A 124,972-nucleotide genomic window follows, 5' to 3' on the forward strand; every position below is an offset into this window, starting at 1 on the left:
GAGCCTCTGCCCTCGCACTGTAAGTGGGTGGTTAGGAGTGAGGGCCCAGAGTGGCTTACCCACCGTCAGCCCGTCGTTCCAGGTGGAAATGCAGGCTGCAGGGTGGGAGGGGTGGCAGTGCTCAGAGGGGCCCAGCTTGGCCCAATGGAAGGAGCAGGGCCTCGCCCCGTTCCTCACAAACTGGGACGGGACGTCCTCTCAGGCATGGCCATTTGCATTGCTCAGTTCCTGCCTTTGCTCGCTCATTTGGGAAATGGGCTCCACACTGTGCTAGGCGTTGTTCTGAGCCATGAGAATACAAAGGTGAGCGGAGCCTAGTTCTGCCCTCAGAGAGCTCACGGTCCAGTGGGACAGGCAAGGAGACAGCCGGCACCCAACAGTCAGATGACTTTCATCATGCGATAGCAGGAGCCTGTGCATTTATCTCACCTTTTTTCCCAAATCCCACTGAAGTGGCCAAACAAATATTACAATTTAAGGAAACAATTCTATGTTAGCTCTGGAGAACAACAGATTGGAAAAGTTGAAACATTTCCATAAAATACAGTATAGATGAAATCAGGTAGAGGGGAATACTGACCATCCCACTGTTCAGGAAGGGAGTTGTCTGGACTACCCAGCCAGGCCTGCGAGTGACAATGGGCAGTGGAAGGAAGGCACGTCACAGGTCCCCAGTCTATGCCTGGCCCAAGTGGCCCCCCTGAGTCCAGTTGGGGGCGTTGCTACAGTGGGCTCTCAGGTCCTCGTCTCCCAACGACACACAGAAACATAGAAATCTCTCAACCCAGCAGTTAACGTCCCTGCCACATGGTGGCCTTCCAGGTACTAATACTAGATTGTCACATGTGTAACTGACATTGCCGAGCACTTGCTCTGTATTGGACATTGTGCTAACCCGTCTACTTAATGTATCTTAACGTTGACAACAGCTCTGTGTCGCAGGTACTGTTATGCCCACTTTACAGATGAGGACACTCAGGCACAAGGAGCCACATCACTTTTCCATGGTCTGAACCTTCTCTGAGCCCCTCGTCCGTCAAAGGGGAGCAGCAGTGATGTACACAGGATGGCGGGGAGGGTGGTGCCGGCCAGAAGAGAGGTAGAGAGGTTCTGGCACAGAGTGACCACCCAGGAGATACTAGCCCCATCATTACACAAAGACACAGCAGGAAACTATCAAGTCTTGTCACAAAGTGAGGACAAATGTAATGCATTCATCTGCCTTAGGTGGAATTCTACTCCAAATAAAGTTTGAGGGTTTTGTAGGAGAAAATGTAGTATGTGGAAAAGTTCCTCAGGAGGCCCACGGCCTCTCCTGGCGTGGTCAGAGAGCCGGAGGTCCAAGAAATGTCCCTTCTTTTCCAGGCTTACGAGGCTTGATGCTGTCCACCTTCTGCGCCTCTTTCATGTCCTCCCTTACTTCTATTTCCAACAGCGCCAGCGCCCTGCTCACGCTGAACATCTACACTGCAATGCGGCCTGTGGCCACGGAGAAGGAGCTCATGATCACAGGAAGGTGAAGTACCTCCCATCACAGGAGTGGCCGCTGCTGTCAGGCAAACGGTGCCCACAGTATGTTGTTATGCGGAAAACTGAGGCTGTAATACTGTATATGGGATTATTCTGTTTTTATACAGTCTGCTTGTCGTTCTATTTGTTTTTTGCTGCAGTTTTGTAATGAAGATGTATTGCTTTGATTATCACAAAAAAAATTGTTTCCATTTGGGAAAAAATAAAGTGATAATCACAGTGATTTACAAAACAGCATAGTTTAGTTACCCCCAAAATAGTCCTTTTGGAGAAATTTACATAAATTATCCTGTTATCTCATTTGGTCCTCATGAGAACCTTTAAAATTAAGTTTTACTGTTCTTACTCTCACTGCCCAAGTGGGGAGACAGAGGCTCAGAGGGGATAAATGATTCACCTGAGATCACATGGTAGGTAGGGAAACCTGTCTGCTAAGTCCCTGTCTTTAAAGGACTTCTTCCACAGGGTTCTACGTTGGCTGCCCACGGGCCACGTCCAGCCACACACCTTTAACGTGGCCTATGGGGTGTCTAACTCACTTCCTTCACCTCCCGTCAAGGTGCTCTTGTTACCTCTTCTATCTGTCTAAGCCCTGCAGGTGTTTGAGTTTGCCTTTACATTTCTATTTGCATTCCATGGTTTCAAAAGCATTCTTCTAGGAAATTTTAAGAAACAGATTTCAGTTGTATTTAAATTGTTAGAGAATATAGAAAAAAAAAAGAAGACTTAAATTCATTTTTTGAAGCTCAAGATATTGATGCCCAAACCTAAGAAATACAGTACAGGAAAATATCCAATAAAAAACTAATCTCACATTTAGATAGCAATGCAAAAATTATACATGAAATATTAGAGACAAATCAAACAATGCATTAAAACATAAAAAGAGTGTTAAAGAGGATGATATCTCATTACAAGATGATTTTTTTCCAAAAATACAAGGATGGTTCAATATTAGGAAATATATATCAAAAGAGAAAAATCATATGCATGTATTCAGAGATGATGAAAAGGCATTTGATAAAATGTATACTTTTCAACATGAAACATCTACATCACCCTAAAAGCATATGTTACGCTTAATAAACCAGAGAGGAACAAAGCAAGTGTCCCCCTCGCTGCTGTGTTTAGACAGTTGGACAAAGAGAGGGAGGGAGAGAGAAAGTAGACCTACAGGTGACGTTAGCACACAAGGACTTTAACCATTTTTTCTTTATTCTACTGATTTCTATTCCTTATGATTTCCTTTTTTCTATTTACTTTGGAGTTACTACTCTGCTCTTTTTTCTAGCTTCTTAAAGTAGAAATTAAGATTATTGGTTAAAGGCCAATGAGGTAGCTCATGCCTGTAATCCCAGCATTTTGGGAGGCCAAGGCAGGAGGATCGCTTGAGCCCAGAAGTTAGAGATCAGCCTGAGCAACGTAGTAAAAACTTGTCTCTACAAAATTTAAAAATTAGCCAGGCATGGTGGCATGCACTTGTGGTCCCAGCTACTCAGGAGTCTGAGGCAGGAGGATCACACAGGCCCAGGAGTTCCAGTTGTGATCATGCCACTGCACTCAGCCTTGGCGATAGAGAGAGACCTGTCTCTTAAAAAAGAAAGAAGATTATTGGTTTAAAACTATTCTTAATTTTTATTATAACCATTTAAAGTTATAAATCTTCCTCTAAGCCCTGCTTTAGCTGCATTCCACAGATTTTGATATGTTGGATTTTCTTTCTTTTTTTTTTTTATTTCAGCTTATTATGGGGGTACAAAAGTTCAGGTTATATTGCCCATGACCCGCCCATCCACCCAAGTCAGAACATTCAAACGTGACCATTCTCCAGACAGTGCACAACGCACTCATCATGTAGGTATACACCCATCCCCTCTCCCCACCCCCCACCTCAGTCCGATACCCAATTGGTGTTATTCCCAAATGTGCGCTTAGGTGATGATCAGGGAAACCAATTTGCTGGTGAGTACATGTGGTGCTTGTTTTTTCATTCTTGGGATACTTCACTTAATAGAATGGGTTCCAACTCTCTCCAGGAGAACAAAAGGGATTCTATATCACCGTTATTTCTTATAGCTGAGTAATACTCCATGGTATACATACACCATAATTTACTAATCCACTCATGAATTGATGGGCATTTGGGTGGTTTCCACATCTTTGCAATTGTGAATTGTGCTGCTATAAACATTCGGGTGCAGGTGTCTTTTTTATAGAATGACTTTTGTTCCTTTGGGTAGATGCCCAATAATGGGATTGCTGGATTGAATGGTAGGTCTACTTGAATCTGTTGAAGGTATCTCCATAATGCTTTCCACAGGGGTTGCTCTGGTTTGCAGTCCCACAAGCAGTGTATGAGTGTTCCTGTCTCTCCGCATCCACACCAACATGTGTTGTTTTGGGACTTTTTGATAAAGGCCATTCTCACTGGAGTTAAGTGATATCTCATTGTGGTTTTGATTTGCATTTCCCTGATGATTAGGGATGTTGAGCATTTTTTCATATGTTTGTTAGCCATTCTTATATCTTCTTTTGAAAAATTTCTATTCATTTCATTTGCCCACTTTTTGATAGGGTTGTTTGATTTTTTCTTACTGATTTTCCTGAGTTCTAAATAGATTCTTGTTATCAGTCCTTTATCTGATGTGTAGTATGCGAAAAATTTTTCCCATTCTGTAGGTTGTGTGTTTATTCTCGTGACTGTTTCTTTGGCTGTGCAGAAGCTTTTTAATTTAATCAGGTCCCATTCATTTATTTTTGTTGTTGCTGTGATTGCCTTAGGGGTCTTCTTTATAAATTCTTTGCCTAAGCCAATGTCTGTAAGAGTCTTTCCTACATTCTCTTCTAGAATTCTAATCATTTCACACCTAAGGTTTAAGTCTGTTATCCACCGTGATTTGATTTTTGTGAGAGGTGAAAGCTGTGGGTCCTGTTTCAGTCTTCTACATGTGGCTTTCCAATTTTCCCAGCACCATTATTGAATAACGATTCTTGTCCCGTCCCCAGAGTATGTTTTTGTCTGCTTTGTCAAAGATTAGATGGCTATATGAGGATGGTTTTATATTTGGATTTTCTGTTCTGTTCCACCGGTCTGTGTCCCTGCACTTGGGCCAATACCAAGCAGTTTTAAGAACCACAGCCTTGTAGTATAGTTTGAAGTCTGGCAAATTAATACCTCCCATATTGTTTTTATTGCTTAAAATTGCTTTTGCTATACGGGGTCTTCTCTGATTCCATACTAAGTGTATAATTATTTTTTCTATATCTGTGAAAAATGATGTTGGTAATTTAATAGGGATTGCATTGAATCTGTAGATCACTTTGGGTGGTATAGACATTTTAACAATGTTGATTCTTCCGATCTATGAGCATGGTATGGTTTTCCACCTATTTACATGCTCTGCAATTTCCTTCCTCAGTGTTTCATAGTTCTCCCTATAGAGGTCCTTTACTTCTTTAGTTAAATATATTCCTAGGTATTTTATTTTCTTTGTTGCTATTTTGAAGGGTATTGAGTCCTTAATTTGATTCTCCGTTTGACTGTTATTGGCATATATGAATGCCTCTGATTTGTGTGTATTGATTTTCATTTTCATTCAGCTGAAAATATTTTCTAATTTCCTGTGATTTTTTTCTTTGATCCATGGATTATTTCGAAGTATGCCATTTGATTTCCAAGTATTTGGGGCTATCTTATTGTTAATGATTTCTGATTTACTTCCACTGTGATCCAACACACTCTATGATTGAAATTTACTATACTTTTGAAATTTCAGTACTTTTGTAACACTGGGAGAACAAGACAAATTCATTAAGAATATTGTGATAGCCGGGTGCAGTGGCTCACGCCTGTAATCCTAGCCCTCTGGGAGGCCGAGGCGGGTGGATCGCTCGAGGTCAGGAGTTTGAGACCAGCCTGAGCGAGACCCCATCTCTACTAAAAATAGAAATAAATTATCTGGACAACTAAAAATATATATAGAAAAAATTAGCCAGGCATGGTGGCGCATGCCTGTAGTCCCAGCTGCTGGGGAGGCTGAGGCAGTAGGATCGCTTAAGCCCAGGAGTTTGAGGTTGCTGTGAGCTAGGCTGACGCCACGGCACTCTAGCCCGGGCAACAGAGCGAGACTCTGTCTCAAAAAAAAAAAAGAATATTGTGATATATTGTAACATCATAACCTGTACAAGGTTCGCTGTCTTCTGTCCTGACAGCAGGGTATTAAAATCCCCAGTTATGATGTGCAGCTGCCTATTTCTCCCTCTCTATAGTCATGTCATTTTTTTGCTTCATGTATTTTGACACCCTGGTATCAGGGGCTTATACATTTACGCTTGTTGTGGCTTTCCGCAGAATTAAGCCTTTTGTCATTATGAACTGTCCCTTTTTATCTCTGCGAATACTCCTTGTCTTGAGGTTTCCTTCATTATTAATATAACTCACACCAGCTTTCTTATGCTTAATGTTTATAACCACCTTTGACTTTTAACCTATAAATATATTTCAAGTGAGTCCCTTGTAGAGCACATATAGTTGGATCTTTATTTTTTTAATCTAGTCTGACAATCTCTACCTTTTAATTTGAGTGTTAATTCAATTCACATTTAAAGTCATCACTAATATGGCTGGAAATAATTTTAATATTCCATTTTAATTTCTTTTGGATTACAATATACATTCTTGACCTCTCACAGTCTACTGCACCACTTTGTGTAAGATATAAGTACCTTGCAACGTACACACCATTTCTCCTTCCATCTTTTGTGTTCTTGCTATCATGTATTTTACATATACATACATGATAAACCTCACACTACAGTGATAGTGATATTTTTTGCTTCAAGCAGTTGCCAATATCGATATATATTAATAGATATATAAGCAGTCAGTTGCAGATGTAGATATATAAATAAAAATAGATATATAGATGAGGTCTTGCTATGCTGCCCAGGCTGGTCTTGAACTCCTGGCCTCAAGCGGTCCTCCTGCCTTGGCCTCCCAAAGTGATGATTTACAGGCATGAGCCACTGTGCCTGGTCTTCACCTATATTTTGGTAAAGAATATAGAATTCTAAGTTGACAGTATTTTTCTTCACCCTTTTAAAGATTCTGTTCTAATCTCTTCTACCCTCTTGTTTCTGATGAGAACTTGGCCATGACTCATATTGTTGCTTTCTATATGTGACATATCCTTTTTCCTATGGCTTTAAAGATTTTCTCTTCATTTTTGGTTTTTCGCCAATTTCGTTATGATGTGTGTGTGTGTGTGTGTGTGTGTGTGTGTGTGTGTGTGTGTGTGTGTAAGTGGTGTTTATCCTGCTTGGGTTTTGCTGAGCTCCTCAAATCTATAAATTAATGGTTTTCACCAAATTTGGGGGATTTTTGACCATTATTTCTTTGCATATTTTTTCTACTACATTCTGTTTTCTTTTTTTGCAACTCTACTTACACATATATTATCCCACAGATCTTCGAGGCTCTGTTTCTTAAAAAAAAATTTTCTCTCTGTTCTTCAGTTTAGTTCAATCAGTATGTCTTTTGGTTTTTTGGCCCTTTATTTTGCCATTTCCAATATATTGGTAAGGCCAAGCAGTGAATTTTTCATTTTAGATATGGCACTGGAATTTCAGTTCTGGACTTTCTATTTTATTTATTTATTTATTTATTTATTTATTTGAGACAAGGTCTCACTATGTTGCCCAGGCTAGAGTACAGTGGTGTCATCATAGCTCACAGCAACCTCAAACTCCAGGACTCAAGCGATCCTCCTGCCTCAGCCTCCTGAGTGGCCAGGACTACAGGCATGTACCACTGTGCCAAGCTAATTTTTCTATTTTTTGTAGAAACAGGATCTTGCCCTTGCTTAGACTGTTCTCGAACTCTTGGCCTCAAGCAATTTTCCCACCTCAGCCTCCCAAAGTGCTAGGATTACAGGCATGGGCCACCACTGCATGCCCTATTTGGTTCTTTTTTAAAGTATTTATAGTTTCCAGTTTTCTGCCATGCTTTCCTATCTGTTCACTCATAATCCATCATTTCCTTTAAGTCCTTTAGTATAACTGTAATAGCTGCTTTGAAGTCCTTTGCTAATTTTAATATCTGAGCCAACTTGGTGTTAGTTTCTATTGATTGCATTTTTGTTGTTTTTTGCTACGGGTGACATTTTCTTATTTCTTCACATACCTAGTAAATTTTATGTATACTAGACATTGTAGATAATACATTGTAGAGTCTCTGGATCATGTTCCTCTGGTTTTTTTTCTAGCATTCAGGTAAATTACTAGCTGATCACCTTCAAATTGTGGAGGTCTAGTTTTATACTTTGTTAGGGTAGGTTGTTTTAGTTTTGCTCTTAAATTCTTAGTCCTGGGATATAGTCTCTACTTCTATGGCATGACCCTTCTAGGGTTTCAGTAGAAAGCCTGAGGTGGTTGCATAGCCCCTGTAACTTAATGGGATTCCACCTCCAATCTTCGCTCAGCTTTTTCTGCCTTCTAACAGTTGTTTATTGGTGGACTCTTTGGAGATTCTCCCACACATGTACAGTTCAGGGATTAACCAAGGGTTCAGGGGAAGTTTATATTATACACTGGTTTGGACCCCCTGGCTCTGGAGCTCCCTCCTTTCTGGAATTTTCCTCCCAAATTTTCAACCACTCTGAATCCCCAACTTCTGTCCTCTATCACCTCATCTCAGTAAGAGTGGGGCTTTATGCTCAGCTTCTGGCTTCCCCATACTGTGGAGCTGGTCTCAGGAGAGAAGCTATACAAATGCAGGTATCACCTAGAGTGGTTCCTTTCTTCCAAGGATTGAATCCCCTCCCATTCTGCCTGCTTTTGGATACTCTTCAAAGTCTTCAAATTCTTTTTATATTTGGCCTAGAGTTTGTCATTGTCATCTGTGATAAGGTCAGTCCCTTACCAGCTATTCCATCATTATTGGAGCTGAAATTCACTTCTTTGCCTCTTCTTTGACTATCGCTAAGTTAGTCCTTTCTAGGTTACATTCACTCTCTCAAAATTATAAATTTTCAGCCCTTGTTGACTTAGAACTAAGTTTTCTTCATCTTTGGGGCAACACTTGATCTAGTATGGTTTTATATATGGATACACATTAGAAAATCATTTACTTAGAAATAGTAATGAACATTTGTAGCCTCTAACTAGTTCCTTAAATTTTTCAGCAAAATTTAAATAATAAAATAAGTTTCTGAACTTGTTGAAGTCTTTAAAATCATGTGCCCTAGTAACCTATCTGAAATTTTTAAAAATGTGTCACCCTTCAAGAAATTAATACTTGCCATGTATTAATAATATCTATTTATTCATTACCCAGTAACAGGCAAACAGATACCTGGTGCAGCCCCGTGCAGCTGTACCCATTTGTGTCTAAGGGTACGGCTGTCTCCTCTGCCCCCACACTTATGAATGGGCACCTGAATTTAAACTAAGGAATAATTGAGTTTATAGTTTATGTATGGTTTGTAGATATTTTATTGACAAGAAAAAAAAAACTCATCAAATTGTCATTGACTGTTGCTTTAATTTAATTGACAGTTTTTTTATTATAATCTTACTTGCTGTCACCATTGCCTTTGTCCCTATTATGCAAATGAGTCACAGTGAGCAGTTGTTTAAGTACACGCAGGCAGTCAGGAGTTACATGACACCTCCCGTTGCTGCCGTATTCCTGCTCGCCATGTTTTTGCAAGAGAGTCAACGAGCGGGTAGGTGTTGGTGTGGCCACTGCACGGAACAGGGTAAGGGGTGGCCTTCACATTGTAGTTGTCTTTGCAAGAGTTCTGTTGTGCTTCAAGAGCTGACACTGGAGCTTCATTTGCTTTCTCTTTTTTTAAAGAGAGTCTCGCTCTGTCACACAGGCTGCAGTTCAGTGGCGTGATCAAAGCTCACTGTAGCCTTGAACTCCTGAACTCAAGTGATCCTCCTGCCTCAGCTTCCTGAGTAGCTAGGACTACAAGCTCGCACCACCAGGCCTAGCTAATTTTTAATTTTTTTTTTTTTTTTAAAGACTAGGTGTTGCTATATTGCCCAGTCTAGTCTTGAACTCCTGGCCTCAAGTGATCCTTCCACCTTGGCCTCCCAATGTGCTGGGATTATAGGCATGAACTTCTGTGCCCGGCCTCATTTGCTTTCTAGGAGCTAATTTCTTCCTGGGCAGATTTGGTCCAGGCTCTCCTTTGTGCATGGACAGAAAGGGAGAGCTCTCATTTGTTTCCTTCCCTTTATAGTGTAATCCACTTTCAGCCATGCCATAGATGGTGCAAAATTGTGAGTGATTCTCCCTCACACATCTTTGGCTGCAGGAAAATATTCTGTTTCCTCTGTACATGGATGTGTCATGCTGAGAGATTTCACTCTCACGGTGGGGGTTGGGGAATATACAGTAGTGAGCTCCTTCCACCTTCCCTGCAGTGAGGAGGAATAGTTATTTCAACCATCTCTTTCAGCTACTCTTAAGACCAAATAAAGGTCCCAATTAATGGCTCAATCATTTTATCAATAAAACTTGGAAAGTGTAGTCTGCCAGATTTTTTTTTATTGGAATCATATCTTAAGTCTTGGTTCTCTAACAGCATTGAGTCGCTGGGCCTCACACAGTCCCTGAGCGCCTGTCCAGCCTGCCTCTGGGCTTTGCCCTCTCCATGCACAGCCCGGGGTCTCAGCCACTCCATCCAGTTTGCAGGGCTGAGTGCCGAGCTGTCCTCTGCCCTCTCTGGCCTTGCTTCATTTGCAGAGACTGTTCAATTTGCCAGGAATATCTTTTTACTCCTCCACCCAGGTGATGCTACCTGCCAGGCCTGCTCCCTGCCCCACCCAGCTCACCAGGACTCAGTTTAGCACCAAGAGTGTGTGGGGAGAGCGCTGGGCTCCAGAAATGCCAAAGTTGCTTCTCTTTGCTCTCTGGGTAGGGCATGGGAAAGAGGGCAGGCAGCCACGGCACGGGACTCTGCCTCCCACCTCTGGCACCACCCTCAGGTGTTGGGCCTATCCCCAAGGAAAATGGGGATCTGGTCAGGGGCTCTCCTGCTGGCCCTGGTCCTCCAGTTGCAGCATATTGTGTGTAGCCTTTCCTGCCTGGGGAACTCTCTCGGCCCTCTCTCCCGCCTGGTTTCCAGTGGCATGCGCATCTGGATTCTGCCCGTCTCCTCCAGTAAATGGTTCCTGCGGATCCTCTGTCTGGCTTTTGCTCTCAGTTCTTTCTCCAAGATGTTTGCCCACGTACCATCTCCTCTAACTCCTCTGACATCCATCCCCACCTGCATGAGGCTACAGACACTGTTCCCAAGCCAAGACCAAGTCCTTATTCCTACGGAGTAGACAGCCTGGTTGATGACACGAAGTGAGCAGATGACGATTTCTGATAGTGTTGCAGTGCTGCTTAAAAGATAAAAAAGGGCGGGGGGGCCAGTTGCCATGGTGCATGCCTATAGTTCCCAGCTACTTGGGAGGCTGCGGTAGGAGGATTGCTTGAGCCTAAGAGTTTAAGTCCAGCCTGGGCAATATAGACAGACACGCTGTCTCTAAAAAAAATAAAAAAATAAAAAAAAAGGATCATGGAGGTTGGCAGGACAGGTGCTGGGGTAGGAGGTGGACAAAGACATTAGCTAAGGTGGTTGGGAGACCTCTCCTAAGGAGGTGACCTTGAATTTGAAACCTAAGAATGAGCCAGAAATACCAAGATCTAGAGAGAGCCCCAAGCAGAGAGAAAGGCAAGTACAAAGGCCCCAGCCAAGGGCAAAGTGGGCAGGTTCGAGGTGCAGGAAGAAGCTCACAATGGCAGAAGCAGAATGACTAGGGGAAGAGTAGGGAGCCAGGTGAAGTCAGCTGTGGTGGCGAGTCGAGGCTTGAGCAGCCCTTGGAGGGTCTAGGCAGAGGCATGGCATTCTCTAGCATCTGCTTTGAGAGGCCATTCTGGCTTCTGTGGGGCCAGTGAGCAAGCGGAGAGGGAGCCCTACCTGTGTGGGAGAAGGTGCAGGTTGGGGCAGGGCAGCAGCCACAGAAATGATGGTAAGTGGTTGGATTCCAGATGCATTTTGCGGGTAGAGCCAACAGGCAAGGCAAGATAGAAAGGAACTACTCCTGGGTCCTGACCTGAGCAACCAGGGAAAGGCAGGTGCCACGTAGAGAACTGGGGAAGACGGAGTTCTTTAGGACACCTTTGGAACTCAGCTAGTCAGGGGGCTGAGGATGAAGATGGCTTGCCTCACCACCCACTTTCCTCCCAGGTGACTCTTCCAGGCTCCTTCTTTGGCAGGGTGCCTTCTGGGGACTGATTTTTGGGATCACAACTGGCTCATATCGATTGGTGGCCGAGCTGGTCTGCAGACCCTGGAGCTGCATGGGGAAGAGCAAGTGCCCAGTGGTCATCTGCGGCCTGCACTACCTCTATTTCGCCATGATCATCTTCCTAGTTAGTCTTCTCAGCATGCTGGGGATCTCCCTACTCACAGCCCCATCGGAAAAACACGTAAGAGCTGCCTGTAGGATGCCCTGGGGTCAACTCCGCAGTCCCAGCAGCGGTTGGTGGGTGGGTGAGTAGGGGTGGGATTCCTGCATTCTCTTTGGAAAGGGGGACCTGGGTCCATGGGTGGAGCTGGGGTGGGTCCAGAGACAGGGAAGTAACGCAGAAAGGGCCCTGCGTAACACAGCAAAGCTGAACTAAAGTAAAAGCTCTTCACTGGACCTGCCAGTTAGGTATTCATTTAGATCGAGAAGTTTGGCTTTTAAAATGCAAATTTTCCTTGGCAGTATTAAGTTCACTAAGCTCAGTATGAATTAATACAATCAGGACAGTCCCAGCTGCTACCCACCCAGAGGGAATGAAGCCAGAGGGAAGGGGGAGGGGACAGCATTTCCGGCAACTAGTGGCTGGGCCCCCGGCTGGGCTGGGCGCTTTGCAGCATTCTCCTTACAAGCCTTTTCCTACCTCCCAGGAGGCAGGGTCAGTCACCCCTGTTTTGAATATGTATTAGAAATCCTGGGCTCAGAGAAGCTAGGTAACTTGTCCAAGGCAACAAAACAGGTACATGGCAGGCCTGGGCCCCAGCCTGGCTCTGGAGCTCATCCTGGCTTCACCACGTCACCTGTTTTGGTACCTTGGCAGGACAGGGACTTGGCCCCGCCAGGAAGCAGCAGGAGGGAGAGTCCTGGGCATTCAACTGGCAACAGAGAGAGTCTGAGTCTCAGGAGGAGCTCAGGGAACGAGTATGTGCGGGGAGGGGAGACGTGCAGGTTAATAAGAGAAAGAGATTTATTTGCTGTGCACACGAGGAGAACCAGAGTGATTACCCAGTTCCCAGTGGAGTTCAGAGGTTTATATGCCTTGATTTTAGAGGGGACGGGAGATGAGGATTTAGGTATTTCTGTTGAGTGACAATAAAAGGTTACTACAGAGGAGGACTAGATTCTGATACTGGGGGAATGAGTGGATGGGGGAAACAGATTGACTTGTAAATGATTCTCTTTGGAAATTAAATTAACCTGAGAGACAGGTACTATATTTAAAATGATATGGGCCAGGTCTGGTTGCATTCTTGACCTTCTTTCCTGCAATATATCAGGGGAAGGAAAAGCAGTTGTTCTTTTAGATGGGTCCCTCAGGTTTTACCTAGATATAGGGAAAGCCCTTTCTAACACCTGTTGATCTCTAAGGGCCTTTAATTCAAAATACTCTGTATACCTAGGAGTCATATTGTGGGGTGAAATTCCCTGAGCCCCTTCAGGCACGTAAGACCTGTGCCTTCCTTGCAGCTTTGCCCAGGGTCAGGATAAGAGCTGGCGCTTGGAAAACTGCAAGCCTCAGGGTCCCCCAGCTCCACCCTGGGGTTCCTCTCTGGCCACTCTTTCTGCTCAGCATCCTCTACTTGGTTCATTCCTCTCTTGCACACACAGCCCAGTTGGAAGAGGGACAGAGCACATGGGCACAAGAGCTGAGATGTCCAACCTCAAATTGCCGCCTCCATCAGCAGCACAGCACAGGGAGGCTGCCTTGCTCCTGGCACCTTGAGAAGCTGGGGGTGGCTGACTTGCAGTTTCCTGTTGCTCAGGGTCTTAGTCATGTCAATAGAAAAGAACCCAAACTCTGTAAAATTATTTAACAAGGTTTATTCTCAGCCAAGTATGAGTGACCATGGCTCAAAGCCACACCCAAGAAGCCTTGAGCAAGTGGTTTCCCCGTGATTGGGCTACAGATTGGTTTTATACATTTCAAGAAGACAGGAATTATGCATAAAGTCATAATGCGGCACATGGAAGGCATACATTGGTTTGGGCTGACAAGGCAGGACATCTTGAAGCAGGAGCTTAAAGGCTATAGGTAGGTTTAAAGATTCTTTGATTTGTAATTGGTCAAGGAAATGAAGCTTTGTCTAAAGGCTTGGAATGTTTTAAGATAAGGAGCTTTGCTAATCAGAGACAAGCCACGGGACATAGACTCATGAGACCTGTTGGGTAAACTGAGGACCTGCAGGTGTGGTTCAAGTTTTGTCCTGCATGGCCTTAGGCCTGATAATGAGTTACAAAGGCCATCTCCAAGAAGAGACGGGACAGGGCATGACGAAGCATGTTTGACCTCCCTTCTCATGGCCAGCAACTCAGTTTAGGGTATTTCTGGGGTTCCCTTGGCCAAGAGGGGGTCCATTCAGTCATCTGGGGGGCTTAAGATTTTATTTTAGTTCACAGTCGGTATTGTCTGCATCTTTTCTGCTGTTCTCTTACTCTCAACTTCTTGCTCTTGCCCACTTCTCAATTAGTCAGCATAGTATTTTTTGAGCGTTCCCACCTGCCTGAGCACAGAGTAGCTGCCAGAAGGGGAGGGAGCGAGGAAGAGAAGGAGGAGTGTTTATGGATCAGGGACGATGTGCCAGGCCCTGGCCTGGGCCCTCACACACGGCGCCTCTGCCTGCCACTGCCGGGGAGGGGCACTCTCTGCCCACAGTCGCTGCACAGCCCTGGAACCCAGGCTCTTCCAGCACACGGGTGACCTCATCCACGGGAGGCTGACCGTGTCCTTGGGAAGGCAAAATGTGGACATATGGCATCATCAGGAAGCAAGTAAAGGCCAAGCATAGTCTCTGTCATCAACACAACAGAATTTTAGTTCCAACATTTCAGTCTGAGAGATGGGGCTCAGGCTGGGGTGGCAGCCCAACCCCACGGGGCTCCTGAACACCCCTGCTGGGTGTTAGCAGAAAACTAGGCAGGCAGATTCAAATATCCTCCACCCAGCCTGGATGGTAGATTCAAATGCATTTATTCCAGGATTGGCCTGTGGTAATGTTCATTAGTTGTACGTATGCTGACCCTAGCCCTTAAAAACAGAAAAGCAAGCCGGACGCAGCAGCACACTCCTGTAGTCCCAGCTACTCGGAGGCTGAGGTGGGAGGATCGCTTGAGCCCAGGGGTTTAAGATTATGTTACCAAAAGTTCGGTACTTGTCCCCATAGCCAAAGAATGAGGACAAGCGGCTTGAGGAGAAAGAAAGTTTATTAATTTGCCAGCAAATGAGAAGGTTGGCAGACTTTTATCTTAAAGAAAAAGTATCGTCCTACCTATAAACAGAAATACGGAGCTTTTAAAGGGAATTTTCAGGCTGAGCGCAGTGGCTCACAGCCTGTAATCCTAGCGCTATGGGAGGCCGAGGAGGGTGGATCGTTTGAACTCAGGAGTTCGAGACCAGCCTGACCCCGTCTCAACTAAAAAAATAGAAAGAAATTAGCTGGACAACTAAAAATATATAGAAAAAATTAGCCGGGCATGGTGGCACATGCCTGTAGTCCCAGCTACTTGGTAGGCTGAGGCAGGAGGATCACTTGAGCCCAGGAGTTTGAGGTTGCTGTGAGCTAGGCTGACACCACGGCACTGACACCCACGGCACTCTAGCCTGGGCAAGAGAGTGAGACACTGTCTCAAAAAAAAAAAAAAAACACAGGAAATTTTCAGTTTGGGGCTACTGCTGTTTAACTATAGCATCTCCAGTGAAGATGATCTCTTGACTTCTGCCCAGACAATTCCCTTGAGCCATCTCCTAGATATAAAGAACAAAGGACACTCCCCTGCCCCTCTCATCACTGGCCTTGGGCATGAATGCAGGTTTAAAATCCCAAAAAGAGTGGGGGAGGGTGGTTTAAAGAGACAACTTGTAATACATTTTGCCCTTTTTCAAGTTACTTAGGTTACATATTCCCCACTGTCAATGTTGCCCTTCCATATCTATGGGAGGAGGGGCGAGTCTGTCTCTCAAAGTCCTCAGCTCCAACTTCCTGTGTCATTGAGCTACTTCCTGCTAATTTGGTGCGATATTTTAGATGGAAGGTTTGCACTTATTTATGCCATTGCAAAGCTTTGGCAGTAGATTTACAAACATAAAGAATGCAGTAGAAGGGCATAAACAACTACAACCATGAGGACTGACAAGGCGAAATGGAGGACACCTGGTAAGAGATTTTAGCCGGCTTGGTATCTAAGACACCGGTCGGACTGTGGGTCTTTCCTGTCACCTGGTACATAATGTCTGAGGCAGGGCTGGACAGGAAAGAAACAGGGGCCTCTGAGCACGGAGCTATTAGTCTCACCCTGTAGGTGACCCGAGAGACTGGCTTCTGCAAGGGAGTGTAGGAAGGTAAATTAAATACAGGAATGTGACAAACCCAGCAGCAAGACAATCAGCAGAAGAGGAAATCCCCACTACAGAGTTGTCCCTCCATCCTACAGACGGAACAAGTAGCCAAAGAAAGAACAGAAAAAAATCAGCATTTTTGTTTTTCCTTCTTCTTAAATAGATGCTTAGATCAGTCAAAGGCTGTCCTATCCACTGGGGTCTTGGGTCCTCTTCCTCCATGGAACACTTCTTTAGTATGATGGACCCAAGGTTTTACCCTGACAGGTGTGAGTTGTTAGAGGCATGTCACATGGTCTCTTCCAATTCTCTGCCAGTGGTTGTTCAGGTCCTTGTCTTTCCAGGCTTTAAGCAATATGTGGTCTCCTGGTTTGAAGGGGTGGAGGGGTGTCTCTAGCTGGGGCAAGGACCTGGACGAGGCAAACTTGTGCACAGTGGTTGGCATCTGACCTACCTGTTTGACATACTGCTTTACTCTGCTTTCCTTACTCATGGTTATTTTACCATACTTACCTCAGGGTGCTGGGAAGTGTCTCTCACAAACTGTTTTATAGGGGCTTAACTTAAGCCTGCTTCTAGGGGCTACCCTTATCCAGAGGAGGGCAAGCAGCAACGCCCCGTCCCCCTTTAAGGGGTTTCATGCAATTTCCATTGTAGCTGTAGGGCTTTGCTTACTGAGTCATCTCTGATATATAAAGGAAGGGTCCATTATCACAGTGTCTGGAGGAAGGCAGCCCATACCATGAAATGAGTTCCTCCAGAAGGATTCTGGTCACTGCAGATGCTCTCTCCATTCGGGTAGGATAAGCCTCTTCCCAGCCGGAAAAGGTATCTACTGATACAAGTTCTGGCATCTGAGTGAAATCGGTTTGCCAATCATTGAAAGGGCAAGTCCCCACGTGTTGGGTTCCCTGTGCAGCAGGTCGTTTTTTCTGTCTTTGGATTGTTGCAAACAGGATGCTCTTAAATGAGGTCCCACCAAATCCATTAAGGCTTCACGCCCCTGTGTGTGCATTCACGTAGGTGCCTCATGGGGCTGCACCAAGGGTCTGGGTAGGAGGACGAGTCTGTGATAATTCTGTCTCCACTTGGCTGTGCCATCCCAGTGTCAGAGCCCAGTCTTTAGCTCTTGTTTCATCCTCATCAGTGTAGTGGGGTTGATACTGATTTAAATCCAGCGGGGGTATCAAGGCCCCAAGAAACAGATCACCTTTGGTGGCCTTCTTAGCAGCCCTGTCAGTGGCCTGATTTTTTTGCCACATAAGTGTCTTCCTTTTTTGGCGACCAGGACAGTGCATGATGGCCACCCACTGGGGCTCACCCAGGGCCTGTATCAGGGCCACATTTCAGTGGCGTACGTAACATCCTTATTTCCTGCTGTCAGGAGCCCCCTTTCCTTCCAAATGGCACCATGAGCACACACAAGCCTAAAAGCATATTTAGAGTCCGTATACATATTTACCTTTTTTTCCTCTAGATAACTGAAGAGCTCAGGTTAAAGCAGTCAGCTCAGCTTTCTGGGCTGAAGTCCCAGGCGGCAGTGCCATTGTTTCCAGTACCCGTTGTTCTGTGACCACCCCATATCCAGCCCTTTGTTAGCCGTTGCCCATAAAGCTGCTCCAGTCAGTGAAAGGATCCCAGTCTGGCCCTGGCATCGGCTGACCTGCAGCTCCATCCTGCTAGGACAGGCAGCCTCCACATAGTCGTGCTGCAAAAGCTCCTTCTCTTCGGCTGGTAACAGGGTGGCAGGACTGAGGGTAGACACAGTCTTTAATAGTAACTCACAAGTAACGCTACCACCTGGAGGCAAGGAGGCCATCCTCTCACAGTGTTGTCCGGTGGCTTTGACAAGTGTGCCACTGGCTGAGGGATGTCTCCCAGCATCTGTCTGAAGCGCCAGTCCATTGTTTTTCATGACATATAATTTAAATTCTTTCTGCAAGCCAGGCAACCTCAAAGCAGGGGCAGTCATAAAGCTCTGCTTTAGTTCTTTTAAAGATATTTTGACGGTCTGTGGTCCAGACCAGTGGCTCCACGTCTGTTCCTCTAAGGGCCTCATACTAGGGCTTTGCTATTAGTCCAAAGTTTGGGATCCAGATGCGAAAGAACCCTGCCATTCCTAGGAAGCTGCGCAGTTGTCACCGGTTCCCTTGCTAACTTGGAATCCCTGATAGGTAACCTGCTGTTTGCAAATCCACTCAGCTGCGGGTTCCACAGGTCCTCTGCTAAGCCCTCACCAGACAGGGCAGCAGAGCCTTGTTAAACCCCAAGATAACACAGTCCAGCAGCTCCATGAAGCCACCCTATTCCCAGGATCCTGCCATTCAAATGCAACTGAGTGTCATTGATAGTCACTTGTACAATATCATTAATGGCACGTAGATCCTGCACAAATCTATACTCATTGCTACGGGGAATTTAAATTCTTTCTGCATGTCCTGGGTCCCATGGCCTATACAGCCTTACTCACTTTTTGGTAGCTTTCTTCTTACAAATGCTACAACAGTGTGCAGGTCTGCTGAGGTCCAAGCTTCAAAGCAAACTGCTCCACAGTGGCAGCCTCCCGTATGCTTCCCCAGGCCCTGGTATTCATCCAGCAGGAGCTTGGCGGTGCCCTTGGAGGTCAGCTTCTGCCGCTTCTGGAATAGCTCCCAATGCTCCCACTGCTTGCCTAGGTCCGCCAGATTTGGCAGCGGAGGCAGCAGCGGGAGAAGCTCCAGCTCTGGCAGTGGCTCTCCAGGCTCTGCCTCCCGGGCCTGCATCGATGAGTTCCTCAGCTGCCACTTGCCAAAGGCTGCCTCACCGCTGCCTGGCCTCCCCCAGCCCCTGCCTGGCTCCCAGAGCGCCATGTGCACTTGGTGCCGGGGGCCAGGGCAGCAGCCAGTGGGGAGGCCTCAGGCTGCTTCTGCGCACATGGCTTGGCGGTGGTGGCACTCCTGTGCCAATTAAAAGGCCCGCTAACCAAGTCCCCACTGTCAGTTGTACCTGGGGCTCCTGTGGGGACATTTGGGTTGGAGCCACTAGTGAGGCATGGGGCCCTGGGTCCCCTACTTCGTCATCTGAGTCCTGAACTCGGAGAACCATTTGCTGTCCTGGAGGTTTCTTGTTACCTGGAGCCCGTTGCAATTTGGGGCAATATTCTTTCCGGTGTCTGTCCTTTTTACAAAAAGTACTTCAACCTGGGGTGACTTTTTCCGCCCTTTGCTTTGGACTGTCTCAGAGTACCCTTGGCCCAGCTAACAGAACACACGTAGGTTTCAGTTTCTGTTCTTCCCCGAGCGTTGTATGTTTTAAAGGTAACATCAGGAAACTGTGAGGGATTCATGCCAATTGTCCCTTCCACACGCTGCAGCTTCCTGTGTATCTAGAGCACTCTGCCCTGTAAAAGTCATATTGTCATGCACATATTTTCGGGGCCCCTGGATCCACATCTGTATATTTCCAATATGCCTGATAGATGCGTTCCAAAAATTCAGAGGGCTCTTCATTAGCTTTTTGTTGTAATTGTTGGACCTTGTTTAAACTCTTCTGTCTAGGCACTCCCTTCCAGAGCCCTGCCAGAATACACTTCCAGTAATGATTTATTCTCGTACCATCTGTACCTGCATTAGGATCCCAATTTGTGTCAGTGCAGTGATACTCTGCCTGCTGTCCTTGTGCATTCAACCCCCCTGTTTGATATTGCCATAGTGGAAATTGCCCTGCCTCGGCTATGGGTGGCCTCTGGACAAATTGAGTTCCCTGGCAGGTCTTAGAGGAGAGATCATTCTCACTTCGATTCATAACCTAGTGGGTGTGGGCCTGAAGAATCGGTCCCAGTTGCGCCCACCCCGGTCCCTCTCGTGGTGCTAAGATAGCAGCAGCAGCAGGGGGCGGTGGCAGTGGCAGTGGCCCCTGCTATGGCTCTGCGCAGGGCCACTTCCCAGGCCAGCTGTGGGGCAGCAGGTCCCTAGAAGTGTAGGCTCGAGCATGGACAAGACTGTGGTCCCTTCCCCAGGAGGTGGGAAGCTGGTGGTGTGGAGGAGGTAAAGGGCTCATGTGATCCAACCTGGTTAATTCCTCCCCAATTTTATCACCCAGATTTTCAGCCTCTGTTTTTATGCAATTGCATGAAAGATTGCACATATGGGATCTTGTCCCACTTATCTGATCTTTGACAAAATAATTCCAGTTGTAAGATAGCGTAATACTTTAAAGTACTGTTCAACGGCCACCTCTCCTCACACTCCAGCACATACATTGGATTACAATAACACTACTCCCTTTCAGACATAGACTTATAGCTACAAATTGGCCATTCAGCCAAGACGGTCCCCAAGGGGCTTTCAGATGGAATAGAATGGAGCCTCCCATGTTGGCAAACAACAGCGAACACAACATGACAAGTAGACAATACAGGGAAATCCCAGTGCAAACACCCTCAAATGCCAAGTCCTTACCAGACAAATGGGAACCTCACAAGCAAGAACCAACATCTCCTAATCCAAAGGGAATGAATTCCCCAGGTTCCCCAGTTCCACTCAACTGTGACTTCCACCCCCAAATGGCACCTCGGAACAAATGGCCTGCCACAGGGCTGGAAGGCTTAAAAACCTCCCCCAAATGTCGTGACACTTCCCAAATCCGTTTCCTTTTCCTCAAAAAGTTCAGCTTGGTTGGAGTTGCATCTAATTCGGGGAGAAAGAGACAGGAGTTCTCCAGAGTTAAACAGGCTCCAGCAGCTGCTGGGGCGTTTCCTTGCTCTCCCACCCCAACAAGACGCTGCTCCTACTAGTGAAGACCCATGGCTTGACCCAGGCTGCTCCCTGCTTCTTCCAGCCACAGCAGCAGTCACGGGTGCCATTCCACCAGGGTGCCACGGGCCCACCCAGGGACGCCAAATTCTGTTACCAAAAGTTCAGTACTTGTCTCTGCAGCCAAACGAAGAACGAGGACAAGTGGCTTCAAGAGAAGGAAAGAGAAGTTTATTAGTTTGCCAGCAAATGAGGAGGTTGGCAGGCTCTCATCTTAAAAAGAAAGAAAACACCCATTGTCCTATCTATAAGCAGAAATACAGAGCTTTTAAAGGGAGTTTTCAGCTTCGGGCTATGGCTGTTTAACTATAGCATCTCTGGTGAAGACAATCTGGTGACTTCTGCCCAGACAATTCCGTTGAGCTATCTCCTGTGGTGCAAAGAACAAAGGACGCTCCCCTGCGCCTCTGATCACTGGCCTCAGGCAGGAATGCAGGTTTAAAATCTGCAAAACAGTGAGGGGCGGGGAGAGAACTTGTAACTCGTTTTGCCCTGTCTCAGGCCCTTGCTTCTGTTGCAGTTACAGGGAGCCACGATGCGCCACTGCACCCCAGTAACAAAGCAAGACCCTGCCTCACAAATAATAACAATTTTCTAAAAAAGCAACAACTATTGACGGGGTTCTCTTACTCCCCAAAGTTTCCGTATGTGTTTTTAGGAAGAGAGGAAAAATTACAGACCAGAACGGAAAGAGAGTGCCCCCTCCGGGTCTGCAATGGCCCCGCTGACCTGTGTCCCCAGTCCAGGTTCAGGCTGGGCGAGTCAGTGCTCGGCCCTGACATCCAGTGGAGGCCTGCGGGCTGGAAGCAGCTGTGGGGCTGCCCTGCCCGTCCAGGTCACAAGGCTCCCCCTGACCACCAGCAGAAGTATGCCCTGCATGATGGGGGTCTCCTCCCACCCTGAGGGGGTGCATGCTTCTGGACCCTCAGATCGAGGAGCCCTGAGCTCACTGCCTCCAGCCCCTTACCTCACAGGTGACAGACACTGAGACCAGGCAGGTTGTTTCACCCTTTGCCAAGGTCACACAACCACACGGTGACAGAGCCAGCACTAAAGTCCAGAGGTCCCAATTCCTACACTTGCCCATCCCGCGTTCTGTCTGTCGTTTGTTGGGGTCTAACAGCTCGATCTCTTCTCGGTCCTTGGAGATCCCGGGGCCCAGCTGCAGGCCACGGTACTGTGTGGCCCCCCTGGCAGGGTCCTGGGTAGCGACATTCCTCTCCCGCTCTCCCTCCCCAGCTGCACCGGCTCTGTTGGAGTTTACGCAACAGCCGAGAGGAAAGGGTAGACCTGGACGAAGAGCTGCAAATGAACAGACTCCCCGTGCCCGAGTCCCAGTCGGGTGAGAGGGGAGAGCCGGAGCCCCGGGCAGGGGTCCTGTGCGGCCGGCTCTGTGCTGCTGCCCCGAGATCCGCACCCCCAGAAATGCGCTTCCAGGCAGAGGCCCCGTCTCTCGCCTTTCCGGAGATGTGTTTAGGGCACGTGGAGGTGGCAATGCCCATGGCGCATGTGGGTGCGGGGCGGGGGGGAACGGGGAGAGGGCAACACACGCCCTGGCGGGCCCCGAGCTGCGTGGAGCGGGCAGAGGAGAGGTGCGGGGCTGGGGCAGGGGGCACCCCAGGCCATGAGGAGGAGCCAGAGGAGGGGCAGGGAATCAGAAGCGTTTGGTGTGGCAGAAGCGAGCGTTTCGGGCAGGGCCAGCTGCGCAGCGAGGCGCGTGCTGAGGCCGGGAAAGGCAGGGCCTGAGGACTGGCCGGGTTTGGCCACGCAGAGACCGCGCTGGGGGGCGCTGCCCGTGGGGGAGCACTGGTGGCCACAGAGCGCTCCCCGCGAGGGGCGTGGGGCACGGTCTGTGAGGACCTGCCTGTCTCCGGGGGGCGCAGGTTGGGGAACAGCCCCACCTAGGAGGGCGCCAGGGGGAAGTGGGTCTGGGGAAGAAGTAGGCTTCAGTCCCAGCAAGAAGGGAGAGAATGTTCCAGAAACAGGCTGATGCCCTGGGACATGTGGGGGGCCGGGAGGAAGGGTTTCAGCAGAGTCAGAAAAGGGGTGTTCAGGGCCATGGGGGAGGGTGACCTGAGCTGCTTTCAGCCCTGACGCACACGGGGATAAAGGGTGTAATGAGATTAGCCCCGAGGCTGAGGGGACAGTGCAGGGGACAGTGCGGGAGGCTGAGTCTGGGGGAGGGACGGAGGGGCCTGGCTGGGAGCGGGCAGGGTCCTGGGCCCCTCTGCCCTCCTGCCAGGGAAATCCAGGTCCCAGAGAGGCCTGGGGCTGCCTCCTGACACCAGCAGGAGATGCACACCTGGCCAGGGTGGGCTCCATAGGCTTCCGTGGGATGGGGCAGTGGCCTCTCCTGGGCGTGGGACCCCACACCCCTGGAGGGGGCAGGGCTGCAGCCCCCCCGGATGCCTGCCTTGGTTCTTCTCCTCTAAAGGGGTATAAGCTGGCTCGCTGGTACCCACAGTGTGCCAGGCACTGCCACAGTCTCACCCATACGTGAGAGGTACAGTCACTATCCCCATTTTAGAGCCAGGGAAGCTGAGGCACTGAGCAATGAAGTAACTTGCCCCGGGCCCCGTAGCCAGTCCGTGGCAGAGCCGGGATTTCAACACGGGCAGTCTGACTCCGAAGTGTGGGCACGGAGCCACTGGGCTGTCCCACTGCCTTGTCTGGCCTTTGCTGTTTGCGGTGACAGTTGTACCTTTGGGCTGCGATTGGATGTCCAGTTGCCTCTTCCATACTGGCTCCAACGCCTCTCCAGCAGCAGCCTCTCAGGTCCCGGAAGCTGCGTGACGGTGTGACAATGTGGGTGTGTGAGGACGCGAGCGAGGGTGTGGTGCTCAGGGCTTCTCAGGGCCAGCGCCAGCTGTCTGTGTCCCTGGCCCTCCCCTTGTAATGGAGGCTCCTCCGTGCCTGGCTGCTGAGTTCCCTCATCCCTGATGCCTCCTCAGGCTTGGCTGTGGGGACGGGAGCCCAGGAGACGCTGGCGTGGACGCTGTCCAAGGGGATGAGACACAGAAGACGTCACAGCACACCCTGCTGGGAGCCTGCTCCGACAGAACGGCTGTCTTGTCATCCAGGAGGGAACCATTCCCAGGAGCAGCTCCAGGGTCACATTCCAGGCGGTGGCTGTGCCGGAGCTGACCGTGGTGCTGACCAGAGCCTGAGCAGGCCCCGGGGCAGGGACACCAGAGTAGTGTTCAAGCCTCAGAGTTCAGCGTTGTCATTAGTTTGGCCTGGAGACATGAGCGGCACCTTCCTGCCGTTCCTGCATTCCCTTCCGGACCACACCAGGGCTGTGCCTTCGCGGGCCCAGGGACAAGTAGTGAGACCGGTAGCTGCCTGGAAAAGACACTCCCTAAGCGGTCACCAAAGAGAGTGGTGCCCTAGACCTATAGAGACAGAGAGGTGGGCATTGCCACAGCACACCAGGAACACCCCAGGGAAGGCTGTGCTTTTGTGATGCCACCTCTGCCACCCAGTAGAGGGGATCTGGGCACAGCTGAGGTAGCCCCGTGCCACCCCCAAGACACTCCCCACACCCTCATCCCACTCCGACACTGTCGTGTCTTTGAGGATGGTTGGAGGCATTCCACAGCCAGGGGCTGAGGACAGGACTCCCTGCCAGGATGGGACTCTCCACAAGGGCTGCCGTCCCCAACGTGCCCTCTGACCTTGCCTATTCCCTCTGTTCCAGATGTGTTCAAGGAGGCCCAGGGCCGCCCCAGGATGTCCTGGGACCTGTTCTGTAGCCTAGAGCCACAGATGGGCCCCAAAGTGGCCCCAGCGAAGACGTCCAAGGAGACAGTGGAGCACGGTGACACGTTGGAAGGCACAGAGGGGCTGGCCCCAGGAAGGGCCACCGAGAAGACAGAAAGTAGAGAATGGGGTGGCACATCGGAGAAGCCCTTCTGGAGGCACTTTGTCAACATCTACGCTGTCATCCTGCTGGTGCTCGTGATCCTCGGCCACGTCTACTACTCCTAAAGCAGCTCGGCTTGGGCGTGCCCAGAGGGCGGCGCAGCTGCCGTCCGCCCAGACTCCCTCCTCGTGAAGGGCAAGAAGCGCTTCCTGCAGGGAGACCCACGGGCCTGGGGCCGAGGATCACGCTCATGAAAATGCTCCCTTGGTGTCCTGCACCAAGCGCCACCAGCTGCAGGACACGCACGCCACGCGGCAGGACGGGGCGAAGTCCATTTGCAATTACAGAGACTATGCAAATGGGAACATCTGTTCCTTTATGAAATGAGTCATTTTCTCCAAATGGCTCTACTGCATAAACACTGACTTTCACTTTAAATTTAATTTTGTCTTTTCATCTCTAGATATATTTGGGATTTTGCTTGTGTTTACTTCACTGTCACCATTTCTTTCCCGCAGCCAACCTCCGTTGCTTTGTTCTCTCCGTACCCTCAGAGGGGCAGCCCTGCTGGCCAAGACGTCGTGCGAGCCCCGCCCCAGGGGTCTTGCTGATGACCACAGGCCACGTGCAGCAGCCGCTCCAGGACGGACGCTTCCGCCCCTGCCTGGACCAGGAGTGGGGCCGAGCCAGGCTCTGCTGGAAGAGAACAGTCCTCAGCACTGTCAGGACGTGTTCTGGCGCCACCACACCCTGGAGGGCAGACGAGAGGAAAGTCCCGCCCTGCAGAGCTCTCCCCAGCCCTGCTCCGTCCGCTGCTATGGGGCCGTTCTCGGGAGTTGGGCCCATAGGGTCCATCCCCTTTAGCTGTCAGACATAGGCCACTCCTGGGCTGTGTTTCTGTAGAGGCTGCCTAAACCTCTCCTTCCTCTTCCTTCTTTCTAGACCAAAAATAAAAGATTTGTGTCTTTAGGGAAAATCTTTCAGGTGCCTTGAAGTGATTGCATCACAAGAACCATTCTCTGAAGGTGTAGTCATATGACCAGCCCTCATCCCTTCTTTAATCCTTCAGCTGACATTTCTGAGTTCCTACTAGGTGCCAGCCCCTGTGTGGAGCTCCAAGGAAGTAGCTGTGAACAGAGCACTTGGGGGCTGGTCTCTGGAGTGTCTACAGGGGAAAACAAACAATCGCAGCGCTAGCCAGTATTTTGTGTGGCCTGCTGTTTTCAGGCCCAGGGTAAATGCATTATCACAGTCAAGCCACAAAACCACCCTGTGGAAGGATGAGAATTAACCACATTTCACAGGGAAGAGACTGAGGCTCAGCAAGGGAACCTAGCAACGGGGCGGACACAAGGCCTGCAGCACCCTGCCTGGCACCCACCCACGATGCAGTGTGTGCACTGAGCAGTGCCCAGCAGGGAGCCCCACCTGGCCCCGGGTCAGGTAAGGAGAAGGTCGGTTGCCTGGATACCAGAAGAGACACATAAGACACGAGGCCAGAGTGCAAGGCATGTTTGAGGATGTTGAGACATAGCATGTGCATGGAGGACAGTGGGAGGGGGAGGGCAAGGGCCTTGTATGCTTTGGAGGCCTTAAAGTCCCTGGGTGCTTAGGCAGGGAAGTGACTACTGCTGGGACGATGAAAAGGAAGCAGGAACAGCCACCAGGAGCCTGTTAGGGCATGCAGGCAAGTGAGTGGCAAAGAGAAGGGGAACTTTGGAGAGAGGTGACTCTCTGGCTTGAGCATGTGGACAAAGGCACTAATTTGAGAGAGAGGTCACACTGGAGAAAGAACAGACATACAGAGGTTGAGCTGTGTGAAAATGTTTATTGCCATCTTGACAATATTGTTTTCTAATCCATGAACATGGGATGTCTTTCCTGTATATTTAGGTCTTCTTTAATGTCTTTCAACACTGTTTTGTTTTCAGTGCACAAATCTTACACTCCTTTCATTAAATTTATTCCTAAGTATTTTATCCACTGAATATGATGTCAGCTGAGTTTTTGAAGATGTTACTTATCATGTTGAGGAAGCTCGCTTCTATTCCTAGTTTGCTGAGAGTTTGCTTTTGTTTTTTTGTTTGTTTTGTTTTTGTTTTTTTGAAACAGGGTCTCACTTTGTCACCTGGGCTAGAGTGTAGTGGCATCTGCAACCTCAAACTCCTGGCCTCAAGCGATCCTCCTGCCTCAGCCTCCCACAGGGCTAGGATTACAGGCTTGAGCCATCAGGCCCAGCCTGTTTTTGTTTTTAATCATGAATGTGGTACTGAGTTTTGTGGAATGCTTTTTCTGCATCTATTAAGATGATCATGTGATTTTTGTCCTTTATTCTATGGATATGTTGTATTATATATATATATATTTTTTTTTTCTTTTTTGAGACAGAGTCTCATTCTGTTGCCCTGAGTCGAGTGCTGTGGTGTCAGCCTAGCTCACAGCAAACTCCTGAGCTTAAGCGATCCTCCTGCCTCAGCTTCCAAGTAGCTGGAACTACCAAGTGCACGCCACAACACCTGGCTAATTTTTCTATTTTTAGGAGAAACAGAGTCTTGCTCTTGCTCAGGCTGGTCTTGAAATCCTGAGCTCAAGTGATCCCCCTGCGTCAGCGTCCCAGAATGCTAGGATAACAGGCACGAGCCACCGTGCCCGGCCTGTTGTATTATGTTGATTGATTTTTGTACGCCAAACCAACTGTGCATTCCTGGGGTAAACCCCAGTTGGTCATGGTGTACAATGTTTTGAATATGTTGCTGGATTTGGTTTGCTAATATTTGTTGAGTTTTTGTCTCTATAATCCTAAGGAACATTGGTCTGTAGTTTTCTTTTCTTATGATGTCTTTGTCTGGTTTTGGTATTAGGGTGGTATTACCCTCATAGAATGGGTCGGAAATGTTTCCTCTTCTTCTGTTTTTTGGAACAGTTTGTGAAGGTTTGGTGTTAATTCCTGCCTGGAGACATCTGAGGGTAGATGTTAAGTTGGATATAAGGATCCAGAACTCAAGAGAGAGGCTGGGGCTGGAGACCCAGATTTGGGGGCAAGAGGGCAGAGGGCAGGCCCAGCTAAGAAGGGAGCCTGGTGGAGGAGGTCTCCAGCCAGGTGGCTGAGATCGTTTGGGGAACTTGGGAGAAGGGAGGGCCAGGACAGAACCGTAAGAAACACGGACACCACTGGCCATGCAGAGAGAGAGGGCTCTACAGGAGCCCAGGACCCAGGGCCTTGGCAGCAGGGAGGGTGACCATGGCTGGAGCCTGGGGTAGAGGTGGGGCCGGCCTGCTCTGTGCTGAGGCAGGACTGGGACACGAGCAAGTGGAGCTCCCTGAGCACCTCTTTTCCTGAAGGAGAAAAGGTTTCCTCTCAAGGGGCCTTTTTTTGAGGATGGGATTGAACCTGAAACCCCAGCTGGGCCCAGCGGCCAGTCCGTTCCAGAACAAGAGGGCCTAGCTGGGCTAAGCCTTTCATTCCAGGGATACAAAAATACAAACTTCTGTCTCTTCCCGGAAAGTGAGGGCCCCTGGGGCTTACTGAGAGGACAGCAAGAAGAGGCTCGCTTTGGGATTCTGGTTTTGCTGATAACGTTTATTCTGGGCGGAGCGGGCATCCCACAGGAAACCGGACTGCTGGGTGGGGATGTGGACGAGGGGAACCCCGTCTGAGACAGGGAGGCTCAGAAAGCCCCTGGGAAAGATTAAGGCCCCAGCTCAGCCCCAGACAGAAGGGCCCAGCCCCCAAGCTGAGCTCTGGAGGCTCCTGGAGCTCCTCCAACACACCCCAGAACTGCTCCTCCCCCAAATTGGGGAACTTGCCGGGCCAGGCAGGGATGGGCGGGGGGAGATTTGAGGGGCTCTCCAGGTCACTCCCCAGCCTCATCCCCATGCCCCAGGCCCCCTGCAGCCTGGCTGCTCCCGGCCTGTCCTCTCGGCCCAGCTCTGCCTCCTTCCCCAAGCTCTGCAGCCCCCTTAGCCAGCTTCGCTGCAGGGGACAAGTGGCAGCGGAGGCACAGATGGAAGTCTCCCCAGAGGGCCGCCCCAGGTCCCAGCAGGCCCGAGGGGACAGGCTTCCGGCCAGCCCCCAAGTGTGTTCAGCCAACTTCCTGGCTTTGGAGAGGAACGCAGCTGTCCAGGGGAAGATCTTCGTAAGGACACCAGAACTTACCCCTGTCTGGAGCACTCAGCCCTGAGGGAGCCCCTCACCTCCCTTCCTCACTCAGGCTGAGAGGGCCATGCCCAGCCACACCCCAACAGCCTGGTCACTCAAGTGTCCAAAGCTCGGTTGGTACCTGGCCCAGCTGTATCCCTTCCTTCCCCCAACCGAAGTCCCTGGAGGGCTCAGCCCTGCTCTCTACCTTCTGAGGGGGACTCTTGGCCCCAGCAGACAGTGCAACTTGGAGGCCACCTCCCACCGGTCCCCCGCTCTGGGTTTGGCCTGTGGTGCCCAGGACCAAGTCCTTCTGGGCCTGGCATTTCCAGTTTGGCAAGAGAAAGAGTGGGGACGTGACCGTGCTCCAGGAACATGAAGTGCCATTCGGACCCAAGATAAAGAGATTCAGTCTTTTATTCAGGATGGAGGTGGCTTAGCAGGTCTGCCCCGCGAGCGCTCAGGGTTTCCACTCAATGACTTTGATGGCGATCTCGGCAGCCCGCCGCGTGCTGGCCTCGATGGCTTCCCCTTGGAGGGCGCGGAAGTTGTGCACGTGGGACTGCAGGGCTTTGCGGCCCTCGGGGGCCTCGGCCAGCATGGTGAGGGCCTTGGTGGCGTTCAGGCACGCCTTGTTCAAGGGCGAGCGCAGCAGGCCCAGGAGCGGGTGGATGGCTTCTGCCTCCAGGGCCGCATACTTCCCTGCAGGTCACCAGCACAGGGCGTCCCCAACAGCCCGAGGGGGCCTCTTCCCACCTCTCTCACCCCACCCTCCCCCGGCCTCCCGCCTCTGCCTCCGCTGTCTCAAGGGGAGGCGCCACCCTGGCCGCCTGTCCTCCCCACCCCCACCTCTCCCTCACCCTTTGCCGAGTCCAGCCTAGGCCAGGCCCCCTCATCTCCTGCTCTTCCAGCCCCCAGCTGGCTTCTCCCCATACGCCCTTGTTCCTGTTCCAAAACCCAGTCCTCACAGGCAACACGAATGATCTTTTCAAATTGTAAATCCAACAGTTCGTTTATGTGGTGTTTCTTGAGCACCTACTCTGCACCAGGCGCGCACACATGCACACGCACACGCACACACACAAGCACATGCGCACCGCCCCTTCCCACCGTCCTCACCGGCCCCACCCTCCCGCAGTGCTCATCAAACTCAGCCTCAGCCCTGCCCTGTTGACTCGGCTGTCCTTGGGGTCGATCCCACACCCCTCCCAGAGAAGGCGCGGCCCGTCCTGTGCCCTGCCAGGCCATGCCCCTCCTCCACCTGGCTCATCACTCTGCCTCTCCCAAGGCTGAGCCTCCTGGTCCCCACAGTCCAGTACAAGGCCTGGCACGCGGCATGGGCTCAGGGACCTTGGCTGGAGTGCCAGCTCAGGAGGAAGTAGCCTCACATCCCTGGGTGCCAGCATCCTGTGTCTCTGGCCCTTGCCCAGGCCCCCAGTGAGCCCCCCACCCTCCAGCTGCTGTGGCAGGAAGCCTGGGCTGAGGAGAACACTGGGCCGCAGCTGCCCCGAGGCAAACACGCAGGGGGAGCCCCTGCCCCACACAGTGAGCTCCCTGACTGCGCAATCAAAAGGGGGCTGTGGACTCTGAGAAGACCCCAACCTGTCCCCTCCTTGTGCCTCAGACTCCCACCACTAGGGTCTGGTGGAGAGTGGCCAGGAGGACCTGTCTTTGGGAGGCTCCTTGCAGCACATTGATTGCCAATCTGAGCCCAGACGGTCCTCCACGGACCACAAAGGAAGCATAGGGCATGGGCTGGGGGTGCATGTGGGCCAGTGGGGAGGTCAGACAGCTTTTCCAAGGCCCCGGGGTGGGGCACCCCAGCCTGCCAGACATGGAAACCAGGGTTGGGTGACCACGGGGAAGCCTGACTGGCTGGGAGTTTTCAGGTTGGGGGCTCGGTGGGGGGAATTTGCCCCCTTCCCTGGTCGGGGAGGGGGTTGGGGAGAGTCATTATGATCAAGAAACACCATGGAGTCAAGAGCTCCAGGGCTTGCTTAGAGCTCAGGATAACAGAGTCACAGATGGCAAGCTAATCGATCCCAGAATCACTGCTCAGCAGGGGCCTGGGTGGGAGGCGGGAATTCCAGGCCCAGGGAACAGCCTGGTGTGAAGGCCCTGAGGTCCTAATGTGAGTGACCGGTGAAGGGGCACATGTGGCCCACTGTGCCCAGGAAGAAGAGGGAGGGCTGAGCCTCGGACCAACCCTTGAAAGGACTTCAGTGACAGGCCAGCAGGAGGATTTGGGCAGAGCATGGGGAGCCAGGGGGCAATACCCGGCCCCCGGGCACCGGAAGGGTGAGTTTTGGAAAGCTCACTGCGGCTGCCAGCACGCTCCTGCCCCGCCTCACCTTCCGTGGTCACGGTGGCGTACATCAGGGCCCCGGCGGCGTTGGCCTGCACCTCGTCCACGTCGTCTTTCAGCAGATGCACCAGGAGGGGGATGACGTCATACTGCCACACCTGGTTCTTGCCCTGCAAGGGGATGCTGCAGCAGAGAAGGGACAGTCGGGACCTCTGCTTGGGGGTGGGGGGGGCAAGGCCCAGGAATGCCCCAAAAAGGAAAGGGCTTGTGTTGGGACCACTCCTGGTGGTCCGGGATGGCCAGGGTGCCGAGGAGGTCTGGTGTGAGCTCCGGGGGTGCCGGAGCCCCACCCTAAGCCATCTTGAGGAAAAGAAACGAGACATGTTCTCCCTGGTCCCAAAATGAGGAAGAGCAGGACCCAGGGGTGCAAGCCACAGGGAGACCTGTGTGACTCCACCCAAGAGTCAGAGGGCCAGGCTGCTCCAAACCGCAGCAGGCTGCCGGCGCTGGGCAACTCAGGTGGAGGCTGAGGCAAGATGACCTTGGGTCACTTCTTATTCTGACACTGTACGAAGCCGTGGACTCCCCAAGAGTTTCCCAACTTAGGAGGGCCAACACTGTCCCCCAAAAGAGAAGGGCTCCCTGGGCCAGGAAACACTGTCCATGGGCCCGATGGGAAAGTCACAGGGCAGGAAAGACCCCTGTGTCACTTACTTAGTTTTATTTTTTATTTTTTAGAGATGGAGTCTTGCTCTGTTGCCCGGGCTGGAGTGCAGTGGTGCAATCATAACTCACTGCAGTCTCGAACTCCTGGGTTCAAGTGATCCTCCTGCCTCGGCCTCCCGTGTCACTGGGACCGCATCCTGCACCACCACGCCCAGCTCTACTCAGTTAGCTGAATCAACCTTTCCCAAACATGGCTGCCCAGAGAACCCACGTTTTTCCAGCACTCTTAATAACACCTCAAAGACACAGGTGTTCCATAGGAATCCAGTTTGGGAAATGGGGTTGGCCAGCCACTAACTGGGACATTGTGAGGCTGTTGAGCTTTCAGGGCTGTGGGCCTGAAAGATGCAGAGTCCTGGGCCCCCTCTGCAGGGATTCCTGGATTCATTCATACAGCAAGCAGTGGGCCAGAGCTGCCCACTGAGAACCTTTGGTCTACAGCAGCAAACAGAGCAAAGCCTGTTCTCAGGAGGTCACGTTGGGGGTGACACAAAAAATAGTAGGGACAGTTGATCAGTACAGGGCAGGAGGGAGGGGGAAGGCCGCAGTTTTCTCTCCTGGAAAGCCTCTGTCCTGGTCCCGCTGGAAAGGGACCTGTGAGCAAACCTGACGGGTGACGGGGCTGGCTGGGGCCCGGGAATCTGCATTTAACGGGCCTCCCAGAGGCTGCCCTTGCAGAAATACTGGCCAGGCCTCCAGTGAGAACCCTGGATGGAAGGTAACCAGGACCTAGGGCCCTCACCAAGGGGACTCGGGTTGGTGACCGGCTCGTGCTTGGGATGAGGGGCCAACGTGGGAACGCACACCACCCCTCTCCCCAGCCCTGCAGCTTGTGCTGCCTCAGTTTCCAGGCCAGGATGTAGACTGTGCTCCCATGTGACCTCAGGCAAGTGACAAGACTCCCTGCCTCAGTTTCCTCACCTGTAAAGAGAGACATCACCTTTCTTGGGGGTTGTCTAAATGGGACATTTGCAGACAACACCTGGCACATAGGAAGCACTTAGTGACCAGCAGGCACCACCGTCACTACCAGTGTTCCCCTGCGCTTGCCTTCCTCGTGGAGGCGGGTGACCAACCGCCTGGTTTCGTTCCGGCTAGGGGGGTTCCCGGGATCCAAGACACCCTCAGGCCAGTGGGACAGGGGTCACCCTAGTGCAGACCCGTCTTCTGTGCCAGCTCCCTCCTTCCCCAGGGCAGCAGCAGGTGAGAGGAAGCAGGCCTCGGTGGGCGCCCTGGAGCCCTGGGCCAAGGGGCAGCTCAGCTGCCTTCTCCGAGCCCAAGGGTGCGGCCGAAGGGCTGGGCCCAGGCCAGGCCTCACCTGATGGCCATGAGCGTGCAGGCAGCCTTGGCCCGGATGCTGTCATTGCCACTGAGGAGCTGCTGCTTCAGAAAGGGCACCAGGCGGCTGCCCAGGGCCTCCGTGGCGTCCTCCTGCAGGCAGGACGCCAGCGTGTCCAGAATGAGCTCCTGGACGGCCATCTGCTCCTTCTGCAGATTCCACACCAGCGAGGGGATCAGGCCGCTGTTGACGATGCCTTGGGCCCCTGTGGGACAGAAAAGGCACCGAGGGTGGGCCGGCCACCCCCACCCTGCTGGTTGGCCTGCAGGGCTGGGCCTAGGAGAGCCGGCAGCTCAACTCTCCGGGGGCCCAGGCACACGAGGGGACCCTCCTCTCCTCCCTCCCCGCCCCAGGGCAGTGGAGCCAGTCGAGCCCCGCCCCAACCTGAAATGTCTCAAAGCTGCTGGAGCCCCCAGATTGGCCGGGCCGGCCCTTGAGAAGAACCTGGAATCATCCGAGATGGAAGACCTGGAGTGTAGCCAGTGTCTCATATACCAAAAAGGGCTGCGCCCCCAACTAAAGGTGACAGGAGCCCATAGGGTCTGGCCGAGGGGGTCTGTCTGGAAGGGACCGGGTGCCCCATGGGAAGCGGGGCTCCCCTCGCACAGCTGGGGCGCAGGTGCTGGGAGAGGCACAACGAAGTGGGCCTCCCCACACACAGGTTCCACTCGCCCCTCCGGCTGCCCCTCCTGCCTGGGAATGTCCGTACGTGGCTGCCCAGGAGAGAACCCAGAACCCCGTCCCGGGCAGCATCCTAAGGGGCCCACATGTCACCCCGAGTCGCCAAGATGAGCACAGGGAATGTGCCAGAGCTCCAGGGAGGGCAGCCCCTGCCCACACACAGCCCCTCACTACTGCCCTGCAGCCCAGCCACCCACTGCAAAGCCATCCGTAGCCCCCCAGGGAGGTGGCCACCAGCAAACACCTCTCTCTTCCTCCTGCCGCAGCTAAACCCTCTAATTTACTCTAGAGAGACAAATAAACAGGTTAATTAGCCTAAAGGTCTCTGAGTGCCAATTAGCACCAGGGATTTCCTCTTTGAAGACATCACCCCGGCCTTCCTCCCTCACTCCCTGAGGACATCAAATGGCAGGTACCCAGGGTGACGGGTGGAGAGGCAGGGCAGGGTGTTCAGTGGCTCCTACCTGGCCCCCAACCATGTCCCCTAATGTCCAGTGGCTCCCAGTGCCCCGACCAGCTTGTCCCTGGGGTGCCAGGGTACAGCAGCTAGCTCTGCCCCATTTGTTCTCAGGGCTCTCATGACACCAGACAAGCAGTTTCCTGTTGCTTCGGATGTGTTGGGCTTTTTAAGATTTAATACACACAGACTTCCAAAACAGCCCAGTTTGGCTCCTAGGTGTATCCCGTCCCAGCTCTATGGCTGGTTTCCTCATCACTGAGGCCAGCCTACCTGGCGGGGGGCTGGACACCACCAGCGGGCGTGTGGGTGGGAGCTTCCTGTGCTACAGATTTCCACATCCACGTAAGGGACTGTCACTGTGTGCCCAGAACATCTGGGCAGGGTGGCAAGAGATGCCTGCGTCCCACCGACCCTGAGTCCCAGCCGCCAGCAAGCGCTTGCTGGGGTCGGGGGGCGAGGAGCAGGACACAGTGCAAGCCCTGCGAGCCTGTCAGTGGTCCCCCCGCCACCTCTCTTGGTGGCCTGAGCCTTTCTCCGCCCCCCACCCTCCCCTTTGGCTGGGCCACTGCCAGGCCGCACAGCTGGCCTCCTGCTCCCACCCTGCTCCCCCTCAGGTACAGCCATGACCGGCATGGCCCTTCCCCAGCTCACAGTGGAGAGGTGACAATTTGACCTTTCGAGAAGGATTTTTGTTGGCAGATGGGGGCACAAGGTTCTGGGCTGGGGACCACCTGAACAAAGGCCTAGGTGTGAGGAAGTTGTGAATCATCAAATTGGGGCCTCATTGTGGCCTCATTTGCACCTGGATTTGAGCTTTCTGGGAAATCTCAGGGACAAGTAAGCTGCTTCCCCAGTTGGGATGGGCACAGGCTGGGGGAAGGATAGAGGAAGCGAGCTGAGGTCAGAAAAGTCAGAACATTAAAGGTGGTTACTTCCGCTGTCCCCCCTCTCCTTTGGTGAGGAAACCGAGGCCCAGAGAGGTCACTCAAATGCCCAAGGTCACACAGCAGATGGGGGCAAAGCCAGGCAGGGTTCTCAGCTCCTCCAGTTTCGTTTCTCAAGCATTTGGCCCTCTGCTAGTAGAAATGCTCAGCATTGGGACCCGAGTTCATTTTGAGACAGAGGGAGAAGATTAAAAATAAAACGCGTGCCGGGTGTGCCTTTCTGCTCGTTCACTTTGCTTCTTTTCAGCTAAAAAAGAGTCTCGGGCCTGGCTATTTATAACTAACCCAGATCTGCAATGGCTTGTTCAAGTGGGGGTGGGGCACACGGACCCCAAGGGAATGAGCTGGAGAAATCCACCCAGCTGGGCAGGAGCCTGAGAGGCAGTGAGGGCTGGGGTGCAGGACAGGTGGGTGCAGAAAAGAGTCAGCCAGGGAGGGGTGGCACCCAAGCAGGCCAGGCCCTGGGCTTCGGGAGGTTCAGACACAAGTGAGACACCCCCACACCTCCCTCAGCAAGTGGGAAGACCAGCGGAAGAGTCAGCTGGGGACAGGTCGTTTCAGAACAGGTTGGCATGTGCGTGCGTAGACAAGGAATTCCAGGGTCCTGGTGCCCTGGAAGGGCACTATGTGGAGGCCCAGGGAAGCGGCCCTCATGGAGTGGAGGAGTCCAGACTGGCAGGGGGTCAAAGGTGTGTGTTTGGAGGGACCCCTGATCTGGCCCGGTGGGTGTGCAGGGGCCAGGATGGGTCAGTAGTTGATGACCCAGAAGGAGCCACTGGGATTGAGAGGTCATGACACCCATGGCTAGAGCCACTTGCAGTTGAGGTTTGATCATTTTCTGGGGGACACAACCTCCAGGGGCCACTCCTCAGCCAGCTGTCCCTGCTGAGTTGGGGAGGTGCCAGATAGGTTCAGTCACCAGGGCCCCCTTCCTCTGGCTGCTGCGGAGCCCCAACTGCCATCTCTCTGTCAATGAGGACTCAGGATAGAGCGCCAGCCTCCAGGTTCTGCTCTCAGTTACACCGCTTCCTGCCCTAGGGACTGTGTGACTCCGTTTGGCTCCCTGGGCCCACCGTGCCTCAGGTGACCCACCTGTCAAGCTTGAGCCTTGTGCAGCCTCGGTCCCTAGACTCCTGGCACACTGATGCCCACTGTGGCTGCCCCCCCCTGGGGATGCTTCTCTGTCCTCTCCTTGCTCAGCCTCAAAGCAGCCACGACACCACTGATCAATCACATCTTCCCTCCTGAGATGCTCTCTTCCCTCCACTCTGCTTCCCAACCACCTCTCCAACTGCTCCTCCACTTTGTTGGCGAGTGCTGACCCTTCCTCCGGCAGCTCCTCTCATGGGCACCCTGATCACGCCCAGCCACTGTCTCCTGACACTCAGCTAAAGGTCTCCCCGTGGTCCCACGGCCACAGCAGGCCCTACCCTGGACTCAGCCTCACAGACTGGCTCTCTGCTCTTTCTCATTGTCTCTGGACTGACTAGTTGATACTTTTGTTATGTGATTATACCCAGTAGGACAACTCACATTGTCTGTGGGACCATGCCTACTGCAAATAAATATGGGGGAAAAAAGCCTTCATCATAAAAGGCATCTTAAAATTCTCTAGTGGTTCTTAGGCCAACATGCCCAATACCACTGTTCCCAGTACCCTCCAAGCTTGCTGGCCCTGGCCATGCTGGTCTTCTCGGGGTTCTCTCAAGCCTCGTGCTCCTTCATGCCCAGCACGATCCCCGCCTCAGAACACAGTTCACTCCCACCCCACATCACTGGCCACCTCCACTCCTGCTGTGGCCTCATCTCTTCCTTCAGGAAGCTGGCCCAGTGGCCAGTGCTCCCCTGCTACATGCCCCCAGAGCATATTGGGTCTCCTCCAGTAGTGTCACGTGACGGTAATGGCAGATTGTTATCCTGCTTTCTGCCCCTGTCCTGTAACCCGGAGGGTCTGCCAGATCACGGAGCTGGGCTGCAACTGCCACACCACTGACCTCTGCCAATGGTCAGTCCCAGTGCCTCTGCTTAATGAACAGGGTCACCCATGTGATTTGACCACCAAGGTGTAAAGTGGTAAGGAAGATGTTAGCTGGGAGGCATCTGCATTTTACCAGGGATGCTCTAGGATGCAATACGCACAGACAGGCTTTGAAATGGAAAGCAGAATGTCGCAGCCTGCCCTGCGGTACATTTAGCTGAGGGTCTGACGCTTGCTGTGAGATTCCCAAAGGCACCAACAGGGGCCTGGCCTTAAGTGAACTGGCTCGTCCCATTTCTCTGGGCCAGGGGCCAGCTCCTGGGCCCTTCACCCTCCCTTCCCTTCCCTTCCCAGGCAACCTTTCCTGGGCCAGGGCTGCCGGGGACTCCAAAGAGCCTGTACACGCTGGGCGCAGAGCAGCAGAGATAGATGACTGATGCCCCTCCCATCGCTGCACAAACCTCACCGTTGTAAATCTGTAGGGTTTGCACAGCCTTTCACACGTTCTAGCGTTCTGTTGCGACAATCCAGGAGGCAGGTGCCACTAGCCCCACTTTGCAAACGGAAAGACTGGGAGAGGTCAGCAGGTTGCCCAAGGACGCAGAGCTCAGAAGGGGCCCAGCAGGGTTCGACCCTCGGTGGGAAGGTAAGCAGGGACAAGCTGAGGTGGAGGGGCCAGGGCCATCGCTGCTCTCAAGTCTGGTCCGCCCGGCTTGCCAGACGCGGGCCCAATGGGTTGGTGTCCGGGCCTCGGCGCAGCGCAGCCCAGGGGATGCCGGCGCGGGTAGCGCGTGCAGGACTGCGGCGCAGGCAGAGCTGCGGCCCCGCCCCCTGTCCGTTCCCATTGGGCCGCTGGCGCGTCCGTCAGCCGCCTGAGCCCAATGGGCAGCGAGCCGGCGCTCGTGGTGGGGCGGCGGCGCCTGGCGCGTGGTGCCCAGCGGGCGCGCGGCACCCCCGCCCGCGGTTGGCCTGGCAACGCGCAGCGCTCGCGGCTCCGCCCCCTGCCGGCGGCCGCTCGGCGCGGGGCGGGCGGACCCGCGGGCGGGCGGCGGGCGGCGCGGGAGGGCGGGCGGAGCGAGCCAGGCCGGCCGGAGCGTGTGCGCCGCCCGCGGTCCGGTCACGTCCCCGCGCGGGGGCTGCCGCCCGCGTCGTGCGGAACGAGGGCGCCGCGGCCCCGCGCTCGCCTCGCCGCCCCGCCCCGCCCTGAGCAGCTCGGCGGACGCCCGGCGCCGCGGCCCGGAGGTGAGTGAGCGGACCCGCGGCCGGGGCGCGCGCGGCTGCGCCCGGGGGTCCGCCCCACCCTCACCTGGGACCCCTCCCGAGCCTTTGTACCGGGGCCGCCGGGCGGGGGGCGCAGCGGCGCGGCGTCAGGGATGCCCGGCCGGGGCGGGCGGCGGCGAGGGTGCGGGTGCCTGCGCGGGGCAGGGGCGGCCTCGGGCCCGCCGGGGCTGCGGGAGGGAGGCGCCGCCCGGCCGAGGAGCCCGCGGGAGGGGCGGCTGCGGGCCCGGGAGGGTGTGCAGAGGGTGCGGGGATGTCGCGCGGGGCCGCCGGGCGACCCGAGCAGCGGCTGGTGCGGACCCCCGGCCGGGCCAGGCGACCTGAGGAGCGGCGCTGAGGCGAGCTCTCCCTCGGGGAGCCGCGGGGCGGCGGGGACCCCGGGCTGCCGGACCCCCGACGCGTTGCCTTGGCGGAGACGGAGGGGAGGGCCCCGGAGGCCTGGGCCCCGCGACCGACAGCTCGCAGTTTTCGGTCATTGCTCTTGCAGCGAGCAGGTTCCTTGGAGGCATTTAGAGCAAAAGATGAGTATCGACCCGCTGCGATTCTAATACGTTCCCGGCTCAATATTTTTTCCCTTAAAAGGAGGTGGGGGTGTTTGGGGGAGGGGTGTGAGGGCCTCAAGGCTGGGCTCGGTATCCTGCGGCGATCGAGAGGACTCTGCATTTAGGGCGGTGCTGAGCCTTTCTGGGAGACGATGGCAGAAGTCGGCCTAGGCCGAGAACTGGGGCTCCTGTTTCTGAGAGAAGAGGATGGAAAGGCGGTGCCAGGCGAGACAGGGTTCCCTGGAGTCGGCGGCTCAGGGTGGAGGGACCGCTTGGGAGACAAGGTCTGTCTGGCTTAGGGAGGCAGCTGAGCCCCTGCCCGGCTCCTTTCTGCCCAAGTGATTTCCCTGCCCTAGGGATGGCTGTCTGGAGAAGGTTCCTTGGCCAAATTCAATTAAGCAAATATTTACTGAGCACTTGTTCCCCCAGGGCCTGGCGCTTGGGTGGACACGGTGGGAATGGACTGGGCCTGCCCTCCCAGGACTGACTCACTACCGCCCAGATAGCCCAGCATGAGTGTGGGTGCAGGGGTGTCGGGGAGAGGTGCTGGGACTGGGGGTCAGGCAATGTGGGCAACGTGACATTTGAACTGGAGCTTGAAGGACATGGGCACAGTTGGGGTGGCACTGCAGGCAGAGGGGAGAGAGTGAATGGAGGCACAGAGGGGCAGTTGGGTCTGGGGTGAGCACTGGGTGTGCTTGGCAGGAAGGCGGGTGGGGCCGCACGGGGCTGAGGGAGCTGGGAAGTAGAATGGCCCCACTGCCTGGTAGCCGAGGCTGTGGGAGACTGCAGCCTCCTCATCTGTAAAAGGGGACTAGTTCTGTGACCCTATGAGCTGGGGTGAGCCCGGGGAGAAGAGCGTTAAGGACCAGGGAAGGCTCCTTGCAGCTTGGGGCTGCACTTCCAGGCTCCTTATCCCTTGGGCAGAGCCAGGGCACTGGGTAACTAACCCCACCACCACCAGCCCCCTTAGCCGGAGGGGAGCTGCCTGTTTCGGGAATGATGCTTAGCTGGTGACTCTCCCTCTGGGTGTGGACGTTTGAGAGCAGTAACCTAGGCAGCCTGGGAGCATCCATCAGCAGCCGGCGGCGGTGCAGAGGGCCTGGCCGAGCTTGGGTGAAGTGTGCCTTATTTCCAGAGACGATGAGATGCTGGCATTTGGCTTAAAACTCTTCGTGTGTGTTCCTCTAACAGACGTTGAGTTTCTGAGACAGGAGGTGAATAAGACAGTTCCTCCCCCTCGGAAGGCCGGTGTCACCTTCTGCCCTAGATCGTTCCTGGGGATGTTTCTGCTCTCCCCTGAAGAGGCTGTAGCTGTCTTTGTATCGAGCCCACCCCCAAACACACACGCTGGGCTGCGCCTGAGGCTAGGGTTGTGCAGCGAGAACAGCGCCTGCCTGCCCTCAGGGGCTGTGCAGTCTGTGCTGAACCTACGGGCTGCCTTTCTCTGGGCCTCTCGCCTGGCCTGTTCCAGGGTCCTACCATGGGGCTCTGGGTTTGGGATACAGAATGGATTCCTCCCTCTGTCCCCAGCCTCTAGCCCTGTCTCCCGGAGTCCAAGAAGTGCCTCGGTCTGGACCTCAGGAGCTTCTTAAGGCGATTTCTGGGAACTTCCAGGTAACTCCACAACTTGGCAAGCCTGCCCAGGGCCCCTGCAGAGAAGCCACTGGGGCCAAGGGCCTCCTCTCAGGAGCGCTGACTGTAGTTGTCAGGTGTGTGAATGCCCGTGTGCCACTTCCTCCCCTGGAGGTGAGGATAAGGCAGCCCTGTGCTGTCCCATGCTAGTCGCAGAAGATCTGAGATGCTGTGCGGTGGTGAAGGCATCTTGCTGCTGCTGACCACGGCCAGCTCCTGGGAACCCTGGAGGAGGCAGATTAGCATGCTGCTCTCCCGAAGCCCCCAAGCAGAAAACTTGGGGTAGTCGAGCCTCCAGAGGTGCCTGCCAGCATGCAAGCACCAAGAGACATGGACAGAAGCGTTAGCACAGACACCAAGGGTCAGCCCCAGGCAGAAACCCAGAGCAGGGCCCAGGCGCAACTTGTGCAGACTGGGCAGGGGCATGGGAGCTCCCAGCCTCTCGTGTACCCGGGTGGTGAGGCGAGGACTCTGGTCTAGGCAGCAGAAGACCTGGGGTCAGGCCCAGGCCCTGCAGCCCCTGGTCCAGGCCCATCCTCCCTGAGCCTCTTTGTCCTCATCTGTACACAGTGCCAAGCGTGCCCCGCCGGTCCCTGCACCACCCTTCCCACAAGTTGGGCCCCTTTTATGAGACCAGGCTGGCAGGGAGGCACATCATCATGGGCGTCATCTGATAGGGACTAACTAACAGGGACTATCGTACGGATCTTGGAGCGTGTGAGAGGAGATGTCAGCCTGAGGAATGCAACCTCACACAACCCATCCATTCATTCATTCAACTAACATTTACCATCGCTGTCCGCGTGCCAGGCACTACACTCAGCACAGGGGCACAGCAGGGACGTGGTGTCTGCTCATGGTGCTTACATCAGATGGGCAGGGGCTGACAGTAATGTGAGTGACCGAGTGCTGTGCCATGGGGAAAACTAAAGCAGACAGTGGAGATACCTGGGAGGGGGTGTTGGCGCAGTGCCATGGAGAAGCGATGGGCGAGTGGCATGGCTGGCCGGGGCGTGATGGAAGGTGCAGGGGCACTGAGCAGACACTGCCCGGCTGCTGCAGGCCCCCCAGAAGGCTAGTGGCTGGAGCCTGGTGTGGGGGTGTGGGTGGGGTCTTGGTGCTAGGTCCAGCAGGGCTCTGCAGGCCCTGGTGAAGTGGGAAGGCCTTGACAGATTTGGAGCAAAGGAGAGACTTCAGCTAATTTGCACTTTTTTAAAAGATCTCTCTGCTGATGTGGGAGAATAGGCTGGGATGGGGGCAAGATCGAGGGAGTGTCAAGGGCTGCTGCAACATTCTAGGGGCAGAGGCTGCCGGTGGTAGGTGCTTGGAGGCCATGAGAAGTGGTTGGATGGGAGATTTATTTTAAAGAGTAGCAGGTCAGATCTGCAATGGATAGAGGCAAGGACAGCTGCAGATTTTTGGTCTGAGTCAGTGGACAGACAGAGCTGGCATAGGCCAGGGAGAAAGATGCGGAAAGCCCCATTCATGAGAGTCAGGGAGTTGGGAGTTGAATCTGAGGCCCTGGGAACCATCGAACGGTGCTCATGGTGGTCAGTGGGGCAAGCGAGGCTGGAGGTAGCAACTTGGAGTCCTTGGCACCAAGGTGTGCAGGAAGCCAGGGACCGGCCGAGGTCACTTGGGCATTGAGGACAGATGGGACCAGAAGAGGCCAGGCTGGGCCTCAGGCCCTCCACTGCTCTGAGCATGTGTAGGGACGGAGCATCCAGAAAAGGAGACTGAGGACTGGTGAGCAAGTGAGGCAGGAGCGTGATTGTGATAGCGCCGCAGGGCTGGAGCCTGGGGACTGAGCAACATGGGCATGGCGGCCACATGACTTGTGGAGCTCCGTGGTAAAAACCATTAAGCAGGTAAGAACAGTGAGAGCAGAGCATTAAACCCATGTGGCTGCCCAGACACGTGGTGACCTTGGAGACAGTGCTGAGGCTGTGGTGGGCCCCGAGGAGAAGGCAGGCTTAGAGCGTGGGCCCATGGCCTGCCTGCTGCCCACTCTCCACTGCGTTTCTCCTCCCTTCTCTGAGTGGGCGGGTGGGTCGAGTTCGACCCATGGGGCTGCTTTTGGGGTCATTCAGACCCAGCCTGTAAGCCTCACTTGGCCTCTTGGCCCAGAGAGCCCAAAGCCACACGCCAAGTGAAGAATTGCCTGCTGCAACTTGTCACTTCTTCCTCCTGGCTGTGGCCCCTCAGGCAGGGGGCAGCAGGAGGCACATCTCGAGGCTGAGGTCCAGGCGGTCCCGTCAGCAGGCCCTGGGCGAGTATGGCCACAGCTTCACACAGCAATGGCTTCCCTGAGTTCATCTCTTTTCCAAAAGAACCTGCTACATCACAGAGTTTTGAGTTATTTGCTTCTAAATTAAGGTATAACTCTCTTTTAGAGACGTCCCTGGAGAATCCATCAAAAAGTGCTAAGAAGCGAGACTGTTAAAAGCCACAGTGCAGGGAGGGGCCTTACAAATGGTGTCAAGCCCGGTGGTGTTACTTCAGCAGCCTTCAGCCAGAAACACACGCGTCCCCAAGGGCCCAGCCAGCCCTCTCGTGCCATGTGGGCTGTGGTCAGAGCAAACCTTTCAAGAGACCCCTGTCCCCTTGAGCGGCCTCCCCTGGCCCTGGGATGGAGAGGCGCCAGGACAGGGTTCCCTGGGAGGGGCCTGGCCTCAGAGGCTGAGGTCCTCCGAGACATGGAGGAGAGTGGCCCTGGTGTGTGTGCCTCCCCCAGCGCCCAGAGGGCAAGGAGGGCACCCGGAATCTATCTGTTCTGGGTCACGCAGACAAGTGCCTTCCAGGGGCCGCAGTTCACTTTGTCCTCCTACAACCAGTGCCACTGAGAAGGGGCCTGTTTACCTTGGTTCTGTGCTTGAGGCGACTGAGCCCTGGAGAGGTGGGTTCTTTCCCCTGCCTCAGTGGGTCCAGCCAGCCCCTGGGTCCAGTTCAGCAGGCCCCAGGGAGGGTGTCCAGGAACCTGAGGGCTTGTTGTCTCAGTGTTGTGGGGCGGCCCAGCTTCCTCCCTGGTGGCCTGGCCCCGGCTGGTCACAGGAAGGGTGGGCGCAGAGGACTGGCTGGGCCAGCTGTGCTGGAGGTCGGTGTGGCGACTGGGGCCAGCTCTTGGGCTCTGGCCCCCGCTGTGGGCAAGGCTGGTGGGCTGCAGGCACCTCTCGGCTTTTCCATCCAGCCGTGTCTTTTCTCACTCCACACCCCTGGGAGAGGCAGCGCGGGGGGCTGGGTTTGTTTCCCGTAGCCATGTGCCCCTGGGCAGGCGCATCATCTCTTTTTGCCTCAGTTTCCTTTTCTCTAAAGCAGGGGGCTGACATGGGTGGGCTGCGAGGCCCTTCTGTGGTGGCACAGGGGCTCCCTCCCTGCTGGGGTCAGCGAGCTGGCTGCCAAGGTCAGGCTCACGGTGGAGACGGCACAGGAGACTGGGTGGTCACCGCCATCTTCGCACTTCCTTGCTTTCTGCCTGAATCTCTTTCCTTTGGCTGCTTAGCTGCTGTCTCCCTGTGTCAGGGTCTCTGGAGGGACCAGCTGTCCTTGTAGCTGCCATTTCTTCTCACTCATGGTTCTCAGACAGGGCCACACGTGGGAAGTCGCCAGAGCCTCTAAATGCATGTTCACGCCAGGCTGTCCAGTCCTCTGTCTAGAACAGCATGTGTGTCCCTGCCCTTCCCGCTGACGTTCCTCCCTTAGCACTCGCCGCAGCATGACCTGCTCCCTATTTAATTTACTTATCGTGTTTGTTAACCTTCTCTCTCCTGGACCTGACCGTGAACTCCACAAGGGCAGAGGCTGTGTTCACCGCGGAGCACTGGCCCCCCGGACGTCACTGTTGAGGGGAGTGTGGACAAGCGGACAGGCCACGTGGTCCCGTCGAGCTCCTTTCCCAGCCAGGGCTGGGCTATGTGCTCTCACGCCAGAGAATTGCTGCTCCACCTGGACCCTCTGCGCCTAAGAGCTTGTGCCTCTGGGCCTTAGGTTTGGCCCCAACACAAACCACCCACGAGTGGACACCACTAGCTGGGTCCCATCAGGCCTGCCTGTGGTTCCTTCTCCAGCCAGAGACAGGCAGACAGCCTGGCTTCCCTCCCTGAGTCAGATGCCTCGGGCTGACACCCGGCCCTCAGGGACACGGCATGACTAGAGGGGCCTCAGTCAGACATGGGGACTCACACAGTCGTGACACACAGAGGTGTGTCTGTGGGAAACTGGCCTAAGAGGGTGAGCCAAGACTCTGATGGTAGTAAAGGAACATGGAGACGACTGAGTGGCCCTTCCACATGGCCCTGTGCCCCAGGATCAGGGAGTGACCTCTCAGTCAGGCCAGGACGGGGGCACAAGGCCTGAGTGGGAGTCTCGGCCATGCCTGTAGTGGTGACCCTGGGGAACTCTTTTCACGCTCTGGGCCTCAGTTTCCTTGCCTTTAAAGTGAAAGCTCTCGGCTGGGTCAAGGGTTTGGATAGTTTTCAGGTCTTACTGCAACTCGGGAGTGGGTACCCAAATTTCTAAGGCTGTGTCCGGCCCAGAGGGATGACAGTCACAGGTGACTGGTGGTGTCTGCAGCACCTAGGAGGCAGCTATAGAGTGCTCACCAGCGATCGGCCAACCCCACCGTGCACCCCCTCCTGCCTGCCAGCTTCAGCGCATCCCATCTCTCCTTACACGCCCCTCCTCGGCAACTCCGACCCTGCCCCCATCAGGTGAGGACTCGCCCCCCAGCCTTGGGAACAGCTCAAGTCATTGCTGAATGTCTCTTCCCTGCTCATGTGACCCTTGCTCCCTGCAGTGGCCCCAGGGTCCAGCCCCACACCTGGCCCGTGGCAGCCTCTCTCTGCACACTGAATGAATGAATGAATGAGCAGGTGAGTGAGTGAGGCAGACATTCAACTGCTCAGCCAGGCTGGGAGCTTCCTCCTGGGTGTGAACCCCATGCTGAGCTCTGCTCCGGCAAGGAGTCCCAAGAAGCCTGCCTGGGATGGGCAGCCCAGATGAGCACCGAAACGGGGTGCTGGCTAACCCGTGTGGTTCCAGCTCCAGGTGCTGCAGGAGTGGAGTCAGCAGGGAAGGAGGGGGAGTGACGAGGGAGGGCCGACGTATGTGAGTCCCAGGCTCTGTGTCCTGCAGGGGGCCCAGTGGTCCTGTCTGACCTTGGCCATGGGTGGCTCACCAGGCTTCACCAGGGACCCTCTGGAGACCCTCCTTGATGGAGGGCTGGAGAACTCGACACCTACAGCCTTCACCCTGCCTTCAGCAGGCCCTGGCCCCCCATGAGCTGGGGGTGCCCCCAACTCCTAGCCCCCCATGCTGCGGTGACTGTGGCTGCACCAGGGGAGGAGCAGGCTCCACATGAGGGCCTGGCCCTCCTGCCTGCCCCGCCCAGCCCTGCGTGGCGTGTCTTCTCTGGCCTTAGCTGCCCGGCTGCTGTGGCCTCAGGCCTGCCCCACGAGCCCCTGTTGCTTCCTGTGGCCCTGGGAGTGGCTGCCAGACCCCGGCCGGCCATCTGGCCCCTGCTTGCGAGGGTGGGTGCAGCTGGGCTTTGTTCCAGCTCGATCACCCCCCACCCACTCCGTTACCTCTGATATGCTGTGCAAACATATTTCTTGATAAAATGCCGGGAAGAAAAATAATTAGAGTGTTGCCTCCATTATCCAATTTCTGATTAATCAAACTCTCTTTGTCCTCGGCCAAAATCTATTCATTTCCCTTAAACACTGGGCCAGTGCCAGGCATTGATTTCCTCTATGATAACACCACGCGTACCCGAGGACATGCCCCGCCCTGCCCCTGCCCGGTGGCTGAGATGGCGCAGAGGCATTGATGGGGGTGTCCTTGTCCCCCCAACATTGCCACCTTCTCCAGGGAGCCTCCTGGCCTTGCCGGCACCCCCCAGCCCTGCCCCGACTCCTGGAGTCCTTGGCTGGGCTTGGTCCCCCTACTTGGCCTCCAGTGTGTTGGTCTTGTCTCACTGGCTGTCCTGGGGCTTTCCCTCCTGCCCCAAGGACAGTGTAGAGTGGGTGGAGGGCGTGGCCACTGCGGCCCCAAGGGGCCTGGGCAGAAGGATGGGCTGCACCCCAGGCTCCGGGCGGGCCAGGGTTTGGGGGCCACTGGCACAGGAAGAAGGCTGGGCAGGGGGCAAGGGTGGGGCCATGCAGCCTGTGTGGGGCGTGGGGAGCCTTTCAGTGGCAGCAACACAAGCCCAGCCCCAAATGGCTTACAAGATGAGGGGCAGCCTGGCCCCTGGGCTTGGGGGCTCAGCAGTGGGGCACTGGGCAGGGCCGGCCAAGTCCAGGCAAGAGGTGGCTGCACATCCACCCGTGTCCATCTGGAGAAGGCCAGTGGCCTTTTCAGGAGATTTGGCAGAAGTCCCCACTGCCCCTCCCTGCACCGTGTTGACCCATCCCTCCCACAGTCACCACAAGGGGCTGGGGTTGACGACGGACACCTGCTTGGTGCCAGGTCTTTGTAGGCACGTGGGACATGTGAGGGAACAAGGGGACCAGCGGCCCCGCCCTGCGGCCTGTCCATGTTATGAGTGCACTGGGGAACAGTAAGCCCCCTGAGTGAGTCAGGCAGTTGCTGGAGAGGCACCGTGCATGGTGTGGCTGTCAGGGAGTTTGGGGTTCATTTTCAATTGTAGGTAGAATGGGCAGGAAGGCCTCCCACGGAGGGGACATCTGAGCCATCGTAGGGGCGGAGAGAGCCACTTGGCGCTATGGACAAAGAGCTTTCCAAGTGGAAGGAACTGCCGGCGCAGAGCCCCGAGTAGAGAGAACATGATGGTGCCAGAGGGTCAGCAGAGGTCAGCAAGAGGCCAGCCCGGCAGGAGCAGGGCGGAGGGAGCGGGGCTGGGGGTCAGAGAGGCCAGGCGTCTCAGAGCCCTGGGGCCCTGGAAGGACTTTGTGGGCCTGCCCTGGGTGGCAAGTGCCAGAAGGTTTCAAGCACAAGAGAGATGCGCTGTGCCTTGTTTTTACAAGGATCCCCCTGGCTGCTGGTGACAGTGCAGAGGGCTGGGGACAGCAAGACCAGAGAGGTCACTGCTGCCGTGCAGATGAGAAGCTGAGGCAGGCAGGGCGGGGGTAAGTGGTCAGGTTTCGGAGAGAGTCAGAAGGTCACCTGAGGCCAGCACCTTCCTGATGTAAGGTGCTGCCGAAGGACTGCGTGTTGGGCGTGTAGTGGATGCCACCAGTGCCCCCAGGCCCCCTCCCTGCTGGTGCACCCGGCCCAGCCGTGGCTCAGCAGCTCTACATCTCTCCTGAGATCTGCCCTGGGCCCTTAAGGCCCCCTTTCCTGGAAATGCCTGGGACGTCCTGCCCCCTCCTTCAAGGGGGACAGCCGTGATGTCCTTTTCCTTTCTGAGTTCCCTGTGGGGCAACTCCTTCCCTGGCCCCGTCCTGCGTCCCTCAGTCCCCTGCAGGTTTCTCCTGAAATGCTCCCTCTCTCCCTCACGAGAATCCCCTGCTTAGGCTCAAGGAAGGACCCAATCAAGACGGGGTTTGGAGACTAACCCTGGGCTTGGAAACTCGGGGGTGGCCTGTCACAGATGGATGGACAAGTGCCAGCAGCCAGGAGTCACCTGGAGCAGTTTCTCAGTGCAGGGGCCCCAGGCCACTGGCCTCAGGAGGACCCACAGCTCTTGACAGAATGCACATTCCTGGGCCCTTCGCTCAGACATGGTGTGGCTTCTTGGAGCCACACCAGCTGGCGGCCTGCAGGGGTGGTTCTGAGCATGTGGACGTGAGTTCAGAGGCTCTGCACAGAGGCTGAGGGCAGGGCAAAAAAGGAGGAGGGAGCGGACAGGAGGTGCCCACCTTCCACGTGGGAGAGACAGGAAAGGAGCCCAAGGGACAGGGGGACCCTGGAAGGAGCAGGTTGCTTGGCTCCCTAGAGCCCTCCCCAGAGGGATGTTGGCCTGGGGTAGCCAGGTGTGAGAGATGGAGATGAGATTGTGGGATGCCACATTCAGGCAGGGGGAGGAGATTGCGGCCGCTGAGACCCAGAATGGTGCCACAGGTTCTCCACCCAGGCCTGCCCGAGGCAGCAGCACCTTGAATGTGGCTCCTGTGCAGGCCCTGCCTCCTCCTGCTGTAACCACCGCCTTCCCCTCGTAGTTGGAACCTTCCCCTTATTTATTTATTTATTTACCCCTGGCCCGGGGAAATATCTGGCTGGATTTCCTCCTGAGTCAGTATTCCTCAGGCAGTGCCGTCGCCCGGTGTGCTCGGCTGTGGTGGCCGTGGTCCAGAAGACTGCACACATGGCTGGGGGTGTTTGGAGCCAGGACAGCTTGGGGCCACAGGGAAGGGCCTCCCTGGTCATCTTGTGTCCCCTTCCTTTAGCAGAAGGGCACTGAGAGGCCCAGCCAAGGCAGGGCCACTGGTGGGGTTGGGCCCGTGTACAGATGGGGGACACTGTGCTAACCCTGGTCTTCCTCCCATGCACTTGGACCATGGCTTCAGAGTAAGTAGGGAGCCTGGAGGAGGCAAAGGGGCCTGCTTTTAAGAGGAGACTGCTGCAGGTCAGCGGTGCAGGGGGTGGCCAGTGGCATGGAGATGCCAGCCCAGTGTCCTGGGCCCTGGTCACCGTGGAGTGACTGCAAAGAACCCACAGACATGGAATCACACGTCCCCAAGCCCTGAATCATTAATGTCTTGCATGTGCACATGCTGTCATTTTTCAAATATTTGCAGAAGCTGTTGGGATAAATGAAATGCAGAGTCACTTACAAGCCTTACGGAAATCTTGGGGCACAGAAACCCTTGTTTCCTCTGTCCTCAGTGCTCGCCCACTGGACTAGTGGCTGCCCTCTCCCCTCCCTGTAAAGCATGCCAGCCTGTGTCTGCGGCAGGCCCAACCCTCCAGGACATCACAACACCTGCCCGGGACACTTCTGCCGCGCTCCTGCCCCTTTGAGTCAGTTGTGTTTGTCCCAAACTTGTTTATTCCACTGTATCCTCAGTAGAAGTCGTGGTCAGGTTTGGTGTGGACAAGATAACCATAAGTTTGGGGACAGAGAGTCGCAGCCGCCTAGGGTTTGGATTTCAGTTACCTTGCCACCTCACTTGAGTTGGAGAGAGTAAACTAGATGCCACACAGGTATGCTGTGGTTTAAGCGAGAGTAGTGCCAGCGAGTCCAGAATGACAACCTGGGCTCCAGGAAAAGGTCATAGCCCTCTCCAAAGATTGGGGAATGAATGTACGTTTATCTGTCTTAGGTAAGAAGTATTTTTTTCATAGGAATCCCTGCTTTAACTCACTTTTGAGTAGACCAACCAGCAACCAGCCAGCAGTCCCAAGTTTGATTGCAACTTTTGGTCACTAATGGATGTTAGAAACACATCTGTAATTATGTTGGACTCTACGGGTTGGTCTTTTCTGTTGTGATTTGTTGTTGATGATGTTGTTTTACATAGGGAAGGTCATTCTACCGGAAAAGGTTGTAAACCCTGGGTTTACAACAAAGTCAAGGCCACGGAGGGCGAGGGTGGGGGGTGGGATGGAGGACAGTGCAGAGCTCCTGGGACAGGCCACCCTGGAATCCCCTTGCCCTAGGCCTAGGGAGACAAAGGGTCCTTGGAGGCCCAGCCCATCTGAGGGGGAAGTCCGGGGGCAACTTGCAGGGAAGCTAGGGGTTTTCTGGCATGGGGGGATGCGGGGGAAGGGCAGGAGGACCTGGGGAGGCTGATTTCTGCAGAGCCGAGGCTGGTTGGGCCCAGGCTCCCGTGTCACTTCAGCAAGGTGTGAAGTGGTCAGGATTGCGTTTCAAGCTGGGTGGAGCTGGCTGGGATGGGAGGGGCAGGTGGGGACGGGGCAGGAGGCCCCAGAGGGGGTGAGAGAGTAAGAGAGGAGGGGTGGGCAGGAAAAGTTCCAAGAGGAGGATGCTGGCCACACACGGAAGGACCTGGGAACCACGAGAGGCTGGGGTCCTTAGGGACGGCCTGCGGTGGGGGAAGGGCAGGGGAAATGTGCACTTGAGGGTCTGTGGAAAGCAGGAGCGAGAGGGTGTGGGGGGCCCAGGGTGCGGAGGGAGGCACCACGGAGGGGCCCAGGGAAACCCACAGAGCCGGGCCCCAGGTCTCACGGCGTCAGGGGCTCTGGGACCAGGCTGTGGGTCAACAGAGACCTCGAGCCCTGAGCCCCCGTGTGGACTGCAGCACGACCCCTCTGTGGGCTCCCGGGAAAGGTCGTGTTAGGTAACGCACTCAAAAGGGAGGGCTGGAGAAGCTTCTGAGCCCTGTACAAATATTTTTTGGTGTTCATCCATCTACCCATCCATCTGCTCTGCAAATCTTTCACAGAGCACCTGCTTCGAGGGAAGCAGAGCTGGCAACGGGGGGAGGAGGCGGAGCAGGAGCCCAGCCCAGCCCGAGAGGGGGACAGGGGAGGCGCTGGCAGGAGGGGCCAGCAGCCCCGAGGCCGAGGCAGGGCCAGTCTGTGGCCATCCTGCCCGTCTGTTCCCAGGGGAGGTCAGGTCCCACTGCCAAGCCAGCACGCGCCACACTTGGCGGTGGTCGGGGGTCCCTGTGGGGAAGGAGCCTCCCCCTGGGTTTCAAGAGCGCACTGGCAGCCAGGCAGGGGGGCCGGCACCGCGGGAGATGCAGTTCCGGCGGTGGGGGGGTGGTCTGTCCCTGCCCCTTGTCAGGTTGTGTCGCTGACATCAAGGCAAGCAGGGGTTTTAGGTCCTCGAGAAGATGTGGCATTTTAGCCCAAAAATACAGACAGGCCCCAACTTATGGTGGTTTGACTCGTGGTTTTTAGACTTTATAATGGTGTTCGGCAGAAACCACACTGGGGGTCCTTGTCCAACCGTTGTGTTTCTCACTGTCAGGACAGTTTTGCGTGAGCTCCATGAGACATGTGTCAGGTGCTTCTGCCCAACTGTCGCTGTTGTAAGTGACGGAGTGCGTTTAAGGTGGGTTCGGCTCAGCTATGATGTCCATTAGGGTAGGTGTATTAAATGCATTTCGACTTAACAGTATTTCAGTTTACAGTGGGTTTATTGGGATGTGACCTATCGTGAGTCCAGGAGCATCTGTATGTGGTGTCGTATCAAAGCCTGAAACCCTCACGTCCTTTCCGGGGCCACGCTCGCTGGGCGGGATGAAGAGGCGCTGGGGTGCCCTGGTGCAGTGCGTGGATGTGGGTGTGTCCCCACCCTGAGCACTTGCCCGGGAGGCCTTGAGAGCCACAGCCCCGCCCTTCCCCACCCCGGGGGGAGCTGGACAGGGAGCCTACAAGGCAGGGAATGCGGGTCCCGCCCTCCCAGACGAGCGTGGGTGTGGACGCCGACCTGGCCCACTCGCCCAGCACGCGCGGTCTGTGGTGTCTTGGTGAGCCCCGGCAACGCGCATCCAAGTGCTGCAGAAGTGCTTCTCCCACGGCCCACAAGACTGCTGCTCTAGCAGGTTGTGCCGACTGCCATCCCGTTATGCGTCCCCTGCTGGCTGCCTGCCCCCAGGTGTGGAGCCTCTTCCAGAACCCTCAGACTTTTGGGGGGCAGCTCTCTGGCTGGAACCCCCACTCAGAGAGGCAGCCCTGGTTTCCAAGCAGCTTCCCCCGAGGCTGCGCGGAACCCGCCGGAAGTATACAGAATGCCTGCCCACTCTGTCTGGTGGGTCGGCTTGGGAATGACCCGGCCCTGTAGTGTCCTCAGCGGTGCCATTCTACCTGGCTGCATTGTTTGCTCCCCGACGAGAATATGAGCTCCTTGACACACAGACTCAGCTTGTTCCCCACCGCAGCCCCACTGCCCCTAGCAGGGCCACACACACTGAGGCTCCATTCCGAGAGGGCACAGTGCTGGTCAGGGCGGCTGGGTGATGGATCGGAGGGGAGAGGGCCGGGCGCACGTGCTGGGGGGTGCAGGAGCAACAGAAGCAGTGGAGGGCGCTCTGCTGAACAGGCAGATGGAACTAGGCTGGGGAGGTGACCCACTTTTCTGAGATGAGATGGCCTCTGGGCTGAGGGCCAGGGCTGCAGCGTGGCCACCACAGCCCAAGATGCCAGCACCACTGCCTTCACCCTGGCTGTCCCAGCAGAGAGGGCCTCTGGTCCCAGCCTCCCTGTGTGCCCCACCTGTGTCCCCAGGGGACAGTGGGGACAGAACAGAGGGCTGCATGGCCACCAGACCATACCAGGTGGCCTGAGGCCACAGCTGTGAGCAGCACTAACCCTTCCCGTGAGGAAAGTAATCCTTTTTTATTTCTCTCTCAATCCTTTTCCTTCAAGGAGAAAATCCCAGTTTGATGCCAGCATGGCTCTCACACTGTCTAGCAGGCGCTAATCCCCGCTGTGTAACCAACAGCAAGCAGCCTTGCCTGGCCCCTCCGCGGACACCGGTCTCTGGCCAGCAACAAGAGCAGTGCCTTTACACTGTTTCAGATTTTAGATTATTTCTGTCTATGGTGAGTGACTCTGGCTTTCCATTTAAAGTAGGATGTGAAGTTGTTTTTAAAGTACTTCTATTTAAGTTAAGGCGAATCAATTTAAGGAAAAACAAGTAAATAACAGCAGGCGATACCCAGATGTGGCCAGGTCCGGGGGTGCTCGGGTCAGAGGGTGTCGTGGGAGCTGAGCCATGCAGACTCCCGGCAGCCGGCCCCAAGAAAGTTTCCTCCCATCTTTGCACCTTGGTTTCTACATCCATAGAGCCGTGGCCCCTCCCGGCCTTCTCTTAGGAGGTGACGTGTGGGGTGCAGGTGCAGCATCCCCCGCTGTCTCCAGCCACAGGCCTCTGGGCCCAGGTCTCCTGTGGTCCCTCCCCTCCTCCGAGGAGGAGCCCCCGCCCAGGCCCAGCCGGATCCAAAGCCCTCTGCCCAACTCCACCATGCCCAGCTCCCCGGGACAGCCACTCCCTGGGGCCCAGCCCACAGCTGCCTCCCATCTTCCATGGACACACTGGAAATGGCTCCATGGAGAGTCTAGGGGGCCCTGGACGGTGACCAGACCATGAGGGCAACATGTGCGGGATGGGACCACCGTAGAGAGGGAGAGATGCACAGTCATCGGGCTGCAGCATCTGCGGAGCACTTCACACGGGGTGGAGGTTGGGTGTGACAGAGTGGGGAATTTAGTCAGAACAGAAAACCAGGCAGCACAAAGGACACCTGGCTCCTTGGAGACCACAGAGGAGCTGCTGCCAGGTTGGCCCCGAGGGCCCAGGCCAGGCTCTGGGAAAACCTAATGAGGGACGGACGCTTGGGCAGGAGAGGAGCAGGCAGGATGTCGGCTGAAAGCAAACTCGGTTCCAGCCAGCCAGGCGTAGAAGGGCAGCGGAGACGTTTCCTTAGTAAGAAGGAGGCAGGCTGATAATCGGCGGTGGCCACAGGCACAGGCTTTTCCGGACCTTCAGTTTCTAAAATAGAGCCACGGTGGGAGCTGACAGGGGGACGGCGGTTCCAGAGGGCGGGGGACGGGACCCCATCTTTAAAAGAAGATAGAAATGCTGTGGCGGAGCACGGGCCGCAAGCTCCCACCTCCCGACCCGCAAGTCGGGCGCCCCAGCCAGCCCAGCGTCAAGTGTGAACCACCCACGTGCCCCAGGTGTGGGCTCAGTGCACCCCAAACGCAGTTCCTGAGACAGGCTGGCTGTGGGGCTGAGACTTCCCTGCCCTGCCGGGTGTCCTCGTGTGAGGAAGGGCCTGTGGTCACGGGCACAGTGAGCATGAGGGTCTGCCACTGGCCCACCTGCTCCTCCCCCTCCCCAGGTCACCACAGAGCAGCCGCTGGGTGCCAGGGTGGAGCTGGCAGGTGCAAGGGCCACTGCTGCCAGGGCAGAAGGCGCCTGAGCAACCTGGGGGTGGGCAGTGCTGAGTCATAGCCCTGCTCGGGGCACACTAGGCGGCTCAGCCTCCGCCGGGGACTCTGGGGCAGGGTAAGGGGCAGCCTGGGGTTGCTGGCGGGGTGGAGCAGGCCTGATGGATGGTCCGAAATGGGCTGTGACTCCTGCTGCCATCCCCAGGCCTGGGACAGCAGACCCTGCTGACCGCCACACTGCAGCTCCAGGGCCTAAGGCTGGGGTGAGGGATGGCCAGGAGCCTCAAGGGTTCAGGGTGTGTCATAACTGGGGAGCCCTGGGAGCCTGAAGGTGCGCTGGGGGCACAGCCTTGCTCTGCCTTGCTGGCCCCATGGCCTGGGCTGCCTGCCATCTCTTGGGGTCCTACCTCTGTCCCCAGCAGGGTTGGCCATCTGTATGGCCTCTGCTCGGACCCGAGACATGACTCTGCCTCTCCACCCATCCACAGTCTGGGTACCGTCTGTCACCTCATCAAGCCCGGTCGAGCCCAGAGTCCGCATGTTGAACCCTCACCCTTTCTGGTGGCCCTGGCTCAGCATGGGGCAGGCCTTCCTGTGAGGTGGGAGGGGGAGGCAGGCAGCTAGGGGTCTGGGAGTGAGGGGCTGGGCTGCTGTCTCCGGGGAGGGAGGGCACAGTGTTGAGGGAGCTCGGCCCATAAGCTGATAAATCTTCCCATCCCAGAGTTCCCCTGGCTTAGCCCGGTTTGGGCAGTGACACCTTCGGTGACCTTGGCTGTGGGCTGTCCCCTGCCGGGGTCAGGCAGAGGGTGCTGACTCTGTGCTGGTTGTTGTGGAGGAAGCCCTGGGTGAGGCTTTTTGGGAAAAGGGTGGGAGGCACCAAGGCAGGGGAGGGCCCGGAGAGCTCAGGCCAGCACAGGCATGGGCACTGGGTCACCCAAGCTCTGTGTTCCACGTGGGCTCAGCCTCCAGGGATTGCACCTGGCCAAGGTAGTGGCTCCCAGTGTGGAGGGTGTCCAGGATGCAAAAGCCCTGAGAGAGGTGGCCATACAGTCCCTCCATGACCGTGTCCCCCTGCCCTGGACTGTCACCTTCTGAGGGATTGGGCAGTGTGGAACTAGGGTAGGCGAGGCCTGCCGGCGGCGGGTGGGGAGGTGAGTCAGGGAGGCCCGTTAGAGGCCGGGATGGAGCTCGTCAAGAGGAGCTGTTTCCCGAGGCTGCTGGGAGGAGGCAGGTGGCTGCATACTCTGGCCTGAGCCCAGCCTGAGGGCCCCTGGCCCTGGGCTGCAGCAAGTCATAAGCAACCTCCTGGTGAATTCGTCATGTGCCGTGTGCCTCAAGCACTACATGCAGGAGGGGAGGGGTGGGGGCAGGGGGCTGGCAGGTGCTCCCCAATGTAGTCCACACACCTGTATTGAGCCCTGCCATGGGCACAGCAGGGCCCTGTACTACAGGGACAGCAGACAGCTCTTCCCATGCCTCCGCTCTCCGAGCAGCCCCTGCCCCCAGCCTGCTGGCCAGGCCCGGGGGTGCCCTGAACACCTCCCTGCTCCCACCAGACGCCACTCCAGCACCAGGCCCTGTCCATTACAGCCCACGCGTCCCTCAGAGCCACCGCTCTGTCTGCCTCCCCCGAGCCCTCGCCTGAGTTGCCCCCTCTCCCTTGGATGTCTGCATACAGGAGCCTCCCCTGGCCTGGCCTCAGCCCGGCAGCCAGATGCGGATGCTGGTGACACTTAGGGCAGGTCATAGCACTGCCGGCCCAAACGCTGGCTGGCTCCAAACTTGCCCTTTCAGTGACCACCTACCCTAACTCTCAGCACCAGCCACACGGCCTCCTTCCCGTCCCCCAGATGGGCCAGGCGTGCTCCCACCTCAGGACCTTTGCACTGGCCCACCTGCTCTGTCACCACCTGTCCACACTCGTCTCCACGGATCAGGAGGCTGGCCCTGCCCACCCATGTAGACTTGCAGCCTGACAGGAGCTCCATTTCCACCACAGAACAGGCACCTTCTGTCACTCGCTGTTTATTTACTGTCTGGGCCGCCTCCTGCCCTCCCGCCTGAGCAAGCGCGGGGACTAGGTCTCTGCCTCATTCAGCAGGCCCCTCCCAGGCCACGGCTCAAAGTCACAGTTCAGTAGGTAGGTGTGGGGTACCGAAGAGCCCCTGACTCAGCTGCCCTCAGCCCCGGGCGCCGTAGCCGGGCTGCACACCACAGCCAATCCCTCCTCTCCATGGGCACCTCTGCAACCACACACAGACGCTCGCATGCACCAGTACACGCGCAGCTGCCCACGGACACATACAGGCGGGTCTACAGTCACACACAACCACACGCACACACAGGCATGGACCTGCTCCCAGACATGTACATGGAGCTGTGTATGCACGTGAACAGATGTGCACACACACAACCACACAGAGACATGTATGTGCACTTACATACTCTGGAAGACATGCACAGCGACCTGTGTGCACACACACACACACCTGTATACGGACCTGCACAGAGACAACCACCTACTGTCGCAGTGTGTGAACTTCTCAGTGGCTTCTTGTTTATCTTCAGTCAAGACCAAGGCCCCAGGGGGGGCTTCTGGTTTGCCCTGCCCCTTCCTCTCACTGGAGGCCCCTCTCCTCCTCTCTCTGTGTCCAGCCACTCTGACCTTCCTGCACTTCCCTGGTAACACTGCAGTTTGTGTCTCCTGTCCCTAACGCACCCTCACACATACACCACAGGGCCTTTGCACATGTTCCTGTACCTGGTACACTCTTTCCCTCACCCATCCCTCAGATTTCCAGCCGTGCCCAGCACACTGTCTGTAATGGGGAGTCGTGGGTCAGGCCCTGGGGACCGTGGTTTCTGAGCTGGGAAACAATGTGGTCATCCAGCTCTTGGACTTTGCCTCTGGGCTTGAGGCATCCCAGGACTTGAGGAGTCCTTTGATGTCCAGTAAAGCCTACTTAGACTCAGAGAGAGGCCTGGCAGGAGCATTGTGGGGACTGTCCTGAGGTCCCTTTTGGAGCGAGGCTGGCACCTGCTCACAGGCTTCCCTGCCTCTGTGCACCGCCCTGCCCCATGCTCGCTCCCTGGCCCGGGTTTCCTCTGTCCTCCCACATGGCCGTCTGGTTGCCAGAGCACGCTGATCAAAGACTACATGGCCAGCCCTTGGGTTGGGACTTCCAGACAGTGGCAGTTCAAGTCCCAGGCTGCCTGCCCAGCCCTGCAGCCTTGGGCTCGTGGAGCACATACTTCCCAAAGCACAAATCACACATCCTGGGACAGAGCAGCTCATGACCAAAGGCTGGGTGGGTGTGGTTCACCCTCCTCCAGACACAGTGCCAGGCTGGAGGCCACCAGGGCAGGGCTCGTCCCGGGGCGGGGGCAGTGGGGGGGAGGGGTGTGGCACCTGGCGCCAGGCCCTGTGCAGGTGCCCTGCCCTCGTGGACTCGGCCCGCTCACAGGTGGAAGCCAGCCCAGAGTGCCCTCTGTTGGGGTGAAGCCGGGATCTGGCACAGGCCTGCCTCTTTCTCTTGCACCACTTGGCCTTCCTGCTTTTAAGGAAATCCCAGCCTGATAGGAGAGACCAGAAGAGGGAGAGTGCAGGCAGCAGGAGAGGGGAGAGGGCACCCAGCTGGCGGGGGAGGCAGCCACGTGTGAGCTGACCTGTGAAGAGCAGGCCAGGCAAGGGGCGCCACAGACGTGGAGCAGCCCCTGGAGAGGCCAGGGTGACAGTGAGCCCTGCAGAGCACAGCACTGGCCTGGCGAGCTCCCCTAGGCCCAGGCTGTAGGGGGTGGGGGTGGCACCGAGAGGGATCACAGGGGCCATCACGCGCTGTACCGTGAGAAGTCGCAACATCTCGATCTGCTCAGGTGCAGCTCTGATCCAAGGCAGGGTCACCCCATGACCCCGAGGCCATCACAGGCTCTCATGTCTGGGGTTCCCTTGTCACCTGCCTGGAGCAGACCTTGTCCCAAGAGTGGGGTCACTGCAGGTGTCCCCAAGACAGCGGGGAGCCTGCTTTTCTCAGGTGGCAGCAAACAGCTTGGGAAGCTCATTGAGGAGGAGCCTGTTGTGGGTGATCTTTGACCGTGACGCTGACCAGCTGAAGGAGAATCAGTCGTTTGGGGCCTGGCTATGCCTCAGGTTTAAAACATTAACTTCAGAGAAACGGTGATGGCCGTGGGGGACACCGTGGGTTGGGCGCTGCCTCTGATGGGAGGGTGCTGGCCTCCTGCTGGCACGATGGCCCTGGCTGGCCCCAGCCTGGGCACGCCGGCAACTGCTGGGCTGGAGGAAGCTGCCCCACGCGGTGCAGCGAGGCCTTGGGTGCCTTTCCACACCCGGGGGATGGTGGGGTCACCAGCAGGGACTCGGAAGCAGCCACAGGGCCTGCCCTCCACGTGCTGTCCCAGGTGCGAGGAGAGGCAGGGCCTTGTTAACGCCACGATGTTTGTTTACAAACCCTTATTCTGACAAAAGTTCATTGAAAGATGCATAGGAAATATGGTAAAATGCAAAGAAGCAAAAAATTCCTGTGATTTCACAACCCGGAACTCATTGCTGTTTGGAGAATGACTTGCCAGACCTCTGCTTACAAAGGACATGTGTGTGCGCGTGCATGTGCACATGCTACACATATGACCTACGTATCGGCCTGAGCAGGTGCTCTGTGAGTCCCCACTCTGCCAGGGCTGGGGGTCACCTCGAGGCTTTTGCTCTCAGACTTAATTTTCGGCTTTGCTGGGATCGGGCTGAATGACCGTTTCGTTGCTGTGCTCTCAGCAGACACGTTTCTGGGGCGTTCCCTGGTGCACCTCACATCCGTGGCTGCCGGCGGGTGGGACTGCAGAGAAGTGGGAAGTTCCTCAGCCTCTCTCAGTCTGGTCCCTTCTGCCACCAGTGCTTACTGAGCACCTGCTGTGTGCCAGGAACTGCTCTGCTCCCAGCGGGCCCAGCCCTCCTCCGCTGGCACTCTGGTCGGGGTGGACAAGGTCACACAGTGGCTGAGGGCTGCTGTGGAGGCCAGCAGAGGGACTGAGGTGACACAGTGACGAGGACAGTGGGGCAGTGACTGCCACAGGCTGGCACTTGCCGAGTACAAAACCCGTGCTGGACGCTTTACTCCTCATGGGCTGGTGAGGGACAGGCTGTGAGACAGGCAGTGATGTGGAGGGGTGGGACTGACCACCCTGAGAGCTGCAGGGGACATCGGGGTTTGACCAAGGGAGAGAGGCAGCGTCAGAGATGCTCGTGAAGTCCTCAGCTCAGAGGCTGGTGGGTGCGGAGAGCAGGGTGGATGTAGGAGGCCACGGTTGCTGGGGGAGGACGGGATCGCTGGGCTCTGTGGTCAAGGCCTGTGCGGGGTAAGGGGCAGCGAGGGGCATGGATGACAGCTGGCAGGATGGGGACACTGGAACAGAGGCTGGTTTGGCAGGTTGAGTTGCAGATGCTGGTCACGCCCAGGAGTGGAAACGGGAGGCCTGGGCCCTTCAGGGTCTGTCTGCCTTGGGCCTTCCCACCCCAGGGCCTGCCATGGAGGTGATGGGGGCATCGGGGTGAACACTGGCCGTGGCAGGATGGGGAGGCTGTGGGAGCTGCCAGGCGGGGACAGAGGTTGGGGGAAGGAACAGAGGAGATGTGCCTGTGAGTAGGGTGGGGGCAGCTGCCACCTTGGCTCAGTCAGGGGCAGAAGCCTGAGCTTTGGGGTTGCCCTGGTGCGAGGGTCTGCCCAGCCACAAGAAGGTCACAGGGGCGTCCTGGGGTGTGGGCAGAGGTGGTCAGGGAGCGTGGGTGCTGGGCCCTGCCTTGGGTGCGCACAGCTGTTCCTCCCGATGACCAGGCGGGTCGGTCGGTGGAAGATTCGGCCTGGAGCTGGGGAGGCCTCTGGCCCACCCTGCCTCGCCCTAGACTCCTTGATGGCTGCTGCCCTTAGGAGCCGCTCCACCTTGTCCCTCTCCTGCCTTCCCAGGTGGACGTCACCACAGTGCTCTGTGCCAGCCAGGCCCTGCGGGCCCCTGCTCCCCAGCTGCGGCCGCCTGCCTCGCCACAGCTCCCCGTGGCACTGCCGCAGCCCAGCCTCCACCATGCTCTGGCCCCTGCCCGTCTGCTCGCCCCGGGGCCTCGAGGAAGGCAGGGCCAGGCCTCCCTCCTGGTGCACGTCCTGCCCTGTGAGAGACTCGGGGCCCCCGCTCTTGCAGTCGTGGCAAGTGGGGGAGGCACCTCGTTATTCTGGGCCTCCTTTGGGCAGGGCCAAGGTCAGACCCTGCTTAAAACAGGGTGAGCTCTATCAGCACCCTCCAAGAAGAGGGTCCCAGGGGGTGCCACAGTGGGGTCACCTCACTGAATCCTAGCCAGACGCGGAGACCAAGGCTGGGGGAGCCAGTGGGCAGGGAGGGGCGGTGGAGGCTATTCCATGCTACGAGGGGCCGGGCGGGTGGAGGCCTCAGTGCTCTCCTCTCCCATGCACCTGGCTGCAGGCGGACCGGCCAGGCGGCAGCAGGTGTGCTCGTCACGCTGCAGTTTGGACACTGCCCCTGTAGCGCCCCGTGGAGAGGGGATCTGAGGGCTCATTCCGGCTTTTCCGTTTTCCGAGGCTGGCTGTGGCTGCTCTGCTTTCCCCACCCGGCCTGAGGCGGGGCTGCGGGCAGGAGGCTCACACTGTTCTCTGTTTGGCAGGTAAAGGGCTGGATGTGCTGCGCGAGCCGGAGCAGCCGGAGGCAGGGGGGCCGCAGGGAGCACACGCGGCACGGGGGACCGGCCCTCCAGCCGCGCTTAGCAGCATCGCCACAGCAACCAGCGACCAGACGGCAACAGCCTAGGCAGACACAAGCGGACGGCTTCCCACCGTCGGCTGAGGACAGGGAATGACTACAGCGAATCAGGCCACGCTGCCGACAAGGGAGGTGGAGTGTCACTAGAGGGGAGGGGCGGCCACCGCCCGCTGCCGGAGCACCATGCCGGCCGGAGCAGAGGCGCTGGGGCACGGGCTGCGGTGTGGCTCGGCCTCGCCCCGCTGCCAGCACTGAGCGCTTCCAGGGCAGCTGGGCTCTCATCTGCCGGGTGCACCAGCCACACTTCAGTGTCCCCTCACTGCGGCCGTCCCATCCGGAGGCCAGGCGGAGCAGGCAAGAGGAAGAGGCCCCCGTCCCGTGCTCTGCGTCTGGGCCCGCCGCTGCCAGACCATGGGATGTCGGCAAAGCTCAGAGGAGAAAGAGGCAGCGCGGCGGTCCCGGAGAATCGACCGCCACCTGCGCTCGGAGAGCCAGCGGCAGCGCCGCGAGATCAAGCTGCTCCTGCTGGGCACCAGCAACTCGGGCAAGAGCACCATCGTCAAGCAGATGAAGATCATCCACAGCGGCGGCTTCAACCTGGAGGCCTGCAAGGAGTACAAGCCCCTCATCATCTACAACGCCATCGACTCGCTGACACGCATCATCCGGGCCCTGGCCGCCCTCAGGATCGACTTCCACAACCCCGACCGCGCCTACGACGCCGTGCAGCTCTTCGCGCTGACGGGCCCTGCCGAGAGCAAGGGCGAGATCACACCCGAGCTGCTGGGCGTCATGCGGCGGCTGTGGGCCGACGCCGGGGCCCAGGCCTGCTTCGGCCGCTCCAGCGAGTACCACCTGGAGGACAACGCGGCCTACTACCTGAACGACCTGGAGCGCATCGCCGCGCCCGACTACATCCCCACCGTCGAGGACATCCTGCGCTCCCGGGACATGACCACGGGCATCGTGGAGAACAAGTTCACCTTCAAGGAGCTCACCTTCAAGATGGTGGACGTGGGTGGGCAGAGGTCGGAGCGCAAAAAGTGGATCCACTGCTTCGAGGGCGTCACAGCCATCATCTTCTGTGTGGAGCTCAGCGGCTACGACCTGAAGCTCTACGAGGATAACCAGACGGTGAGTGGGGCCCGGGTTTTCCTCTGCCTGTTCCTGCTGTTGTGGGCTCCTGGAAGCAGGTGAACTTGTGGGGGTGAGGAGAGGCTGGCCCTGCTGTGTGACGACGAGTGAGCTCGGGCTCCCTGGAGGAGGCATCGCTGTGGGCAGATGGCTTGGGGCTGACCAGGCTTCAAGGCAAAGTGAGGTGCGGGCCCCGGGGATGGTCCATGTGGGTCTGCTGGCCATCCTGCTGTGGCCAGTCACATGAGCTTGGGCAGTCGGCGCTCTGGGCTTCTGCCCATTTCTGCTGCTGCGCTCTGACGCCTTCCTGGCCTGGATCTAGGGGCTGCTTCATCTGTCAACTCTGGGGCAGGCATGGTGAATTCCGTCGGCGCTGGGCCTGGCTCCCCGGCCCATCCTTTGGCAGGCTGTGCCTACAGGTGTGCCAGGACCTGGGAGGTTTGGTCCCATGTTTCATGGAGATCTTTGGCCTCTGAACATGTCAGCACCGTGTGTGGTTCTGGCTGGAGATGTCCCAAGGTGGCTCCAGCAAGGTGGGTGGGCCCATCCTCAAGCTGTGCACAGAGAGCAGAGTGTGGAGTGTGTAGGTGGTCACAGACACCAAGAGACCTCGGGTCATGCCTACTGCTAGGATAGAGGGGCTCCTGGCGGGCAGGGCCGTGCTGGGCCCTCCCAGGTTCCCTCTGAGACTTCATGACTTCCCTGGCCTGGGGCCCTCCTCCAACCTAGGTGACCGTGCAGCTCCAACACCCTCCAAGTGACCACAGCACCCCTGGGCTCCACAGAGGAGGCCCAGCTCAGCAGGCAGGGATGAGCGTCAGCTGTGGCTGCTTCCCCTGGTCGCAGGGAGCGCTGCTCTCCTGGCGCTTGTGGGCCCCTGGGGCCCAGGGCATGTCCCAGGTCGCCTCCACCTCAGTGCAGTGGACAGACAGCATCCCGTGCCTGAAGCACACAGGGTGTGGAGGCCACAGGGCGAGAGAGGACGAGGCCTGGCCAGGCATCCGTGTTGGTCTGTGTGGCAGCTCGGCAAATCCATGAAGCTCCTGCCAGTGTGTAGGTTCTGGGAACGGCAGCCACCCTGCGGCCCCATCTTGATCCCAAGAGTGTGGTGGTGATGGGGTTAAGAACTGTTTGGAATGCGTAATCCCAAGGGTGCAGGATCTGGGCTTGGGGTCCCAGTGTTGGGAGCTCAGTAAGAGGGTGCCCTAGGGTAGGTGTCGGGATTCCTCTGAGCCCTTGGCCCAGGCTGAGGACCACTGTGTGGGGACGAGGACTTGGGCACGAGGTGAGTGGGCACAGCCTGAGGGAGACCTGGCCCAGTGCCAAGCTGGTGGGGCTTTGACAGGGGAGTTGCTAGAGAGGGTGGGCAGCACGTGCAGGCCTAGCGCATGCAGGGTGGCAAGGGCCAGGAGCGGTGGCGGTGGAGGCTGTGGTGGACGAGGGAGAGGCTGTCCTGTGCAGCAGGAGTTTGTGCCAGGCCAGCAGAGATCTGCCCTAAAGAGAGAGACCTTTGACCCTGGGGGTGGAGAAAGTGGGGACAAACAGAGTCCCCCTGAGGAGCAGGGAGTGGTGCTGTGGGTACCCAGGGGCTCAGGGGAGGGCAAGGCTGCTCATAGGTGACTCTGTGAACATGGAGCTTCCACCGCGCTGGGAGATGAGGGCCCAGCCACGCCGTGGAGCACTGGCATCTGGGGTCACTCCTTCCTGCACCCGGTCCTAAGGCAGGCTTCATTCCTTGGCTTCAGCCGAGGGTTCTAACTTTGGGCCTGGACAGCTCCAGGCTGTGGCCCCAATGCTAGGAGCCTGCATGTTCTGGGCAGAGAGGATCTGTGACCTCCATCAGGCGGCCTTGGAGGCAGGGCTCGCCCCCGTCCCCTAAATGCATGGGGGCCTCCCCGGAACTGTACGCAGGTGTTGATGGTGTGGCTGGCAGGAGGGACGGGGGATGGCTGCATGCAGACGCTGCGTCCCCTGGAGGTGGGGCACGCCTGCAGCCAGCTGCGGTCCACCTGCTCCCAGCACTGTGTCTGCGAGTGGTCTCCAGGGTTCTGGCCCCTCTTACCCTCCGTCTGCCCCACTTCAGCACCGTGTGTGGTTCTGGGTGGAGGGGATGTCCCAGCAGACAAGTGAGGTCAGGCTCCCTTGGGGAGGCAGCGCTGTGAGCAGAGGGGCTTGGGGCTGACTAGGCTTCGAGACAAAGCGAGGTGCCCAGGCCGGGCTCCAGGGACAGGCCATGCAGGTCTGCTGGCCACTCTGCAGCTGCCAGTCACGTGAGCTCGGGCAGTCAGCGCTCTGGGCTTCTGCCCATTTCTGCTGCTGAGCCCTGAAGCCTTCCCGGTTCGGATCTGGTGGCTGCCTCATCTGTCAACTCCGGGGCAGGCGTGGCGAATTCCCTCAGTGCCGGGCCTGGCTCCCCAGCCCTTTGGCAGGCTGTGCCCACAGATGTGCCGAGACCAGGAGGCAGGACGCCTGGGCCCCTGGTTGGCCCCATGTATCATGTAGGGTTTTGGCTGTCACCTTTGCTCTCTGAACCTGTCAACGAGGAGATGGCTCAAGTGTCCTCCTAGTAGCCTTTCAGGCTCTGTCTGGCCAGTGCCCACCACCTTGCTGCCTCTGTCCTCTCTCTGCTTCAGCCGTGGTCAGCTTGCTTCGCTCCCATAGTGCTGCTCTGTCCTGCCTTCAGCTTGTGACCATCCTGTCCCCTGCCCCGTCCTTCAGGTCTCATTCCAAACGACACCTCCCAAGGAGGCCTTCCCTGTCTCTAGCGTTGTGCCCCGATGGGCTGGGTGCCTGTGGGCTTTGCATCTTGGGGCTTCCCTCTCCTGGCTTGTCCCTGTGGGGAGCCACAGTGGACAGCCCTGGGCAGGGACAGCAGCCGCTGGCCTGGCTGTGGGGATCTCTGTGAGGCTCTGGGCACTCAGGGCATTATCCAAAGGGAAGGGCTGGCAGCCAGGCGGGCACCCCCACCACCATCACCCTGGTCTCTGCAGGCCTGGGGAAGTGATTGTTCACCACAAAAGGAAATTCTTGATGAGAAACCCAAGTGAGGCTGGAAATTCACTGGATTCCAAATGGTTCTGACCTTTCATGCTCTACTAGTAATATCTGACGATGGAAAACAAACAGGCTACGAGGAAAGACAATACCCTCCCGTGATTCTGATCCCTCCCACCGGCTGCGCTGGCCCCCGGAGTGGTGCCAGCAGTGAGGACAGCCCACCTCTTCCGTGCCCAGCCCTCCCTGCAGCCCGGCCAGGGCCAGCACAGAGCTGCCACCCTGTGCTTTCTCCTTCTGGAATGCCCTGAACTGTCCTCCCTGGGCCCTGTCACAGGTAAATCAGCCAAGAACAGGCCATGCTGGTTTTTGCAAAAGCCGAAGGAACCTTGGGGCCAGCACCAAGGCTCTGGATGTGACTCCTCCAGAGCCCTCCTCCCTTTCTGTGCTCCCAAGGCCTCGTATTCCCTGATGGAGGCTGGCAGTGCCTCCCTGCCCCCACTCCTGGCGAGGGAGCCACAGCCCCCCGGCCCACCCGCTGGCTTCTGCGTCAGCGCGTTGCCAAGGAGAGCGTCAGCATTTCTGGGCTCCGGGCGTGAGGGCTGCAGCGAGCACAGGGCAGCACCGGGGAGGGGAAGCGGATCCTGGGGCTTCCAGGGGAGGAGCCACGCCCACCCTTGGCTGCATTTCCCAGCCTAGTCCAGAAGGATCCTCAGCCTGACCAGGGCCCTACCCTGCAGTCCTGGCAGGCACCCCAGTGCTCTAAAGCCCACCCCCCCGGGGGGCTCCCCCAGACAGCCTGGGAGGCCTGAACATGGCCCAGTCATGTACGGGGACTTTTCTTGGGCACCCGTCCCCCGACTGATCGCGTGGGGTGGCGCGCTGCCCGTTATCTCTGTGAAGGTGGCGACACCGAGGCTCAGGCATAGAGACGGCACTGGCTGGCTGCCCACCCCCACCGAGTCCCCTGCACGAGGACAGCCCGAGAGGCTGTGCACCCTCACCTGGCAGGGGCTGTGTCCCTCCTCTTTGCATTCACACAAGGGTCGGCTGACAGAGACGGTCACTCTGTGGCCCCAGGAGGACTGTGGAACGGGAGAGGAGAAGCCAGCACCCACTGGCCCACATGGAGGGATAAACTCAGATGGCTGTGACCGGCGGGACACGGGTCCTCATTCCCCCCATTGGAGGCACCTCGGGCATCGGGGGACCCCAAGCACCTTTGCAGGGAGCCTTGGGGCAGTGTGGGGAGGCAGGCACCTGCCCAGCCCCTGCCCTGCAGATCGTCTGCGGGACAGTGAGGGACTCTTCAGGAGGCCCAGGTTGGAAGGGCTGGCTGTAAAGTGTCGAATGTTCTCATGTGGAAGCCCACAGGGAGCTGTCAGCATTCCCAGCCCTGTGGCGGGCCGCGGTGTGCCTGCTGTGTACCCGCTGTGCAGCACAAGGCCCAAGCTGGGAGCCAGGCGTGAGCGTGAGCCCGACTCTCCTGGTGGTGCAAGGAGCCAGGGACAGGGAGACAGTCACACCAGCACAGCCACACTTCATTTCTGTAAACCCTTGTGCTGCCAACGACACCTGCCCCCTCTTCCCAGAGTTGGCAGGCAGCTGGTGTGAGGAGTGTCCCCATTCTGCTTTTATCTAGGAACCTCAGTGGCCACTTGGGCCCCACAGGCAGGCTGGGCTGCCACAAGGCTCACCGTGGGAGACCTGGAGTCCCTGCCATTTATCCAAGAGACAGTTAGTCAACATGTGTCAGGGAGGGTCTCCAGGGGGACGGATGGGACACAAAGACATCCCTTTAGGCAGAGGGCAAGTTCTGCAGGTGCTGGTGTTTCAGCAGCCAGACTCCAGGCAGGTGGCCTCTGCCCAGCCCTGGCCAGTGGCCTCTTGTCCAGGGGCCTTTGGCTCCGCGAGGAGCCCCTCCCCTCCCCTCGGCAGGCTAGCAGACCCAGCACACCGTGAGGGCAGGCCCATACCCGCCTGCGTGGCCTGCGCTGTGGGCAGAGGGCCTGGCACACGGTGGGTGCTCAATGGACTCCTTGGAGTGGGTGGGAGGTGGGAGGCTCGGGAAGAGCTGGAGTTCCAGGGCCCTGGCTTCTGGGTGCAGAGCTGCTGGGTCACTCAGACCTGCCGGGGGAGACCCCATGGGTGCCAGCCGCTAACAGAGGTATGTGCAGTGTGCCCTGAGGAGCGGACTGCCTGAGGCTCTCCTGCAAACACAGCGTGTACCTGCCACCCTCGCACTGTGCTTTGTCATTTAGCCCAAAAAGGGAGCTTGTTTTAGTGCTTTAAAAATGGAGTTTAGGTCAGGCATGGTGGTTCCCAGCACTTTGGGGGGCCAAGGCAGGAGAATTGTTGGAGACCAGCCTGGGCAACATAGTGAGACCGTGTCTCTACAAAAAATTTAAAAATTAGCCGGGCATAATGGCATGAGCCTGTAGTCCCAGCTACTCAGGAAGCTGAGGCAGGAGAATCACTTGAGCCCAAGAGTTTGAGGTTGCAGTGAGCTATGACAACGCCACTGCACTGCAGCCTGAGTGACAAAGTGAGATGCTGTTTCTTTAAAAAAAAAAATCGAGTTTAAACAGTTGTGTCATAAAATAGCAGGTTAAGGGTAACACAAGGTGTCTGCAGTTAAGGTAAGCTTTCACCTGTTAATAACAGCCGGTTGTGTTTGTCCAAAAGGAATTACAAATGGGAAACAGCCAGCTGCAGACGGCACCCTCCCCGGCACACCAGGGCTCACATTCGGAAGGTGCTTTGCGTGCCCTTTAGTGCCCTCAGCCAGCCAGCTTTGCAAATGAGGACACAGGCTCAGAGAAGTTCCTCGCAGGGCTGAGTCTCCGGCCCTGGCCCCCGGGGATTCTAGCGGTCCCCTCCCCACCCTAGTAGCCCCACATCCCGTGGGTGCAGGGCTGCTCTAGGGAGGGCTGGGGGGCTAGACTGGGTTCCACTCTGGGGGCTGCTATGTGGCCAGCATCCCTTCGGGTGAGTGGCACCGCCCCGTCCCCCACCCCCCTAGCCCAGGCGGTGGTAGGACTGCGGGATCCCCGGCAGAACGCATCCCCACTGCCTCCTGCTCCTGACCCGGATAAGGGCATGGCTCCAGGATAGTGTCCGATGCCGAGAATCGTGCCAGAGAGGCCTGCTACCCACCTGCCAGGAGCCTGCCACCCTTCCCTCACCACATGCCAGTCTCCCAAGCAGTTCTTCCTGATCCCACCATGTGCCAAGGACACATGCAGTTTGTGACACCTGCACGTCGTCATGACCCTGGAGCAGCAGAGACCTCCTGACCAGAGCCAGAGGCAGGGCCGGGCCAGCAGAGGGGCCCTGGTTCCCTGGAACTGTATGGCCCCCAAGGCAGCCAGCTCTGAGGCCCACAGGAGCAGGAGGCAGAGAGGGCCGGGCCATGGCAGGGCCGTCGTGGCGGTTCCCAGGACAGGCACAGAGCTGCGAGCAGGACTCAGCCAACTGCACAACCCGATCTCCCCAGCTGGCATCCCCACAAGCTTGTTGTTCTTCCTGACAGGCACCCATAGCTGGACCACCATTGGCCTGGAGGTGCCACCAGCCCTTGGGAACGGCCCCTCCCTGCCTTCAGTGCAGGCTCCCTGTCCACGGTCCCTGGGTCCCTGGCTCCATTGCCCAGCACTCATCTCAGTCTTAACTGGGGCTGTGGCCATCTGCTGCTCACCTCGGGGGCCTTGGGCCACTCAGCCTGTGGTCCCCACTCAGCGAATGATGGGTGTCTTCTCACCCAGGGCTTCCCATGAGTCCCTGCGGGGTGCCGGCTCCAGCCCGGGATTGGCAGAGGGAGGGGCAGGGAGGGATGGAAGAGGCAGCTTCCTGGCACCTATTTGAAGCCTTTGCTGGCACCTCAGGTCCTTGGGTTGGGACCTCCCTCCCTCTCCTCCCTGGGAGACACAGCCATGGAGGCCTCTGTCAACAGCAGCTTCTTGCGTCCCTCCTTCTCTGTCATTCTAGGAGCTTCTGAGAGCAGGGCCATTTCTTAGCCTCCTTTATGCCGTGGCTCCTAGCCGTGGGTAGTAGGTCCTTGGTCACGCGTGAGCCGCAAGGCAGGTGGAGGCAGGGCCCCTGGGCTCAGGCTGCGCTCTGTCCTACGCCAGCTCCTGCTGTGTGGGCTTTGCATTTAGCACCCATCTCATCCTTGTAGGACCTGGCTCTGTCATTCAGTGCACGAGCCATCGCTCCATGGTGGTCACCTCCTGCTGTGTCACTAGAGGCCGCCCCCTGAGCACAGGCTGTCACTGAGCACAGCTGAGCAGCAGCCAGGACACCAGCCCCATTGCTCTGTCTTTTCCACCATGACGACGTTGTCAGATGCCTTGGCAGAGTCTGCTGGGATGTCCATGGTGTTCCTCAGATCTTTGTTGGATCTAGCGACCCCACCACGACAGGAGGTCAGCCAGCCTCGGCTCTGGTGGGGGTCCTCCCTTATAGGCAGGTTGGGGTCAGTCCCTTGCCCTAGTGCCGATGAGCCGGGAGCGGAGAGAGTAAGTGAGTTCTCTGCACTCTGGGCCGGGTAGCACTGGCCTCCCCTGCAGGGGAGGGTGCTGAGGCCCAGGGCTAGGGGCTGGAGCTGGCCCGTACTGGCTCATGAAAGCCAATTTTTCAATTTTTAGGACATTTGTGAGCTGTTCGACATCATATTCGTGGCTTCAAATCAGCCAGGTGGGAGTAATTACACCCCAGAAACTGGCAGATGCTACGCGTCAGTGCTACTCCCCCAGCCCCACCTCTAAGCTGGTCGTTAAACATTTGCCAGCACCCACAGCCAGCGGCTCCCAAGCCCGGGCTGGGAGAGCCTGCGCAGGTCAGGGTCGGTTACGGGTGTGTTAGAGTCACCGTAGATGTCTTTTTGAAGAGCCAGTGTCCTTGTTTCTCAGTCCTCCTCTGTGGTTCCCAGCTCAGGCCCTGTGACCACGTGTTTATCCCATTGGAGAAAGGGAATTTGCCGGAGTGGCTCCACACTCGTCCTGTTCCCTCCCGCTCTCCCTGGGCAGATTGAAGAGATCCCACGCACAGAGAAGCAGGCTGAGCCCGGAGTTCTGCTCCCTCTCATTGGCTAACACGGGACTCCTGCTTAGGCTGGGGCCACGCCGTGTCCTCCACCTGAGAGAGAACAAGCTCGGTGACGTTCCGGAAGCAGTCCTTGCACACCTAGTATGTACAGGCCCTGGGCCCAATGAGCTCATAGTCTAGGGACAGAGATGGCCCTGTCCCTTCCTCCCCTGAGGAATGGACAGCTGGGCATGGCATCGAGCAGCGCCTGAGGCCTCTGAGTGGCCAAGGAGGGCCTCAGCTGGCTCCCCGGCTACCACTAATACTGGCCCCTTGCTGGCCTTGAGGCTGCCCTGTGAAGCAGCTGTCCAGGTCCAGAGAAGCCAGGAGGGCCTCCTGCTGTCCCAGAGACCAACTTGCAGGAGAGAAGGGGGACCTAGACAGCAGGAGCAGGCGTGGATGGATCGGGCTGAAGGTGAGAGTAGTGTCTGATGTGGACCTTGCAGATTAGGACCTTGCAGTCAGGGCTGGCAGGGGGGCAGCCAGCAGAGGCAGGACCAAGGGGACCGTTTGGGGGACCATGGAGAGCAGAGTACCATGCGCAGTACCCTCCCTGCATGGAGCACCGAGTACCCTGCAGCAGAGGCTGGGGGGACCAGCCAGGGCAAGGTCATACCAGGCAGGGCGAGGCCCCAGGTGCCACTTCCACTCCCCAGCATGGCCTGGTGCTGCCTGAACCCCCTGTGGTGGTGGAGCTGGGGTTCAGGCCTGAGTCTGTGTCGCTCCTCAGCCCGTGTACCTCCTGCTGTGCCCTGGGGATCACACTGGGTGCTCGCGGCAATGCCCCTCTCCGAGTTGTACAAGAGCTTCAGGGCGGAGCTGCTTCCCGCCCCACATCCGCTCAGCCTGCCGGGCCACTGGGTAATTAATTTCCTGAGCGCATTAGCTCTGCTTGTTACGCACACAGGAGAACAGCTCTGGGTTTTAAGACACAGATTATTATTGTTTTAAGGGATTTGTGTAATCCAACAACTGAAAAACAATTTTCCACTTATCGAGAACAGACTCCAGGGTGGAGGCTGAGAGTACTGAGGGCCTCACCAACTTGGGAGCTCCTGGTGACTGGCATAGATTGGGGGGCTCTGTCACCCAGGGGAGTCCCACAACTGGCCCTGAACAACACGAGCATAGCGAGGGCGGGGCCACACCAGGGTCACTTGTGGCACAGCGACGCCTCTGCCAACACACGCACACCCCGTTCACTCGTCTGTAGGGCTGCTGGGGCCCCTGGCTCCCATGGTCTAGAGTCTGTAGAGGGATTGGAAGGACAGTCAGCTGGGGGAGCAGCCGGTGTTGGCCAGGATGGGGTGAAGGGCGCCCCTTCTCCCCACGCCTGACTCCCGACTGCACAAGGGACAAGTTCAGGCTGGCCCAGAGGCCTGGGCTGCAGCTCGCCCTAATCCTGCGTCGCACTGTGGTGACCTCTCCTTGGCTCATGCGCTTGCTCTGATTTCATTAGTGATGAAACCACAGTCAGCTGGGGGCCCTGGGCCTCATGTCCTGAGGCTCCCAGCTGAGGCCCACCCAGGGCCACAGCCCCGCACACCTTTTCCTGGCCTGCAGTGACCTCGGGGGATGCCCAGCAGCGTGCTAAGGAGACCCAGCTTAGCCCGGCCGGATGAGTGACCCCAGGCAAATCCCCCCCAGCAGGGCCACCCAGTCTCAAGCAGCAACAGGTGGGAGCTGGAAAGCCTGTGACCTGCTCATAGTTCCCTAGAAGCCTGGCTCTTGTGTCCCAGGGCTCCAAGAAGCCAGCCGGGAAGGGACCACTGTGGAAACAGCTGACCAAGGTGACTGGTTCCCAGGTAGCTTCCCACCCACAGCCTGAGTTCAGTGCCTGCCTGGCTCCCAGGCCCGTGTCCTGCTTCTCTTTAGCCTCGTCTGCCGAGGGAGGGGCCCGGGAGGTGCGAGGGCACAGTCCCGGGTCAGCTGCGAGCCCGACCCCTGCTCAGCCTCGGCTTGGACAAGCTCGTCCAGCCTTTGCTTCCTCAGCTGTAAAGTCCGACTGGTGTGGCTCAAGGTGGAAAAAGTGCTTGTAGAAGAAACAGAAAGCCTGGCGTGGGCATTTTCATCTGCCCTTCTGTGGTCATGACCAAGTTTGAGCCTCAGGACAGAAGGACAGGCTTGTGACAGTATCTGCAGTTAACCTGTGGCTGCGCTGGGCCCCCATGGGGCTCCAAGCTCCAGGTGTGTTGCTGTCACAGAGGAGGGTGCAGGCTTAGAGTTTAGCCTTTGAGGGGCTCAGCATGTCAGCAAACCTCTCCCAGTCCCAGCAGCCACCTGTGGCTGGGAGGACTGTGGGGATCGTTAAGGGCCTGCCAGCCATTTAATGTTCCTTTCACAAGACACTGCCACAAGCCCCAAGGGACAAGTGAGTGGGCTGAACCCGTGTGCAGTGTGAGGCCTGCCAAGGCCAGTCCACCACAGAGCAGGCCCGGGCACTGGGGCAGGCCTCCTCCGCCAGGCCGGGCTGCAAGTGCCCCTCAGGACATGGCATCACAGAGGGACGGAGACCCCCACTGAATTGGGAATGGGGCAGCACTCACCCGGCAGGCATCCAAGCCTGGCCTGTCATGCTGTCCTCTGATGCCCAGACCTGGCAGACAGGTTTTCTGTAGCCCAGCTCTGTGACCAGGGTCCTGGCCTGGGCATCTCAGAGCAAGGATGCTGGGGAACCGCCAGGCCTGGCACAGGACCACATCCTCCAGGGACATCCCAGCCTCCCCCAGGGCAGGAGGCCTCTACCCAACAGGAGGCCACAGGGGCTAAGGACTGATTGACCCCCCTACTCCCTGTGGGCCTGCCCCCTAGAGCTGCAGGAGACACCGTGTGACCTCAGCCTGGACTCAGCAGGCTGTGGCCATCTGATGCTGAGCAGCCTGGCCTCTGGGCCTGCCCTGTCCCTGCACCGTGTCCATGGCCCCACCCAGTGCTCTGTCCACAGGGACAGCTGCCGAGGCGGGCCCCCGCCACCCCAGATCACTCAGCACCAGCTCTGTCCTTGGCTCACCATCGTCCTTTTGCATAGACTATCCTGCCCACCTGGGGCCTGGCCCGAGTGTCACCCTGAACTGTCCTGTGTTCTCCCCCAGCACTGCCTGTCCTGCAAGGAGATGTGTGCACAGCCACAGGGGCGATGCGGGTGAAGACCGGTGTGGAGGTGGGTGAGGTGTTGGGGGCCTGGCCAGGAGGCAGTGCCACCTGAGCTGCATGACCTGAAGGCCAAGATCGTCCCTCTGGCGAACAGCGTGGGCTCAGGAACTCTCTGTGAATGGGGCTGAGAGGGCTGGGGCCGTGCGGTCAGGACGAGAGCCATCAGCTGCTAGACCAGTGCGGAATGTAGTGCATGCCCGTTGACTGGGACAGCACTGCAAGAGGCCACTCTGCCTCTCTTTTAATTGCTACTCACCACCCACTTAATGGTTTTTACGAAATGCAATGACAGGTTGCAGCCTGCAGTGTAAACCCAGCAGCCCTGGGGATGGTCGAGTCTAAGCCTTGATCACTCTAGAAGGTTTCGTCCCACAGTCACCAGTTGGCTCAGGTGCCTGTTGCCACTGAGGCCTAGAGAGGGGACGAGACAGCCCAGGAGTCCTCAGTCTGGGGCCATCCCAAGTGAGGCGGTCCCTGCTGCTGGTGAGGGCTTGGGAGTGGCCGAGCTGTGCACTGGCCTCCTTAGCTACCGTTTGTGTATCTTGTGACCAGATCATTGACCAGGGATGCAGACGCTGTTTTCTCTCCTAGAGCAGCTGCTCAGGAAAGGCAGGAAGCCGTTGTCCTTGGCACTGTGACCCCTCCGTGCACTTCTGACAGCTCCTCCAAAGGGCCCCTCGTGGCCTGAGCCAGCTGCTGCACTCGGGGCTGGATGAAGCCTCTGGCCCCCCGTACCACACATGGTCACAGCAGCACCTGAGAGCCATGGAGGGCCCCAGGGGCCTTTGAGAGCCCCCCTGGACTGCCCGGGTCCAGGTCAGCCCCACAGCACAGCCCTGGGCCCCCTTCCCTCCCCCAGCTCCTGAGGAATGAGTGATTCTCAGAGTACATCATGGGCTCAGAGCTGTGGAGTGGCGTGTGTGTGCTGGCTGACGACAGAAGAGATGGCAGCAGGAGGGCCAGAGATGTGAGCCGTCGGCACAGAGCCCAGCCAGGGCATGCCAGGGCACTGCGTGCATGACCTTTAAGCCTCCCAGCCTGGCAGAGGGTTCCCAACCACACAGATGGGGAAACTGCTTATAAGAAAAGTTGCCCCAGTGGCAAAGCCAGGGCCTGCCGACCTGGGGGTCCCTCCACTGTCTCCTGAGGAGGACCCTTGACTGGCCACTGCCCAGGGGGCTGGGCGGGCTGGGAGGCAGCCACCCTTGCTGTTACTGAGGCTCACCCCAGCCCCTTCCACGCTGAGGCAACCCAAGGCTGAACCGTTGCGGGAGGCAGGAAGTGGAGCGCCCTGCTGTTTCTGGCAGGTTCAGAGCAAGGGCGTTTCAGGCTGTTGGGGCCTGAGCTTTAGCAGCAGCCTGTTATCTTGTTTAAACAGTCCTTGCTGTTTGAAGTGGCACCCTGGCCCCTGCTGTTACTATGAGCGCTGCAGTTGTCACCAGGCACAGTCGTGGGGGAGGGGGACACAGGCTCTGACTTCCACGCTACAGAACGCACGCCTCCCCCAGTCCCACCCCAGAGAAGCCCCTTATGTCGCTGGCCTGAGTGCTGCAGGGCTGAGTACTCTGTAAAAGGGGCTCCTCCCTGCCTGGGGTGGGCAGGGGCCGGGGGGAAAGCTGATAGTGAGAGCATCGGGTGGGGAAGGGAGAGGCCTGGCCCTCCTCCCTCATCCCTGGGGAGAGGTCAAGGACCCATGAAAACCCGAGGCCTGGGGGCTCGAGGTGCAGCCACTGCAAGTTGCTAATTTTTCTGTGCGACTCCATAATCTCCGCTTTAGCCAGGTGAGCTCTGTGCATTCCGGGCTCTGTCTGCAGGTGTCACAGCTGGGGTGTGGGGGGCCAAGCCAGGGCGGGACCCACGCACAGTGTTCCCTCCCAGAAGCACACAAGCCCACAGGGGAGCACAGCAGTGGCGTCGGGGCCGGGGGCCTTGGCACACAGAACCCAAGGGCAGTGACCCCAGGGGGCTAAATCACGAAGGTAAAACCCAAGGCTTCCTCCACCAATGTGCAGGCTTGGAGAGTTCCTGGTCATTTAAGGCCAGAGAGCACTTGCTTATCTCTCAGCACCTTTCCAGTCTATTCTGCCAGACTGACGACTGAACCACGAGGCAGCAGTGAACAAGGACAGGCCAGCTGTCGCTGGAAGGCCAGGCCAGGGCCTGCTGGGGGTGGGGAGACGCAGCCCCACCCCCTAGAGCCTCCAGTGGGTGCCTGTCACCTGCCCCAGCCACTCCTCAGGCTCTTCACGAAGGGCCCTGCCCGCCCAGTGCCCTCAAACCCTCTGTGGGCAGACCCAGGGGTGGCTGTGCCTGTGCAGGGGGACACAGGGGAAGAAGGGGGCAGCCAGGCAACCCGGCCCCTGTTCACGGCTGCCACACTGAACGCCTGCGGCCCACCGCGGCCCTGCCCTGCCTGCCGTCCAGCCCGAGTTGGGCAGAGCTGGGGAGGGCGGTCCCCAGACAGGCAAAGCTGTGCTCCCGGGCAGACGACGAGCGGTAACAAGACCTGCGTCAGGTGGTGCTAAGAGCTGTGCAGCGAATCAAAAGACAGACTCGAGATTGACACGGGCGGTGCTTCAGATGGGGGGGTCTGCAAGCTGACCGGCTGTGTGAACCCAGGGGAAGAGCAGTCCACGCAGAAAGACAGCACGGCGCGGGCCTTGTGGGGCAGGGAGGGGCAGGAGATGGGGCCCGGGGGGCGTGATCCTGCCACAGAAGCAGGGAGATGGGTCCTGGTGAGACACAAGCATGGTGGCAGCAGCAAGGAGAGTGTCCCAGAGATGTCGTCACAGGACAGAACCCAGGGAGAGCCCCTGGCCCAGTGCTGGGCCCTACACACTCCGTGTCCCGGGACCAGCACCCCAAGCATGCTGACCGGGCTGTCCCCCGACGGGCTGTGCCTGCAGTCTGGGTGCCTTCTCCCTTGCCAGCAGTCGGCTCCAGCTGCCGTTGATGGCATGGCGTTGTGCTGGCCACCCCATGTGTTTATGTCCTCTGCCTGCTGGAAGGGTGGTGGCACATGTGTCCCTCCTCTGGTGGGCTCAGTGCTCTGACGTCAGGACTGTGCCTCACTCCTGTCTGTCCCTTTAGGCAGGAGAGTGCTCTGCATGCAAAAGGAGCTTAGCAGGTGTCTCTGAGTGACCGCCTGGGGTCCAGAGGAAAGGCGCTGGAGGGACACCCGAGGTGTCTAGAGAGGCTGGCCCTGCATCGCAGCACAAGTCCAGTGTGTCCTCGTAGGAAGAGCAGTGTCTTCACGAGGCCTGGCCAGTGCCTGGCGGGTAGAGGGCACTGGGCCCCAGCTCATTATTGCCTGTTGACCACATTTCTGTTGTGACTCATTTCACAGTCGCCCCAAATAACCGCTGTCTCGTGGCTGCCAGGACCCACGTCTCGGGGGGTCAGGGAGAAGCAAGGCAGCCCGTGGTGGGCCTGGCAGCAGAGCCCTGGGAGCCGGCCCTGCCGGGGGACAGAGGCTGGCCTGGGCCTGCCCTCCCAGGGGCCCTTGCTCTGCCCCCCTCCCTTTGGGGCTGCGTCCTGCCTTGCTAAGGGATCAGCTGCTGCTCCTTCCCGGGCTTTTAGGAGTCATGAAACTGAAGTGAGAAGGGGGTTCAGGCGGAAGAGGGGTGGGCGCCACACCGAGTGGGGGCCTCAGGACCAGGAGGCCCTGAGAGCAGGGGTCCCCCGGGCCTGCATGTGCGGAGTCTGCGGCTGGGCCGGGAGACACAGGATGCGGCAGGACGTGAGCCGCCAGCACCGCGTGGCTGGCATCCGGGTGAGGAGGGGAGTGGGGGCCACGAGCTGAGGTGGCTCAACCCAGAACGGAGCCCTCCGTGCGGGTCAGGCCGAGCCATCCGCCTCAGCATCCCGAGCGCTTGCAGAACCATGGGGCAGCAGGGGTTGGTGGGCGCAGAGGCCAGGGTTGGGGAGTGGGTGCCGCTGCCCTGGCCAGCAGCTGTGGGAGCCGCAGATGCCATGAGTGGGGTGACTGTAGCATGGACTGGCAGCAGCCCCCACCTTCCCGGTACCCCCATTTCTCCTGCTGCCAGCACTGCCCCTCTGTGCTGTCCCTGCAGACCGGCCCCGAGGGCAGGCAGGGGCTCACTGAGTCATTAGCTTCATTAATCCAATTCTCCCATCCATCATGGCAGCATTTAGGTTTGCAGGAGGAAGAAGGGGGGGGTGTTAACTAGATTGGACTGGAAGTGACCCTGACAACTGGCTGTGTCCCCAGATACCTCCCCATTTGCTGGGGGGTGGCTCAGGCTGTCGGGGGCTCTCCTCAGGCAGGGGCAGCGTGCCAGGTAACCCCTCTGAGCCCCACCGTGGCTTCCTCTCCCTGCCAAGTGCAGGCGCCCCTTGCAGCCATTTCTCTGCAGTAGGCAGAGCTGGAGGGCATCATGGCAGCCCCCCCCCACAAGAGGAAGCTGAGGCCCAGAACCATCAGGGGCAACTCTGGAGGTTAGTAGCCGTAGGTGACAAGGGTGAGACATGCCCTGGGGCTCTCCATTCAATGTTCTTTCAGTAACAAGGAGCCTCCCCTGCCCTGAGAGTCCCATGGCACTCCAGCCAGGAGCAGGTCACCAGAAGGGCCTCCTTCCCCTCTTCCCTGCCCACTGCACTGTCCTTCAGGGCACCGAGAGACAGTGGGGTGCCCCAACTTCCAGAAGCCTCCCACCACCCCAGGTAGATGGGCGGTGGACAGCGTTTGGCCAGCCAGGCCCACATGGCCCTGTGGAGGGTCCCCTGGCCCAGCGTGAGGATCAGCAGCTCCTGCTGCCATTGGTCTGTGTTGCTGTGTGAGGCTCTGAGGGCGGAGGCGTCCTCCCTGGTTGTCGTGGGAACGGCAGTGAGTGTGCAGAGAGTCTGGGTGCTAAGCTCAGCAGAGGGAGGGAACAGCTGGTCCTGGTGGCAGCTGCTGTCAGTGACTCCCAGCAGCTCGGTGTTAGGAGGGACCCGAGGGACGGCAGGCACACGGCGGGCAGCTCGGAGGCCTCCCTGCCCGCCGTCTTCCTGTGAGCAGCTGGACCATGGCCACGTCTGTCCCCCTGTCCACTCGCTTGGCTGTGATTCCATCCACGTGCCGGGTGAGCTGAGCACAGGGCTCTGCCCTCAGGGAGCCACTTGCAGTGGGGACAGGATAACATTGGGATTCCAGATCATCAGTAGCCGGGGAGGCCTGAGCGCCGGCCACGAGTGCGAGCAGGGCGATCCCCACGCCAGGCCTCTGCTGGGACGCAATGGCCTCGCTGTCTGCTGGCTCTTGTCCTGCCCCTCTGCCTCCCCTCGCCACTGCCCCCACGCACTGTAGGCTCCTTGAGGACTGGAGGGTGGGCAGTGACAGGGCTGGCTGTCCACTGGGCAGGGCTTGTGGCTGCAAATCTCAGGCCAGGCAAGAGAGGCAAGTGCACTGGACTCAGCCACATCTGGTGGCAAAGGGAGGCCCAGAAACGTCCTGAGTGCCTGGGGCACCTGCCCCATCCACGTGGGAAATGGGAGGACCCGAGGCAGGAAGGCGTCGGGAGAGGCCTCTCCAGGAGGTGAAGGGCAAGGAATATCGGTGCGGCGAGGTTCAGACTGGTGCCAGAGGCACAGATACCAGGCCCCTGCAGGGTCCCCTGGGTCACTGCAGTAGAACGTAGTGACCATTATGCATTGAGCAGCTTATTTTACTGAGGCACGAGCTGTGGCCTCAAGAGGAAGTGACATGCCCAGGGTCCCACTGCATTTTGGTGGTGGGACGAGGTCCAGAACCCGGGTCGGCCGGCGCCTCGTAGGCCCCTTAGGGAGACGGCAGGGTGGTGGGAGAGCAGCCAGGCCCCACAGGGCAGACGGCCCGACAGAAGCCCCTTGAGACTTAATCCCGTTTGTGACAGCGCTGCTCCCTGACAGCCCCCAGACGCCGGAGGCAGTGGGCTGTCCTGAGAGCCACATGTTCCTGCTTCCAGACCAGAAGCCTCCAGGCACGGAGCATGGCCCTGGGAGCGTGTCCTGGGAAGCCTGGCACTTGGCCTGCAGTCCGGCGCCAAGGTTCCCGTCCTCAGGCTGGCCAGTCCCTTGCCCCCAGCACCCCCGACTCTGGTAGCACTGCCTCCCTGTGTCCCAGGCCTGCCCGCCCCGCACAGCCAGGCTCCCAGCTGCCACCACCACCTCAAGCTGCCTCCCAGGCGCTCCTGCCGCACCCTTTTGGCCTGAGGGTAGGTGCAGGCAGGATCTGGCACCTCCCAGCTCCCCTGGGAGGAGCTTGGAGCCCAAAAGAGGAATAAACTCAGGAATTCCTGGCCAGGGGCTTGGCTGTCACTTCGGAAGGTTGTCAACATTAAGCGCATCCCCCTGTGAAACCTCCGCCTTGGCCCTTCAGTCAGGGCACTGACCTCGGCGCCCTCAGAGCCTGGCACGCTGTGGCCCAGCCCAGGCCTGGTGGCCCAGCTGTGGTCGGGCAGCCTCAGGGTGGCTCGTCCGTGGTGAATGGGCTCATTCATGTCCACAGCCCGGCCCCGCAGCTCCGCGTCAGTGTGAGAGCTCGCTCAGTTCCCACGAACAAACTCTCAGGCTTCTCCACAACAGACTGGAGCTTTCTAGACTGTCACAGGACCGAGACCTTGTCGTATGCTGGGGAAACTGAGGCCCAGGGAGGGACAGAGCTGCCCCAGCCCCACCTGCTCCCAGCAGGCCCAGGCTGTGTCTCCACACCGCTGGGCCTTTGCTGGCCCCTCACCCGGCGCCTTTCCCCTCCGCTCTGCCGCCGAGGCCCAGCTGGAGCGCCCGCTCGCCCCCTGCCCCTCCTCGCCCCTCTGCGTTCCTGCAGTGCGTGGCTCCTCAGAGCCGTGGCCGTTGGTGCTGTCTGCGGCAGTGCCAGCTGCTCACAGTCACCTGTGCCAGGGTGTGGGGACTGAGCTGTCCACGTATGTCCCACTGCAGCCCTCGGCCACCTCATGAGGGAAGTACTCTTACATATCTGTTCTGCAGGTGGGGAAACTGAGGCTCAGAACAGTTCGGAGCTGGTGGCTGGCAGGGCAGGTGGTTGGGCCCTCGCTGGCCACTGCACAGCCACCAGCTCTGGTGTTTCATCGGGTCCTGCCTGTGCCGGCCACCCTGTTGAGGGCAGGGCTGTGTGGGCATCAGGAGCTGCCACCGCCGGGCTGGGGTTTCAGGTCGCCCTTGCCCCAGGGTTTATGCTGGTTCCAGGAAGAGCTGAAACCTGATGTCACCTTGTTTTATGTAGGATCTCGAGCTTGAGACCCTGGTTGGGCCAGCTGGCCTCGCCCTGTGGAGTGGGGCCCTGGTGGAGAGAGCGTGGACAGGGAGACAGGACGGGTCAGTGTGGAGCCTTCCCTAGCCACACGGCCATGTCACACGGCCACCACCTGCCCATTTCCCGGCACAGCCCAGGGCCCTCGCCTGGCTGCAGCATGTGGTGAGGCTCTCAGCTGAGGGTACCAGTTCCGCGGGGCTAGGTGTTTGCATGTGGCTGTCCAGAACCAGTGTGACGCTGGGCTGCATGAAGCCTGGGTAGGGAGGTGACGCTCTCACTGCCTGTGGAGAAGCCCCAGGTCCCCTCCTGAGGTGAGGAAGCCAAGGCCCGAGATAGTCTGTTCTGGGACATTGAGTGGATGTGGACCAGTCTGAGCAGGAGCTTTCTTTTTGCAAACAGCCAAGCAGTGACTTTCCTGGGGACTGTGTCCAGCTGCCCGGCAGCCGATGCTCCTTGTTACAGATCTCTGGTCCCCCACCGCCGAGCGGCGAGACTCCCACCAGTTGCAGAGGCTTCTGATGGGAGGCGTGTGCTCTGCGTGTTCACATAAATGACTGTGCAGACAAACCCCGGCCTCCTAGGAGGTACTGACTCGCCGGTGAGCAGGCCCTGGAGAGAGCTGGGCAGGCATCGCAGCCCTGGGCTGGCAGTGCGGACAACGAATGGCAGATGCCGTTCCACCAGGACTGCTGCTGCACTGGCAGCTGGAGAGGCGACGGCGAGGAGGGGAGAGCTTCCTGCCAGGATGTCGTGGGAGTTGGTTCTCAGCTGTGCCCTGGCGAGTCAGCCCCGCTCAAGGCCTTGGTCCGTGTGTGGAGTGGGAAGCCCTCCCGCTTGCAGTGGGCCCGTGGTTTGCAGAGGCAGCTCCTCTGGTTCCGGGGCCTGAGGGGAGGGTGTGCGTGTCAGGCCTGAGGGGGAGTCACTGCAGGAGAGCGGGGGATGCGCTATCATGGGACAGGGCCAGATGACTCCAGAGCGGCCTTCAGCTTTGCCACCAGGGGCCCAGCTGGGCTGTGGGAGGATGGTGCCCAGCCCTGCCACACCACCTTTGGGTGTGAGGGTAAAACCTCACCCAGGCCAGGGCGGGCTGGGAAGGAGGATGGAGCTGCAGCTGGCATGTGCCACAGGCTACGCACACCCACCAAGGGCAGGTGTGCCAGGGAAGCCCCCAAGGCCAGACTGGTGCGGGGGGCGCAGCCAGATACATGCTGCAGGAGGGTGGGCAGGGCTTCTGGGAAGAAGGGGCCTTGAGCCAGGCGCTGCAGAGTGAGCAGAACGTGGACAGGTCCTGGAGGCCGGGCCTGCTGACCAGCCCTCCCGACCCGTAGGGATCCCAGCCCAGGGCGAGGGCCCACATCCGCCTGGCGGTGCGGAGCGCGTGTCTCTAAGCCCAAGCCGGCCGGTCCGCGCCTCCCACAGGCTCTCCCGACTCCTGCCAGGCGGGGCCCACCGAGAGATGGGAGGGGGAACTGGGAATCTACACACATAGAGCTTGGTTTTGTTGTTATTCTTTGAGGCCCGTCATCTCCCAGGCGCCCACTAAATCATGGCCAAGGTAGTTCCCTATGGTTTGTCCCAAGGAATAGAGAAGAAACCAGCAAGCTGAGCCCCAAAATGCCAGCAAAGCAAGAGGAGCCCCGGACGGGAGCATGGGCCGACGCCTGTCCTGCCGAGGCTGCCACAGCACTCGGGGCCGTGGCGAGTGCATGCAAGCCACCGTGCAGTCAGGCGGCATGCCGCACCTCCTCTGCCCTCTGCCGCCTTGTGAGATACGTGCCTCACTTCCATGATCTCTAAGTCAGGAACCTGAGGCTCAGAGACTTGTCCACGTCCCCTAAGTCCAAAGGCATCAGCAGGGAAGCAGTTCAGACCGGGGGAAGGGCTCATGGTGCATTGGGACAGCTTGGTGGACGTCAGGACTCATGGGGGCTTGGGTCAGGAGTCTTGGGTGGTGGTGAACAGGAAGAGTGGCTGAGATGGCCTTGGGCATGTGGGGTGCACGTGGTCTGTCGGCCCCTCTCTCTGCCCTGCAGAGCTTGCTCCCCAGGGCTCAGCAGCTGTGCTTTCCCGTGCACATGTGCCCCGCAGAGCCCTCTCTGGCTGGCAGCCAGTACAGGCACAGTTTCTGCATCTTTGAGGCGGCCTTCCTGCCCCTCCTCAGACTCCACTGCCTGCCCAAGAGCTGCTGGACTGAGCTGGGTGCAAGAACCCCCTGGCTGTCACCCCGAGGTGACCCAGCAGGGCTCAGGGAGGCAGGCCCTGGCCCCATCTCTGCTTGCTCACTTACTTTTGAACCCCAGTCCACCCCTCTCCTAGCCCTGGCGGAAGCTTCCCGCCATCCCTGCCTGGCCTCTGTCCCTGCAGCCCCAGGGCTCCCGTCCCTGGAGTTCCATCACCTGGCACATGAGCTGGCGACCCGTCTGTGGCCTATGGACTCAGGGTGGGCTCAGCAAGTGTTTGCTCAATGAATTAATGAATATGTGTAAATGGCCGTATCTATTATTTATCAGATGCAAAATTTGGGGTCACAAGCACAGCCCCCAGTTGTGACATCATTTCTACAAAAAATGACAGCTCCATTACCACAGTCTTTACGCGGTGGCTTCCAGGAATCCATTAGAGCTAATTAGTCCCTCGGTAGGATGTGACATTCCTAGACCACCGCTTATCTCATATTTGGGAACATAGGAGCAGTTCCGCTGTGGAGGCACCGGCTGCTCCAGGCACTGCTGGGCGGGACTGTGCACCTTGTTTGTCTCTGCAGAGTGGGCCATCCCCCCAGACCTGAGACTGCCCACTTGCCAGAGCCCCCATTATTCCTAAGCACATTCTAAAGAAGGAACAAATTGGTTTTGAAACACATGGTCTCCCAGGTGGAGCACAGCGTCCCAGCGTAATGACAGGTACTGGGCATCCTTGCCTGCCCCACACCTGGCTCCTCGGCACACAGGCCGCCAGAGAACCCGGGGCTCTGGGAGCAGGTTTCTGTGGCCTCCTCCTGGGCACCCCACCCTAGGGCTCCTGGCCGTGGGACTTGGAGGACATTTCCTGCCTCACCAAGCCTCAGTTTCCTCATCTGTAAAATAGGAATAGGAAGATGCGAGGAGGGAACAGACTGTCACTGCATGTCCAGCTGTGGTTACCATTGTCATTGTCACCACAGTCGTTGGTATTGCTGCTGCCTCGTGCCCAAGCTATCAATACCAACAGAGTTAGCATTGTCATCACCATGGTCATTGGTGATGAAATCTGCTCAGAAAAGTCCTCAGATCTGAAACCTCAGATCTAAATTAAACTGGTTCCACACTTTGTCCAGACACTTGGCTCAGTTTATCTTAAAAGAAGGGGCAGCTTTCACCAGCAGCAATTCCGAGTGGTAGTTCCAGACAGTTTCTCCTTTTAAAAGTTAGAATTGTGAGTTTTGTGGGGAAATGGTGGATTGGAGAGTCAGACAAAAGCCTCGTGGTCCTTAAAAACCCAGAGTTACTATAGCACATTTAAAGATCCTCAGAAAGAGGATGGAAGAGTGGCCTGGTGCCAGGCTCCACTATGGCCACTGCCGCCTCCTGTCTTCTGCACATCCCGAGCACCTGCTCAGCCCAGGCCACCAGGCAGCAGAGCATCCTGCCCTGGGCAGACAGGGGAGCCAGGAGCCCCACAGCCGCTGGTGGGGACACCGCAGCCAGGGAGGGCGGGGACAGAGCCTGGCCCCAGGCTGGCGTTTCCTTCCCAGCTGGAAGCTTTGGTTACGGAAGGGAAGGCCACCCCCTCACAAACTCTGGACCGACAGTGCTCAAAGGACTGGGCCAGAACCCAGACGGCAGAAGGGGGCCCACACATGTTGAGGGAGACGGGGAAGACGAGCTCTCACGTGAGGGTGTGGGGCAGGCGGGGGTGGACTCTGGGAAGACCACGGGGTGCTCAGGGTGAGGTTGGAGGAGGCTGTGCTCAGCATGGCTGCAGCCCCAAAGCCACATACTGAGGTCAGTGACCATGGGACCCAGAGGGACCCAGAAGGGCCAGAGAGCCTCTTCCAAACACGTGTCACGAGCAAGGAGGGTGGTGCCGGCGGTACCATGTGAGGCGGGTGAAGGCAGGTTGGACGGACAGAGGACAGCCTCCCCGACAGAAGCGGGTGCTGTTGCAGGGACCGGCCTCGGGCTGGAGACCCTGGCGGGAGGACTTCCTCCCGGCAGGGCTGCGGGTCTGGGGTCTCTGCCCGCTGCCTGCCTAACGCGGGCACTTTCCTTCCCCCAGAGTCGAATGGCAGAGAGCCTGCGGCTGTTTGACTCCATCTGCAACAACAACTGGTTCATCAACACCTCGCTCATCCTCTTCCTGAACAAGAAGGACCTGCTGGCGGAGAAGATCCGGCGCATCCCGCTCACCATCTGCTTCCCCGAGTACAAGGGCCAGAACACGTACGAGGAGGCCGCCGTCTACATCCAGCGGCAGTTCGAGGACCTGAACCGCAACAAGGAGACCAAGGAGATCTACTCTCACTTCACCTGCGCCACCGACACCAGTAACATCCAGTTTGTCTTTGATGCGGTGACAGACGTCATCATACAGAACAATCTCAAGTACATTGGCCTTTGCTGAGCAGCCGGCCCGGCCTGCCTGCCTGTGGTGAAACCATGGGGTGTCACGCCCCGACTCGTGCTAGAGAGGCCCACCCGGGGGCAGCAAATGGGGGTCTACGGAATGTCCCCCGCCCCTTGGCCTCCACCTCCTTGGCCCCGTGTTTCTGCAAACATTAAAATATACGGATAGATTGCTAGGTAGGTAGACACACACGCACACACGCACATGTCTGGAGATGGCAAAGTCCTCCGAAGCGCCAAGGTCTTTTGGAGACGCGAGAAGCTGTCACAAGGTCACTACGAGCCCATGCTGCCCCTTCACTTTGCCTTCCTGAGGTGGCCCTACTCTGCATGGGGGTCGGCATCGGACTGTCAGGTTGTGGCAGTGGGCTGGGGCTGGGGCAGGCCAGCTTGCCGCCCGAGCCCCAGCCAGGGGACATCGCTGCTGACCAGGAGGGAGGACCGGTGCGGGGTCTGTGCACTTCCTGCTGGCTGCGCCCACTGCTGGCCTACACATGGCTGCTCTGCACCACATCTGTTCCCGACCTGGGACCTGGGGAGCCAGGTGGCCACACTAACCCGACCTCCAGCCACTCACAGCTCTTTTTAAACAGCTTCAAAATATGCAGCAAAAATCAACACAATAAAACGAGTGGCACGATTTATTTCCAACTAGGCCAGCTGGGCTTCCAGCTTTTCTTCTACTAGTCTGATATTTTATAAATCAAAACCTGGTTCTTCTTCTCTGACATCCTTTTTTTTGGCCAAATCTCGTGGTGTTTCGCAGAAAAACAAAAAATACAGAAAATTTCAAACGCAGTTGAGTATTCTTTTTTAAATGCAGATTTTCAAAACATATTTTTTTTTAGGTGATCCTTTTTGTGTCTGGCTTGCTGAGTGTAAAAGTTGTTATCCGGACGATTCTGTCCCTCTGCTCCAAAGAAATCCTGAGGTAGGTGGCAGTCCTGCGCCAGCCTCGTGGGGCACGTGTTGTACATAAGCCTCTGCAGCGTCCTCTTGTTACTGGTGCAGTTTTCTGCTTTGTTTTTATTTAAGAAAATAAATGTGATGTATTTAAAGAAGGTCCTTCACCTAAGAGCGAATGAACAATAGCTAAACGTCTTGGTATTTAAAGAGTAAACTATCTGTGGCTTTGCCGAGTGAAAGAAGGGGAGCAAGAGATGGCGCCCCCTGGCCCCCACACGCCCCGCACCTGAGATAGGCTGGGAGCACCTCCAACTCCTGTGACGGCACAGCCGGCGTTGTGGCCTGGGGGAGGCCCCGCTGGGACCGCACACGGGCCTTCCTGCCCCAAGGCCCGTGGGACCTTCGCCAAGGGCTGCGTGTACATAGGAAGCCTTGAGGGGAGGCCGCCGGAGCCCTGCCAGATCTCTCTTGCCCTTTGTGCGGCACCTGTGAGTCGAGGTCAGTGTGCACATTCACAGCCAAGGACTTCAAGAGATGCACAGAGGGAGAGAGGAGCTGGTGGTCGTATGAAAGTCAAAGATTGTCTACTTTAAGAAAATAAAATACCCTGAATGGAGCCGAGCCTCGTCCCAGTGTGCTGTGTGTGTGGCCGACGTGTGGCTGACTTGGTGCCACCTGGGAGGGCAGCCAGGGACCTTCTGCGCTGAGGTTCCTTTTCTGCCCCCGACCCCCACACCTCCACATGTTCAGGTAAAATCATTCTGAAGGGAACATCAAGAATAAACGACCTCAAGAGAGGAAAGAAGCTACAAAAGAGGGGAGACCTGCCAGGCCTGTGTGGCTGAGGGGCAGATGACGGTTCCTCCCATCCCACTGTCCCCAAGGTCCTGTCCAGCACTGGCCCAGGCTGTGCCATCACCTGGACCCCGCCCCTCACACCCTGCAGACACCTGCCAAGGTCAGGGTCAGGGGCGCCCGAGAGCCTGAAGGAGGTGACCACCCCCATTGGTGTAGAGCAGACCCTTCGGGGTGCTGGGGGAGGGGACACCAAGGCTCACGGCTCACTGCCTGGCGTGTGGTCAGAGACGCCCTGACGTCATGGGGAAGCTCTGAGAAGCAAGGAGGTGCCCCCCGCCAAGTGCCTGCTGCGAGCCGGACACCAAGCCAGGCGCTTACAAATCATTTTATTTAATGCTCCACCTCAGCAGGTTACCAGAGCTGACCCAGCCCATTTTACAGATGAGGAAGGTGCCCAGGGTCAAGGTCAGGGAGCAGGTGAGCCAGGATTTGCCAGGCCGAGGAGCTGTCCTGCTGGGAGGAGCAGAGGCGCGGGCCCAGTCCCTTCCCGAGGACGGATCCTTGCCTGGCTCTGCCCCTTGGTCACTCTGCACCTGGACAGGGCAGGAGCCCGCTGGGAGCACTGAGCCATCCTGCAGCCTCCCCCTCAAAGCAGGACCTTGAGCAAAGCCCTGAGTGGGGGGTGGGTGGCAGATGCACATGCACACTTATGCCACAAACACGTGCACACGTGCAGATGCACACACTTACTAGACACACACGGACCTGGCTCTCTCGTCCCCACCCACTCCTGAGCCCAGGCGGGGATTCCCTTCACACCTTCCCATGTCACCAAACAGCAAGAACCCACAGGGGCTTTTGTTTCAGAAGAAATAACATGTGACTTAAAATCTTTGAGACTTAATTTTGTGCTTTTAATGCCAACTGTGAAAAGAGCAGTAATTTCACCGTGAGCACCTTTAACCTTAAAATACACAGCTAAAGGGGAAATATTAATAGAAGGATTCTGCCTCCCTTCCTAACAAGGATCACAGGAGGCCTTCCCAGGGAAAGGGCGTCCTCAAGCGCAGAGCGCAGTCAGCGCAGCCATCTGCCCTGGTCCCCCTCTCTCTCCCGCTGATCCCTCTGCCCCAGCCTCAGCCCAAAGCCACCTGGGTGGCCTCACTGGAAGCCCCCTCCCTCTCCACACCCCGCCTGGGGGGCGCCCACTCCAGGCTGGGGTGGGAAGGGGTGTTGGCAAACTCCGCTGAGCAGCTCTGCCCCACCTCCAAATGCGGCACCTGGCGAGGAAGACACTCCTGAGCTGGGGTTCCAGCAGAGGCCTACTGAGTGCAAACGTCCAGACGGCCTGGCCAGGGGAGATGAGCGACAGGACTCAGAGGGAGCCCGTGAGAAGAGGCTGGAGCAGGCAGGGAGGAGCTGGAGGTGGCTGGGCCAGCCCCACCCTCTGCAGGTGACTAACTCCAGCCCCTGTCCCATTTGTGCAGCCTCAGGCTCCGCTCCCAGGACATACCGACATGCAGCTCCCTGTGTGGTCACTGAGGTGGTAAACTGGGCGATGACGGTGGTCACCACAATCCTCGCTCCCCTCAGTGGCTGCTCACTGCCAGCCACACTGCTGGGAAGCCGAAATTAGTGATTCTGTTTTACAGAAGAGGAAGAAGAGGGGAAGACTTCCCAGCATCACACAATGTGTCACAAGTGACCCAACCCGGCCGGGACCACAGGGGCTTTGCTCCTTCTGCCCACACTCCCCAGACCCCCACAGCAGACATGCCAGGCCCTGGCACCCTGTTCCAATGCTGGCCGTCCAGGACAAACGGGACAAGTCCCAGGAAGGGCCGCACTGCACCATTCGGACGAGGGCGCCATGCCGAGGCTGGACGACACCCTGGGGGACTCGCTTCATCAAGACGAGCCTAGCAAGGGGCTTCGGTGCTGAGGTAGGTGGCAGGCCAAGTGCCAGCTGGTTCAGCCCAGTGCATGCCCCTGGGAAGACGTGACCCCTTTGGTGATTTGCTTTGTAACGAGCTATCCCGAACTGCTTGGGAATATTAGGAAAACCTCGTGGGGAAGGCTGAGAAAGGCTGCCCTCCCCGACAGGGAGCCCAGGGATCGCTGCTGGGCCCTGGGCCAGGCCTGACTGGGCCAGGCAGGGAGTGGCTCTCCCGCTGCATGGGGAGGTGGATGACCAGGGGAGAGGAGAAGGCATTGAGGAGGTGCAACAGGCTGGAAACCAAGTGGGCAGTGTCCCTGTTGGTGGCCATCGTTCCTGCTAAGTCCAGGGAGGAGGGCAACTGTCAGGCTGAGGACGTGGCTGGGGTCCTGGTACCCCCTGCTCTGCGGGCAGGAGGGGAAGGAAAAGGCCGGCCCTCTGCAGCAGCCCTCCTCCCTTGGCCCCATTGTGTCAGGGCCAGGAGGAGCAGGGGACTGCTCTGGGCCACCTCCAAGGTGGCTGCCGAGGAGGGGCGGGGTGCAGCAGTGGGCCTGGCCAAGGCTGCCCACCTGAGGCTGAGGGCCATGGCCTGCTGCAGGGGGAGAGCCCCTGCCTTGCTTCTGCGGTAGGCCCCCTGCCTGGGAATCAAGCGAGACCGTGTGCGTTCAAACTAGTATGGCCATAGATGCCCCAGATTTTTCTCTAGCCCAGACAGTATGACTCCAGGGATGTCCCCTGCGCCTCAGAATAACTGAGATCAAAACTGCACCCAGACATCCCCCAACCCCCATGGTTCCCCGCCCCTCCCAGCCCAGCCCTGCTCCGTTCTGAAGCCAAGGAGCCAGTTTCCACAGGCGGGGCCCCTCCCCTCCCCCGCTGGCGCTGCCCTCCACCCCCAGGCTGCACACGTGCAGGTTCAGGGGCAGAGCAGGTCCCCCCATGCTGCTGCCAAAGCTGGGCTGGCCTCTCAGAGCCTGGCACGAGGCAGGGGGACAGGAGGAAAGGCCCAGTCAACACACAGGTGTGCCCAGTCAGGGCCCGTTGGGCTGCCAGAGGGACACTTCCAGGGGGCTGTCTGCTGCACCCCAAAATCTGGTTAGAGAAGAACCCTCAATTACTGCATCAGCACTCTCTCCCCTAGAACGCCTGGCCACAAAATGAGCCTTGTTTTCCCAGGGGGTTGGAATCCTACTTGGTCACTCGGGCCGGGCTGATGGAGAGCCGGGCTGGCAGCCTCTGCGTGGCCTCTGCCTACACAATCCTGGTTTGTCCTCTCCTATGTGGCACCACGGCGGGCCAGAGAAGCCGGGCCAGAGAAGCCAGCCGAGCGCCCCATCCCCTGCCGGGCCTCGACCCTCCTGGAGCGGCCCTCGGTCGTGGAGCGCCCCCTGCTGGTCATTCTGGGAAATCATGCTGCGAGTCACACCCTGAGTGAAGATTCAGAGGAAGACTTGGAAACACTCCCACAGATACCCCATGTTACAGGGAAGAAACTGAGGCACAGTGGCTGGAACAGAGCAAGGGCCCTACACATGTTTGTCAAATGAACGAATGAACAAGCGGGTCAGTGAATCGTAGCACGAAAACAACAAATGACTCTTTAAAATATGACGTAAAACCTCCTAAACAACCAATATTTGTTGAGTGCCAGCCCCGTGCCAGGGGCAGAGGGTGCCATGGTGAAAACGCCCTTCTGGTGTGGCGTGGATAGGAAATCTTACTAACGATCACCAGCACGTGCTGAGAGCCGGCTGAGCCCCGTGTGCGGACTGTCCCAGCCGGGCCACGCGGGTGAAGAAACACAGGCTCCCATGGGCAACACTGCCGCCCAAGGCCACACGCTGGTATGGGTAGAACCACTAAAAGAGATGTCCTCACCACACCCACATGCCCAGCAAGGACACCACCTGGGGCACAGCCACACTGGCCGACCCAGAGGCCACAGCACTCAGAGTACCCCCGGGATGGGCCCCAGCCCCATGTCCATCTGTCATCCAGCCACCCCTTTATAGCCCTCACAGGTGTCCCAGGCCTCCCTGTGGGCACTTCACAGTGAGCAGCACCTGGCAGTCCTGTGATCCGGGGCTGGGGCTCACCACCTGGCCCCCGTGAGGCTTGTCAGTACCACCCGGCCACCCCTCGAGGAGCACCCAGTGCTTGTGCGTTACAGAAAAGTCCACGGGGAGGACATGGGATGTCCACCAGAACCCAGATGACCACAAAGCTTTCAAAATTGAGGCAGGCTTTGGTTGGCAAGGGCTAAAAACAAACAAACAAAAATCCCTCCCAGGCACCTTCATGAGCTAAATGTGAAAAGCAAAACTCTTATATTTCAGAGGAAAATCTGGCAGAATAGCTTCATGCGCTCAGAGTAAAGGATTCTCTTACACAGCAGCCCCCAAAATGCACCAAGGAAAAGACTGATGAAACTGACTACGCTATTCAAATGGAAAACTGCTGGACCAATGAATCAACAAACAGTGAAAAGCCACGCAAACAGCCGGGAAATGATATTTGCCGTGTGGGTAACTAACAAACGGTTGGGGTGCAGGATAAATGACACACTCCCTGAAATCAGCAAGGCGTGCAAGAACAACTCCATGGCAGAATGGGCCCGGGCTCCCCAGAGGCACTGGGCAGGAGAGAACCTGAGGAGGCGCCAGGCAGTGGGAAGTTGTTCCTCCTCACCAGTCACTGGGGACAGCAAAGCCACACAACAGTGAAATGCCACAGTACAAGGCTGCTGGCACGGATGCGGCGGGCTGGGGGAGGCTGGCGGGGAAGCAGTTGCAATATCCCGCCAAGCTGGGGTGAGGGTGCCGTCTCCAGGCCCGGGGATGCCCTCCCGACAGGGCCTAGGGGGACTCCCCATCGCGTGCGCCAGGAAGCCTTGGGCAGGAATGATCACTGTGCATTCCTCCCACGGCCCAGGAGCAGAATCAGCCGACATACCTGCCAGCTGGGGAAGGGTGAGTGTATCATGATACTCTCAAAAGGCGGGAACAGTGTGCAGTGGTCGAAAGAAATTAAATACAGCTCGTGATGAGACATGGATAAATCTCAAAATTATAACGCTACTTTTTTTAAGGTTTTTTAAGTAGCAGAGGGATATGTACAGCAAGATCCATTTATATAGTTTTAAAATATGCAAAGCAAGATTTTTATATTTATAGTCTATATACAATTACATCTATGGTAAAATATAAAGACATGCATCTGGGGATACAGTTACCAAATTATGGGTGGTTCACGGGAAGGCAGGGGGAAGGGTGCTGGGCAGGGGAGGTTCACAGGGTGCTTGGATTTCACCTGTAAGTCTCAAGCAAGTATGAAATATGGACGTAGACTGTTTAGATTTGGCAAAGCCAGGGGACGGTACCCAATGTTCATTCATGGTCTCCATACTTCTCTGAATGCTTTAAATAGGTCACAGTAATTGTAAGAGCCCTGAGCGAGAGCAGTGGGTCCCTTCTCTCTTCACACCCCAAGAATGAGGGACAAGACCCTCGCTCAGTCCCCGGGTTCCTGCGTGCTGAGCACAGACATTCATTTAGCTTAGCCCCAGCACTGGTCCCCCACTGATCACCCCGATACCCCAGGAGCTCTCGACCCCAGGCACTCGTGAGAATCATCCAAGGTGCGTCTCAGAAGCACGTGTGCAGACCCCCACTCCCAGAGACGGATCCCCCTGGCTGGATCCATCTAGGACGGATCCGTCTAGGACTAGGAACACAGTGATCTTTTAAAAAGACCACAGGCCTACTGTGATCCCAACACCCAGCTGGAGGCCAGGCCACAGTTGTGGGCCCCCAGGGGCTCTGCTTCGCCCCTGACCCCAGAGCCATTTCTGTGTGGGCCTTAGGCTTCACACCAGTGCTCACACCTGGCCGTGAGTGTTTATGCTACATCCTTTGCGCAGGGTGCTGTGCTGTACACGAGGCAGACGTTTGCTCGCTTCGTCCATACCTCAGGCTCCTGTCATGCCTCTTGGAACAATCCCCTTGTTTGAAAATGTCATTGCATCATGAGACCCGGCAGATGTCAGTGCGAGGCGAATTGCAGCCCTCTGGCTGTGCTTGCTGGATGGCTGCTACCCTGGACTCCCCATCTAATTAGCGGGAGCAGTCAGGTGAGGGGGACCTCAGGCTGGGGGTGGGGTGACCCTCAGTGACTGTATGCCACCTTGCCTTTGGGGCGGGCCTTTTTTATTCCTCAAAAATGTGCTATCACACTTCACAAAAGAGGACATTTAAAGGGCCTCCCCTTTTAAGCATCAGGGAAATACAAATTAAAACCAAAACAAGACACTACTACACATCCACCAAAGTAGCTGAAGGAAAGGACAGAAAAGATCAACTGCTGGTGAGGATGGAAAGCACCTGGAGCCCTCATTCGCTGCTTGCGGGAGCGTAAACTGGCACAACCATTTTAGAAACCCATTTGGTAGTTAAGGCTGAACATGCGCCTACCCTATGCCAGCCATTCTACTCCTAGGTGTATCTCAAAATTATGCACATGCGAATCCATAAAGAGACATCTATAAGCCTGTTTATAGCGCTCTATTCTTGGTAGCCACAAGCTAGAGACAATTCAAACATTCATCAGCAACAGAATGAATAAATAAACTGTGATATACTCACATAACGCAAATACCATACTCCAGCACAAATCAACAAAAAGCAGTAATAAATAACACATGAATCTCAAAAGCAAAATGTTAAGCAAAAGTAGCTAGAAGCAAAATAGTACCGGCTCTACGTTTCCATTTATGTCAAGTTTTAAAAGAGGCATAATCTACGGTTTTGTAATATGAAGATATTGTTTAATGTTGGGTGAGAGGTCGTACCCAGTATGGGGCACGTGGGAAGTTTCTGGAAGGCTGGTTATACTCTGCATTTCTTGATCTGGGTAGTGATTACATGGCATGTTCACTGAGTACGATTTAATCGAATGCTCGTTTATGATTTGTTCTTTTTAAATATCTTTTGTACTTTCATAAAAAGTAAACTTTTAAAAACCGGTGCTCTGGCTGTGATCTGCAGCCTGGCACGTGTGTGACCCGCACGTCCAGCGGGTCCGCGTGGGACGCAGGCCTACCTGCAGGCAGCTGGGCCAGGTGCTTATACGTCTTGTGCAGGTTCTCCCGGCAGATGGGGTTTGCATCATTCAGCAGGAAGGACAGGGCAGGGATGATGCCGTGCTCTAAAAAGCCGTCCCTATGGAAAGGAAGGTGGAAATGAGAACCTGCTGGGGTCTGCTCCACGCTAGCTGGGGCCGACCACCTTCCTCTGGCTTTGTGGGAGCAGACGAAGTCCAGAGGTGGACAACACCTTACGGATCCTGAGAGGCCAGGGAGCAGGACAGTATGGCTTGTGTGGTGGCAAGGATCACACAGCTCTGCCTCCTCCTAGCTGGGACTCAGACTGAGGCCTTGTGCCCCTGGATCCTTATTGTCACTCTTCTGAGCCTCAGTCCTATCGTCTGTGAAATGGGAACAACAAGCAGAAGCTCAGAACCTGCCTCGCCTGAACCTGCAGCAGCAGGGAAGTGAGCTCAGCGCCTCACCGTCCTCGTCGCCCTGGTCCCCACGCCTACGCACACCTGTTGTGCTTGTTGCTATCCTCATATGCTAATAAATATGAGGCAAGCCAGCTAAATGAGGTGTTTTATTTTCTTATGAGAAGAAGTTGAATGCTTTGCAAAGACTCAAAAGTGAGTCTCTAAAAACAAAAAAAAAAAAGTGAGATGATTATAAAGGATTCTAGAAGGTATTTTGCATACAGATGATTTCATTAATGTCTTTGAGTTCTTGGTCTACCTTTAAAGAGACCAAAGCTGCAAATCAGATGATGTTATGAGTGTGGTTTAAGCAAAAAAGATGAGGGGAAATGCCAACCAGTGGACCCATGTCACAGGGATTGTGTGAATGCCTTATCATTTGTGTTTTTGGGTTAAAATGAACTGTTTCAAGGAAATATATCATTTCTTCATTTCTTTTGATTAATCAACTGACTGCTGGGCCCACATGCATCTGGAAAGAGGCTGCTGAGGTCACACCTCCCAGGGCTGAGTTTGGGAATAAGTGAGAAGTCACGTGTGAAGCCCTAGCCAGGTGGCACAGGAGGTGTCCGGCCAATTGTGCTCCTGTGGCATCGGTCACAACCTAACCTTATGGTGTGTTCTGAATCATTCTGGAAGAAGAAAATCACAGTGGGACACACGAGTTGCAGGGGCCTCCCTGACTTTGGGATCCTCCTTGGTCAGTTCCTAGTCACCCACCCCATGTAACTCATGCTCTGAAAGCCGGTTCTGTTTGCCCACAGAGCGTGTGCCCCCTTACCGGAGGCAAGCAAAAGGGCAGAGGCCAGGCTGCCCAGGAAGCTCTCCTGCTTGCAGGATGTCCTGTGAACTAACCCCTCAAGGTGACAAGATGCCAAGCCCAGGGCTGCCATCCTCACTCCCCCTTCCCGTCACTACTTGTGTGGGTAGACGATGGCAGAGGGGTTTCAACCTGGGCGTTCTGGGCAGTTACTTAGAGCTTGATGGGCTCCAAAAGCTGTTGGCTTTAGTTATAAGATCACCTCTGAACTCCACAGAAATTGAAAAGTTGGCCGCAGTTCTGAGAACGCTGGAGGAGTGTACAGGCCGTATCAGGTCCTTGGTCAGGGACGGTCTCCTCACCATGTCCTCCTGCCTCACTAATGTGGGCACAGCCAGGACCCCTAGGCCAGGCTCTCCTGGTGCTGGAAACAATCTCTGATCCCCTCCCTAGGCATTCTGTTTTGTTATAATTGCTCAGGCTTCAAGGACCTCTCCTCTCAGCATCTGACCCCACTTCACTGGGGGTTACCTACTGTCCATATAGGGTCCAGAAAAGAGGGGGGAAACAACAGGAAGGATGAGAGATGCTTCACTCCTCTGTGTCCACAGGTTTGAAAGTACCTTCCCTGGGTCATCTCAGATAAGCAAAGTGAGTCTGGGATCAGGAGTCTTGCCCAGGTCACAGAGTAGGAAACAGTGGGGTCCCCCCACGAGGACAGGGCTCGTGCCCCCACTCCAGTGGTAGGTCCATAGCACTGGCCTGCCCTTTTGGTGCAAAGTGTGTGAATTAGGGCACCAAGTGCACCACCTCCCCACACATACCCTGTTCACCGCGTCCAGCTGGGCGGGGGATGCACACGGTGTCAGGCACCAAGGCACCGAGAGCTTGGGGACTGGCAGGGCTGGGCGGCTTTGGGTTTTGAGAGACACCCTGGCACTCTTAACATGATTTGAAGCCTCCCTGAGTGGGTGTCTGTTGTTTACACCAAAGAAGCCTGAAGGCGGACAGCATCTTGTCCTTCCTGTCATCCTTCCTTCTCTCTGGGCCTGCACACACTGGCAGTGGTTTCCTTTCTGCAGGAGACCTAGGGCAGGGCTTGGGGGTGTTAGTGATGTGGGGTTCTGTTTTTAACACAAAGTGAAACTAGTGATCCCTGGTCAAGCAGTGAGCTGAGCTGATGTGGCAAAGTACCTCCAACCCCTCCTCCCTCTACCGCCCTGACTCCTACCCAAAATGCTAGATGAAATAGGTTTTAAATATAAAATGCAAAGGGACATTTCCAGGTGCCAGAAACCAAGAACTTCAAGGTCATGAGCAGAAGGTGAGGCCACCTCCCCAGACCAGATGTGCACTTTGAGGCTGGTATTCTAACATGAGCATGGAGACAGGAGCCAAAGCCATGGGCCCTGTGGAGGTCTGGGACAGGGATCTGGGCTCCCCACAAAAAGCTAAGAAAAAGCAAAATTGTTGCAGATGCGAGATCTGAACTTTCTTTCCACCTTCAAAGTGGGAAGCTCAGAGCTAGGAACTAACAAAAAAATTAGTCTGCACTGGGCGTGGTGGCTCATGCCTGTAATCCTAGCACTTTGGGAGGCTGAGGCGGGAGGATCACTTGAGGCCAGAGTTCAAGGCTGCAGTGAGTTATGATTGCACCACTGCACTCCAGCCTGGGCAACACAGCAAGACCCTGTCTCAAAAAATAAAAATAAAAAATTAGTCTGGAACAGAAACCCCCCATTAGACACCCACAGAGGCAACCAAACCATCCCACAAAGAGGCCTGCTCTGGCCAAATAGAAGTCCTGCAAAAGACCATGCTACAGACAAAAATTCAGAGCATTCAAAGTGGTTTGAGGGCGTCCACCCGGGGAAGAAGTGTGGCTCCAAAGCATAACATTGGTTTGCAGAACAGTTGCCCACCTGCCCACGTTATGGGTTGCCATGATGTGGAGCACCTCTGTGGCTTTTATCCGCACTAAGTCGTTGATGTCCTTCAGCAAAGCTTTCAGGCTCTCCAGGCAGCCTACAAGGCAAAGAACAAAAACAAAAACACAACTTAGACTATTTGCCAGTCTCAAAAACCAACTAACCCAGAAGTCAACAGGTGAGCCAACACTGGGCAACAAGAAGATACCAGAAGTTGTGCTGCTTTGGGGAGTTATGGAATCATGTCAGTTACACAGCATCTCAGAGTCACTGAAGGGGCTCACACCCAGGGACCGTCTCATCCCACCCTCCCAGCATGATTCTCCCTGCACACTTCTATCAGTGCCTTCTCTAAAAGGCTGTCATGGGGCTAAGAAAATGGCCTTTGCCATGTCTTTGACCCCAGGAGAAATGGGGTCAATTTATAACCCTGTCCCAAACTGGTCACATAACCTTGAATGGGTTACAACCTAGGGAGGCCAGTATTAGCAATAAAAATCCTGCCTTAGGCCGGGCGCGGTGGCTCATGCCTGTAATCCTAGCACTCTGGGAGGCCAAGGTGGGCGGATCATTTGAGCTCAGGAGTTCAAGACCAGCCTGAGCAAGAGCGAGACCCCATTTCTACTAAAAAAAAAAAAAAAATAGAAAGAAATTAGCTGGACATCTAAAAACATATATAGAAAAAATTAGCTGGGCATGGTGGTGCATGCCTGTAGTCCCAGTTACTCAGGAGGCTGAGGCAGGAGGATTGCTTGAGCCGAGGAGTTTGAGGTTGCTGTGAGCTATGCTGATGCCACAGCACTCTAGCCCAGGCAAAAGGGTGAGCCTCTGTCTAAAAAAAAAAAAAAAAAAAATCCTGCTTTAGTCATTTATCAGGAAACCCTAGATTCACACCCCTTCTCTGAACCTCAGTTTTCTTATGTGTTGGTTGAGGGATGCTCCCTCCCTTGCAGGTGGCCACGATGAGGACTAAGTAACGCAGGCACGACACTTGCGGTAGCTGGCCCAGGTCAGGCTCAACCAATATCAACCCTTATAACCGAAGTTCCACCCAGTGTCTGAGGCCATGCTAGGACCCTAGTCATGGTTACTCAGGCTGTGACATTCTCACCTATGTCGATGGCCTGGTAGACATACTCGGGGTCGTGCATGAGGTCACACAGGGCCATGAGGGCTTTCTGCCTCATAGTCACATCCTCTGACTGCAGCTCCTCATTCAGCTTTGGCAGAGCCCGACAGCCATAGGCAATGGCAGCTTTGGTGGGATTGATGTTGGGGGGCAGGTACATGGAGATCCGGGCTTGAGCCATCTTTCCACACCTGCAAAGGGCTTTCAAAGTGAAGCTTTGCAGAAACCACTGATTAAAAGAACCAAAAAAAAAAAAAACCTGTTGTAATTACTACTGTAATTTAGAAGCTACTTCTCATCTGATCTTCAAAGCTGTGAGGCCAGGTGGGTAAGTATTTTTACTTCCATTTTACAGATGAGCAAACTGAGGCTGAGAGCAATGAAGAAACTTGCTCAAGGTCACAGTGAAGGTAAGTACCAGCCCAAACTGCAAACTCTAGAGCTCTCCCATGCAATAGTGTTTAAGAAACCACTGATACTTTACAGGATGGGCCTTCAGTCAAAGGCATTGAAAGGACAAAACAAACCAAACAAGCAAACCCAGAGATGATCACTCCTTTGAGTGCTTATCCTGTGCCAACAATAACTAGTATCCAACTTAACTATCCCATAAGGAGGGGGCTTGTATTAACCATATTTTACAAATAAGGAATCTGAGGTTTGGCCAAGGAGCTTGCTGGAGACCACAGAACTGGTAAGACAAGGGGCCAAGGTTCAAAGCCAGGTTTAGCTCATTCACCACCAGGGACCCATATTCAGATATTTCCAGTACATCCATGGAAAGGAATTAAGGTTAAAGGGTGATTTATTTTTATTCCACACACACACTTTGAGCAACTATAGGCAGTGCGGGTTAGCAGTTAAAAGAACTGGCTCCAGACTCAGGCCTTGGGTGGCCCTTGACAAGTTACTTCCTCTGCAAAGGAGAGGTGATGACAGTACCTCCTTCTCTCCCTCCCCGAGTTGTCATAGTAATGAAACACGCGAGCCTGGCATACCAGGCCTCCAGATATGTTGGCTGTGGTCATTATCACGGTTGTTACGCGTTTAGTGCTGTGTACAGGCCCCAGTCCTGCAGGAATCCTACTCTAGTAAAAGCTGAGCAGTACGCTGACACCGGGCACCAGAAGACAAGCGGAGGAGGCGGCCGGGCTGGGAGGGGCGCGGCCATATCGGATTTGAGCTCCCCTCCCAGGCGAGGGTGGGCGCTGGGGACCAGGCCTGCCCTCCTCTAAGGGGCGTGGACTGCAGGAGCCCCACTGGGAATGAAAGACAGTGACTTGGGGTGTGGAGACACGGGCCCCGTCTGAGCGGCACTGGGTGGGTCACGGGGTCCCCCTGTCCCCGGGCCCTGTCCCCCCGCCGCCGCCTCACCTGCCTGAGCGCCAGCGCACCGGTAGGGCGCGCCCGTTGCCAGGCGACCTTGTTGCCAGGCGACCCCGGCAGGCAGCGTAAGCGTAAGCGGTGCCGCGCTCTGCATACTCGGCGCCCACAGCGCAGGCGCGAACGGCCCCAGGCTGGGGCCGGCTGCAAAGTGGGAGCAATGATACTTTGCCTGGTTACTGTGGGGAACAAAGATGTCGCGGCTTTGTTCAAGGTACAGAAGGGAAGGGAAGTGACTTATTTATGCCTTTCTCTGTACTGGATACTTTGCGCGTGTCTTTGACCCTCAGAGTAAACCCATGAGGCGGTCGCATTATCCAGTTTAGGGACAAGAACCTCAGAGAGGTTCAGTAGCTTCCCCCAAATCACAGACGCCTGATCCCAGGACTTCCTAGTCCTGGCCCACGCTCCTTGCTCTGCAGGCTGCCTGCCTGGGAATGACAATGGTCGGCTCCTACAGGGGCCCCGACGCACAGCCGGCCAGAGTGGTGGTTCTCAAAAGCAAGCCAGACCCAACCACCACCGGCATCAAACCCTCCCACCGTTCCCCACTGATCTCAGACGTGGGTCCAACTCCTAGCCTACTGCTCAAGGTCCTGGGTGGTGGCCTCCTCCAGCCATCCTGGACTCTCTCTTAATCCCCCAAATGGCCAGTTCTCTCCCACGGCCCGAGCTGCCTGTAACACTAACTACCTCTTTGTCCTTCAGGATGCAACTTGGTGAACACTTCCTCCATGAAGCCTTCCTCCTCCCTGAAGGAGTGAAGGACATGCCATCCCAAAATATGCTGGCTGGATGTATTATTTTGAATGGACAACACAGGAGAAATTGCAGTTTCAGAAAGGGCTAGCTGACCTGCCTCCTCCTGCATGTAGCAAGCCATAAAGATTCCTCTGGGAGGGCTGCCGTCCCTGCACCAGGGCAGGAAAACAGCCCTTATCACCAGAGACTGGGGGTTGGGGGCTTCAGTGGACCTGAATAAACACTCACCAAAGTAATCCTTATCTGCCACTAGTTTCCCACCCCCTCACATATCTCCTGGTTGACTCCCTTAGCAATTTACTGTCCTTAGTCAGATTTTCTTTGTCCTGTCATCTCGTCTCAAATTTATCATTCTTTGTCTAAAACGTATAAAAGCTTCTTGCTTTGGCCACTTCTTTGGACTTCACTGTCTTGTGATGATCCCCATGTATATGTAAAACTAGTAAAATTTGTATGCTTTTCTCTTGTTAATCTGCCTGGTGTTAATCCGGCTCCTAAATCCAGCCGGGGAGACCACGAAGAGCTAAAGGAGGGTTGGAGGTGATCTCTGTCTCCCTACATCCCCAGATCCAAATTAGTAAGTGATCCCTGAGCTTAATCCTCCCTTCTCCTAAATCCCATGGGCACGCCTCCTAATTCTTCATTTACTTCTGTTTCCCCCAGCACACTCCAACTTCCCCGAGGGTGGGCACCAGGTCGGTTCTATTTCCTTGCCTCCCCAGTGCCAGGCACATACCAGGAGGCTTTCAGTCAATGTAGAACAAATGTGTGGTTAATGGACTTGAATCAAGTTTTACAATCTAAAAGCACTTTCACCATTTCACGTGAATCTCACAACAAACCTCTGAAATAGTTAATCAGGTCCATATTATAGCTGAGTAGACTGAGTTACTGGAGGTGGAGCAGCTCACCTAAGTTCATCCTCTAAGCCTGCGACCTTTGGAGCGAAACTCATTAAAAGGCATCAAACATCAGCCTCTAGCACGTTTGGCTTTGAACTGAAGATGACTGACTGAGATCTGTGTGACAAGGATCCCATATTGTGATACAGAAAAATAAGGCAGCCGAATCAAGTAGGTTCTCAAAGCTGGGAACCCCAGGGAGCCTCTCTGAATCTGGTTCCACGGTTTTATAAGGGTTTCTGGAGGCCATCTAGCCTCACACACCTCACTGTCCAAACAGAAATTAGCTCAGAGGAGCTCAGTGACTTGGGTCAGCTTTTCCATAGCCATTAATTATGGAAATCAATTTTGGTTTTTGTTTTGGTTTTTGTTTGTTTGTTTGTTTTGAGACAGAGTCTCGCTTTGTTGCCCGGGCTAGAGTGAGTGCCGTGGCGTCAGCCTAGCTCACAGCAACCTCAAACTCCTGGGCTTAAGCCATCCTACTGCCTCAACCTCCGGAGTAGCTAGGACTACAGGCATGTGCCACCATGCCCGGCTAATTTTTTCTATATTTTTAGTTGGCCAGATAATTTCTTTCTATTTTTTAGTAGAGACGGGGGTCTCACTCTTGCTCAGGCTGGTCTTGAACTCCTGACCTCGAGCAATCCTCCCACCTCGGCCTCCCAGAGTGGTAGGATTACAGGCGTGAGCCACCATGCCCGGCCTCGGAAATCAATTTTGAAGCATGAGCTCTAGAAGCCAGGCATGTGATATTCAGACAACATTGGATTCAGAACTACGCAGATTAGGGCCGGGTGCGGTGGCTCATGCCTGTAATCCCAGCACTTTGCGAGGCCCAGGCGGGAGGATTGCTAGAGGTCCAGTGCAGATTAAGGTCTGTAGGTGGTAGACATGTCCATCCCTTGCCGCTACAGGGTGCTTGACTCCAATACTACAGCAAGAGCTCTTACACCGTGACTGCCAGCACCGCTAACCGCGAATCTCCGCATGGTCAGCCCCGCACAGAGCTCAGCCTCCACCCTCTGGCCTCCTGGGCCCGCCCACTCCCCTATCCAGCACCGCCCTTGTTGTCATGGTGATCTCGGGCGGTCCGGCCACCCCGCTGGGACTTCAGGAAGGTTCTCGTTGCTATGGTGATCTTCGGTGCAAGGGGCGCGCGGGACTCGTTCCGCTGTAGTCGCGCCCAGACCCCGCCTCTGACGTCCGCGATCCGTCAGGCGCCCGCCGGTCCCGCGTGGCCCTCGTTGCCATGGTGATCGCCGCCGCCGGCCTTGGGCAGAGCAGGCCGCGCCCAGCCCCCCGCCTTGGCAGCGTCCCCGAGTGAGTGCGCCCGCCCCCTCTGCCGGATCCTCGGCCCACCAGGCGCGGGGTCGCGAGCGCGCCGCGTCGCCCGCACGCCGCCCACCCGCAGAACCTGAGCGCGGCCTGCGGCCCCGGGGCCGCCACATTTGCTGAGCTCACGCGCCGAGCCAGGCCTGCGCAGGTCCCCGAGGAGAGCCGGTCAGATGCCGAGGACTACAGCAGACATTGGCCGAGGCCCGCCGAATGCGCAGAAGGGCCCGACAGGAAAAGGAGCGGCTGAGCAGGCTTGAGGGATCAGACGCCGGGAGGGCCGGGGGCTGGCAGGGGACGGGCTGACGTGTGAGGCGCCGGGTTCGACCGGAGCCTCGTTTTTAGGGAATGGGAGAGGGGGGCCTGGATCTGCGTTGAAAGCTGGTGAGAAGCTAGGCAGAAGCTCGTGGGTGAGTCCCCAAGGGTTTGCATGGCTCCCTAACTGTCCTTCTCTCCTGGTTGTGTCCATAGGATTCTGGAAGGATGAAGTCCTCCCTGTCTCCTATGGGGCTCCCTGTGAGCCGGGACCGCGTCATCGCCAGCTTCCCCAAGGTAGAGAGTCATTATGTCCGCACTGCTCTCCCAACGCTGCGGCCTCGCCAGCTCTCCCCAGTCCGCTCTCACCCCGAGAAATCAAGCAGGTGGACGAGGGAGGTCTGTCCCTCGCCACATTTACCAGGCTTCTCTTTGAGAAGCTGGGACACTGGGCATTGACTTGCTCAAGGCAGGCCAGCAAGTGGATGGTGACGCCGGGTGTCAGTGTGGCGTGGAGGTTTATAAGGGCGTGGGCTTAGCAGTCAGACAGTCCTGGGTGTGAATCCCGATTCCATCATTAAGCTGCGTGTCCATGGGCAAGCGGCTCGGCCTCGCAGACCTGCCACATCAGGGTAATTGCATGGTAAACAGAAGCTGCCTTGCAGTCATGGCGGCTGTTGTTCTCATTGTCATTACTGCTGTCAAGACAGCATTCTAGTCTCCTGACCCCAAATCCAGGGCTCTCTCCCTTTGCCGTTCTGCCTTCAATTTCTGCTGAAAACTCATAGCTCTCTTCTATCTTTATTAAAATCCACTGTTAATTGCAGCAGAGGATGCAAATCAGTGCAACCGCCGTAGCGGGCAGTGGGACAATATTTACCAACATTGCAGCTGCCCCTGCTCTCTGATCCAGCCATTCCGTTTCTGAGAATTTACTCTGTGGATACCCTGGCACGGTGTACAATGTGCACAAGGACAGGTGTTGCAGCAGTTTGTAACAGCAGAAGGTCAGACACGACGTAAATGTCCTCTGAGAAAAGGCTGGTTAAACAAGTAACGGTGCTTCCTGGCACAGACGCAAGGAAGAAGCGGGGGCATCTCCTCGGGGGCTGCCGTGCAGTGACAGCCAAAGTAAATTGTTAAGCAGGAATGCAAAGAGTAGAGCAGTGTGCCATAGAGTGTGTATCAAAACCGGGGCGGGGGGAAGAAATGTCTGTTTGTTTATACATGCAGAAAATATTTTTGAAACAATACATAAGCCCGTACGATCAGCGGTTGCCTCCATATGGCAGGGAGAGAGCCTCTCCGTGGAAGAGTGGTCTTTTGTATCTTTTGGATCCTGTACCCAGGCTGGTGAGGAGGAGGTGACCATGGACTCTGGGTATTTGGGCTCTGTGGCCATTCCTCCTTCCCCCGTCTTCACCTTCCTCCCTAAGTTCCCTCTTCGCACACCCACAGAGGAAGCCTTTGTGTCTCATATCCGTGAACAATTCCCTCTGGACTTTCCATCTCAGCAGAGGCTCGGGCAATTGACAGTGTAACTAGGGATGACGGAGACTGGTGTTTCACAAACCAAAAGGAAGGGAAGCGTGATTGGCACAAAACAGTCCAGATCTCATGGTATAAAGGACCCCATTGACAGAGTCGGGACAGTGAGGATCAGAGAGGTAGGGAGGGCTGCATGATGTCACACAGCTGGGTGTGGTAGAGCTGGGATCTGAGTCGGCTGTGTCTGGCTCTAGAGCTCCCTGTCCCAGGGAGACAGCCTAGAGCATCCATCCTGTTTGCACAGAAGGTGAGATTCTCCCCTCCTACCTATAGGAGTCAGGGGTCACAGGCCACTGTTGGCCACATTCATCTTGCTTCCTAGGGCCACACCACTTCAGACCTGAGAAATTTGTGGTCAGGTTGGGCTGGGTCTATAGCATGCTGTCTGGGAAAGTCCTTCCCTTCACTCAATGTGCCTCAGTTTCCCTGTCTCTAAAAGTGGCTCACATTTCCTATCCTGTGGCCTTCCTTACCACGTTCTCTAGTTAGTCCAAAACAGTGAGATTCCTCTGATGGCCACTGTGTCTGGGCCTGCCCCCAGCTCAAAGCTGTCAGAGAAGTTGACAAGAAAAAGCAGCCAACTTTTTCCTGAGGTCGCTGATGCTCTCCTGCATGAGAGTAGACCACTGGGCTAAGCTGTTCACCTGCATTGTTCAGTTACTCCTCCAAAGACCACATGAAAAGGTGCTGGATGAGCATCTCATTTTGCAGATGAGGAAACCGAGCCCCGAGGAGGTTTTGTCATTTGCCCTTTGCAAAGCTCCTTCCACCGTCCCTGCTGCCTCTATCACAGCTGGAGCTGAGAGGGCAGCTGGGCCATGGCAGAGCCCGACTGATGCCCCCAAACCTGGAAGAGACACTCGGGCTGGGTCTCAGCTGTGGATGGAAGCAGTGCCCAGAGAGACAGAGCAGGTGGGGGGACCACTGCCGTACACAGATCACACCAGCACACTCTCCCCGCATCCTTGCCACGTTCCGTGCTTAGCCTTGGCCAATCTGATGGCAAAAAATAATGGTCACCTTTAATTTGTTAGTATCATTTTTTTCTAATTATAAACAAATGTGGACCGGGTGTGGTGGCTCATACCTGTAATCGCAGCACTTTGGGAGGCCAAGACAGGAGAATGGAGGATCACTTGAGGCCAGGAGTTCAAGACTAGCCTGGGCAACATAGCGAAACCTCGTCTCTACAAAAAATTTAAAAATTAGCCAGGCATGAGGGGGCACACCTGTAGTCCCAGCTACTTGGGAGGCTGAGGTGGGCAGATCACTTGAGCCCAGGAGTTTGAGGCTGCAGTGAGCTATGACTGTGCCACTGCACTGCAGCTGTGTGACAGGGTGAGACCCTGTCTCAAAACAAAAACAAAAAATGTGCATTCAACACATGTGATCACGTCTTAATAGCCACAGACATTTATCGAGCACTTGGTATATGCCAGGCTGGCTCTGTGCTGATGGCTTTACAAATATTATCTCATTTTATGCCCTCAAGTCTCTGATGGGGACGTTAAAGTTCGGAGAAATCGGGCAAAGCAGGTAAGGGTGGGTGGAGTGTGTGCAGTTCTTCCTGACCCTGAGCCCAGGCTCTTAAACCACTGTTCGGTTCTACCTTCCAAGAAATGTGAGAGACAGAAAGTGCCTCCTAGGACGTTTTCCAGGCACACGTATGCACACTTTATAAACAAAAATGGCATCAGAGATCCATAGACAGTACGGGAGGATCTTGGAGCCAAAAGAGCCCTCATTGTCCCCCTCTTGTTTTACCCCAAGAGGGCTGAGGCCCAGAGAAGGCAGAGACCTGTCACATGTATGCAGCAAGGGGACAATCCCCCAGGGGAGACCCAAATCTCCCAGTCCCCGCCTAGGCACTTTGATCTGGCCTGGCTCCTCTGGACTCCCAAGACCCTGGAGCCTCGAGGACAGACATGACAGGGGGTGGGGAAAGCTAACGAGGCTGCCAGCCACAGGCTCTGGAGGGAAGGCTGGGAAGTAAGTTTACCCCTTCACTGCCTGGCTCTGGGGATGGAGCTGCAGCTTTGCAGGGTGATGTTCCGATCTGTCTGTCTGTGTGTGTCTGTCTCTTTGCAGTGGTACACGCCTGAAGCCTGCCTGCAGCACAAGGAGCACTTCCACGGGCAGGTCAGCGCAGCCTGCCAGCGCAGGAACACGGGGACTGTCGGGTGAGCCCCGGGGCATTGGATGGGGGACAAAAGGGCAGGAAGGAACAAGCGCATGAATGAATGCGTGAATGAAAGAGTGAACGAATGAAACCCTGCCACAGACCAGGCCCTTGCAACCCATTATAGGCCCGAAGACAGCTGGGTTTTATCTGGCTTCACCTGATACGCCTCTGCCATAGGGAACAGCGTTCCCTTTTTCCAGCAAGTCCTGTAGGTGATTTTTTCAGCCTGGGATCACCGCACAGCTTCATTTCCTCTGTCCCTTTCCCCTTCAGGTCTCAGCATAAGTGTCAGGGCCTCTGGGAGCCTTCTCTGACCCCCCACAACTGCTTTCCCCAGCCTGGGCTGTGTGCTCTTGTGCCCCAAGAACTTACCTCACAGAATTGGAGGTTTACTTGTCTGGATTCCTCACTAGACCTAGCCAGAGAGGGCTCCTGCCTCCGAAGCACCTGCCACCACCTGCCACCACCAGCACAGGAGTTTTGCAACACTTGTTCCTTTTAACAAACAAGAGCCTGCTTGTGCCCCTCATCCTGAGGAGCTCAGTCTGCTCAAGCAGTTGGCTGAGCTCACAGGTGTCACACAGGGTGGTGAGGCTGGAAAACAGCCCAGCTCGGAGGTCCCCAAGCTGCACAGAGTGAGGCAGAGCTCAGGTCAGAATGGCCGAAGGGGCCGTGGTCGTGGGATGAGAGTAACGGCACCAGTTGGGCGTGCTGGTGCCACAGCTGGTGCTGCGTGCAGATCATCTCCCTGACACGCACAACAGCGCTGGAGGTGGGGAAACTGAGGCACAGAAGGCCCCTGCCTCAAGACCTTTGCCAGCACCTTTACTCCTTCATCTGGGAAATGGGGTGAGAGCCAGCCTGTTCCAGAACGAGAGAGCCGCCCAGCAGCAGGGTAGACACAGCCCTCGCCCTCACAGACATGGCAAGGTGAACTGCAGGCCAGGTCACCAGGTGACACAGAGGTGCCCCCTTGCTCTCTGCAGGCACAGGAAGTGCCTGTCAGCTGTTTACCCAGGTTGGTTGCTGCAACTGTTGAGCTCCTTTGGGTTGAGCTACAGAAAGTCTTCAAGTCTAAGTCCCAGGAAGCTGGACACAGTGGTGCGCACCTGCAGGCCCAGCTACTCAGGAGGCTGAGGCTGAACGGTCACTTGAGCCTGGGAGTTTGAGACCAGCCTGGGCAACATAGCGAGACCCTGTCTCCAAACAAGCCAGTCCCAGAAATGCTGCTGCACAGAGTGCAGGATGCACACAGTGAGGCTGCTGGCTGCTCTCAGTGAGCAGTGTCCCCAGAGAGCCCAGGAACCTCAGAGCCAACTTGCCTCAAGCCGCAGCCCAGATGTATCAACCCTGAGTCCTGTCCATGCCATGCCCCTTGGCCTTTCTGACCCATCAGACACCTCCAAGTGAGCAGGTGACAGTGGTGTCCTCATCAGAGAGTGCCTGCTTGCAAGGAGCCAGAGCCCAGGCCAGCACGCAGCCCCAGGGCCGGGTAGGAGGTGCAGGGGCTGCCCACCCGCCTTGCGCTGGTGCCTCCTTGCACACAGGCCGCGTGTCTGCACCCTCCGTGTAGCTCCCCCCAGCCTGGACGTGTCCACGGCTCTCGGTTACCACAGCCCACCTTGCGCTTTTGCCTCTGCCCCCTCAGCCTGTGACTCACCTCTTGATATGTCCACCTCAGGACTGGGACTTTGGCCAAGTGGGGTCTGGGCTGTACCCTAGAGGCATCAGAGTCCCCAGAGCAAACGCAGGCTCTCACACCCTCCCCTCTGAGGGCTGGGGGGTTGGAGGACAGAGTGTCTCAGCAGGGTGACCTGTCCTGTGTCCAGGAGCTCAGGAAAGGAAGGGCCTGTGAGTGTCCAAAGACTTGGCCTGAGAACAACACGGACGTGTCTCCCACAGGCTCAGGCTCTCCAAGGTGGTTGTCGTTGGCGATCTCTACGTGGGGAAGACCAGCCTCATCCACAGGTACGCAGCTTCCTGGGCCCCGTCAGCCACACCTCCCAGCACCAGGTTGTCACACGTCTGCCTGGGCAGCCCAGATGACACTGTCATGTGGGAACCGTGTGGCTGCCGGGAACCACTGTGCCTCAGCCTGGTGGGAGCCAGATGGGAGGGGGTGCAAGAAATCGGGGAGATGGTAGGGCTGGGCAGACAGTGGGGCATCCCAGGAGGCAGACATTTGTCACACTGTCCCCCTGGGGCCATGGGCTTGGCCCTCCACTGCCCTGTCTATGAATGATCGCTCAGTTTCACTCAGTTTCTAACTTGCAGTGTTTTCGGGGCTCCTGCAGCCTCCCTTCCCGCACACCGTTCTTGGTGGCTGCCCTGTTGGTCCATGGCCTCCTTGGGCCGTCACTTCCTTGTCAGTCCTCCATGGGTGGACCGCATTTGGCTCCAGACTCACATGTCCTGAGCGAAGCTTCCGTGCGCATTTCTGTGAGAACACTGCTCTGATGCCTTCCCCGCTCCCGCAGGTTTTGCAAGAATGCGTTTGACCGAGACTATAAGGCCACCATTGGGGTGGACTTCGAAATCGAGCGCTTTGAGATCGCAGGGATTCCCTACAGCCTCCAGATGTAAGTCGCTGGCTCTCCCGTGGCTTGTGGGTGGGCTTCCTGGAGACACCCGGGGACCCTGGGGAGCTCCTCCTCCACTGCGCCCCCTGGCGCTGCTCAGCGAGGACCCGTCCGGACAAAGCAGACTTCCCGCTCCCCCAGTCCCTGGAGGCCCCTTGGTCCCCACAGTTGTCATCACATCTGGGGAAGGTCCTCACAGCCTGACCTGCCTGCCCACCCTTGACCTCCCCTGGTGCCCCCACCCCATACCCAGGCCCCTCCCCCCAGGCCTCCCATGATCCCACTCTCCAGGCCAGCAGGGATTAAGTCCCTTCTGAGCTCTGAGCTTCTGTCCCCACCTGTGAAATGGGTCAAATCCAGTCCCTGTGTGCCAGGCTCAGGCAGGGAGGGCCCAGTGGATGCAGCACCATCCATAGCCTTCCTCAGGCCTGACATGCTCATCTTCCTCCTAATACCACTGCCCTGGCTCCCGGTCCCCCGCCTTGCTTTCCTTCCACCCCTGTCTATCTGTCTGTTTGTCTGTCTTCTTCCCTGCCAGCCCCAGGCACCTGCCTCTCAGTGGATAGAGCTCCCCCCAGGGCTCACCCTGTCCCACTAGGGCTAGCATCCTGCTCTGCACCTGGCCTGCCCCTCCCCCAGCACCCGGAGGATGCGCAGGCTCCTGACCTCGCTCTTCGAGGGGCCCCTCCCCTCCCTGTGCTCTCCTCTGTGGCTGCCCCTGTCCCCCACTTGCCTGCTGGCAATCGCTAGGCCTCTGTCCTGGTCCCCTTCCCCTTTCTGTCTCCCAGGGTCCTTCCTCAGCCTTCTGGCCCTGCTTGGGCCGAGCCCACGGAGCCTGTGGACGTGAGCTCCTGACTCTGTCGGGACAGTGCCCCCCCCAGCTCAGGACCTCCGCAGCCCCTGTGCGTTCCTGCAGTCGGGGGATGCCAAATCTTGCCCGAGGGAGAGTACAGGGTCAGTCCAGAGCAAAAGAGGCTGTGAAAACACAGTGGCAGCTGGACAGCTGGGAGAGCAAGCACCCATGGGGACAGCCTGGGGGAGCGAGAGAGAGTGGCTGGTGGCTGGGCTCACCCTTGTGACCACAGGCTGTATTTCATCCAAGGGCCCAGGACAAAACAGGGACATGGTCCCAGCTCAGCCTCTTGCCTGACGCTGAGGCCATTGCCAACCTCCCAACCGGCCCCACCCCTAGCTCCTCCCCCCAGAGTCTTCTTCAGAAATGAAAGAAAATGTGAGCGAATTAATGAAAAAATGAAGCCTGCAGAAAAAGTTCTGCATCATGCTGGATCTCCTGAAAAAGATTGCAGACCATTGATGTCTTGTTTGTGTTTGTCTACTTTTCAGTTTACTGAGAAAAGTTAAATTCTGATCTGTTTACTTTAAAATAGGATGGATTTTCAGACTCATCCCTGCATATTGACCAGGGCGGGTAGATCTCAGCACATGGGCCTTTCTCTAAACTAGACTGTGCCCATGGCAGGCATCATTAATCGACTGTTGCATTCTTTTCCATGGATCCAGGGCTCCTAAGTCCTTCTCAGCAGGGTATTCCAGAGAGCTGGAGCTAACTACTCAGAGTCACCTGCTGGTGCCCCGTTAGGGACCTGGGACCTGCAGTGCAGAAGGTGAAGCACTGCCCCAGTCACACATAAGCAAGTGGCAGAGGCCCGGCCTGGAGCCCCAGCGCCATTCACAGAGCCTCCTCTGCAGGTGGTTGTCCACATCTTTAGAGCAAGTCACATCATGGGCCATATGCTCCTTTTTTCAGAGACAGGGTCTCTCCCTGTCACCCAGGCTGGAGTACAGTGGTACAATCACATGCAATCATAGCTCACTGTATCCTTGTAAACTCCTGGGTTCAAGGCATCCTCCTGCCTCAGCCTCCCAAGTAGCTAGGACTACAGGCACATGCCACTATGCCTGGCTAATTTTATTTTAATTTTTTTATTTTTGTAGAGACAAGGTCTCACTGCATTGCCCATACTGGTTTCAAACTCCTGGGCTCAAATGATCCTCTGGCCTTGGCCTCCCAAAGTCTTGGGACTATCGGTGTGAGCCACCACGCCAGGCCCATATGCTCCTTTTTAATGTCCCAGCCAGGAGAGCCTGAGTTGCAACTCCATTCATTCAGGCAGCGGATACCATAACTTCCTGCCCCCAGGCACCGCGACTGCAGTGACAGAAGTCCCCCCACACCTGGGCACCCAGGAAAGGATCATGAGGACCTGGGGGCAGGGACAGAGGGTCACAGCAGAAACTTCCTGAAGCCCACACACTGGCGTGGACCCCCAGGTCTCCCACCCACAATCCCACTTGCCTGTTGGCTCAGGACCCTTCGACTGCTTAACCTGCCACCACTTTCCCTGTCTCTCTCTCCCACTGCACAGCTGGGACACAGCCGGGCAGGAGAAGTTCAAGTGCATCGCGTCTACCTACTACCGGGGTGCCCAGGGTGAGCAGCGTGTGATGTCGGGGCTCCCTGCTTGGCTGCACAGCAGGAAGCCTAGGTCCTCTGTGCAGCCACCTGTTTTCTGGCCTCCAAGAAACACTGAGAAAACACTGGGCTGCTGTTTGGGGACAGGGACGCTGCCTTCACGGCTGGCTGGCTTTGGCAGTCGCATCCTTTGGGGACCCCGTGGTGGTGGGTGCTAGCTTTAAGTCTCAGCCCCAGTTATCAGCTCAGAAAGATCCCGAGAGAGGGAAGTGCTTGTCCAGAGGCCCCAGGAAGGAAGAGGCGCATCGGACTCCCGGGGTTGGGGAGAGGCTTGTCCTGTCTCAGCAGGAGGGGCCTGGGCCGGAGCGGAGGAATGACAGGGGTATCACGGGAGGACTGCCAGTTCCCTGGTGGGGCCGGTGGGGCTGGGCGCCCCCCACCTCCAGGGCCAAGGGCAGCCCAGGCACCGGCAGGGCTGACATCGGGAGGCCGTGATGCAAGCTCCCCTGCCCGCCGCCCCTTCCCCGGGGGGAGGCAGAGAGGAGCTCAGTGGGAGATGTGGGAGAACTGCCAGACGCCTCCAAAACCAGACTCAAATTACAGGGTGCCATTATGTCTACTCAGTAGTGTTAAGAAAAGAAATCACAACACCTTCATTACAATTTGAAAGAAGCAAAATCAGGAAACAAACCCTGAGCGCCTCAGCTGGCTGCAGGTTGGAGCTCAGCTCTGCCTGCACCCTCCGCCTCGCAGGCCTCTCTCTTCTGGGAGAGGGGGTGCTTCTCTCCTGGGGGCGGGATGTGAGGCGCCTGGCTGCTGTCATCCCTGTCCTTGGTCTCTCCCTTCCCCTCCACCTCGGAGCGGACCGGTCTCTCCTGCAGCCTTCAGCCAAGTGCAGAGGAAGCCCCTGTCCGGCCCCGCTCACACCCCTGGGGGGCAGTAGAGAGCAGCCACTTTCCTGGCACGTCCTCCACTCAGGGCTCCCCTAGGACCCCAACAGCACAGGAGCTGAGGGTGGGGACTGCATCATTTCCTGCCCACCCAAGCTCCACAGAAGTCTCCTGATTTGGCTATTGCTAGTCATCGTCACGGCCACAGCTGCCATTTGTTGAAAGTCGCCCCCAGCAGGCCCTGGACTAATAGCTTTTGAAATCAGCCGCTCTTGTTTAATCCTCACAGCAACCCTGAGAGCTAGAGGTATCATTCTCACCATTTTACAGAGGGGGAAACTGAGGCTGTCAGCAGTGAAGGCCCTCACCCGAGCTCCCTTAGCCATAAGTGGCAGAGGCTCTCTGACACCTAAGCCCATGTGCCCCACGCCCGCCTCGTCCGCCCTCCCTGGGCTCTGCCCTGAGGCTGGGCCGCTGGGCGCAGGTCACAGGGGAGGTGGGGACCGGGGGGCAGCCATGGGCTGCCTCCTCCCCAGCCTCCATCGTGGGGTCTGGAACTGAGTGCCTGGGGGCTGCCCTGCCAGTTCCTCAGGAGCTAGGCTCCCCCTGGGCCCCTCCTTTGACAAAGAGCCCCGCTTTGTCACACTGTTTGCCTCACCTGTGGCTGATTGGCTGTTGGCTTTTTCCGGGTGTGCAGTGATCGTCACAGCCTTCGACCTCACCGACGTGCAGACCCTGGCGCACACCAGGCAAGTCCAGGCACCGCGGCCCCTGTGCTCCCCCCGGGTTCAGCAAGCTGCCCGACGGGGCTCCCCAAACCGAGGCCAGCGGGCTGGGCGCCGACCCTAGCCCGTGAGTGCAAGGCCAGCGCAATCGCACTGGGACACGTGCTCCAAAGAGCCCGCGCTTGCTTTAATGCTCTGCTGTCACCATCTCGAAAGTCCTAAGCATTTCTGAATGAGGGGCCCCACATGGTCACCTTGCTCTGGGCCCTGAAAATTTTATAGCCAGTCTAGTCTGAAGGGACATGAACTTGGCACTTGCTATTTTGGGCAGAGAGAACTGGCAATGTGACCAATTCTGGGAGGCCATCCTGCTTCTGCCGGGAGCTGTCCAGCTGATGGACCAAAGCCCTCTCACCTTACCTTTGAGACATTCGCATCCGGCAGCTTCCAAACCCTGTGAGGGAGGCGGGGGTGATCGTTCCAGTTGATAAAAGTGCAGAACTCACCCAAGGTCTCACAGGGTGCGGGCAGAGCCAGGGCCAGGGTGAGGTCTTCACCGCCCCCGACCGGTGCTCTCGTATTCCCACCCTCTCCTGTCCGGCCAGGGCCCGTCTGTGGGACCAGCGTCCTGCTCAGCCAGCGTGGGCCAAGGCGCCCCCCCTGCACCTCCCGGCCCGATGCTCCCAGCCCTGGGGAGTTGTGTGACCCTGTGCCCTGCTCTGGGTGGGTGGGTGGGTGGCGTGTCTCAGCCTGTCTCCCCTCCGCACTCCAGGCAGTGGCTGGCGGACGCACTGCAGGAGAACGCGGCGAACTCCTGCTTCATCTTCCTCGTGGGAACCAAGAAGGACCTTCTGGTGAGCGAAGCGGCCGGAGGCCTGGCTGGCTCTGGGGAGGGGGGAAATGCCTCGACCATCGGCCCACGTTTGAGGAGGGAGGGAGGAAGGGAGGCGGCACAGTGGGAAGTGGGCAATTGCCTGCCCCCAGGGGCCTCCCTGCAGGAGGGCCACCCAAGCAACCCAGCAGGGGCCCTTCTCCAGTCAGGGGCAGCGTGTGAGCAGGCCGAAGCGGAGGCCGTGCACCTGGCCAACGAGATGCAGGCTGAGTACTGGTCGGTGTCCGCCAAGACCGGTGAGTGGGGCCCGGGCTGTTGCCGTGGTGGGGGCAGAACGCTGGGCTTTTCCTTCTGTGGCCCTGCGCATGCTGGCGTCACAGCCCCGCCGTGCAGGTGACTGGCAGTGCCTTCTGTTGCCTGAGAGGCCACCCCTTATCTCTAGGAAGCTGGGAGGCCGGTCTCATGGACGGGGTATAGCGACCCTGGCCCCGTGCTGTGCTGGCATGTTCTCCAAGGCAACCGCCACAGCCACCTGTGAGGCAGGTTCCTTTTATCCCTGGGAAGTCACTTCCAGGAACACAGGGGAGGAGGTGACAGGGCCGGGATCCAAACACCTGTAACCATGGCAGCGTCTTGCCCTTGCCCCTCGGATGCCAGGTGTGTGGAACTGCCTGACATGCAGAAGGGCCCAGTAAGTGGGTGCTCCTGCTCCTTCCTGGGTGTTGTCGTGGCTTGTGGCCCCCAGCTCTCACCCATCCCACTCCCCACCCGGTCTGCTCCTGCAACGCTGGGCCCCCAGCCCCTGGCAAGATGCCCAATATCTCCAAGCCTCAGTCCCCTCGTCTGGGAAGTGGGCTGAGGCTGTCCCTCTCATTTTTGTTAACAAAAAAGCATGTTTTGAATCACAAAAATCCACACATACTTACTGAGGAAAAGTTAGAAAATGCAGAGACGGAAAGAGCAGACTGAAAACACAGGTCGTTGAGGGATGAAATGAAATAACGTGCAGTGCCCAGCACGTAGTGGGCCCCCGGGGCTCTGCAGACTCAGGAATCAGGCCCAGTGGTCCTTGCCCCAGGCAAGGGGGCACAGTGAGTATCAGGCCAGGGATTGAGTGAGCACTGAGGGTCATGCCACCTCCAGCCCAGTGCAAACACCTTTCAATGCCATGCCTGGTGCACTCTGTTGCCCTTCCCGACACTGTCCCTTCCGCCCTGTGAGAACCTGCCCTCCCCTGTCAGAGTAACAGTTTGCAGAGAGCTTGCTGTGGGCCAAGCAGGCCTGCCCGTGCAGATGTTCAGGTTGCTGACTGCACAAGGGCAGTGTGCATGTTGGGGGCTGGAGCCCAGACTGCTCCCCAACAGCCAGCCGCCTCCACCTGGAGGAGGATGCACAAAGGCTCCTTGTGGGGGCGCATTAATCCTCATGGCCCTATGGGGCAGCTATGGAAAGTGACAAGAGCACAGAGGCACGTGTCTGTCCTGAGCTCCACACGTCCCAGCACCTGGCCCATAGCAGGTGCTCAGTAGCCGCTGGCTGGAAGAGTAGATGCTGAGAAATGAAGGCTCAGAGGTTTGAGGGAGCGGCCTGGGCAGGTAACGCGGGGGTGGGAGTGGGATGGAGCCAGGTGGGAGGTCAGGCTGGAGGGCCCTGCCTAACAGGGGCTGGTGGGACCGCACCCTGCTGTGCTTACTGTTGCTGTCACATGCTCTGGGAGGGGCGCTGAGCCGGCCTCAGGGTGGGCCGTGCTGGCTCCTGCACCAGATGCAACCAGGGGCGAGGGTGGAGGCGGATGGGGTCACGGCTGTCTCGCGGGCCCACAGGGGAGAACGTGAAGGCGTTCTTCAGCCGCGTGGCCGCCTTGTCGTTCGAGCATTCGGTGCTGCAGGACCTGGAGAGGCGGAGCAGCACCCAGCTCCAGGTCGGCGAGGGAGACGTCATCCGTGCGTACAGGCCTGGCTGGGCCGGGCGGGGGGCAGGCTCGGGGTCTAACATCCACATCCACCATCCTCCTGTCACCTGTGAGCCTGCCATTTTCCCCCTCTGTTGTCCTTTGATGCTCCTCTCTGAGTGTCACCCTGCCTTCAGGCCTGCAGCCTCCCTGCCGCCACTTGCCAGCTCAGACACCTTCCCTGGCCCCCCTGACAGCCTCCTCGTGGGCCGGCTGGGCATCCTAGGCTCCGCACACACGGCCTGGCTCTGGCTCCTCCAGTCTGCGCTTTTGCCCACTCTGTTGCACCACCCGGAATGCACCCCAGGCCTCTTGGCCTGTGCCAAGTCATCTAGGCCTTGACCGACAGCCCAAGTTCACAGCTCTGGCTGTCAGGGTTGGGGTGGCCCTTGACCCTTAGCTGATGCCAGATTACTTTTCCCCTCCTTACAGGAGTGAAAGGAAGCTCACCTGAGAGCCAGGAGGGCAGCGGGCTCTCCAGCCTGGGCTGCTGTTAGCTGGGACCTGCGTCCGAGGCCTCCACACCCCCCACGCTCATGGACAGCAACTTCTGAACCTGTGGAGGGGTGACGTGGAGCCTGAGCTCTGCGGCATGTCTGCCCTGAGGTGGGGGGGCCTATGCTCTGGGCCCTTCACCCACCCACTGCGCAGAGCTCCAGGGCTCGGCCACTCCTCGTTGGCAGGTCCTGGAGCCAGGAAAGGCCCCCGCTGGCTGCCTGGGGGCCCCACACAGCCTGGGAGGGGTACTGCAGTGATCTCCTGAAAGGCTGGTCCCACCTGCAGGGACATCAGACAGTCTCCCTTGGTCTTGAAAGGCCTCAGGACTGCTAACTGGGGACGCTCCTGCCCCGGCCCACACCCGTCGCCCATGGCCCGTGTCAGCAGTTGACCCCAGCACTCCCTCCCAGGCCTCACAGGCCTTCTCGTCACCCTGTTCCAGGCAACCTGCACTTGTCAAAGTCGGCACCCGAGGGAGAACCCACCTGCCATCCCCCCCGCGGGTTTTCTGTTGTCTGTAGGAAGCTTGTATTTCTGGGCCTTGGAGCTCTAAGCCTCACTGTCCACTGTCACTGTGCCACAGGCTCTAGGCGTCCCCGGGCAGCACAGGCATCTGGATGGGGAATTTACCCGCCTTGCTGCAGGAGGAGGGCTGCACAGCGCCCTGGGCCAACTCCCTCTGCAGCCCTTGAGCGTGGCCCTGCCCTGCTCTGGCACTCGTGCCAGGCCTGTCCCCACTGCCGCCTCCCCATCCCCCTCTCTCGCTGGCCTGCATGTCCCTTAGGCCCTGTGTAATGGCGTCCACACATCTTTGGGGGCTCCGGAGGCCTCCGGAGTCTAGCATGTTCCCGTCTCCACTGCTTCCTCCTGCACACACAGGACAGGCAGGGCACGCTCTGCGCAGAGTGCTTGTCCACAAGGTCTTCTCACCGCTGTGAACCAGCCCCATGGTCCTGTCACCCTGGCTATGCAGTCTCCTCCCCACCCGCCTCGTGCCATAGGCGGGTGGGTACGTCCGGCGTCCCCACCTGCATCCTGTAGATGGTGAGCGCTTTGCAGGCAGCCCGCAGGTCAGCGCCGTCCTCCCGGCGCCTGGCACGCTGCAGAGGCCCCGCAAGTGTCCCTCGCCGCACAGCGATCGCCAAGTAGCAGTTAGTGAAAAACACTGGTATCTCTTCCTGTTCGTTCCTGCTTCACTGTATTTTTAGCTCTCTCTTTTTTTTTTTTTACATATATAAAACACTTCTTTATGCAAATTGCTTTTAAAGTTGTTGTGTGCTTCCTGTGAAACAAGACAGTACAAAGCATATAAAATACAGAGTGGAAACCTCCGCAGTGTTACCGGCTCGTTTGTCATTTCACCAGAGTGACGTCGTGCGCACACACTGCCCGGCAGCCTGCCTGCCTAGGGAGCGGCCCCCGGACCCTCCCCCTGTGGGCACACGCAGAGCCCACGCGTTGCTTTAGCAGCAGCCAGTTTTCCTTCATGTGGATGGAAGGTCACCTTCCTTTGACCTGCCCAACACGTCATGCAGTCTGTATCCAGCTTTTAGCTTTTACCCATGGTGCTGCAGTGGCCATCCCGGTACTTAGAGCTTTGCACACTCAGGAGCTGAGCTTTTCTCTGGACTGTGGCCCCCAGCCTGGTCCACTAGCTGCAGCCTGTGGGGGTGCAGATGGCATCGGGGGTGTGCTGGGGAGGACCCGGCATGCAGGGCATAACAGAAAGCTTCACAGGGTGGGAGAGCCGGGCCATGGTGGGTGGGCTGGCGCTGTCCACGGCTCCCTCCCTTGCCCCTTCAGGCCCCAGGACATTGGGGGTGGTGTGGAAATGTGGTCCTGCTGTGACCAGCCCTGTCTGGTATATGCCCACCTCCGTGCACAGTCCTTTATGGAACTCTCCTGGTGCCAGCCGCCAAGATACACCAGCTGGTCCCTGCAGGCCCCGACTGGCGCAGCCACGACCTCTCTAATTTCAATCTTTGGCCTGGGGGGACAGGAAACTAAGCCCTCCAGGGACATGCAAGGGCTGCATTGTCACCCCGCCCTGAGTTGATGTAGCATCTTCTCTGTGGGCATCACTTCAGTGTGGCTCACACACCCTCACTTTGATACGAGGAGTCAACAGAGACATTCCTCCATCTTCAACCATGGCAGGAAATTTCTGGGGCAGAGATATTTGGGCAGGAAGTTGGGCAGAGTGTTCTGGTGCTGTGTGCCCAGGGAAGCAGACCCCTGCAGCCAGGACGCAGCAAGTGACCACGTCCAAGTGCTTCAGAAACATCTTTTCACTCTTCCATTTCCTCCAGCCCCTGCCCTGCTCTCTGTCCGTCTGTTTATAATTCATTTGTCTTTCTCTCTTGCTGGGCACACCTTGAAGCAGGTCCTTTCCCATCAATTCCTGGCCGAGCCCAGCACCCCACAGGGCCCTGTGCCCCAGCCTTCACCCCTGGCCACAGTGGAGTCTCTGCAGGAGCCAGGCCCTCTGCCCGGCCTGCCCTGCCCCTCTTCCGAGCCCAACAGCTGGGACACCCCTACTCTGGGAGGCCTTTGTGGGCACCCCCATAACTCTCATAGCACTTGTCACCCTGCGTGTGATTGACCATGTGTGGCTTTGTGCCCCACCGATCTGTGGGACCCCAAAGACCAGGTTGGTGACCTTGTCACCTCTGCTATCCCCCCAGCACCTCCAGGAGGAAAGGCCCACAGCAGGGGCTCAGTAGACGTCTCAGGGAGGCAGGAAGGTGGCTCGAGCAAGACGTGCTCCCAGCAGACACGTAGCACTGTGACCCAAGATGCCCTTCGCCTGGGGAGCAACCCTGTGCTTCGCTCTCCTCAGTGGCCAGAGACAGTTGGGCATCGTCACTCACTCTCAGACTCCGGAACTCCTGTCTGACCCCAAGACCCTCACAGGGCATCAGCCAGTGAAGCCTGTTTGGGGCCCATGTTCTGGTCTTGGCAGGAGCTTGGCAGGAGCCAGCAACGGAAAATTCCAGGGCAAAGCTGGGCAGGTCTGCGGAAGGAGCCTCATGCCCGGTAGAGGTATTCTGCACACAGGAACGGATTAGACTTGGGATGCAGGGGGCAGGGTGGGTGTTTGTTTGGTTATTTACTGCTGCATAACAAACTACCCCAAAACTTCGTTTCCTAAAGTAACAACCATTTATCATCTTTCATGAGTCTGTGATTTGACTGTTCTGCTCCATGGTTAGTGGCCGGGGCGGTGGGATGACGGTCCCAGGACCTAAAATGGCCTTACTCACGTGACTGGCAGTTGGTGCTGGCCTCAGCCTGGATGCTTGGCAGGGCCTCACCACATGGTGGCTCAGGCTTCCTCACAGCGTGGTGGCTGGTTTCCAAGCAGGGATGTTCCAAAAGATAAGCCCCAGTATGTAAGTGCTTGTCAAGCCTCCATTTGCATCACACTTGCTGCAATGGGACATTTTGGCCAAACGTCCCATTGGCCAAAGCTCAGAGTCAGTGTGGGAGGGGACTTCATAAGAGGGTGAATACCTGGAGGCCTGATGCTTTGGGGACCAAGATAGGGAACTATATCTCCCCTTTGTCCAGAAGCAAGGGGAGGGCTTTCTTGCCACGCAACAGCTCCTTGTTCTGACCTTTGCCCATGAACTCACCACGGAGGCGCTTCCTCAGGGAGGCCTGCTTTGGCCTCTCCAGCTGGGCAAGGTCACCCTTTATCCTCATCCTGGTCACCCTTGAGGCATCACTGAAGTTACCATTCTCCCCTTACTGTCCTGGTGGCTGTGGTGGCCTGTTCCACCACTGTGTCCCCAGCACCAGCCCAAGTAAGCATCGGAACGAATGAGCGACTAGTCACATGGTGCCGCCTCATGTGATGTTGCCAACAACTGGTACTTTACACTTCGGTTCCCTGAGGGAAGAGGCCAGGGCTAGGCCCACCCTTGACCCCTGACCCCAGCAAGCACCACCATCAGCTCGAACCCACTTTTGGTGGAAATTCTAGCCCAGCATCCCCAAAAGCAGAGGTCATCCAGGAGTGGGGTGCAGTAGCAAGAACCCCCACTTACAGGGCACTCACTCTGCCAGGCCTGTGTGCAGCGAAGTGCTCGAGGGGAAGCTCATTTAATCACAGCCGTGCTGTGGGCTGGCTGTCACAGCTGCCCTGTCCCTGCTAGCAGGTAAGGAGACCCAGGTGCAGAGAGCTGAAAAGACAGGACACATGTAGGCACCTTCTCCTCTGCCCCCACCCCTGCTTGGCCTCTGACCCCAGTGGGAACCCTGCTCCAGGTGGCCCCGCCCCTGGGGCGCTGTGTTCCTCAGTCATGTGGTCCCAGTCCCCTGCTGCCCAGGGTTGTAACCCCAAACACCAGCTTATTTGCGTGGCCCCAACCACACCCAGCCCTCCTCAGTGTCCCCCAGCAGAGCCCTCCCTGTCACAGCCTGCTCCCCGCACCCCCACGGTGAGTCCCCTCAGCCCCACTGCTGCAGGCTCCACAGAGACCAGAGCAGGGCACACTCAGCCTCCTTCGACCTCGTGCCCTAGGTGCCCCGGCCCGGGCCTCCTCCCAGCCCTGCTGCTGGGCTCTGCAGTGGAGGCGAGGCCCCCAGGATCCATTTCAGCCTGGGGGATGGGATGGGGACCCCTCTCAGATGAGCATCACTCTCTGGAAGGATGTGGGGCATCTTAAGCCAGGAGCTAATGCTACCTACGAACTAGGTAACTGAACATAACAATAGACAGAAGATCGGTTAAATTCACATGTTCAGGCCGGGCACAGTGGCTCACACCTGTAATCCTAGCACGTTGGGAGGCCAAGGTGGGAGGATCCCTTGAGGTCAGGAGTTTGAGACCAGCCTGAGCAAGAGCAAGACCCCGTCACTACTAAAAATAGAAAAATTAGCCAGGTGTCATGGTGAGGGCCTGTAATCCCAGCTACTCGGGAGGCTGAGGCAGGAGGATCACCTGAACCCGGGAGCTAGAGGTTGTAGTGAGCTATGATGACACCACGGCACTCCAGCCTGGGTGACAGAGCCAGACCCTGTCGAAAAATAAATAAATAAATTCACAGGTTCACTGCTTCACTAATTCTTACTCCTTCATGCATTCAGGCTTCCCAGAGCCCCTTCCCAGCCTGGCCCTCTGCCTTCTCCCATGTCTTCCTCCCACAGCCCACAGGGCAGGTGCCCATGTGTCTAGGCAAAAGGGGCAAACCCTGGGGCCCGGCGGGCGGGGCTGGAGTGGGGGACAGTTCCCTCCAACTCTGGTCCTCCGGGCCCCTGAAGTCACTGGCAGGTAGACAAGGAATTCGGAGCCTATAGGGGACTTCAGAGGGGACATGGCAATCCAGGGGGCCCAGGCGGGGACAAAAGAAGGCATGGGGGAAGTGGTTTTCAGAAGAAACACTCAGCTCAGAGGGGGCCCCTCCTCTCCGGCGGGAGCAGCGGCTCCTGGAGACTGGGTGGCTTCGGGCACTGCGTGAGATGAGACACCCTCCCAGCAGCTCCCGGGCTCCTCTGCCATCTGCTGTGGCCTCCCACTGTCACCTCCCATATGTCAGGCCTTCCCCTGAGGGAAGCTGATGTGCAGCCGGGATGTGTGGCTGTCACACACCTCCTTCCAGGCAGTGCAGAGCCTCCCTGGCCTCCTCCCCCTCGTCCAGTGCCTCCCTGGCATTCATGGCCACCAGACACCTTTCTGAGCCTGCGCCCCAGGCGGGAGTGTGAACGGGAGCAGGCGCTGGGCTCCTGCCCCTGGGCTGCTCTCGGCAGGCTCAGCCCTGTCTTCTAGGACACACAGAGGGTGGTCAGAGGCAAAGCAGGCACGGGGCTCCTTCTTTCCCTGCAGGTGGGTGGCGCCCCGGGCCTGAGGGCGCTCTGGACCTCTGAGCACTGGAAGCCGCAGCCTGGACTGTCTCACTGGCCATCCCTCAGGAACAAGCCCATCTTGTCCAGCCCCTTCGCTCTCTGGAAAGGCTGGAAACAGCAGCCAGGAGCCCCCGCTGGGATTCCCAGGATGCAAGGACCCCATCAATAATTGATTGTGCAGAAGGCCTGGGAGGAAAGGCCCACACCCCCTCTCACTCAGAACCATGGCCAGAGGTTCCAGCGAGGGCAGGTCTCTCACTCGGCAAAGCTGACCCACAGAGACCCCCGGGCCCAGCTCTGGGCTGAGGGCAGGGCTGGAGGGCAGCCGTACTGATGGCCCAATTTTCTGACCTTTCCCCCAGCTCCCTGCGGCTGACAGATGACAGGCAACAGATGACAGATGACAGATGGGGGTCACGTGGCCACATCCTGCTTGAAGGGAGCCCTCATCCAGCCTCCAGCCTCCCAAGCAGGTAGGAATGGGGGTGCCCCTCTGTCTGCACGGCACCAAGACCAACAGTCCTGCCCGATGACGCAACGTGCAAGAGCACCGATGTGGGAACCGGGCAGGCTGGGCCCCCACTTACTGCTGTGTGACTGGGTGTCACTGCCCCTGTCTGAGCCCCTCTCCTGCCTCTTGCTGGGGTGATGGCATGGCTGTGAGAGTGGGAAGAAGCCACACCTGTGGACCCCAGCCCCGGGCCGGGCACCTGGCGAGGGCCGGGTGGGTGGGAGCTCTGAACACTGTGGGACCCTCATGGCAAGGCCACTGTGCCCACCTGGACGGTGCCTTTGAGTGAATTAGAAAAAGGAACCCATACAATTCTTCAGAAAGTGGAACGCAGAATTGCCCTATGACCCAGAAATTCCATTAATTGCATTCCAAGGTATAGTTCCAAAAGAATCGACGACAGGGACTCAACAAGTACATTGTTTTAGTTAATTTGGCTGCTAAAACAAAGTATCATAGTATAGGTGAGTGTGTGTGCATGTGTGCGTGTGTGTGTGTGTGTGTGTGTGTGTGTGTGTGTGTGTTGAGACAGGGGCTTGTTCTGTCACCCAGGCTGGAGTGTAGTGGTGCAATCATAGCTCACTGTAACCTTGAGAACTCCTGGCTCAAGTAATCCTCCCCCCTCAGCCTCCCCAGTAGCTGGGACCACAGGCATGTGCCACCACACCTGGCTAAGTTTTAATTTTTTTTTTTTCAGAGACGGGGGTCTCACTTTGTTTCCCAGGCTGGTCTTGAATTCCTGGCCTCAAGCAGTCCTCCTGCCTCAGCCTCCCAAAGTGCTGAGATTATAGGTGTGAGCCACTGTTTTTGTTTTTTCATATAACAGCTTTATTCAGATATAATTCAAACACTATACAATTTCAAAGGCACAATTGAATGGATTTTAGTATATTCACAAGTTTGTACCACCATCCCCACCATCTAGTTCTAGGACATTTCATAACCCCCCAAAGAAATTCCATACGCATTACCCGTAACTCCCCAATCGCCCCTCCCCACTGCCCCAGGCAACCGCCACCTCCTTTCTGTCTCTGTGGATTTGCCTCTTTGGCACATGTCAGATAAATGGAATCAGACCATCTTTGGCCTCTTGTGACTGTTTCTTTCACTTAATGTTTTCAAGTTTCGTCCATGTTGCAGCATCTTTATTTCTATTAAAAAAAATTTCTGAAACAGACTTTATTTTTTTAAAACAGTTTTAGTTTCATAGCAAAATTGAGTGGAAAGCACAGAAGTTCCCATTCCCCCTTCCCCCCCACATGCACAGCCTCCCCCACTACCAACCTCCCACACCAGAGGGGTTACAGTGGATGAACCCACACCGACTCATCGTCATCACCACACCCCAAGTCCATAGCTTGCATTAGGGTTCATGCTTGGCGTTGCACATCCTATGGGTTTGGACGAACATATGATGACATGTATCCACCATCGCAGGATCACACGGAATAGTTTCACTGTCCCCCCACATCCTCTGTGCTCTGCCTATCCACCCCTCCCTCCTCCCTTATCCCTGGGAACCTTTTCTAAAGTGTCATATAGTTGGAGTCACCCAGGAGGAAGCCTTTCACACAGGCTTCTCTCACTTAGTAATATGAATTTAAGGTTCTTCCATGTCTTCTCATGGCTTGATAGCTCTTTTTTTTTTTTTTTTTGAGACACAGGCTCACTCTGTTGCCCAGGCTAGAGTGCCATGGCGTCAGCCTAGCTCACAGCAACCTCAAA

At 57.0% G+C, this 124,972-nt stretch overlaps 3 protein-coding genes and 1 long non-coding RNA gene across 12 annotated transcripts; 2 read left to right on the forward strand and 2 right to left on the reverse strand.

The window, feature by feature from the left end:
* Nucleotides 1-14,355: 14,355 nt before the first annotated feature.
* On the reverse strand, nt 14,356-100,025 carry RSPH14 (radial spoke head 14 homolog). 4 transcript variants are annotated; one of them, XM_045534203.1, is made up of 7 exons: nt 99,991-100,025; nt 98,599-98,845; nt 97,482-97,584; nt 94,338-94,456; nt 33,308-33,533; nt 31,310-31,446; nt 14,356-14,557 (listed from the first exon to the last, which is right to left on the reverse strand). In XM_045534203.1, the coding sequence occupies exons 2-7, from the start codon at nt 98,795-98,797 to the stop codon at nt 14,397-14,399; spliced, it is 945 nt and encodes a 314-aa protein (XP_045390159.1). In that variant the 5' UTR covers nt 98,798-98,845; nt 99,991-100,025; the 3' UTR covers nt 14,356-14,396. The 4 variants fall into 4 exon arrangements, with proteins under 4 accessions (XP_045390159.1, XP_045390161.1, XP_045390157.1 ...); XM_045534205.1 differs by lacking the exon at nt 14,356-14,557 and adding an exon at nt 21,195-21,403; XM_045534201.1 differs by lacking the exon at nt 14,356-14,557 and adding an exon at nt 29,396-29,660.
* Nucleotides 38,592-87,127, forward strand: GNAZ (G protein subunit alpha z). The gene is made up of 3 exons (XM_045534200.1): nt 38,592-38,633; nt 61,284-62,512; nt 85,254-87,127. The coding sequence occupies exons 2-3, from the start codon at nt 61,790-61,792 to the stop codon at nt 85,596-85,598; spliced, it is 1,068 nt and encodes a 355-aa protein (XP_045390156.1). The 5' UTR covers nt 38,592-38,633; nt 61,284-61,789; the 3' UTR covers nt 85,599-87,127.
* Nucleotides 100,026-102,822: 2,797 nt separating the features above from the next.
* RAB36 (RAB36, member RAS oncogene family) lies at nt 102,823-117,298 on the forward strand. 6 transcript variants are annotated; one of them, XM_045534208.1, is made up of 11 exons: nt 102,823-102,983; nt 103,467-103,547; nt 106,887-106,978; nt 108,883-108,948; nt 109,458-109,559; nt 111,947-112,011; nt 113,581-113,632; nt 114,381-114,462; nt 114,646-114,736; nt 116,264-116,383; nt 116,824-117,298. In XM_045534208.1, exons 2-11 carry the CDS (start codon nt 103,479-103,481, stop codon nt 116,886-116,888), a joined length of 804 nt encoding a protein of 267 aa, XP_045390164.1. In that variant the 5' UTR covers nt 102,823-102,983; nt 103,467-103,478; the 3' UTR covers nt 116,889-117,298. The 6 variants fall into 6 exon arrangements, with proteins under 6 accessions (XP_045390164.1, XP_045390167.1, XP_045390165.1 ...); XM_045534211.1 differs by having other exon boundaries at nt 102,912-102,987; XM_045534209.1 differs by lacking the exon at nt 102,823-102,983 and adding an exon at nt 102,998-103,379.
* LOC123625696 lies at nt 112,591-114,017 on the reverse strand. The gene is made up of 2 exons (XR_006730618.1): nt 113,542-114,017; nt 112,591-112,922 (listed from the first exon to the last, which is right to left on the reverse strand). It is a non-coding gene; the product is annotated as an uncharacterized LOC123625696 (long non-coding RNA).
* Nucleotides 117,299-124,972: the final 7,674 nt, after the last annotated feature.

The sequence above is a fragment of the Lemur catta genome, chromosome 21 (genome assembly GCF_020740605.2).
Source record: "Lemur catta isolate mLemCat1 chromosome 21, mLemCat1.pri, whole genome shotgun sequence".
Taxonomy (NCBI): Eukaryota; Metazoa; Chordata; class Mammalia; order Primates; family Lemuridae; genus Lemur; species Lemur catta.

Excerpts from the sequence above, each read along its gene's own strand:
- GNAZ (XM_045534200.1), top strand. The coding sequence starts at position 61,790 with ATGGGATGTCGGCAAAGCTCAGAGGAGAAAGAGGCAGCGCGGCGGTCC. Across the intron at positions 62,513-85,253 it reads TCTACGAGGATAACCAGACG|AGTCGAATGGCAGAGAGCCT; the intron begins GTGAGTGGGGCC and ends TCCTTCCCCCAG.
- RSPH14 (XM_045534201.1), bottom strand. The coding sequence starts at position 98,797 with ATGGCTCAAGCCCGGATCTCCATGTACCTGCCCCCCAACATCAATCCC. Across the intron at positions 97,585-98,598 it reads CTACCAGGCCATCGACATAG|GCTGCCTGGAGAGCCTGAAA; the intron begins GTGAGAATGTCA and ends TTTGCCTTGTAG. Across the intron at positions 31,447-33,307 it reads TGCACGCTCATGGCCATCAG|CATCCCCTTGCAGGGCAAGA; the intron begins GTGAGGCCTGGC and ends TCTCTGCTGCAG.
- RAB36 (XM_045534206.1), top strand. The coding sequence starts at position 105,510 with ATGAGGAAACCGAGCCCCGAGGAGGTTTTGTCATTTGCCCTTTGCAAA. Across the intron at positions 105,711-106,886 it reads TGCCCAGAGAGACAGAGCAG|TGGTACACGCCTGAAGCCTG; the intron begins GTGGGGGGACCA and ends GTCTCTTTGCAG. Across the intron at positions 113,633-114,380 it reads CAGACCCTGGCGCACACCAG|GCAGTGGCTGGCGGACGCAC; the intron begins GCAAGTCCAGGC and ends TCCGCACTCCAG.